This window comes from Molothrus ater, chromosome 12, assembly GCF_012460135.2.
Source record: "Molothrus ater isolate BHLD 08-10-18 breed brown headed cowbird chromosome 12, BPBGC_Mater_1.1, whole genome shotgun sequence".
Classification (NCBI taxonomy): domain Eukaryota; kingdom Metazoa; phylum Chordata; class Aves; order Passeriformes; family Icteridae; genus Molothrus; species Molothrus ater.
In genome coordinates, this window is record NC_050489.2 from 20,689,702 (window position 1) to 20,811,597 (window position 121,896).

General features: G+C 48.8%; 1 long non-coding RNA gene across 1 annotated transcript; it reads left to right on the top strand.

Annotated features, from left to right (window-relative positions):
• The first annotated feature begins 3,077 nt into the window (after positions 1 to 3,077).
• On the top strand, positions 3,078 to 121,520 carry LOC118691463 (uncharacterized). The gene is made up of 3 exons (XR_004981002.1): positions 3,078 to 3,120; positions 68,587 to 68,696; positions 121,164 to 121,520. It is a non-coding gene; the product is annotated as an uncharacterized LOC118691463 (long non-coding RNA).
• The last annotated feature ends 376 nt before the right edge of the window (positions 121,521 to 121,896 follow it).

A 121,896-nucleotide genomic window follows, 5' to 3' on the forward strand; every position in this document is an offset into this window, starting at 1 on the left:
GGCCTGCTCAGGCACAGCCGCCCTCGTTGGACGTGTCACTCGTTAATCACGCGACCCTCCTAGCCTTGGGTAATGACCTTGAAAGAATATATCAGCCCATGATGGCGGGAGTGAGGAATTAAATTGTTTCTCTGAGTGCTTATGGTCATTGCTGACAATTTATATGACACAGCTGCCCTAAGCTGGCCGTGCTGGCCATTGTGCCGCAATCATTTTCCCTCCGGGAAGCGCTGGCTGGGCAGGCCCCGCGCGGCTGCCCCGGCCTGGGGAGCTCCTTTGTGTGAGGAGGAGAAGGGCTCTGCAACCTGGAGCCCTGCCCGAGGGTCTGAGCCCAGAAATCCCGGGCAGCCTTTGCTGCAGCCTCTCTCTGCGGCCGTGTCGGCGTTGCCGTAGCCTTGGGAATGGCGTTAGCGCGCTTGTTCCAACCTGAGGAGGGCTCCAGGATCGAGCTCCCTTCAGCAGGGCGTTCCTAAGGTTTGGAATGGGAGAAATGGGCAGGACACCTTAAATAGGCTTGAGATTTGGTAAGATTTGGGTACAAACACATCACACAATCATGCACGTTTGTGTGCAAAATTAGGCAGACCCTTTAATTACCATAAGGACCCACATAATACTGTGTGCGTGTCCATGGAAATGAAGAAGTAAATGTTAAGATACATTGATGTAAGCGTTTATGGGTTAATATCTGTATTGCTATATTTTTGTCTTTTCCTAAGTGTTAGATGTACTTGGGAAGGTATTTATTATTTGCCGATAATGAGTAAATGGCTTTCTTAGTTGTTATATATTGGTATCTGCTTTTAGACTGATGAAATAATTTGTTACAGTTATTCAATCATATTATTTATAGAAAACATGTAGCTGAGGATCTAAACATCAGATTGTTCTGCTGTTGCCATATGGGCTGCTTTTATCTAAATATAAACAGTTGATAATTATCACTAGAACTATTGGCTAAAATCACAAAATAGACCGAGAACAAATAACAATCTCATTCTTCATTAACATTTTAAAAATGAAATAGATGTCCTTGTTTATGCCTTCAGTAAATTTGGCTCTGCTTTTACGGAACTGTAAATGAACCAGAACATTTGTTTTGTATAATCTATGCAGTGTTTTATATGTATATTTGTATTGGTGAGCTCAGGCTGCTAGATTTTGAGAAGGCTGGTATATATCCAGCCCCACAGAACTGCTATAAAGTACATGTATTAAAGTATTCATAGAATCCCAGAATGGTTTGGGTGGGAAGGGACCTTAAAATTCATCTCATCCCGCCCCCTGCCATGGGCAGGGAGACCTTCCACTGTCCCAGGTTGTTCCAAGCCCCGTTCAACCTGGCCTTGAGCACTGCCAGGGATCCAGGGGCAGCCACAGCTTCCCTTGACAAATATTGTTTGCATCCATCTCAGATTCCTTTAAAATGCTTGGTCTTCTCATAGGGTCTAGTGGCTTATTTTTCCTTTATTTTTCAATTTTTTCCTGTTTCTCATCTCTACCACCTCCATGTGTGGGTAGGACACAACAAAGGATGTGTTGTCACCTCAGTGTTCTGCTGGCTTGAATACCTCAGGGAAAATTACGCAAGTCAGCAGCAGCCGCATGAAACGTTCCTGTAAAGCACAGACAAAAACAAGCAGCAAGGCAAAAATGAAGATGGTGACTGGGAGGAAATACTGTCTTTGTAGGGACATGCTTTTTTAGTGTGTGGTTAGAGCAGAGAATGAGGAGTTTATGTTCCCTTTTTAGTTATGCCAATGATTTACTGTATGAAAAAGGACAGATTATTTTGTCTTGTTGTTCCCGTTTCTGTGTTTAAGATTAGAGTTCAAAAATGGCAGTAGTTCAGTATCAAAATTATTATTCACCTGGGTTTGGTTTGGTTGCATCTTGCCCTTTCCAAAAACCTGAAGAGATTGCTTGCAAAGGGACCTGCTCGGGAGGGCCTTGGCTGCAGGTGCCATGGCACCCTCTGAGAGCTTGGCTGTGCTCTCGGAGCCCGGCCACGTTGGCTGTGTGTCCCTCAGGTGCCTCCATGTCACTGTGCAGGGCTCGTGGCTGTCCCACCTGTGGGAGGGCAGCGACCTGCAGGCCACCTGCTCACAAAGAACCCCTCCCGAGGGCCAATCCCGCTGCAGCAGCAGCTCCTTTGAGCACCGCTGTGGTTTGAAGGTGAACACCAAGTTGGTGGGAATTGCTTTAATTCCCCGTGGGAGATGTGCGGTCTGGACGTGGCTCCAGGGCTCTGCACGGCAAAACTGGCTCGTGGCCGGTCCCCTGTCCCTTTCTTCCCATTGGGAAGAGAGCCCTGAAAGCCTCCTCAGCTCAGGCACCCAGCAAGATGTCGCCATTCCTTATTGAAATTCCCTCTCTAATCGGCTGAAGGGCGAGCGAGCGCTGCAGCCCCATCCTCGCGCTGCGCTCGCCACGCTGACGTCAGCCTTCTTGTGCGGCAAGGATATTTTAAATTTGTTTATCTCTGTGATATCAGGTGGTTTGGTTGCTGGCAGCCCCCATTAGCATGGCAGAGCAGCAAATATGTACATATATATTTATATTTAGCATTTTTTTCTGGTATGTTCAGCTGAAAAGGCTTGGCTTGATTAATATTTTCCGCTGTCCGGTAACCATGGCAATGGGGTCAGCAGATATAATACTTAATTTAATCTTCCAACTGCCTCAGTGTGCATCACCAGTGTCCCGAATAATAGAAAGCCTTTTGCTTCTCTCTCCCTTCCTCCCTCCTTCCCTCCCCTCCCTCCCTCTTTCTCCCTCTCGTTCTCTTGCTTCATATATTATTATCTTCGCCAGTGGCTCCCTCATATGACCCAGAAGGAATAAATGGAGGTTTTGCATTCCATGTATGTAGCTTATAAAATAAAAAAAATAAAATAAAAAATTGGAAGCCCCTCTCCCCAGGCAGGCAGATCCCCCCAGCAGCTCGCAGTGGGTCCCCCCTCCCCGGCAGGCTCGGCAGCCAATCTCCACGGCGTGCCGGGGCCGTGGGCAGACGTGGAGCGCTCGGCGCGGCTCCGGCGCGGCCGCAGACGCTCTCCAGCCACATGCGCCCCAGCGGACCTTCCTCCCGCCACAAAGCCACCCAGCTTTGCTCTCCAGGTGGGTCCAGTCCATTGCTTTGTCTTTGCTCGGCCCAGGTCCCCCTTAGGTATTTCGTTTTGCTCTTTCAGCTTGATTTTTTTAAGTTGTTTTGGTTTGGTTGGTTGGTTGTTTTTAAACCATTGCAGTCTTTTTTCACAGTGCATATTGTCACTTTTGGGTTGGTTTTGCCGAAGGAGATGACCTCCCAGACAGATTTAGTCATGCTATTTAAAAAAAGGGGGGAAAAGAGCATTTTCCTGCTCAAATACTTTGTTGAATTGCCCAGTGACCAGAGGGGAGTGACCTGGTGCAGGTCAGGCTGCTGCTCTACTCTTCCCAGCTGTCCCATGTCACATCTCTGATGAAAAGAGAGGAACGTTGCCAGCTGGGATAGGAGTTGTTATTCCAGAGACGGAAAGGACATGAGGTGGGAGAGACACTTGAAATTTCCATAACCAAAATCCTTTCTCTTATTTTTAAATCAATTTTAACCCATCCTTGAATTTAATCAAAGAGTAGTTATTTTGTTTGTTTGTTTTCTCTTTTCTAATGCGGTATTTGGGAAACAGAGTGACTGTGACCTCTGGGTGAGTGAATGAGGGACATTTTCCTTTCCCACTCAGTGAAAGGAATGAGCTTGTGGGTTTTTTTTGTTGCCTCCAACACCATTTCTATGGGCATAAGGACCGAGCAAGCTTTCCAGGGTCTTGGCAGGGCTCTCCCTCTGTTCTCACTTCACTCTCTGATGATGGTCAAAGCCCATTAGATGTTGTGACTTGGTTCTTGTCAACAACTCCAGGTGTTGCGTGATGGCTGGAAGGGCTAAAATTGGGAAGGAACTGAAGTTCATCCCATCAGCCCCGATCCGAGCCAGTGATTTGCCAAATTCCTTGGTGCCAGACAGAGACTGCTGTGGGACAAACATTCTGGCCTTTTCCCAAAGGGTGTCCATCACTTCCCAGTGAGTGTGGGACCGTGACCAAGCTATGAGCAGGTGGGAACCCAGCAGTGGCAAAACCCAACCATGTCAGTTAGAAACGGCCCAAACTCATTCAGCTGCTTGTAGCTGAGGGTTTGACAGTGAACATGGTGGTCCTGCTGGGTTTGAACTTCATGATCCTAAAGGTCCTTTCCCACCTTAACAATCTGGGATTCTACACATTAAAAAAAAAACCCAAGCAAGCCAAGTGTTGGTCCTCTCTCATATTTCTGAAGTGCTCAACCGTTTTGCTGGGTAGCGTTTCCTTTACCTTTTGTGTGCAGCCTGTTTCATGGTTCTTCTGCAGGACAATTTTGGTCATTTAATCTCCTGGAATAAATCCTGCCCACGTTTTTGAGTAGAGAGGAGGCCTGAATTAGGAAAACTGCTCTGTCCTTCCCAAGGGGGAAAGAGGAGGCAGGACAGTGTGGGCTGTTGGAGTCCAGCATGGGTGAGGACCCCACAGGTTCAAGGCTTCCTAGTGATGGACTCCGGCCTTGACTGAATAAATACTCAGTGACCTTTGTAGTAACTACAGCTCTATTTTCTTTGTTCCAGAATATTCCATATATCCCACTTTTTCTTCTGTCTTTTTCCTTTCTGTGTCATTAGCAGAAGTACTGATGCCTGCACAGGCTTCATGAAGAAAATTACTGAGATGGGCTTTAGATTTGATTTAACCTTATTTTGACTATTATAGTTTAATGATTTTTCTTCTTTTAATATGTATTTAAGCATTTTATAAAGTCCTTTTCTGTCCCATCAATCTACTACATAACCTGCCATAATGCAACCCGGATAAAACAGTTAGAAATTGAAGTTTTTTAGTTTAAAAAGTCTTTAAAACAAATTAATGTTTTTTGATCCTAAAACACCTCAAATCTTAAACTTACTTCTCAGGGAATAAGGACCTTCAAACCTATTTCTCAGGAGCAGAAGAAGATACCAGATATGTTAGAAGTACAGACTTTCTCTCTTTTCTGGTGAAAAATCCAGACTTGGCTATTGCATCTCACTGGGTAGAGCTGGCCCTGAGCCCCAAACAGGCTTATGTTAAGTGCATTTCGCCACATGTCCTTGTATCTAATCATGTGGATATTGTGATCACACACACTCTAAGTGTGTAAATGTAAGAGCTCTCCTTCCCATGCAAATTTATGCCATAGCATTAAAATATTACATGCACTAATCTCTGAAAATGTAGGAGAAAAATGTGGGAAATAAACAAGCATCCTTTCAGATTTACAGGATTCCTGCCAATCATTTTCTGTTTGATCTAGAAAGAAGAACAAAATTGAGTATAAAACTGAAGCGAACCCCAAAAGCAGTAACAAAGCACTGCTGGCTCCAGACCTGCAACAGTCAGATCAGTTTAAAATGTCTCTGCCATAAGCAAATACTGTGAGTACCTGCTCCTGGACAAGCATCTCTGCTTCTCTCCTCTTGCTCTTCTTTGAGCCTTCCGCAGGGACTGGTCCTGCTCGGCCTGACTTGCTCTCCCACTGAGATCGATGGCAACTTCCAAAGAAAGAGGGTCAGTAATTGTTCCTTTCTAAGGAAAATTGTTCGTGTAAATAAACAGTATTTCTAGCCTTCCCTTTCCTCCCAAAATAACTGTCTCCTTGTTAGAAAGAGAAAGTGAAGGTGTAGTTTGCAACCCCCCTGAATGTCACTGCTCAAACCCTCTTTGCCTCTGTGGAAGAACTGAGGGTGCAGAGATTTGGTAGATTGGGTATGCTTTCTTTGCTGTAGTTTGGCAAAGAGGTTGTTTGGGTTTTTTTTTATTTCTGGTGATTTTTTTGTTTGTTGGAAATTAGGTCTTAGATGGTGTGACTGAGGGTCGGAAGTAGTACCTTCCATACCGGGGCAGCTTGGAGCACAGGAGCTTGTTGCATGCTGGTGCAGAGTAGGAATTTGTGTGCTCCAAAGGGGTGGACTGGCAGGGCTGCTCCACAGGGTTTGTGCTCTGCTGTTTTTCTTTGTAAAGTCTTGGGAAACAGGTTGGAAGCAATCTTGGGAGATCATTTATTCTATATTTTTGTTTGAGATGTGATGTATCAGAGCCAGCTCTTGCCATACAGAAAGCACTTTACTGTAATAAATAGCAATGATTTTTGCCAAGTTGAGGTTTGCTGACAGTTCCCAGATTTTACACTTCAGGCAGTGTATTTAAATGACTTACAAGGTGTAAATTGCTGTGTAGCTGCTGTAGCAGTCATGGCCTTTTTACTCCATTCCAAGCAGAAGCAGCAACGTGCAGGAGATGTGGGGTGTGACAGGAGCTGGCTCGTGTTCTCCCCACGTCCGTGGGCATCTCCCAGAGCCATGGCCCTGCAGGGAGGCTCTCCCCAGAGACACCTGTGGCTGTGTGCAGGTCAGTGATGCCCGAGGCCTCGCAGGGTCGCTTCTGTTGCTGTGCATTTCACAAACAAAGATAATCCTTGCTCTGAAGGGTTTGTGTTCTGTTTGCAACCTAAGAGAAAAATACTAAAGAAAAAAACTGTTATTGGAAAAGACTAATCCAATATTGTTTATTGCTCAGAGTTGTTCTCTGTTGTTTGTGGTTTGAACAGTAGCCACCTCCTGCTTTTTCATTAATCATAATTTTCTCATGCTATAACATCTTTTATCCTTCTCTAATTTTCTGTTGCACTTTGCTTTGGTGTGGAGTTGTTGGTTGGTTTGTTTTCTTGACCTTCTGCTGTTTCTAATTTGTGCCCTGTATCCACCCTCTGGAGCCCAGGGGGTAAGGAAATGCAGGAGGGGGGATCAGGACTGGTGCTGGAAAATGGAGAAGGAATATTTGGGATGAAGAGTGGAGCTGGGCCTGGCAGGTGCCAGCCTGAGGGGCCGGTGGGCACAGAGCGAGGCTGCCCAGGCCCTGGGCACAGGGTGGGTGAAGGTGGATGGGCCTTGCAGGGCAGCCCTGGAGCCGCCTCTCAGGCTCCTGCTCTGAGGGGCCGGTGGGCACAGAGCGAGGCTGCCCTGGGCACAGGCACAGGGTGGGTGAAGGTGGATGGCCTTGCAGGGCAGCCCTGGAGCCGCCTCTGAGGCTCCTGCTCTGAGGGCCTGGTGGGCACAGAGCAAGGCTGCCCAGGCCCTGGGCACAGGCACAGGGTGGGTGAAGGTGGATGGGCCTTGCAGGGCAGCCCTGGAGCCGCCTCTCAGGCTCCTGCCCTGAGGGGCCGTGGGCACAGAGCGAGGCTGCCCAGGCCCTGGGCACAGGGTGGGTGAAGGTGGATGGGCCTTGCAGGGCAGCCCCGGAGCCGCCTCTCAGGCTCCTGCTCAGCCGCAGCTCCATTAAGGCGCAGCCCTCGGAGCAGAGCAGCCCCTCCATCCTGCAGACATTTGCTTTACGTAAAGCAGCTTGCAGCTCTGTGAGTATTGATGTAGACATTACCACAAATCGCCACTTAGGGACCGGCAAGAATTGACTAACTGGTTTCAGATCCAATACACATAACCTGATCAGACGCAAACTTTAAGTACACTTGCAGTCGTGCCAACTGCACCAGCGGGGAAGTGACTCTTCTGCCGGCTCTTTAAAGAGGCCCTGAGGGGAAACCATGAAAAAATAAAGATATGGACTTAAGGCTTGTGCTGCAACGGTTGTAAGGTGAAGAGTTAGTCCTGGCATGAAAAATGAAAACACGACTGCTCTTTGTGAGACTTGTTTTGTAAATATTTTTTTTATAAAACTCACCAATTTGGGTTTTACAGTCACCACCGTCAGTGTGGATTCCTGAGATCATTCTGAATCTTCTTGATATTAAAAGGTCTGGATGCTCTCCCATTCCTTGAAAAAGGACTGTTCATGCTGCCAGTTAGGCAAAATATTGACTTAGGGAAGAAATACAAAAGTAAGTGAGACCATTTCCTAATTTTCATTGTAAGTGTGATGTTTTCCAAAGCTCTCGAGATGTGCTGGGCAGAAGAGAGGCTGGAGCGTTAGCTGACCCTGGCCGATGGCACGTGTGGGCTGATCTCGTGGCTGTGCCTCGGTGTGGGGAGTTCAGCAGGACCTCAGGCACGAGGGTCTGGCAACAGTGAGCTCTGCTCTGGCAGTGCTAGAGACAGCAGCATTTCATGGTTTTGGCATTGACTCGTGGTGTCACAGCTGAGAGCTCCACTCAAAAAGTTGGCAGTTGTGAATTTTTTAGTAGATCATAACAATCAAACAGGATTCTGCATGCTGGGATTGAGAACTATGGAATGATCAAAGAAGGCGGGAAGAGTGAAAGACAAATTCAAATAATTAGTGGGAAATGGAGCCTCTTGTGCAGCTAAGTTGGGTGGTTCAGAGAACAAATCTGTGTTTAGCTGCGTTCATCTGAGATGGGGAGGGAGGAGAGGGGCTGGTGCTCCCGGCCTGTGCGGAGGAGAGGCGCAGCTCCAGGGCTTTCATGGCAATGGCTGGCTCTGGGGGCTGCAGCACCAGCATCAGCCTGCTCTGCTGAGCACGGGGCCTCTGCTCGGGCAGCTCTCAGCTGATGCTGCTGTCCCGTGTTTAGAGTTCCCAGAACTCAGAATTGCCGTGGAAAGCCCAGGAGGGTCCAGCAGGGCACTGAGGACTGTTTTCTTATTACTAAACAAGGAGATATTAACAACACAATGTAGGAATAAAAAAAAAAAAAAAAGCAAGCAAGCAAAGCTGGCCGCCTGCTCTTTTCTTCTCAGCATTATTATTTGTGACAAAGCCTTTGGTCCATTTTTCTTCATAATTTGCAGGACTCCTAATGGGAACAGCACCTCCCAATTACCATGGTTGCCAAAGGCTAATTTGGTTACCCTCAGGATCCACAATAGAGAAACTGTGTCGGCCCTTTGTAGATATTTGCATACTATACATACCGGGAATGTAAAACAGCTGCCCGGGCCCTATTCCACTATCATGGCAATTATGGGTCATTAGCTGTTTCTTTTTTCTCCCCTTTCTCCCTCTTCTTTCCTTGTTCTCATCTTCTAAACTCTGCCGGGCAGCAGAAGCAGCTGATGGCTGTGGAGGGAGCCGCAGCCGGGGCCTGTGCCCGGCCCGGGCGGGCTGGTGACAGTCGCCGCTCCCCGCGCGTCCCCGCGCTGTCCCCGCGCGTCCCCGGGGCCGCTGCGCGCCGTGCGCGTGCCCGGCCCGAGCCGTCCCCGCCGCGCGCGCCCTGTCCCCACCCCGCTCCTTGGGGACGCCTCCCCGCAATGCCAAAACTTCCCCGGGCTCCCAGGGGCCCGGAAATTAAGGGAGGGCACAAAAGAGAGCTCCTCTTAATTTGGTTGGGATTCAATTTGTTAATGGCCAGAGCCTTTTAATAGTTTATCTCCCTTTTGTTCTGGGCAACGTTTACAGTCTTGGTGCAGTTTACAAGGAAGTGATGGTTTTGCATATACATTAATTTTTTTATGAACTGCTAATTTTATTGACAATAAGGATAGATTGAAAGACCCAAAGCTTTTGTGTTGTTTTGTTAAAGCAAATAAGTAAAGCACAAATGTAAATTACATCTCCAGGTTCACATTAGAGGTTTGCAAATAATACTGAGCTAATGGTTATTGCTAAGGAAAATAGCACTGGGATCAATATTCTATACAGTAGAACGCAATACCTCTCTCTCTTTTAATCACCTCATTGCAGAAATGGCATTGAAATTTGAAATCTCATTTTCTCCATTTGTACAAATTGAACATAAATCATTGTGAGTGAGGGGAGGTATCGGGCAACTTCACTCTTTGTGGGATTGCATTGCTAATTAGTGCTGGAGGGAAAGGGGGATAGAGCCAGGGCTCCACTGGACTCTGAACTGCCCGTGGATAGGTCTGTAAATAAAAAAATGGAATAAATGGTGGGCTCCATCTTCTCTGCACCGGGGCCTTCAGAGCAAAGGCAGCACTTGTTAGAGTCATTTCTTACCACCATTAAAAATGGGTAAATAATGAAGAACAAAATGCTGACATGGTTTTAGTTGGTGTGGAGTGTACCTGGTGCTGCACAAAGCACAAACTTGGTGTGCAGCTGCTTCCCCAGAGCCTGGGCTGAGTCTGGAGCGCGGTGAGTACCCAGCTGTGCCTGCTGGGGGGGGCCGCCGCTGGTCATGCTGCTGGTCATGCCTGCCACTGGTCACACCGCTGGCCACGCCACTGGTCACGCCTGCCGCTGGCCACGCCGCCACTGGTCACACCGCCACTGGTCACACCGCCGCTGGTCACACCGCCACTGGTCACGCCGCTGGCCATGCTGCTGGTCACACCGCTGGTCACACCGCTGGCCATGCCGCTGGTCACGCCGCCACTGGTCACACCGCCGCTGGTCACACCGCCACTGGTCACGCCTGCTGGCCATGCTGCTGGTCACGCCTGCCGCTGGTCACACCGCCGCTGGTCACGCCGCCGGCAGGGTTCGGGGAGCTCTCAACGTGTCATTCCTGCTGCTCAGGGTCTCTAATTTGCCTTAGTAGTGTTTGTGAGAGGAACGCCCACGGAAGAACCTTTGCTGATAACTTTGAAACCCTTTTCCTGTGGGGTACTTGAGCTGTCCTGAGCATGCTGGCAGCATGTGCTGTGTGTGTGTCCCCCAAACAGCTGATTCAGGCTGATCCAGGACATCACACAAACATTGAGAGAAAGGTGATGACTGTTGGGTAAGAGATTCAGGCCAAGAGATGGGAGAGATTTGGAACAAACAGGGTTTTATTTGTGTGTGTGGTGACAAATCCTATGAGTAGGATACTACTGTGAGTGTTATGGAAGGAGGAGTTGAAGTGACTGGTAAAGGTTCACACAGAGTGGGAGAGTTCCAAGCATCACCCCATGGATAAAGGCTGTTTTAAATTATTCACTATCAGTCCCAGAGATTTATCACTACACCTGTATTTTTCCATCATTTTTGTGCTTTCTAAACCACTACAATAGGAGGTAAATAGGGAACTTTATGGGAGAAACTGTTATTAAGGCTCATTATATAAATTTGTTCTTGCTATCTTCAATAGCTGAAAGTGAAGAAAATAAATAAAATACCCTTGAAAGTGAAGAACAAACACGGAGCTGGCAGAGCTGCTAGAAGAGAAGAAATACCTCAAATAATTTTAGAACATTGGGGGCAGAAAGCTCAGACTCAAACTAAGGGATGATTTGGGTCTAACTATTTAAGAGAATGAAAAAGAGATCAAAATTATTAGAAATGTTGATTTTAAATCAAGATGCTATTTAAAATGCATATTTAGTTTTAAGGAAAGATAAGTATACATGACAGAAGTTGGCTCATCCATGGCTTGGTCTGTGCTGTCAAGTTCCAGCACATTGAGAAAACATAAAAATATATTATGTTTAAACAAAAAATAGTTTTATTTAAACTCTTCTGGATAAGCACTCTAAAGAAATTGGGGGTAAAATACCCTCCTGATAAATGTCTTCCTTCAAAAGTGATGGACTTTGGGTTTAAGCAGCTGTCAATGCTGGAACAATGGGGGAATTAGCTCTTTAACCAGTAAATTATGGACAGACATTTATTTGTTTATTTATTGTGTGATTGACTGAAGGGTTTGCAGTTTTGCACATAGAACAGCTTACTTTGAAAACACAGAAATAATTTGGAAGCTGTGTCATTTGCTAACATGTAGAGAGCCAGAGGGTCTCACAGAGTCCCCAGGGATCAGTAGCAGGCAGAGCACTGGGTAAGCTGAGCTCCAGAGGCTGCCAGAGCTGCTATGCTCAGGACAGGACTGCTGTGGAAAACGTCACATGGAAGAGGTTGCTGAGAACTGCTCTTCCCAAGTGTGAGGCTTTGGGATTGCTGGCAGGAAGGTCCAGGTTGGGGGCACCTGGGCGAGGGACAGAGCTCTGGGCTAAACGAGGCAGGGGGATCGTGCTCTATGAGTCGATATTTTTCTTCTGAATTTATCATCTCGTGCTCTACAATATAAATGTTTATAAATGAAATGCATTCATAACTAAGTGCTGCATAAACAATTGATAAATAACTACAGGCTGCGTGCACGGATCCACTGATGTTTGTGTGCCTGGTCTGGATGAGGCACGAGCAGCTCCTGATGCTGCAGAGTGCTTGGAACAGTGGCTGTGAATTATCTGCTCCTCATATTGATGGGATATTTCTGGAGCATAAAGATAATAATTAAAGTGTCACTTTTTTTTAGTTGCATTCCATATGAAGATCTGCTCAATATTTTATAAGTTGTATTTAGCTTCACTGGTGCCAGTAGAGAGAATTCATTTTGGGAGCAGACTAGATGAGAAAGAAGCTGCTATATTTTTAAAGAAGCTCCCAGTACAGGCAGGCTCCAGCAATCCCAGCTGGCATGTGCCTGGAATGCTGCATGCCTTTGGTGTTGGCAAATGTTACAAAGAGCACAGATTCCACGTAGAATAAAGCTCTGTCCTTCACATGGTCCCAGAGCAGGACCTCACAGCGAGGTGGTTCAGAGCCAGGCATCCTGAGCAAAGGGAATTTCTCCCTGGAGCGGTCAGAGCAAATGATGCTCTGGGTTAACAGAGCAGGTCCTCAGAGTTGGTGCCTCCAGGCCAAAGAAGAGGGCGTGGGCGGAGGATGAACAGGCGGAAGGGAGGCAGAGGCCTTGCCCGAGGGCTGTCTCCTGGGAAAGATGCTCCTCTGCGAGGTTCTGTCTGTAGTGCTGCTGGCACATAAGAGACAAACACGTCCTTAGGCTCCTCCAGCTCCCCGAGCCAGGGCGGAGGGCAGCTGGCAGAAGTGCTGTGGGGGCACAGAAGGGGCCAGGAGTCCCCCGGCAGAGGAGCAGGCGTCAGGATCGTGTGGTCAGCCGTGCTCAGGAGCACCTGGTGTGAGGAATCCACCTACAGAGCCCTGTTTGGCCAGCCCCTGGCCCAGATCACCTCCCCTGCCCCAAAAGAACCTCACGTGTGTGATGGAGGAGGTTTTTACAAACCTACGGAGCCCAGAAGGAGAGAATTATTGTATGAGTAATAATAAGCACTTAAATAGCACTTGACAATTTGATTGATACAAACATTAACAGATTAACTCCTGCAGGACCTGGTGATGGATCTGTGTTTCCCTGTATTGCAGTTGGAGAAACTGAGGTATAGAGGCAGATTAATTTCCTTGCTGACCCACGGTGTGTTGCTGGCAAAGGCAGAATTAGAATTAGAGACTTCTTAATGACCAATTAGCAAAATTATGAAACAAAAGAGCGATAGCTCCAACAGCAACCTCCAGGATCAGCACGAGAGGACCCTGCATAGCCTCAGTATCCTATACCTAAGTAGTAATTTTAGTCAAGAGCTCATAATTGTATCTAGAAATAAGGACTATTTTTATCATGTGTCTTGCCTTGCATTTATCCAGTTCTCTATTTCGCGTCTGCAGATTCTGGCTTTGCAGATATTTATCTATATTTAGATGCATGCAAATACAGCTTTAGCAGTAGAACCATAAAATACAGTCATCCATAAACTAACTGGGATATATGACTCTCCCTACTTATTGGCACTGCACTTTTGGGTATGTACATTAAATATGTGTCTATTTTACTACCTGGAGAACACAAAATGAGTGAAATCCTGCTATTTGCCTATTACTCCTTGACTGAAAAATTGTGTATGTTTATAGTTGAGATAGATACACGGTTCCTGCTGGGCTGTGGTGGAGTCAAGGTGTAATTGATGACTTTGGGATGAGGGCAATGCTCACAAGGAGGGGGCCCTGCGTGACTTACGGGGCTCAGCCCAGACTAATGCCAATAAATCGTTTGTGTCACACCACATCTCGGTGTATTTTGGGTGTGCTGCATATTTTACAGGCAAACTATTTCAGAAAGATGTTAGAGACTTCAATAAATGATATGTACCATTTTTCATAGACTTCTCCATGTGAAGGCAGACTGGCAGTTACCAGTACCAAGTTGTACAAATAAGATTTTAGAAACCTTTACTTATAGAAAGTATGATCTTATATATATAATAATGGGAAGATTTTAAGATCAAACATATCTCCGACTTCCTAGGTGTAAAGTGCTTTCCTCATTTGATAAAATACCAACATCTTTATTCTGTTCTTAGTGAGCCTCAATAGCATTGGTGGCCGATATCTTGTCACCAGTGCCTGGGTGCTGTTCTGTGCCCTACCTCATTGGGCTTTGCAGATGAAATTTCAGCAGAAGTTAGGGATGCTTGAAGGGAAAGGGATGGAGGAGGGTGCAAAGAGTGCTGTGTCCACACACGAGTACCTGCACCCAACCCCTCTGATGGCAGCACAGGGCACTCAGGACTTGATATGGGGCATGGAAAACATCCTGATACATGTCAGCTAGCACAGTTGATGAGAGGAAATCCTACATTTCTGAGGCACTGCCGTTACTTTTTGACTGCTTGTACCCACGCTGGTGGCCTTGTGCTGCGGGTCCTCCTCAGATCCCCACAGAGCCAGCCTGGCGTGGCACGAGGCCGGGAGGTGTTTCCAACATGGGGGCTGATTTAGCTGTAATTTAGAGATGAAGGCATTCTCAACAATCAGGTAGTGCTGTGAGGCAGGAATTCCAGTACAGGCCCAGAAGCCTCATTGCAGTGCTTGGTGAGGGGTTGGAGGAGGCTGAGGCACCAGGGCAGATTGCCGGGAGCCCTCTGCTGCCCCAGCCCGGGTTAATCCCTGCTGGGCTCCCAGCCGGGCCCCCATGGCCATGGAATCAGCTCCAGAGCCTGGAGAGGGACTCTGGCCCCTCGGTGTGCCCGTGTCCAGCCCAGCTGGGACATCAGCAGCCCAGCATTTGCACCATAATAATAATTCTGCAGATCAAAGCAGCTCTTCTTCAGACAATTACAGTAAAATTGAAGCTCTCCTCCAAGAGGAACGTGTGCCCTTGTTGTGGTTTCCCTTTTTTGCCCTCCTTTTTCTTTCTTTCTGTCCCCCCCCCCCTTCCCTTTTTTTTTATCCTTTATGAGCAAATTGCTTTTTCAGGGCTATAGAAAGAACCGATTGGAAGCTGAAATCCTCCCTCTCTGCCCAGGGGTGGGATTCCCAGGGTTAGACATGTAACATCTGAAGGGTGATTTTTTTTAAAATTGATATCCGAGAATAAAAGAGAGAATAGAAGGAGAAGCTGATCAGGAATGAATAAAGTCTCCTTTTAAGCTGAAATAACCTTCCCCCCCCCCAATTTTCCCTCCAGAAAAGCCGGACTGTAATTGCTTGCAATCACTCGGCACAAATTGTCTGTGCGTATTTGCTTTTTAATTTTGTATAATCTGGTCCATTTCGCTCTCTCTGCCTTTGAGCTTAACCTCTCTCTTTCTCTCCCTCCTTTTCTCCTTTGCATGGCTTCCCTTTCTCTCTTGCTTTAATTCTTCGATGCTGCTAAAAAAAAATTATTACTAATTCACAATGATCTTTGATGGCTTTTACTAAGGAAAAGACACTCAGGAAAAAAAAAAGAAACTGAGTGGACATGTGCTGCAACTGGTGAGATTTCCGTGTTATCTTTGAAGTGTTTGTTAATTTGTGTATTTATTTCATTTCTGTTTCCTTAAGACTCAGCAAGCTGGTTTAATCCCTCCGTGGGACGCCGTTCCCGCTCTCCGGGCAGGCTGGGGTGCAGCCCTGCTGTGGCACTGCTGCTCCTCTGTCAGGGAGCCCCAGGCCCTGCCAGGATCAATGTCTGCTGCAGCTCAACCTGGCCCTTCGTAAATAATGCTTGAGACGTAAATTACGACTTCTGAGATGCTTAGAATTGAAGGTTCTCGTTCAGATTTTTGCGCTAAAATCTTCTTCAAGCAGATGCCTGTGAGCTGCTCTCTCAAGGTTTGGCCCAATGTTGGAGTAGAAGCCTAGCTGAAGTTCCAAAATAAATTTTGTGTGCTGGAACACGATACCAGAGGTCCTGGTAATGAGAAAATGTAGAGATACCATCTGTCAGAGTAGCTTCCCATCATTAATGCTTTAAACATTTAAAGATGAGTCTGTATAGCTTGGCAGTCTGTCTGCACCAGGGAGGGGATGGAAAGGCTGAAGACTTTGACCTCGTTGCAGTTTTTTGATTTTATTGTTTAAGCAGCCCCTGGCTTTGGCAGCTCCCTGTCCAGCCCTGGGGCAGCTGGGTTGTCCTGCTCTGCCCTGGGAACCCTCAGCCGTGGGCTCCTCTTCCTCTTCCTCTTCCTCCCCGGCTGTGCATCCTCAGAGCCTGTCCTGGCTCCGTGCTCGTGGTCCTGCTGCCTGGCCGAGCCTGAGAACTCCTGGAGTCTCGCTGAGATTTCTGTGGATGATCTGCTGCAATATCATACTATATCTTTTGGGAAGTGTTGGTTCAGTATTCGGCTGCTGCGTTTTGGGGCTTTTCCCTGCCCTGTTGTTCAGGATTTATTTGGTTTGGGTTTTTTTTTTTTCTCATTCTGACAGTGAAAAATGTTTTAAAAACAAAAGACCAATGAAAATTAATGTAGTAATATGTATTTTCTTGTAACTTGGGATTTTTCCTTGCCGTTTCCAGAAGCAGTGCTTTCACCCTTCTCAGATTCTGCTGGTAGTTTGTTTGCTACAAATGCTCTGAATTGTTTACTTCAAAGGAAGCATTAGGGCTTTATTTTCTTTTTAAAGAACTTCTAATGAGTAGTTCTAATCATGAGCAGAGATATGTGTATGAACAGTCCCCAGATCTCCCAGAACAATTTTGGAAAGAGCCACACATGCTTCCCCCACGTCACAGGAGGGTGGGGGCTCCAGACCTGTCTGAAATCCTGTTGCTGTTCCACTGGGTCCTACTTTCTGCAACTGAGAATTTAACTTCCTATTTGGAGTCATTCTGTGCTGGGATGCTGCTCAGTATCTGGTTTCTCTTGAAATTTCTCCCAGAGGTAATTTTTTTTTTTTTTTTTTAAACTCATAATACCTTGAAAGGGAAAAGAGAGCAAACCCATGGCTGCATAGAGAAAGCTGAAAGGGTCTGGATTCCATTCTTCAAGCTCTGGAGGGATCAAGGGGCTGCCTGGTACTGGCCTTCAATCTAAACAAGAAAAGAAAATTAAAAAGAAAGAAAAATAAGGAAAGGCAGCTTTACCCTTAAAACAAATAGTTGCTAATTCCCAGCAAACAAGCCTGTAGGAAAAACCTGAGCAGTTTCAGAAGGAAAATTCCATGTATATTTCTCTTGATGCGTTTTAGGTTTGTTTGTAACAGATTTATAATCCTGTATTATTCAGCTTTTCATTTGAAATTCCAATGAGCCATTTGAATGGTCTGGTGCAGGCTAGGAAGTAAAGAGCATAAAATAGTCCCATTGACTTATGATTTTCTGCTGACTTTTTCATTGTCATCCCATATCTTCATTCTCTGTCATCAGAGCGTTCCGGGAATGTCCTCTGCTGCCTGTCTGATAGCGCTTTGGAATATAGGAAATGGGATGAATTGCAGATGACTCAATAATTTATTCAGATGTGGTCTGTCATCTCTGGGCAGGCTTCAAGCGCACGTGGAGAGTGGGTGGGAGATTTTATACAAGTTTCCTCCCAACTTCCTTCCCAGACCATTTTTCCTGTGACTCGTGGTGTCTTCCTTAACAGCAGAGCCTTGTCCTGGAGGTTTCAGAAGGGGCTGAAAAGATGGGGATGGCTGATGAAAGCAGCACCTTGTCTGTGTTACATCTCAGCAGTGAATGCCACAGCTCCTGGTGCAGCACAGGAAGCAGTGTCTGTCAGCTGAATTATTCTGCTGGATTGACCTTATGCTTTTAAATAAGATCTTGGTGGGAAGAGCAGGACCTCTGTGCTGGACCACAGGGTTGGAGGGTGGAGAGCCCCCGTTTTGGCCGGTCGAGGGTGAAGGTGGTGTGTTCAGCTGGAGCTGGCTCCCACCCAGCCCCCGTGTGAGATTTCTGATAACTGTGTGTTTGAACCTTTTTGTTCCCCTGAGCTGTCTCTTCACAAAAGATATTTCAGGGTCTTTCAACCAGTTGGGAAAGTTCATTATATTTTTAATACAATGTGGAAAAAAAATTAAAATAATGATTTGATATACAGGCATTGATGAAAGATGTATTTTTAAAGTAGTAAATTAAAATCTCATTAATATTTCAGTGAGAATATTTTGTGCTTATCTGTTTCATCTCTATTTTTGACCTATGGCTTGGAGTTCACAGCATGAAGGAGATGGTGAAATCTGTTCACCATAAAATGTTAATTATAAGTAAATTACAGCACAAACGTTCAATCAGCCACATTAATTCTACATAAAGTGAATTATTGTAGCAGAAAATTTTAAAATGTGACTGAATTTTATAATCTGCATCCTCCATTTTCTACCTTTGCTCTTAGTGCTGTGCTGTTCCTCCCCAGCATGGCTGAACTCTGTGTGCTGATAAGAAGTGCTTTCTCCTTAGCTGATGTTAAAAAATGGAAGAGCACAATTTGATCCAGTTGTTTGCAGCTGCTAAATGCCTCTTAAATACAGTAAATTCTCTTTGCAGTGAGGAAGTGCAATAGCAGCTGCAGGTTGGGAAGGCAGGAGCTGTGGGTGGTGGGGCTGGGGCTGGCAGCCCGAGCACTCTGACCTGAGCTGGGTTTATCTCAGCCCCACGAGTGTTTGCAGGACCCTGCGTTTGGGTTTAATCCTGTATTTGTTTTGACAACCAAAAGGCACGTGAATCCCCATGTAGTTTTGAAAATGTAGCTGGAGGTCTTGCTGGCTTCCTGACCCTGAGGGGAAAGGCTTCCTTTGAATCCCAGGCTGGTCTGTAGCGTCACTGCCTTTGTCAATCCAAATGTTGCTGTGGCATTATGAAAGGATTTCTGCTGAGAATCAGGAACTCCCTTGGAGGGAAGGGAGCAGAAGACATTCCCCATTTGCTCATGGGAGGTGTGTGTGGATGCAGGAGCTGGAGATCCTGCAGCCCAGTGAGGTGAGCCACAGGGAAGGGCTGGAGAGCAGGGGACCGGGGCAGGCTGGATCTCAGAGCCATGGCCAGCTGGGGATCCCAGAGTTTGTACCTCGTGCTTTGATGTGTCCTGTCAGTTCTGAGTTCTTGCAGACGCCATTCGGTGTCCCTGAGCTGTTGGGCCTCTACACCTGAATAATTTCCTGCCAGTGTGAGACGTGGGCTCCAGAAAACGTGTGAGTCACTGAGAGCTGAGCTGAGAAGCGCTGAGAGGTCTTGGAGACAATCTCACCGTTTATTGGGAAGTGGAGGTCTCTTTTGTGGCAAGTGTGACGGGAAAGCAAAATGAAATTCAGACACCTAAACAAAGTAATTTGTGAAAAGATAATTATTATGGGATGGATTATTTGCATGTATGTACAGAATATGTAAAACAGTCGCTGTGGTGCACGCGTGTCAGAGCCATGGGACCGAGAGCTGTGACAGCCAGGGACCAGCCCCTGCCAGGCACAGGCTGTGTCCAGCCAGCTCTGCTGGGACATTCTGCATCTCTGCCTTGAGCTTCCAACATCCTGGGTGCCCTGAGTCACTCCCACACCCATTCCCACAGGCTGCCTGGTCCAGCCTCAGTGTGATCTGATCCCACAGCTCTTTGGGAGAGGTCAGTGTCCCTGTGGGCTCTGCCAGCTTGCTGTGCTGGCTGAGCAGCACCTCAGCACAGCCCTGGTGGTGCACAGGCTCTCCCCAAAGGAGCAGAGTTCCAGCTGGAATGGGTATGTTGAGGGGATGGTGCTCAAGGGACACAAAGTGGAACTATTGGAACAGGTGTGGCTGAAGACAGGGTGGGAAAATACAAATTATCACAGGGCCCTGAGGGGTCACCAGTGCACTGGAACTGGACCAGGCAGATGTTTCTGAAGTACCTGAGATGTTCTCGATGTTCAGGCATTAAGACACACTGTGTTATGAGCAGACCAAGCTCAAATAAAAAGGCTTCTCCTGGCTGCATTCCCCTTTCATGGTTTCTATCAGGCCACCACATAGTGAAATGATTTTCATTTCATTGTTTTCATTTGAAATGAAGGGTTTTGTTAGGTTTCAATCAGCTGCCTTCATCAGCTAATAGTAAACACTTATTTGTCTTGTCTTTTCTACTCTCCCATTCCACACAGTGAGTTGCTGCTGGGGTAAATTGTGCCCCCTGCATAGAGGTGGATCTCAGTACAGCCCAAGGGTCCCTGGGCAAGGTGTGATCTTAAGGCTGGGTTCATCAGGTGTTGAAAGAACGGGCTGTGATGGTTAACGGCCCTCAAAAGGCACAAGCACAGAGGGGAAGTGAGGCAGGCTGGAAGCCCCAAGCCCTTGTTTTCCAGTAAGCAGCGTGATTGGCAGCAGGAATAAACACGAGCGGGAAGCTTGTGTATCAATCTAATTGTATAATTGCGGGTTGCTTTCTGCCTGGTTTGATGTGCAGATTGTAGTAATGTGGAGTGTCTCTTTGGTAATTTGCTATTAAATCCAACACTAGGAAGTAGTTCAGTGGTTTCCTGGATGGATACCTGGTGTTTGTGATCTTTACCTGCTGGAGCAGCACCCGTGCCTGCCTTTTCCTTTTTCTCTTGTTTTTGATTATATAGTGGTCAAAGTTTTTTCAGCAAGTTGCCAAGGTGAGTTAGACATAAAGGTCAAAATGTGATAACTCATTACCCAGTGTTGTAAAAGTCACTGCCAAGAGCTGAGAGCAATGTTTAATTATTCCCTCTGAACTTGTACAAAGTATTATTTTATATATGTTGTAATCAGTACACTGGGAACACTGCCTGCCCAAATCTCGGCACTGGCTCTGCTCAGAGCTCCTAGTCAGTCACTGGGCAGGAGGGGAAGGGTGGTGTTCAGTGAAACCCATGCAGGAAAAAATCCTTAGCAAGGGAAAAATGTCAAACAGTGTCTTCTATGATGGATGTAGAACAAAGCCACAAAGGGAGCAAGCTCCTTCTTACTGGGAGAACAGGAGACGGCTCCAGCCCTGCCTGGTCCCATGTCTATCTGGCCCATTCCCCTTACCTTGATTACAATTAATCAGCTGCTTTTCCAGTGCAAATACCCCTTTCCTCTTCCTCAGAGATGAATTGATTTCTGGCTGACAATGAATTGATTTCTGGCTGATTCCACACCAGAAGTTCATAGCTTTGTCTCAGAGCACTGAGGGCTATTACAGAGTGACAAAGACATACCTGTCTGAATTCTTGAAGGATCTTCCCAACTCTTCTGCTTCTTACCTGCCACTGGGTTTTTGTACGCTGGTGGTTACATCCTTTTCTGGCTTTGTCATGGTTGGAAAACTGCTTAATAATAATAATAGTAATAATAATAATAAGTAGAGCCAAAGCCATTGGGGCTTGCAGAGACATGGTTTTTAATAGATTCTGCTAAAGACATTTTCAGTTGAAAGGTAATTCCAAGTAGATATTGCCAGGCCAGGAGGTTTTCCAGTCAGGTGAGTGTCCCTCTGTGCATTATTTGTGCCCCAGTGTTGATGACAGGATTGTTTTTTGGTATGTTGTGTTGCAGATTCATAGTGGACCAACGGGTAACCAGACTGCTGAGTAAAAATCTACAGTATTTCCCTGAATAAAGAGAGTTGGCTGTCTATTGACCTTTGGCCTTGCTGGAGTTGGCAGAGGCTTTGTGAGGCACTGGTGAGACATCCTGCCCTTGGTGTGACATCTGGGAGCTGGTGGGCAGATAAATAACACACACCTGTAGGAGTCGAGGTTTCTTCTCTCCCAGCAGTGTTTTGCCATGACCTTGGTGCAGCTCCATCCTGCCTGGCTAAGACACTGGTTGCATCCCCAAAAGTTAACCTCTGAACTCCCCGGGGTTATGCTCGAGCCAAAGATCACCGAGCTTTTAGAGATCAAGAGGATGTCAGTGAGGAGGGATGGCGCGATGAGCCTCAGACACTCATTAGTCCTCGCTGAACGCCTGAAAATAACGAATTTCAGCTTAGTCAACAGCAGTGAAAGACACTTATTGTGTTCAGATTGCCTTGGGATGGCTTCTGCTTGTTGGGGCTGGCAAATGGCATTATCCAAAGGGAAAAGCCCTCTGTGTGGTGCTCCCACGAGGGTGGCTGTGTCCTCACTCCTGCAAATACAAAGCTTTCTTGGCAAGCAGGGTTTAATTAAGAGCCTCCCTGAGACCAGCCAGGCCGGGCCTTAGTAGCCGAGAGGGGCCCTGGCACCTGTGTTAGGGAACATGCTGGGAAAAAGGCTGGAGCTCTGGCAAATGTCATCGCTGCTGCCTCACTTTGTGCGTCCTCACGCACGTTTTTAATATGGCTGCGCTTTGTCTACCTGGAATATGCAAATAGTATTCAAATTAGAGCTCAGCTTTGTGGCTGTCAGCACATACCCCCCAGCTTCCCTCTAGCAAGTGACTAATGGGAACATGTGTTCTTTCTATTTTTGTAAAGCAGGGGGAAGGAGGGGAAGGAGGGCCAGAGCTGGCAGGGCTGAGCTGCAGCCTCCTTGTCCCCAGAGGGAGCAGAGGCTGGGGACGGTGGGATGGGGCCTGGGGCTGCTCTGCAGACCCCTGCCCGGGGCAGTGCTGGTGCAGGGCTGTGAGAGGCCCCCAGCCCACTCCCCACACTGCACCTGCCCAGGTCTCTGCAGCTCCCAGCACTCAGATGAGCAGCACAGAGTCCAAACTTTGTCCTTGCATGGGCCATTTTCTTCCTTTACCCCATCCCTTTTATTCACAATTATACCCATCCCTGTATTTGTTAGTGTTCCTATGGCAACAGATCTAACTGCTTGCACAGAATTGTAATGTCAGGAAACTCTTTAATGTTTCTGTGGATGACTTAATATGATTTAGGAGAAATCCACCTCATCCAGTGCTGGGCACTGGCTCTGGGCCCTGGGGGCTTCCCACCACTTAAGGTCTCTGAACCTGCCTCCCGTGTGGAGCAGGACTTTTGCCTTCTATTGATTCTGAAAGTTGGTCAGCAACAAAAACTAAAATACCAGCACACACTCAGCACACATTTGCTGTTCCCAGAGGACTGTAAACCAAAGGCCAAAGGCTCAGATACTGCTGCAGCTCCTGGTGGCTTCAGGCTTTTCCAGTCACATATTACAAGTGCTTGAGGTAGGGACATCTCATGCCTTGCAGCAACTGCGTTTCACTGTGAAGCAGGAGCCATGGTGGGTGTCACAGTCTGCTCTCCAGATCCGCTGGAGCCACGGCCACGCTGCTGCTGGAGTCAGCGTGATGGGACCCCAGCAGGACAGCCCGGGCTGTCTGTGCAGCCAGCAGGTCTAGGGGAGGGTGACTCCAGGAGACAGGAAATATCTGAATGCAGCTGCAATAAGGATCTGATACTGAGAGACTCAGAATTGGTATTTTGCAAATACTGGTGGCTCCATAAAGCTGTCCTCCCAGGCTGCTCAGGATCTGTGTTTTGGTGGAGAGGCATGTTCCCACTCTGCCAACAGAGCTGTGCTGCAAATGTGCTCGTTCTGGCTGTTCTGCTCTCAGGTAGGAGATGTTTCCAAAGCAGGATGCTGTCCCCACCTCTCCCTGAGGGACAGATCCCCGGGTCCCAGGGCATGTGTCATTGCTCTCTCTCTCCTCCTGCCCCATGCAGCCTCACTGTCCCCGCAGAAGGACAGAGCTGCTGGGCCCCATTTGCCAGCTCAAAGTGTGACTGAGGTGTTGCCTTCTGTTTTCAGTAAGACTGTCAGCACTGCTTTCTGCTCTGGATGAGGAGAGGAGGGTGATTTAAGCAGGCAGGATAGGAAAGTCACTCTTCTTAATTAGCACTAATGCAGTGAAGGTTGTTTTCTGGCCCTGGCAGGGGAAATGGTAATTAATATGGCAGGGAGACAGCAGAGAGACAGACGGAGAGTTCAGGGCCGGGGTGTGAGCCTCCGACCCCAGGGCAGTGCTGGCAGAGGCAGCGGGACACGAAGCCTGTCCCTGTGGGATGCATGGAGCACTGGCCATGGCCCTGCACCACCACACATGGGGCTCCTTCACCTGCTGTAGCCTGACCAGCCTTTCCCCCTCACAGTTCAACTGGTTTTGTGTTCCAATGAACAACTTCCTTTGCAGGAAGCGCAGCCTTGGGGTTGACTCTTGCTGCTGTCAGTCTGGGTTATCTGCACCCTTGGGTCACATCAGCAGAGCCAAGACCAGAGGAGAGCAGGGCTCCCATATTCCCACCTGCAAGATCAGTGTCTCTTTGAGTCCCCCTTTGTGCTGCTCCAATGGCCTTGCTTGTCACAGTTCAGGAGTTTGTCTGCTCAGGATTGTGGTGCTGAGCTGGAAGGTGCTGTGCTAATTTCTGTCTCCGTGAGTTAACATGTTTTCTTCAGAATATGTATTTCTCAACAGGTTTTTTTGGCATGTTATGTACCCACAAGCTTCTAGCATGTTTGGCACCTGACATTATGCCCAGGAACAATGGAGCAGGTTTCCTTAATCGGATGTTCCCAGTTTTGTTGGGAAGTAAAATCTGGATACTGCCTGGTGAAAGGTCTGGAGTTAGTCATGCAATTGTAAAGTCATTGAGATTCGTAATTTTAGCTGGGAGAGAAGTCTACCAAACCTCTAATATGAGATTTTCCTGAGTCCCTGGAAGCTTGAAAAACCAGATAAACACATGTGCTTACAGGATGCACCCCTTAAATGTTCTAATAGAGGACTTGACTTCATTAAATGGCCTTGGGATCACTTTTTGAAAAGGCAGGTGATGTTCAAGTAGTGAAGAAAAAGCAGTGAGTGGGGTGGCCAAGGTGTTCATGTCCCTGGAGCTGTGTCCTGTAAAGCAGCTTGGGAAACTCCCGCAGGGCAGCAGGATCTGATCTGTGTCCAATGGCTGCAGGAGACTTTCTAACAACAAAACCAGTGCCCAGGGCTGGAGGGGGCTTTTCCACCTCAGAAGTGTCACCAAGGAGGCCACACTGCTCATGTTCCTCTGCTGAGGCATGGGAGACCTGGGCTCAGAGCTGCTCTCTCTGCTTCTCCTCTTCCTTGTGGGGATAACCCAGACTGAATAAAGCAAATAATTGCACTTTGGATAAGAGAAACCTGTGTGATGTTCCCCATGGCTGGGAGCACTGTTATGTCTGAAGCAAGCAGCAAATGCTTCTTTCCCACAGGAAAACATTAGCTCTTATGTGACCCCTCCTGCTCAGCCATATGGTGGCTGTTTTTGGGGGGAAAATTCAGATTTTCTTCATTGTGGATTTGGGGGCTTCCCCTTCTGTATTCCAGGGGATTTGTTGGTATATTTTGTGTGCCTGTTCTGGGAGCCAAAGTCTTTCTGCCCAGGAAAGAAAATGAAGGCAGGTGTTTCCTATGGGGGGCTGTGGCTGGCAGGAGGCATCTGCCCCCTGCCTGGGCAGCCCCTGCCTGCAGCCCTGCAAGAAAGGCCCTGGTCCTGCGTGCCACGCTCCACCAAGGACTGCGGGGACACCAGGAGACTCGTGTCACCTCCGACTGAAGCTGCAGGGAGGTCAGAAAGGTGAAACGGTGGTATTTTATCCAATAAGAAACCCATGGATTTGGATTTATGCCAGAGCAGCAAGTGCTAAATCATCATATCCCAACCAGGGGATTTATGGCAGAGTTACAAAGATGATAATTTATTTAAGCACTTGTGCTAAGAATTTTTTTTTCCCCTGTTGATTCTTATTAGCATGGAATGTTTTACACTTTTTAAAGGGTATCATAGTGAAAGAGGGAACATTTGCAGGGAAATGTTATCCAGAATACACACATTGTTTAAATGAGCTGCTCTCCAGCTTCCAGACACACAAACGTTTAAAGCGAGAGGCAGCACCTGATGTTTTATTAATCGTACGCACATCTGCAAACTTTCAATATCTCATGTTTGTAAATACAAGTGGCAGTTTAGAATCTCTTTTAAGATAAAGCATAGAAAAATATAGATTTTCTCTACAAAGCTGATTTCAGGAGCAGGTCATGGTGTGCCAGAGGGATGTTTCCCAGTGCCATCCATACTCTGCCCCTGCATGCTGACTGGGGTCTGCTCCATGCCCCATTCCATCTTGCACTGGTACCACAGATACTTTTTTGTATTGAAAAATGTTTTCATTGCTGTTTCTTCAGCTGAGTTAGTGGGGGAAGGCGTGCTGGCTGGCTCTCAAGGCTTTGCTGTGCAGAGTGTGTGTTGGGATGATGCTCACAGGCAGATGGGCAATGAGGAAGGATGGTGGAGCTGCGCAAAAGGCTGCGCTCAGATGAGCAGTCACAGAATCCCAGAGAGGTTTGTGTTGGAAGGCACCTTAAAGCTCACCTAATTCCAACCCTCAGCCATAGGACACCTTGCACCAGACACCTCTGTGAGTTATACTCTGGTCTCGGTCCATTCACAAACAGATGTTGATGTGGAGGTTATGTGCTGACCTGAGACCATGGGTTATGTTTGTGAATGCAGAAGCCAAAACTTAAAATATACAATCCTGGAGTTTAGCAAATTCCTTCAGCTGAGGCAGGCTGCAGTGAGATGCCGACTGCTTCGGGTAGGAGATAGATCCTTGGAGATGGCAGCCAGGGCTGTTATCTATTGAGGATTGCAAGCAGCACTTCCTGGTGCTTCCAAGGAGTGATGATCCAGCACAACAATAATGGCAGTGGAGGAGATTTCCCATTTAGACTGAGTCTACCCAATAGATTGATGTGTTGAATATGAACTCGTACCAGTGAGGCTTCAGGGTTTGTGTACAGATTTAATCCAGTGGCTAAACATTCCTCCTGGCAGCAAACACAACTCATCAGTTGTTACCAAGAGCCAGTGCTGTGGGTTTAGTTGTTTAAGGCTGAATCAGCATGTAGGTAGCACTTCAGTCCTACTGTGCAAGCATCTGATTTTCAGTAAATTATTACAGGTTTAATCTTTATTCAGGTCTTTGTGTCTGAGTCAGTGACATATTAAGATTGAAAGGTGGCAGGAAAATGTTGGTTGATTCCTCATCAGTTTGTATGTCTTTCTCTGCCTATTACAGATTCTTCATTGTCTGCCATCAAAAATCACATGAGTAAGAGCATCAGCAGTCTAAAGTGGGCAGTCCTGAAATCAATCTTAATTTCATTTACAGCAGCTAGATTTTGTTTGATTGTAAAAGAACTTCACCTGAAACTGGTCTGGTGCTTGTCACCCTGCCCTGGGGTCTCTGGCCCCTTCTCTGGGAGTGCCTGTGCTGTCATTGTTGGGACCATGGGTGCTCCCTGGCCTTCAGGGTCCTGCTCTGAACCCTGAGAACCTCAGGTTTCCATGGCTGAAGCCATTGCTTGTTCAGGGTCCTCTCCCTGCGAGATTCTTGCTCAGGATCATTTTCTCTCTGCCTCTGTTTGTGATGGTATCTCCAACAATAGACTCGTGTTCCTCCTCTGCCGGTTCCAGCCTGACACAGTTCAGTGCTGCGGCGCCTACGGGGGCTTGAAAAGAGCAGCTCCCCCCTTTCTCCCCCCTTCTTTTTTTTTTTTTGGTTGAGGCCAAATTCCTTCACCCAGGCAGAAAGATTGGCCACTCTTACTGGCTTTTACTTTTCGAGAGCATTTTCCACCCGGCCGTGGCTTCCCTGCGGAGCGCGGCTCCCGCTCCATTCAGGGGAGAAGGGTGCACTTTGCGCATCTGCCTTTTGTTTGGCCGGAGCCTCTGGGACTTGGAGAAGGGGGAGGAATTGATAAAAGCAAAGCATTTTGCCATAAAAAGAACCGAAGAGGGCAATGGAAGGCCATTTGTGTAATTCCCCAGGCTGTGTCTCTCTGAAAGCGAAGGTCTGGCGCAGTCTGCATAACCCGCTGACTTTGGATCTGCCTTTATCCTTTACCACGTGCAATCCCTTCTTGTACAGGAATTAGAGATTAAAGGCAACTTAACCTGTGCTTTTCTTTTTGTTTTTCTTCAGTTTTCTTTGGCAGTGAAATGGTGGAGCTGCATTTCAGATCAGACAAGGGTGGTGGGTGTGAGCAGGGAAGACCCCCAGCAGTTTCCCACCTGGCAGCCCAGAGCTGCTGTTTCACTGTGTGTCCTGGGGAAAGGCCTTGCAGGGCTAAGGGAATTACTGGGGTGTGCTCAGGGCTCCCTCTCTGATGGCCCTAACACTGGTTGGTGGTGCTCAGGGGTTTGCATGTGGGGCGTGGGTGTCCTGCAGGGCTGGGTAGCTCTGGCTCCATCACAGGACAGCTCAGGGACCCTTTGCACCTGAATACATCAAACTGTCAGGTCTTGCATTAACAAAATCACTGTTTTGGAGGGGCTGCCCATATTCTGCCACTTCCACTGCTGAGAAATGAAAGCAGAGACACCTTCTTGGGGTGTGGTGAGAAATACCTCATTCGTACTGTGGTGACAAAGCAACCAAGTCGGTGTGTTTGGAGAAAATTGCTCCCAGTGCAAGAAGGTGTTCTGGAAGCTTCTCTGCTGGTGGGGGTCCCCGTGCATGGAGAATCTGTTGGGGCACCGAGGCTGAGAGCTATCGGCAAGGCACGAGCAGATTAGAGAAGAGCAACAAAAAGGATTAAGGGGCTGAGGGATTGATCTCCGAGGGAAGATTAAAGGAGCTGACTATGTGTAGCCTGGCAGAGAGAGAAGTACAAGGCAGCTTGATAACAGTGTACAGATGTTTGAAGATCTAAATGTGAAGGGGTTGATCCTGTACACCTCACTTCCATAATGCCCCTGCAAAATCAGTGGGCATTGGGTGTTCCTTTTGCAGGCCTGAACCCCAATACCAAACCAAACTTGGTTATGATAATAAACCTACTTGTGTAGGGATGCTGGCGAAGTAATGTGAATAGCAACAAGAAATTTGCAGCACTGATATGCTGAAATTTTAGATTTCTCCTAAAATGGAAGGTACCAAATCCTTCAGCCTGGACATTTAATCTGCAGAGGTCACTTGGCAGTGAGGGAAGAGTGATCCTGGCAGGGGAGGGTCTGCATGGGCTCCTCCACTGGCTTCTGCTTTCTTTACTGCTCCGAGTCCGCACACCAGCGTTCAGGGTCTGCACGAAGCAGAGCAGAAGTGTGCTGCCAGGCTTCCCCTGAGGGTGTCTGTGGGGAGTGAGGGGTGCAAGGGATGCTTTGGTTTGGGGTTGTTTGTTTTTAATACGTGGCACGAGTGGCTTTACGGTGGTAATAAAACACTGGATGAAAACCCAAGTTTCTGCCAAGGATTATTTGATGTTGATTCTTGGAACTGTGACTTCTGTTTGCAGGTGCAGAAAATGAATGTGACACCTCTCAATCAGGTAGTAAAATGTCATGTTTCTCCTATTCTTTTTTTCCCTCAAGATTGTATTTACCTGGCAAAATTCCCAACCGTCACTCTAAAATTAATATTCCCAACTGGGGAAGCTTCCAAGCTACTGCTCACCCTCCTCTGAGCTGGCAGAAAGAATTACATCCCTTCCATGTGCTCAACAAGTCCAGCTATTTCCCTTCATTTCCAAAAGACTCCAACTAAACATAAATCTGTCTGTAGTCCTGACAGCCCCCAGTCATCTGTTTACCAAAATAAACTTTAAGCATATATTGAAAAATAATTTCTATTGAAATATGCATCCCTATGGCATTCGAGCTCAGTATTTAATGCCTTTTTTATGGTTAATAATGCATCAAAAGCATTTTGAGTCTCAAGCTGTCATTACATCACATACATGATGTGCCGGATGCGTTTAATTGACTAAAAAACTTGGAGTCAGTTTTTATTAAAAAAAATACCAATATATGATTACCAAGTCCTACTTCTCCTGATGTGTGTGTTCCAGTACAGTGTCAGCTGGTGATGGTGCTCACGGAGCTCAGAGAGGGAGGCAGGTCACAGGAACGGGCAAAGCTGTTTGTTCTGAGCCTTTTCCTGCAGCAGAGTTTGCTGGGATTGCATTTCTGCAATGGAAAAGCAAGTTAATGCAGTAAAATAATATTAGACCTGGCAATGCTTTAATTGGAGCACTCTTGTCTGAGAGCAGAGTCGATGGCTCTGCCCATGGGAGTGTTTGGCCCCCAGTCCCCAGGTGTTTGTGGCCAGGCCCGTGGTGTTTGCAGCCACACCTGAGCACTGGGGTCATTGTCACCTGTCCTAGCTCCAGGCTGGGCAGCCTGGGCCTTTCACCTATGGCCTTGTGGACAAATCTAATGCATGGGAAGGTTTTCTTTGTTTTTGGGGGGTTTCCATCGCTCAAAGAACCTAAATACACGTGGAAGACCCTGCTGCAGTCAGAATCCCCCCATATGACTGTGATGTTGTTAGCAAACAGATAAATGCTCTTGGAGAAGGACACATTTCCTTCATGCCGTGTTGGGGCCTTATTTCAGTTCATTTTTTGATGTGGTTGACTCTGTTCTGTGTTGTAACAAGAAAGTCACTGTTTCCCTTCCCTCTTAGGTCAGTTGTTTTGGCTTATTTTTACTTTTTCTTTTAAAGTTTGTGTTAAGCCTTTTAAAATCCTTTTTGATTGATTGGTAGGGCTTAAAATCCTGTGATTGTATTCCAGTGGAGGCACAGGAAGGAGGAGAGAAGACTCATATTTTAGGTCTGAGGTGGCCACATTTGTAAGGGTGGCATGAACATGATTTTGGAGAGGGGACTTGGTCACAAGTGGGAATTATTCTGTTCGTGCAGGTTAAACTGAGTGCTCTGGGGACATCTCTGTCCTCGTCTCGTGTGATGTGACAGGGGTTTGAGGCAGGTCTGTTGGATCCCCTGATGCTCAGCTCCCTCTCTCACTTGTCCCTCTGGCCAGTGCAAGTGCTGATCTCTGCTGCTTGGACCCTCGGTGCAGGCTGGAACAGGTTTCTTTGGGATTGCTCTGTTAGATGGGTGATGTGACACCTTTCAGCTCTATTTCTAAGCTCCATAGTCCATGTTTTTTAAATCCTCAAATTTTAAATGACAAATGGGACAACTCCCTAAGCTTTCTTTTGGTGTTCCTATTCCTCCTCTAGCCGCCCATCTTGGTCCCAGCAGCTGCCTCATTTCCTGGTAGGTATTTGTCATCCCTTAGAGCAGGGGCTGTTCTGTCATCCCTGCTGTGACCCTGCACTCCCTGGCCCCGTGTCCCAGTTCCACAGCCCTCTCTGGCTGCCAGGACAGCTGCAGCTGGAGCAGCAGCAGCAGGGACGGGTTTGCCAGCCCAGGACCCCTGTGCAGTGCAGTGCCCTCCCCTGCCCTGTGCTGTGACTCTGGCCTCATGTTAATGTTTCCAGGTCAGCTCTGGCAGGGCACTGTGAAGGGCCAGTCACTTAATGAACCCCTCAGGGACCTCCCTCAGTTGCTCACGATTTCTCTCCCCCTCGTCAGGCAGGGAAGCACAGCCCATGCTGTTTCACTCCATCACTTTTTTCCGCTGCCTTTTCCGCCTGCTTGCTCCACACAAACAAACCAATTATCAATGAAGACACAAACTGGGGCCTTTTTCCTTGAAAGCTCCTCCAGCTTTGCCCTTACCCACATTTCACAGGTACACATCAACTTGCATTTCTTTCTGCCCCTTCTCCCTCTGTGTCTGCCTTGCAGGTGCTGAATTGCCTGTTCCCAGTTGCCCTCAGATCCTGCTGTTGATCTGTGCAGAGCCAGTCAGTATCCACATGCATGTGCTCGTGTGCATGGGCTCTCACATGAGCCCAGGAAAGGGACCTGGGGTCATTCATTCATTGGAGAATTTCATTGTTTCCTTTGGATGGAAGTGACCTTACCTGCGTGTGTTTCAGACAAAAATACCCCCAAAATCAGCTGTTCATCTCCAGTTTACATCAGTGAGGCTTTCATCTACCATAAAATGGGCATAATACCACTGGACATAGCTGGTTGGTGAGTGCTGCGTGCAGGCAAGTTTATTTTCTGAGGGTGCAGATGTGTCTCTGTCTTCTTGTAACACTAAATATTTCACATGGAGTGTGAGATGACAGCTGGGACCATCTGGAGTCTTTGTCCAGGTCTGGAGCCATGCCCTGGTGTTGGATCTGTACTTTGTGCGTGGAAATACGGCATGATGCATATTTAATATAAGGAAGTAAAATGGATCAAATCTTCCCAAAGTGTAGCTGAGCTTCCCTTTACCTCGCACTGGCCACCTCTGGCATTCCAGCTTCTCTGCACCCCTCAACTGATCAACCCCTGGCACCTTTGTAAGGCTGTGGAACCACCTGGGACAGCTTTAGGTGGCGAAGGTGGGAGGTGACCTGCAGAGAACCAGTGACTTCCTTGGAACAAAAAGCTAAAAGAAAGGGCTCTGAGCTGTGTAGGGTTCTGTCAAGGTATCACATGTTTGAGGAACATGTGCTCCAAGTGCTTCTGTGCCACCAGCATGTCTCATGCCCTCGTGCCCTGTGTGAAATAATTCATTCCTGCACTCAGGCAAACCGTGTTCCCCCAGCCAGTGTCTTTCCTTTGAGGAGGGGCTCTTTGGGCTGCCCTGCTGCTTCATCCCTTGCTCCCACCGCTGACCCTGGGGTGTCTCTGAAAGGGCTTTCCTGGCCCACCCGCAGCTCCCCTGCATGGGGAAGGCTGAGCTGGTGCTGCTGGAGGGGCTCTTGGCAGGGAGTTGGTCCCTGGCTGCAGTGAGCCCGGTCTGTGCCTGCTGCTGGCTCCCTCTCCTCGGTGCAGATGTGGGCACTGTGCAGGGCTGGTGGGTACCAGCCCCATCTCCAGGAGCCACAGGCTCCAGAAACCTCCTTCAGACCGGGCTGCCTAGATAAGAGTCATTCTATCAGTAGTGAAATTCCTATTTTAATGTAATTTTACAGACCCTGATTCACTGTCCCTTAACTGCAGCTTGTTATTTCTGGCATTAGAGGGTAAAAAAAAAATAGCTTCTGGGCATGTGACACTATTCACAGGCCTTTAATGTCAGAAATAATGATCATGTTAAATTGGAGCTCATTACGACGAAATGAGACCTCATTGAGCCCTCTTTTTGGGGGGTTGTTTAATGATTTTCCTTTTTCTCTCCTTTTTTTCCTTCTAAGTAGCCCTGAATTGGTACACTAGGGGAGAAGCTGGGAGGTTTGGTGGTAAATTTAAATCGCAAGAACTGTATACCTTTAAAATCTATTAAAAAAAAAAAAGAATCCTGATTTTTCTACTGTTCTCCCCAAGTACTCTGGTCCTTTGTTACGTTTTTAGTTATAGAAATTTCTCGCACCTCTTAAGGCCACTAATAATGGTGATATCTAAGGCAACTACAAAACATATTTGGGACTTTATTTCAAGCACTACTTTTCTCATAATGAACATGAGGATCCCATTTTCCAGTCCTTTCTCTGATCACATTCAGAGGGCGGAAGCTCCTCCTGTGAGAGCTGCGCTGCAGCAGCTCAGCAGTGTGGATGGAGCTGTGTGAGAGCAGGCAGGTGCCCCCTCCCCACCCTTCCCAGGGGCCCTGCCAGCTCTGGAGCCTTTCTGGACATTGGCACAGCTGTGTGTCCCACCAGCCCTGTGTCCTGCGCGGGGCCTCTCCACCCCTTGTGGATTTGCTGTTTCTCAGCCCAGATGTGCTGTAGGAGAAAGAGGCTGTAGTTCAGAGGGCAAGTAGTTTCAATACATTTGTTGGGATAAAACCAATCTCTGCCTAAGGGGTTTTCTTGTAAACCTAAGGGTTTTTCTTGTCTGACAGGAGTGACAAGTGTTACTGAAATCAAGAGGTGTCACAAAAACTGTGGGGATATGGGGTGGTGTGATCAGCACTGGGCTCCAGACACACTTAACTGCAGCCAACACTGAAAAGGAGAGCTTTAGTAAACAATTCAAAAATAGTGGGTTTGTTTATGGGTCTTAGAGAAGGCCCAGTTAAAAGAGCAGCACAGGAGAGAACATGAATACAGAAAAGAATTGTGATGGAGGCTGATGGGAAGAAAAGTACAAGGATGGAATTAGGTGCTGGATACTGAAGGAGAAGTGGTAAAGAATGGATCATAAGGGACCATAAAGGAGGGAGATAATATACATGCACTAAAAAGGAAGCGCCTGTAGATGGTTGCAGTGCCACCGTGCTAAACTTGGAAGATTTTTTTGCCCTGGCTCATGGAGGAATAAGAAGCCGTAAGAGTGGAGAAAGGATGTTTCCATCCTGTGTGTGACAAGCAATGGGTGTCTAGGAAAGTATTTAAGCAATAAAGATGTTAAGTAAAAGATTTTTAGGGGTGTTAGGGAGAAAGAAAGTCAACAGGAGACAAAAATCTGAGAATGATGGCAGAGGAGAGCTGAAGTGAAAGCTGATGGCTGAGATAGTTCCTTCAGTGTCAAGGTATTTGAGAAAGCTGGGAGTGAAAAAGGCTCTGCAGGGCAGATTAGGACCTCTGCTCCAGCTGAATGGGGTGCCTGATGTGATGGACAAGATTTTGAATTATACCTTCAGATAAAGGGATAGACCTCTGAATCCTCACCGAGAGGCAGCTGCATCTGTATTTGTGCTGAGACCATCCCTCCCCTCCCGTTCCCTAACACATGGAGGTGGGTGTGTATGTACAGCTATATGGGATGTGCTCTGGGTTTTCTTGCAAGGAATTTTAGGTCATGTAGGACAGAAAACCTGACTGCTGTTGATGTTTGGTCACTGGGAGAGGGGTGGAGAAGCTGACCTCCTGCCTGGTGCCAAGGCTTTGGGGAGCCAAGGGGCAGCTCCTTGTGGGGCTTGGGCAGAGTCTCCCCTGTGCTCCGGTGATCCTGCACACTGACAGCCTGAAGCTGCAAGGAACCTTCTGTCTCTCTGCACATGTGCTGAAGTGACCCAGAAACGGGCATGGTCAGGGAAATGACTCCCTGCTCCTGCTCCCCTTTGCCTCGGCATTGCTGGTGACACCGTGACTGTTATTTAGCTCAGAGAAAACAACACTTGAATTGTGTTTAGCATCTTCCCGTGTAAAGAAAAATCCTGAAGATAATTATTTGTATCCAAATTATTTTCCATTCTTTAGCAGATGTTTTCAGACTTCAAATATATTGTTTTCTGCAAGTGCTGCATAATAAATTAATTGTTTAATTAGTAATAGATGTGTCACTCCTGGGAGCAAATCCCTTACTTTGAACAAGTAAACCAGACACCCCTTTCATGTTTAATATGTTGGGTTTAAGACTTTTACCTCTTTTAAAATACATGCACTTCCATAGATCAGATAATACCTTAAACTATTGTCAGTGATTATGTGAGATCTCATAACACAGAATGGAGCAAAGTACAGACATTTCTTCACTTTAATCAGCAATAAAAGCAAGAAGAAATTAGAATTTGCTTCCCATCAGTGAATCTCCTGCACATGTTCCACCTACTCTAAGGGGTCCTCATTACCATAGATGTGAAAATCTCAGCTCTGAAAATCTTTGTAACATAATCCAGCATGAAAACATCATCTTGTTGTGGAAGGAAATTGAGGCACAGAGAGTCTCATAGAACTGGAAAACTTTTGACCCAAGACTGTTCTTCTTACTGGGGAAACACTGACCCAAGATATTGGCTTTCCTGGTAGGAAACTTTCTTCTTGAGCCCAGAAACAGAAGGAGCCATGATCACCACTTCAGCTCCATTGTATAGGAGCTTTTTTATGAGGAAGGTTTTGTTTCAAAACTATTTCTATGTTTATATATTTTGTGATCTAACTCTTTATAACTACAAAATCCTTAGTTTGAGTATCTAGTGATTCTAGAGAACCAGTTCAGACAGTATTGACCTTATTTTGAATGGATGCCTTGCTTCCACCTTGCCACTAGGAATTGCTGCCTTCATCAGAACAGTTTTCCTTATCCATGGGGGATGGTCCTGGAGAGAAGAGGCCGTCAGAAGAGCTAGGTTAGTTTTAGGGGTCGCCTCCTCCTAGACAGGAGGTCCAGCAGGATTGCAGAAAAACCCAAGTGTGCTCTGGTCTGGTGACAGGGTGTGGGTGGGTCACAGGTTGGACTCTGCTCTGGGAGGGCTTTTCCAGCCACAGTGACTCTGGGATCCTGGTTCCTCAGGTGTAGAGGAACACAAGAGACAACCTGGGGCTGCTGTTGGATGTGTCTGCATGTGCTGAGGAGCGTGTGGCTGTGTCCATAGCAGCACTCAAGCATATCTGAGACTTGAAATGTGCTTCAGGTTTGGGGAACACTGGCCTCAAGGGAAGGCTGTGGTGAGAGTGTGCAGGTGGTAACTCACAGCATGAAGCTTCAGCCTGGCAATGTCCTGGTTGAAGGACGGTGTTTGTGACACGGCAAGTTTTCATAGTTAATGTGTTGGTAAAAAGAGGAGGAGAGACAATCAGGAAAATTGTGAAATTTTAAGGAGCAGTTTGGAATGTACTAAGTGTAAAGGAATCCAGAGAATCCTGAGTCCCTCCTGTGCTGTCGGCTTTGCACTGCTGTCCCTAGCTCTCGATGACCCAGCCCAGGACGACCTTGCCTCTTTGCCCAGCTCCACAGGGACACCTGGCTGTGCTGGGTTTGCAGGCTGTGCAGCTACCTTCTGCAAGGAGGTGGGAGATCTAAAAGTTACTGAACCAAAGCTGAGTTCTCATGAAACATCCCCTTGGGTGGTGTTACCCTGGGCTGGGTGTTTGCAGGTGGCCGGGGTGTGGCGGGCCTTTTTGCAGCACTCTCCCCTGGCACACCCCTCTTCCTGAGCTTTGTTATCTATCCAAATTGTTAGCAGGAAAGATAGATGTATGCAAAGCGCTTTCACTGAGTCCAGGCTGGAACAGCTGTCAGAGATGCAATCCCACTTAGTTGGTCTTCATAAAATGCGTGCAGCATTTTTAAGAGTCTGGATAAAGGGTAAAGGCAAACTGCGCCCATTTAGCAGGAGGCAGCATGTGACAGCTGACAAAGTGACAGTGGGCCCCTGAACAGCCCATGTCACTCTTCAGCAGGAGGCCCTGAAATGCCCATTTTAATTTAAATGTTATTTTCAAATAAAATTGCCACTTTGGGATAATTGCTTCGTACTGTGTAACTTTGAGAACACCGTACCGAGCAAAGTGGGTGCAGCTTTCCTTATTGTTGTTCTTATTTGTTATTGTGTGGCACCATATGGGGCTGCAGCCCCGTGCTCTAGGTGGTCCCCAGCTCTGCCTGCTGCACAAATCAGCCTTTTGTTCTGGGAGCCATTGTTTTAAAAAACAGAACAACACACAGCCCCAACCCCCCTCCCCGAGCCCCACGCAAGGTAAGGCCGGGAATTGGGGTGACCTCAGCCACGAGCATTGTTTGGGGGCTGTTGGCGCAGTTTGCTGGTGACCACATCCACATCGACAGGCACGACACAAACGCTTGTTTTCCTTTGTGCAGAGTGACTTGGGAGTCTTTTCATCTGAAAGCTCCACTAACTATTCACTTTCCCTTTTCTTTCTGGCCTCTAGAGCCTCCTGGTACGGCACAAACGAAAAAGCAAAGCGTTCTGCAAATGAAATCAGTGTGTTTACAAATTCTGGTTATTTAAATCTTCCCCTCATTTGGAGAGGAAAGCGTCACCGATGGTTGCAATGGGCATGTAGGGTTCTTTTCCTTGTGTTTTGGTTTTTGATACCCTGAGGCTCGGGATGTCCTGGTAATGGAGTGGAGAGGTCAGGAGAGTGGCGCTGAGAGCCTCCATCTAATTCACACCTTGGCACCAGCACGCTGGGGCTGACACGTCCAATTTGCGGTGGCACTGTGTGACAGGTGTCAGCAGCCGCACAGGAGCGCGCGCGGCTGCGGAGTGGGGAGAGAGGGATGATTGAACATTCTGCAAATGAGACACCCAGGGAAAGAAAAACACCGGCGCACCCGCACACAACAATTCCGCAGGAAATCTGCGCTAATTAACGCCTGCTGTTGCCTGATGCGTGGCACGGCCCCTCAAGGACTCCTTGCCATTCGAGACTTGAAAACTTGTCAGGAGGCTCTTCTTTTCCCTTGCATGAAGAATATGATGACATTTTAGTGCTAAAAAAAGTTATGATAACTTTCTGAGTTTTCAGAGCAACTTGTGAAACTTCTTAAAGTTCAGCATTACCAGCTGCATCCCTTCCCTTCCCATCTTGTGTCTTAATCAGGTCACCTGGCCAGACACACCTCCTGAAATCCAGCCTTCTCCTGGGTACATGGCTGTGTCCTGTCCTTCCCTGTTGGCCTGCAGAACAGGGTCTTTGCCTTCCAATGGCACAAATGATCCTTCCAAATTTGCTATCGGCACCATTGGCTGTGGAAGCATCATTGACTTTTGGGACTGGCTTCCCCAGATGACCAGCAGCCAAATGCCATAGATGTTACCCTCTCCAGCCAGGGAGACAAAGGCTGCAGAAATCTGGGGCACTCTCCGTGCCTGGTGCTGGGTTCAACCCTCATTGGTGCATCTGGGAACGTGTGCTGGGAGCAGCACCATTTGCAGCTGAGAAGAATTTGCTGGAGAAGAGCAGGGGTGTTTCCATGGTTCTCCTAAAATTCTGGTGGTGATGGGGAAGAAGCAATTCCCAGGTACGTTTTGATAGAGCACAACCCTGGCCTGGCTGCCCAGGGCTCTGGAGAGGCTTGGGTTGCATCTGGTGTGTCTGTGGCTGTGAGTGGCACAGCCCGTGCCAGCCACCCCTAATGAACTTTGCATTAGTGTCAGAGAGGAAGATTCCCAGACCTTAAAATTGCCTGCAACGTGAGAAATGCAGCTTGATCCTAACTCTCCATCCTATGACCTTCCCATCTCAGCATCTGTCGTGGTGCAGCTCTGTGGCTTTGTGCTTCCCTGGGACTGAATTCTAGAATGGGTTAGCAGTGGGGGACTGCGATACTTGAAATTTGTCTGAAGTGGGAGGATCCCATCATTTGGGGAAACAGCTCTGTACAATGCTGCAAATCAACAGGACACAGGCTTGTCCTGCTGAGAAAGTCAGTGGAGCCAAAACTGAATTTAAGGGAAGCCTTTATTATTGTTATTATTTTTATTATTATTATTCATGTCAGGGCTCCGTTGGGAAAATCTTTATCTGCATTAAAACGTACATAAGAAGAGGAAAGAAGAAGAGGCCAAGAAGAGGGTGTACTACAAAGCATCCCTTTGAGCTCAGCTCTGCGCCTCTGTAAAGTTCATTGCCAGACTCTTTGCAGGGGGAGATTTTGGGTTCAAGGTTGAGCTGGAGACATTTCCTGGCAGAATGTATATCCCCTGATCACACCTTTAGGAGATTATCCCATCATTAAATATTTGTAGGATAACAGGAGAAGCCTAATTTAGTTTTTGTTTCTTTTTCTCTGTGGTTTAATCACAGATGAAAGAGACTAATAGCACTACAGAGCTTTCTGGTGATCAAAGGCCAATCAATCCTCTTTGTGGAGTAATTAACTATTTGCTAAACTTGCAGAATTGATTTCCATTTAGGGCTAAGAGAGAGGGTTTTAAATGAAGACCGATTTACCAGGCATGAGGAGGGAATCTCAGCACTGATGCCAGGAGATACTCAGAGTGATGAATTGGAGCCTGCTAATTGGAGGATGAAAAATACAGCTGGAATCTGGCCCCGTTTGCTCCTACTTTGGTGGAAGACAGGAAAAGGGAAATCAGGCTGAGAACCTGACAGATGGCTTTGTGCAGCAGCAGCAGGAGCGCAGTGTGCTTGAAGCAGCGTCCCACTGGCTGAGGAAACGTGGATGGAGCCAGCACAGGACTGGGTTGCAGTGAATCCATCATCCAGGTAGATGTTCTGTCAAGGAATGGTTCTGGCTGCTCAGGCACAGCTTTGGCCTGGTTGCAACTGCACTACTTCCCTCAATACAAAATCGGTCAGGCAGCTTTGTATGGCTGCAGGCTTCAGTTTGCCCAGGAATGTTTGGCACCATGGATTAAATCTGGCTTTTTGAAAAGCTGGGGGATAGAACATCCTTTGGCACTCCAGAGTGGAGATATGGGGAGTGCTCTGTGTTCAGAAGTGCTGCAGCCTCAGAAGGATGCTCAGGATGCTGGGCCTTACCTGGGAGTGTCCAGATGGGCAGCTCAGTTATCAGGCAGTCAGACTGTTCATGGATATGAGGCATCTCCTACCAGCAGAGGAACTAAAAAGTTTGGAATTCATAATCCATGATAGTAAATGGGATGAAGAAATGCAGTAGCAGCTTGTAAACTGTGAGTGGCACGGGAAAAATGATTGGGGAACAATTAGAAGAAGCAACTGAGGTATTCACCAAACAGAGAAAGTTAAACCAAAGACAAATTGGTCCCTTTTCTTAGAGCACAGAATTAACTCATGGAATTTATTGCACAGGATATTGTGGAGGACAGAGGAATAAATGAGTTCAAGATAGATGAAATTTGTGTGGAAGAGGTTCATTGGTGGGTACTGAACACAGGAGCTGGATGAAATACCAGCTGGGGAGTCCCTGAGCAACTGCCCATGTGCCCAAGTTCTCTGGCCATGGCTGGAGACAGGACCTGGCTTTCAGCTGGACCCAGCGTGGTGGTTCTCAGTCCCCAGCCTGGGGTGTTTGGAGCCCTGCATTGTCAGGGCATGGGACAGCAGCACTGGGAAGTCCCAGGCAGGTAACTTCTGGGTTTTGGGGCTTTTTATACAGCTCTCAGAACCCCAGACCTTCCAGGGTCACCTCCTGGATCTCAGAGTAAGTCCAAACGTTCCCTGAGAAAAAAACAAATTAGAGGAAATACTGTAAATCTGATCTTGCTCCATCCAGTTGGTGCACAGATCTGATGTTACTGTAGCAAGGAGAAATTTGGCTCTCCTGTGTCAGAAGATCTGTAGGAACCATGTGCAGCAGCAGCTGGGCGGGTGTTGTTGCAGTGCTGGTGTCGAGATGATTGTATTTGCTTGTCATAAATTGAATTCGCCTATTAGAGAGCTAAGACTTGATTTTTTTCATTAACACACAAAGCTGGAAGGGAAAGTTTCTTCTGAGGTCCCTCCAGACCTCTTTAAGCAGGGGTATAATTATTCTCTGTTGAGAAAGAGCAAAAGGAATTCCAGAGCTGTTTAAACAATTAGGAGGGAGCTGTGCCTCGTGGCGCTGCCCCGGCCGGGCGGCCTCGCTGCAGGGTAATTGCGTTAGGGACCCCGCTCTGCCTGCAAATCAATTCTGTTGGGCCGGCAGCGTGTTTGTTGGGAACCCACTCAGGCAATCCAGGAGTCCATTAGGCTGCGGGCCCCGCGCGTGACCTCCCCAGGATTGGGGTTGACACTTGAACGAAGGCATTTGTCCAGTAAAGGACAGTGCTACCAGCAGACTCTTATCTCCCCTAAATTGGATTACTCAGATCTGCTTGTTCTCTTTAAAGATAGCGCTTCAGGTTTTTTACCCCTCTCTTCCTGTCTGTCTGAGACAGTTACCTGTGATTGCTGTTAGCATCCCCTCCTCACTGCTGCCAGGCTGTTACTGTGTGATGGTGCCCTTGGGCTGGCCTGCATCAGGGACTCTGTTCTTCCAGCCCTTCTCCAGCAGCAGCCTCTTCACAGAATCCCAGTCTGCTCTGCCTTTGAAGGGACCTGAAAGCTCTCCCAGACCCACCCCTGCCATGGCAGGGACACCTCACACTGTCCCTGGGTGCCGCAAGGCCTCTCCAGCCTGGCCTTGGGCATTTGCAGGGATCCAGGGGCAGCCACAGCTGCTCTGGGCACCTGTGCCAGGGCCCCAGCACTCTGTGAGTAAAGAAAATAATGGGTGATAACACAAGACTTACCTTGAAGTGCTCAACCCATAATGTATACAGAAAATCCCAGCAATCTTGAACAGTTTTACAGGGGGAAACTTCCACTTTGTGTTTTTAACTCCAGGAACAGCTGTTAGTGGATTCTTACAGTGATGAAACTCAAACATCTTTGTCAGAGCAGTTTATCAATCTTATTCTGTCTTCTAGTGCAGAAGATACTGTATGAGGACATGAAACAGAAATGTTTTCTTGCTTTTCTCCATAAGTATGGAGGGAAAAATGGAAAATAAGGCTGAGGAAGAAATAACTAGTTTGAATGAGAATTTTTTGTGTGCATTTTGTAAGTTATGTTTGAGAAAAGAAGGGAAGGAGGAGAGGGGCAGGAAAGGGGTTGGGGTGAGTGGTGTGTTAGTACATTTTGTCAGCAAGCAAAGATCCTTAACAGTGGTCTTGCAGTGGCCAGGGACCAGTGGGATGGGTGTATGGACACTGCATAACTGGAGAGAACACCATAAACAATGGGAAAACCTGTTTGAGCAAGCATGTGGAGGAGCTGAGACGAAAATGCACTGGACATTGTGATTCAGTTGAATTTTTTTGGTGCTGACAAAGTGCTTCCAAATCAGTTTGATAATATCTCTGTTTGGGAAAGATACACTGAGATAGGAAAAAAAAAATCCAAGTCTTCTCTGTGTATGCAGAATCTCTGTTGCAGCTCCCATGGGAGCCAAAGTTCTTGCTTAGCATACAAAGGCTTAGGAGTTTTATAGTGTTCAGACTCTTAATCTACAGAGCGTAATTTAATCCTCTTTTATCTGGCTGCACCACAAAGCCCCAGTTGTAAATAAATCCTATGGTGATGTGGATGCAGCTGCTGCTTCCTCACCTGCACCCGGTAAATATTTCTGCAAGAGAGCTGAAATTAGGTGGTAAACCTGAAGCACAAAGAGTGAGGTGTGCAGAGGGGAAGGCTGGACGCAGCAGAGCTTAAACACAAGTGATGGCTCTGAGTGGCTGCTCAGCCGCCTGCCGATAGCAATGATTTTCTGTTTTCCTGAGACCTGCTGCTTTGCCCTCCGCTCCTCAGGGCTCTGCAAGACTGGGAAGGCACGGGAGTCCTCCAGACTGGCTTTACAAATGTTACCAGCTGGGAGATGGGGTCAAATGGAAGGTGCATTAATTTTGCTGTGTAAAGCACGGCCCTTGTGTAGCGCCCATCCCACCGTGTCCACGTTGGATGCCGGACACCCCTGTGTTGTCACCTCCAGGTCCCGCAGTGGTGCTGACCTCTGTGGGAAAGGTTTATTTGCATATTAAAATGATCAACGTGCTTGACTAGGGAATACTTTTTTTCATCCTTTTTTTGGCACTATTGTCATGGTAATGGCAGTTTTCCATAGTGCTGAGATACATGCAATTAGGACAACTCCATGGTTCCTAAAATAACTCTTCCCAGCTATAGAGAAGAAACTTTCATTCAACAGGTAGTAAATTGGCTTTCTTGGATGAGGGTCATGGCTGAAGTGGACTGGAAATCAGAGTCCAGACTGGAGCCAGCATTTAGGAGTGAACTGGAGGTGCTGGCCTGGAGAATGTGCAGCTGCATGTGTAAGTGGAAGACTTCATGCCAGGAAACTGCTCCCAGATCTCTGCTACTGTACCTGGGCAGGTTTCTACTGAGCTCAGTAGAGCCCTGGAAACTGCTGAGGTAGCATAAATTGCCTGGTGGGTTGGAGCTGGGCTTTGGGAGAGACTAAGTCTGATTATGTGTGAGATCACACACATCATCTTTGTTCCTTCCAAGTGCAAAGCCAGCTCACGTAACTTCAGATTCACATCTCATCAAAGCTTCAGAAAGCAAATGTTATAGAAAAAATAAGACAGAAAAATGGCATTTTCTGTCAAAAGTGTTCCAAAGAGGTTGTATCCATCACTGGGGAAGAAAGGGAACTTGGGGCAGGGAGAGGGTGATTCAAACAGCAGTGCTGATGCATGAATATTTTGATGAGCACTTGATCTGCAGAAGCTTCTGTTGTGGGTGCATTAGATCATGTCTTTGTCTGCTGTCCTTGGTTTACCTCGGTGTCCTTGCCTGGTTCTCCAGGCGTGGCCCACGGTGACCCTGGTGAGGAGGAGCTGCTCCTCCCCAGACATCGATCCCCTCTGCCCGCGTGCCCTGCGGCCCTTCTAATGACATCCTCAGCACCAGCCAAAGATGAATAATAAAAACTGCTGCCACTGGTCCCACAAGGGCCTTCCGAGGAGGTTTGTTTCAGAATAATGAGTATGGAAATTCTGCATCCATAATGAACTGCAAGCAGTCTTCCAACTCACTCGTGCCGAAAATTCACACTTGCCTTTCCCATAACTTGTCACTTTTCTTTTATTATTATTGTTCAATATGTAAACAAGGCCAAGAAACTCTTTGTTCCTTTGTGCCTCCTTACATTTGTCCATTAATCCCAGTCTCCCTCCCCTCCCCCCAACACAGGCAGGATTACACAAAGCAAAAGTCATTAATTTTTATCTCTGACTATCTGTGGGCTTTTTAATGTGGCCTGGCTTGCTTATGCACCAGCAATTACATGTCATAAGTGCTTGTAGATGCTGAAGCAGTATCGCGGGCTGATGAATCACTGCCTTCCCCTCTGATTAGTATGCGAGGGGCTGTGCTCTTCTTTGAGCAGCTGGCATGCCAATGAGGATCTGGCTCTGCTGGTCAAGGCATCTGGACATGAATTCAATATGGATTGCTTTAATTAAATGGCTAAGCACACAAGGAGCTGAGGAACAACTCCATCATTGAGTGAAACTTGAAAATAAAGTCGACGTGAGAGCGTAGGTAGTAGGGATTGTTTAAACACCTGTTGGCTCTCTGGTGAACCTGTGGGCTCCTGTTTCCTTAATGAAGTTCCTGCAAGTGGCTGAAAATTCTTCCTGATTTGGTCCTCAGATAAATCTCATTTCTAAAATTAGGTTTATCCTCAAAAGTTTAGGAATAGGTGAACTTGGTTCCAGTTCTCTGCTCTTTATAGGAATTGTTATTCTTTTTTAAAAGTAAGATTATTGCAATTTGTAGAAGCAGCTGTTTTAAGGAGGGATTGGGCAGCTGTATGTGGTGCACAGTGGGATGTGGAAAGTAGCAAAACATTTCTGAATATGCCAAGGTGGAGCAGTAAGAGATGAGAGAGAAAAGCACTGCACAAGACTTCCTGTGCCCCCTTGGAAATTCTGAATTAGACCAGTTGAGGGTATATTTCCTCCAGCTCAGTATAAGTCTTTACAAAATGGAAACGTGAAGCCTGTTGGTTGCTTTTAGATTTTTCTGGTCAGTTATAGCCTTGATTTCTGCTCTACAACTTCCTGTACTGGACATTGAAGCATTGCGTCACTCTGAAAGATTCCAAGTTCATTTAAACTGGTGAGTTTATCGACTAAAGTGTTATCAATAAAAATGAGGCCTTTCAATGTATGAAGCTAGATTCCCAGACTGCTTTCAGAGCAGCCCTTACCTCTGTGCTCCTGCCAGCACTGTCATATTGACTCATGCAAAATATGATATTTACCTTAGATCACCAGAATCCCTTTGTTGTTTGAAAAGCTCCTACAAACTGGACGTGGAGCTGTGGCTGTGCAGATGTACAGGTGCACTCCAAAGGCCTTTTGTGCCCACACGTCCTTGCCAGCTGCTGCCATCCTCTCTCCTGCCTGGCTGCCCGTGCATGGGTAGGGAACCTCTGGGTGGGAAGGGTGTAGGGTTCTCTGGGCTTCTCAAGCACAGACAGACTTCACAGACACAGGTGTGTGCAGAGAAAAAGGGAACAGCAAATGGATGGTGAGGGATTGCTCTTTGATGCCTTGTGAGGTTTGGCCCAAGCCCACCTCTGGCATTTTCATCTGCCTAATGATTTCAGGCACTTTGTAGCTGTTTTGGCTCTCAGGAGGGAAGGTGAGTGTGGCTGTTGTGATGGTTTGATGGACACCAGAAGGTTGCTTTTCTTCCCTTCCACATGCAGTTTACCATCCTTAGGAGGTCATTATTGTTCACTGTGTTTTGGGGAGCTGTTGTTTCATCAGTGACAGAGATTAAATGAATCCTCCTCTGCTCCCACATCTGCTAAAATCTGGGGGACTCACATGGGTGACTCCAAAGCCACCTCCTCACCCATGGTGAGCCTTACTGCATCCTCATTCTGCAAATTAAATTAAAACAGAATCTGGATTAAGGGTATTTCCCCCCATGTTTTATATTTTAAGAGACTTTCTCATGTCATGATACACATGCTTCATAAACCAAAGAGATTCATCCTGTCCTTCATCTAAACGAGGGAGAAGTGGATGATGAGCTCCCCAGCGGTATCACAATTTTCTGTGCTATCAGGAAGAGGTGTAAATCTGTTAAAATTAAAAGAAAAGCACACCAATAACATAGCAACAGGGATATCTTCTTGATAATCTTGGGTATTTATTGTGACTAAATAGATGTTGCCTAGTTTCCCACTTGCTAGTTGTTTGGGATTTTAATGTAAATTGCAAACTACTTGATTGCAGTTCACTGCTGCAGCAGCTATTTCCTAAGCTTTATCTTTACCACAATTGGTTTTGTGTTGATGGGGTCTCCAGTGATTCCCTTCCTTTCCCAATTCCTTTTTTTGCCATGGCTTCTTGAGGTCACATCCTAAAGTTCAGTGCCCTCTGGATGATGCCACTCATGTACAGAAAACATCCTTTGCCTTCTATAGGCAGATTTTGTATCCAAGCAAAATTTAGTTTATCATCTCAGTAGCTGTTGCTCATCTCTGATACACACGTAGAACTGAGTTTGTCCCCCCCGTTTTCCCCTGGCCCCAGAAGTGCCCTCTCCCCCTTTGTTCTGGTCCCTGCTCCTGCGCTGGCGCCCGTCGCGGCTCGCCCGAGCGCTGCTCCCGCACACAGGATGCTGTGGGTGCTGCGCCTCGCGCAGCCCGCTCTGCTCTCATCATTTCAATAGTGGACCGAAGGTATGTTGCCATGTGAACAAGTCATCGTGTTGCCATGGCAACGGCTGGATTGCAGCACCGCTCGCAGGACTGGACTTTTTTTTCCCTTTCCCCCCCCCCCCTTTTTTTTTCCTACTCGGTGCTTTTCCTATTGTTAAGTCTGCTGAAGGGCTCACAATGGGAGGATTCAGGCTGCTTTGGGAAGCAGCTTTTCATTTAAACCTGGAAGTTGTTGTATAAACAGCAAGGCCAGCGTGCCACAGGATTCGCTTTCAAGGCAGACTTGAGGAGGGCTTTGAAGCAGGACCCCGGTGTGTTCTGCAGCTTGATCAGGACTGAGACAATTACACGTCTTGGCACCTTTCAGACTCCTCTCCACACTCCCCTCTGCTGCCCGCAGTGGGGTCCCAGACGCTCAGCTGTGGATTGGGTGACCCCCGGACAGCCCTTTGCTGCTGCTGCGAGCCTTTTTTGCTTTTGGAGATAGCAGTAGGCCAAAATTAGATACACTGAGAGGTTTCATTTTATTTAGGGGTTTTTTTTTTCCCACCTTCTCCATCCCACGTCACATAGGCAGCTTCCAACACCAAGCAGTGGGGGCAGAGGAGCAACATGAAAAGATAAATGATTCAGGCACTCAGACATGAGAGCAGCGAGAGCCTGGCGTGTGCATCCCTGTGCGCAGGAGTGCTGACGGAATACAGTGCGGGACGCTGCAGAAGGCTGAGGAAAAAACATGCAAATAAAATACAGCTATTCAGCCTGAACTGTGAAATGTTATTTTATACTTTAAATTCCAGTAATTCAACTTGTTTTTCTCCTCTGGCACTACATGAGAACTTAGAGGCTGGGACGGTAGGGATCATTCCCAGCCCCTTCCCAGGTATGGATTGTTCTATCCACAGTCCTGGTGTGGCATAAAGAGCTCTTAGGAAAAGGGCGTCTCCTGAAGAATTTCCAGAGCTCAAGTAGCAGCATGTGGGATGGCAGCACATTCTGACCCACTGCAAGTACAACTGGGTAACCTCAAGGGACCCCTCAGCCTGCCTGGATCCAGTTCTAGCATGGCCCTCCTGTGTGATTCTCTCCCGTGGCAGCAGGTTAGTAAGATCAGGAATGAAGCAGGAGAAAGAACAACCCTAAATAGGTTGAAGAGTCATTGGGCCAGGAACTGCTGCTGGTGGCTGGTCTTCACCAAATCATAAAGGTTGGAACGGAAAAATATTTTGTTACTGTGCAATCTGTCTTGATGTGCTGATGCAAACTGGAGATCAAATCTGAACTCACAGGGCAGTTTTGCTCTGGGTGAAGAACAGGGAGAGGCAGGTGGAGGTGCTGTTTGGATGGTGCTTGGGATAGTGAACAAATACAGCAATGTGCAGCTTTGGACACAGGACAGGTGTGCTCATCCCCAGTGCTGGCCTGGAGCACATCAGCACCAGCAGCAGGAGGATCATGGTGCCATCCTACTGTGTCTGTGTGTCATCAAATCCCAGAGTGGTGGGCTGGGAAGGAACCTTAAACTTCATCCCATTCCACCCTGTGCCACGGGCAGGGGCACCTTCACAATCCCAGATTGCTCCAAGCCTCGTCCAGCCTGGCCTTGGACACTTCCAGGGATCCAGGGGCAGCCTCTGGGCACCTGTGCCAGGGTCTCACCGTTCTCACAGCAGGAATTCCCTCCTCTTACCCCATGCCTGCCCATGGGGCTCCAGTGTTTGTGTGCTGACAGCCAGGCCAGCTGCTCTGCACACAGAGCCCGCCCCGCTGGCTCTGGCAGCAGCCCCTGCCCTCCGCACTCACACTCGTTTAGGCAGGCAATTGGTGAGGGGAATCGCCCTCCGTAGGCAGCCGGGATCATCTCTTCTTTGTGCATAAAATTACAGCAAACAAGCCTCAAATAACACAGGACACTTTCATAATTGATTTATGCGAGGACTCTGAAAGTTCTATTACCTTTTGTTTAGCTCAGGGGGCCTGACTCTGTGCAATCCATTGCTGAAACTAATTACAAGATATAATTAAACTGTGACACGAAGATATTATACCGTTAGTTTACTAATGACACCGCGAAGCTGTACCACCAGCGCAGGACAGTGATTATGCTTCATTCATTATTTATCCCTTTGCTAAATGAGACGCTGACATTTTCAAAAATTACTTTGAGGTTTCTTAATTGTCAGCAGCAGGATGGACTAGAAGGAGCTCTCCTTCCTCTTAGTTACTTATCTGAACCTCAGATGTATTATTAGCAAAAAAAATAATAAAACAATAGCTCCCCTCCCCCTCTGGGACTCTCTGGGCATTGCTGGGCTGATCTGGGGCCGTGGCTGCTGGCAGGTGATGGACTGAGTCTGCAGGGCAAGGGTCCCCTCTGCGCTTCCTGCCACAGCCTGGCTAACCTGGGCTGCTTTTTAGGGGAATGTTGAGTTTTAAGTGGTTCTGTGCCAGCTGGAGGAGTCTGTCCCACTGCTTCCTCCGAGCACCTTCTTGCATCTTTGTTGCTGTAATAACTTTTTGGACTTTATCGATCAGTAAAGGCATTTTCCATTAGTACTACTAAAATAGAATTATTTACCTTAAAAAACTTGGTTGGAAGTGCTGTAATTGGCATAAAGCGGAACAGTCACTGCCATATTCTCAGAAAAAGAGATGCATTTACTGACGTCCTCATGAGAAGTTCTGGGTTTTTGTCCATAAAGGCTTCTCTCCTTCTCCCTCTGTGCCTCCCCACCCTCTGTATTTCTTGAGTCTGGAGGACCTAAAAGCACATCTGGCACTAACCTCTGGGTCACCTTCCCACCACACAGCCTGTTTTCCTCAGGGCACCACTGGACAGCTTAAGATGGGGTTTAATTTCTTCTGAGTGTAATGGCATCCAGCATCTATAATTACACTGTTTTCTGTGCTGTGCTGATTAAATACGGTTTACCCAGAGAACCAAATGATGAATATTTGAGCAGAGTGTGTAGAACCAATAGCTGGTTAAATAGTCATAATAAATAAATTTGAAAGAGGAGAAGGAAGAGGGGCTCATGAGTTATGGGACAGTAGCCGGTGTGAGAAAAAAGAAAGTGAGATTAACACTAAAGGCAGAAGAGTCTTTCTAGTGCTTCATCTAAAGAGAAGGACAAAAGGCCCAGCTTTAATGGCTGCCAGTGCCAGAGGGCAGGGCTGTATGGGATACTGGGAATAAGGAATTGTTCCCTGGCACGGATGGGCAGGCCCTGGCACAGGTGCCCAGAGCAGCTGGGGCTGCCCCTGGATCCCTGGCAGTGCCCAAGGCCAGGCTGGACCCTGGGGCTGGAGCAGCCTGGGACAGGGGAAGGTGTCCCTGCCTTGGCAGGGGTGGGATGTGGTGAACTTTCAAGGTCCCTTCCAATCCAAACCAGTCTGGGACTCTGTGAAGTCACAGGTTTAGATTTCTTTCACTGTCTTCCAAAGAAGAAGGATTATTTTCCTTCTTTTTGCTCCCTCTGAATTGGATTAGGAGTTGCTCTGATTGGTTCAGGTCTGAGGGTGATTAACTCCCATTTGTTGCACGTTTTAACCTCAGAAAGTGCAACAGGCCACGAAAGGTGAGGGCTGTGTCCTCTCCAGACATCCACCTACGCTGGGTTCCCAGCTCTCCTCAGAACCAGGAGTGGCTGCAGCTCTGCACCCCCTGGCACTGGCCAGGAAGGAAGGAAGAGTGTGCAGTGTCAGCAGCATTCTGGAATATTTGTAGATTCTACACCTGTCCTTGGTCTCTGTTAGTAGAAAGTGTAGGAGTGAGATGCTGGTGGGGTCACGGTTCAGCTCTTGGCTTTTTCCAACCTGGAATCAAGCAGCAACTCAGAAATGGGTGAGTTGGAAGGAAACTGTTTCCTGGAGCCTTATTTACCCAATAAGCACTAAATGTTTAATGACCTCAAAGTGTGCTCCAGAGAAACCAAGTGATTGCATTTGCTTAGACACTGGTAGAAAAGGGATTAAGAAGACATTAGAGAGGTACCTGGTGCTTTGTGAGCTCCAGAAACCCCAGAAGGTGTCAAGCTGATCTTTTCCTAAAGGCATTTCAAGCAGAATGTTTCCATCCTGGGTCCAGGGGAGCAGTAAGTGCCAGCTTGCTCTAGGAACACCCAGACAGAGCTGTAGGAACTGCTGGCAGCCTGATCTTCCTCGTCAGGTGGGATTTAGGCTGTTCTGGTGGGCACAAGGGCTGGGACAGGGACACCAGGACTGCCAGCTGCAGCTGGGGAGTCCTTGGCACCAGCTGGGGTTTGTCTCTCTGCAGAAGTTACTCCCAGGAGTAACCAAGAGGGGCTTGGAGAGTTTGTTTAAATCCAGAGTGTGGAGCCCCTCACAGAGCCAGAACCTTTCCTATGAGGTCATTTCCATTCAGTGCCTCTGAATTTCTCCTGGGTTTTTGTGCCATTGTAGGAATAAGGTGCTTTAGCATTTTTCCTTGCTCTCTCCTCCCTCTCTATCCCCCCAGTGGACTGCAAGGCTCTAAATATAGGTCACCCCAGGCAATTAGGGAAGAGCTGCTGGTTTTGAAAGACTGAACAGGCAGGAAGCCCCGTTTCCAACGAGTTATCAGGTGAGATGGTGTTTGGCCTCAGCCAGAGTGATTGACAGGGGGTCTGCATGTTCACAGATACATTATTTAAACATGGGGAGATATAAGAGATCTTCTGCACTAATTACTTCGAAGGCTGTATTAATCACAAGACACTTTAATACTCAATCAATACTTGCATTTGTCAATGACCTTGTAAATCTCCTCACTTCTCTGCTGTATGGCAAAAGTGTCATTTGACATCTTCAGGGGGCTGGTTTTGTGCAGCCGTAGCTCAGTAAAATATAAGTTTGGAAAGTCTTAGTTCCAGTGCTCAAAGTTCAGTTTCAGAAGTGGAAATAGGAAGAGGATAGATGTCAAAGCAGCTGTGTAGCTGTGTTTCAACCACTGGGCCATCATTTTTGATGTGAACTGGGCTCACACCTGAGGGGGACATTTCATGGGGGGCATCCATGGATTCTAGCTTCACCTGAAGACTGGGCCATGGTGACGTGGTGGCAGAACAATGGGGTCTTTGCCATACTATGTGTTATAACTGGATGTATGTATTAATGGGAGGGTACTGGAGTGCTGACCCTCATATCTTTTAGATGTCAGGGACATGAAATTTGATAATTTCATCAGAGTAAAGGAAGAAAGTAAAATAACGTCTTCAAATTCAGGCAAGATTGCATTGCAGCCCAGATATTCAAAGTGGAAAAGAGCCATGATGTTGGTTTTCTATAAAGCATTGAACTGGAAGAGGGAAACTGAGAGGAAAAAAGCCCTGTGCACTATTAACTCCTGGCTAGTTGGAGCTGTTTACCTTTTCTAGAGTTTTTTCCAGCTGTTATCCTGTTGTTTGAGCAGATATTTCTCATAGTCCCAAGGGAATTGTACAACTAATAATATTCTACCTGCCTGTGTTTGGGATTTTTTTTAAGCGAGTCCTGTGGGTGGTTTGCTCAGCTGCTTAAATGTGGCAGCCGGAAAGCAGAGCCTGGTCCTGGGCTCGCTGAGGCTGGCAGGCACCTCTGGCTGCTGTCCTGTCCAGCCTGAGCGGCCCTGTCTGTCCAGAGCTGGGCCGGTGCTCCAGGCCAGCCTCAGCAGTGCTGGGCAGAGCACACAGGTGGGATCAGCTGCCCTCAGCCACGGGCTGTGTCCCTCAGCACAGCCCAGAGTGCCCTGCGTGTGCTGCTGCCTGCCTCTGCTCCTGGGCTGCCCTGCCCGCTGGCTCTCAGCATCCCAGTGCCCCTGGCCCATTCTCCTGCCCGCTGGCTCTCAGCATCCCAGTGCCCCTGGCCCATTCTCCTGGGCTGGGCTGCCCTGCCCGCTGGCTCTCAGCATCCCAGTGCCCCTGGCCCATTCTCCTGCTCCCTGGCTCTCAGCATCCCAGTGCCCCTGGCCCATTCTCCTGGGCTGCCCTGCCCGCTGGCTCTCAGCATCCCAGTGCCCCTGGCCCATTCTCCTGCCCGCTCCATGCATTTTTTTCCCGGTATTCTTGTTGGTAATTGTTACAGCATTCCTGCTTTGCACTCTGGCCTTGGTATCAGATCTCCAGACAAGGTTTGCAAATATTTAGAGCATTTTGTTAGTCATTGCATGTGACCTTCTCTTTATAATGAAAAAGGTTTTCTCTTTAAAAATCCCTTTATTGGGTCAGTACTTCATTTCCCCATCCCTGGAACGGCAGTTTGGGCTGGCACACAAACCCATTTTCCCGTGTTCTCCACTGTTGCATACATTATATTCTTCAGAGAAATTTCATCTCTGCGCTCCTTTCTGTGGAATCCTCCTGCAGAAATCTCATTGGCAGCATACAAAAATTGCCTTTTCCCATTCCAACTGCCCCTGCCTTAGTCACTGCTGTCAGATCTGAAGCTGCTCAGCTGCCGAGGGAGGGGAGTTTAGTGCTTTCCCTCTGCTCTCAGGCCATTTTTCCTATGCTTCTTTTTTATTCTTTTATTTTATTTGTGGTCCCTGTCATTCTGTCGGGGCAAAGGGGTAAAGAGATTTGACACTAAGTGCGGGGAAATGCTGTATCTGGAATCTATCTTCCAGACGGCAAAAGAATAAAAATTCATGGCAGGACAGCGGCTGCTGCCACGTTCCCTAAGACATATTGCAGGTAGCGTTATTTATTGTGGCACGGAGTTCATGGAAGTGCTACCTCAAAGCACCCGGAGAGATCCTAAAAAGCCCATCTCCCATCAGGTGCAGCAGATTTACGGCGCTGTGCGCGCCGGGGTCAGAGCGCGGCGCGGGAGCCGGGGCCGCTGCGGGCGGGGCCAGCGCTGCCCGAGCCGTGCGGGGACGTTGTGGGGGGACACTGTGGGGGGACATTGTGGGGGGACATTGTGCGGGGACACTGTGGGGGGACACTGCCCGGGGACACTGCGCGGGGACACTGCCCGAACTGTGCGGGGACGTTGTGGGGGGACACTGCCCGAACTGTGCGGGGACACTGCGCGGGGACACCGTGCGGGGACACTGCCCGAACTGTGCGGGGACACTGCCCGAACTGTGCGGGGACACTGCGCGGGGACACTGTGGGGGGACATTGCCCGGGGACACTGCCCGGGGACACTGTGCGGGGACACTGTGCGGGGACACTGCCCGAACTGTGCAGGGACACTGTGCGGGGACGCTGTGCGGGGACACTGTGCGGGGACATTGCCCGGGAGCCGGGGCTGCGGTTTGGCACGGCAGGGCTCGGGGGGCACACAGGGCTCGGGGGGCACACAGGGCTCGGGGGGTACAGCAGGGCTCGGGGGGTACAGCAGGGCTCGGGGGGTACAGCAGGGCTCGGGGGGCACACAGGGCTCAGGGGGCACACAGGGCTCGGGGGGCACACCGGGCTCGGGGGGCACACAGGGCTCGGGGGCACAGCAGGGCTCGGGGGGCACACAGGGCTCGGGGGCACACAGGGCTCGGGGGTACAGCAGGGCTCGGGGGCACACAGGGCTCGGGGGGCACACAGGGCTCGGGGGGCACACCGGGCTCGGGGGGCACACAGGGCTCGGGGGGCACACAGGGCTCGGGGGTACAGCAGGGCTCGGGGGCACACAGGACTCAGGGGGCACACAGGGCTCGGGGGGCACACAGGGCTCGGGGGGTACAGCAGGGCTCGGGGGCACACAGGGCTCGGGGGTACACAGGGCTCGGGGGTACACAGGGCTCGGGGGGCACACAGGGCTCGGGGGGCACACAGGGCTCGGGGGTACACAGGGCTCGGGGGGCACACCGGGCTCGGGGGGTACAGCAGGGCTTGGGGGGCACACAGGGCTCGGGGGTACAGCAGGGCTCGGGGGGCACAGCAGGGCTCGGGGGGCACACCGGGCTCAGGGGCACTGCTGGGCAGCCTCAGAAGGGCCAGGGCTGGCCGACAGCGCAGCTCCCACCACGGATTCTGGGAGAAATGAGAAGGTTCCTGGATTCTGGGGGAAATGAGAAGGTTCCTGGCCATGTAGGCTCCAGGAGGGAGGCCCTGAGCGTTTATTCACTTGGGGTTCTCAGAAACCTGCAGGGTGGTAAACCAGAAATGTTGGAAACCTCAGAGGTCATTAAAGACCTCTCAAACTATACAAATATAGTAGCAAAACCTCATTAATTCTTGCAGGCCTTCTGGACATTGGTTCCCCCTTCCTCTCCTCTGGAGTCCCTGTTTTCTCACAATTTTTGACAGTTAAAGACAAACTTGCATCTTTCAGCTTTCAGAATTCCAACGCAGTGACCACAATAAATGTGAGAGCAGTTGGGAGCAACAAATATTCAGTTCATAAACCCACATAAAATTAGATGATGTTAGCTAAGCTAATAGCAGTTCTGTTCTCTGAGTGGTTGTCCTAACCCTGCCTCTGCTTCTTGCAGAACTCCCAAAGATTCAGATTTCTGAAGACAGAGGAACTTGTTGGCAGTGACATAGGATCCTCTATCTTGTTATTAGAGGTTTGTGGGGCCTCCTTTGGTGATGGTACAAGTCAAGCAGTTTTCCATGTTTTTCTCAGCAGTTTCCCAGGATTCATCTCATTGCCTTCACCAGTGCCACTGCCTTGCCTGCCATTTGCTGCTGTTGTGTTGGAATCATGGACTCATGCAATGGTTTGGGTTGGAAGGGACCTTAAAGCTCATTCCCTGCCCTTCCCCTGTCCCAGGTGGCTCCAGGCCCTGCCCAGCCTGGCCTTGCACCCTTCCAGGAAGGGGGAGGCCACAGCCTTTCTGGGTTGTTCCCTTTCAAGCTCCAGAGCTGAAATTCATCACCCGGCTGCAGTGGAGGTGTGGGAACCCCGATGGCCGTGCTCAGAGTGACCTCTGGGGCCACTGCTGCCCTGCCCGCTGCCAAGGGCAGCTGCTGCTGCTGCTGGAGCAGGGACATTGAGGGTGCTCGTTTCCACAGCTGGCTTTGCTGCTCCTGCTGCTGCTGCTGGAGCAGGGATGTTGAGGTGCTCGTTTCCACAGCTGGCTTTGCTGCTGCTGCTGGAGCAGGGATGTTGAGGTGCTCGTTTCCACAGCTGGCTTTGCTGCTGCTGCAGCAGGGATATTGAGGGTGCTCGTTTCCACAGCTGGCTTTGCTGCTGCAGGAGCAGGGATGTCGATGTTTCCACAGCCAGCTTTTCCTCTGGCCAGCTGGAGGTTATCAGGGCCAGAGCTGCTCCCCAGCCTCATAAACCTCGTGCACTATTCGGAGTCATGACTCTCGCCCTGAGCCGCCAGTGCTGTTCCCTGGGACAGCTAATCCCTCAGCGTGCCTGCTGGAAGCTGCTGTATTGATTTCTGCCTCTCTCTAAACCTCAGTTGTGTTCAGTGCTTGTTAGACATCTGAAGGAATATCCAGTGGGCTCCAGGGGCAGCCAGGGAGTGGGGCACAGGCAGCAGGGCCAGGGATGTTTGCATCAGGCTGGAGATGTGCCAACAGGAAGGTGGCAGTGGGACCCCTGAGCCCCAGTAAAGCTCTGGGACAAGATTTAAACTAGCTCGACACCGCTGGCTCACTCTGTAATCATTGATAAGTAGGTTTTTATGTGTTGGGCTTAGGGGATTTGATGGTGCTCTGAGGCAGGTTTAGGGCAGTGGATGCCCTTTGCAAGCTGTGCCCAGATGCATGTGCAAGGGAGCCACTGCTGGGCACTTTTCTTCATTTTACTCCCTGTAAGTCACAAGAAACCTCTGAATACCAAGCCCCTGTTGGCAGGATGTGCATGGCTCTCTGGAAGCACATTTGGGCTGGATCTGTTGGATTTCCAGTCTTTGGGACCCCTCATGGTGCCCAGTGTCACCCTCTGCCACGTACCCTGTTCCCAGACTGACACGGCTCCAAAGAGCTCCTTTATGTGGAGGGAGCAGTGGGTGATTAGGGAGGCTATGTGGACACTGGAATTGAAGCTTAGAGCCAGGATGAGAGGGCTGAAAGAGGCAAAAAGAAGGATTTAGCATATTTTTAATTAAAATAACAAGCTGGGACCTGTCACTACATAGATTCCTTTGTATCCAGAGTTCCTTTCCCTCTTTTCATCTTTGACTTTTCAGATTAGGCACTCTCAGAGCAGGGATCACACTTTCCTCTGATCTGGAAAATGCCTGGCATGCTTTGAGGGCTGGCATTGTCTATGCAATAATGAAATAACCACAGTTTTGGTCTCATTGCTGTCTAACTCCTATCTGCCATCGTCATGAGATAGGGCTTGCAATAATTGCACCTACACTTACATTATACTTTTGGTTGTTCACAAATTAATTCTCATACCGCTCTGAGATCAGAACTGGTACAGCTGCTCTGGGATTTGGGATGAACACACAGAGATGTAGCTTTTTCTCCCCAAAAGTGGTGGTGCCTGCTGTGTCATGGTGTGCTGCATAAACACAAAATTCATCCCCGTTTGAGCATTTTATAGTTAGTGGGGCATTAGGAAAAGCAGCTGATCTGTCATGTTCTTTATTTATGTTAAATTAAAAATTAGTAGATTAAGCCAGATTTTGCTCTATTAAACACAGATAGGCTGGTTAAAAGCGACCCTATCAATCAAAAAGGTGATTTTATCACATGATTTAAAATTTGTTCCAACAGTGGCACAACCCAGAAAAGATCACAACCCAGATCTAAACAAAGCTTGACCCTCCATCCATGTAATTTAGCATAAAACCCTGAAAAGAAGCAAAGCAAACTGAAGTAATTGCAAAATACAAATTTTAATAGACCTAATCCCCAGGAGGATCTCTGCCAGGGGAGTTGAATTTGGATTTGTTTGTACAGATGAGTCTGAATGGCACTTGAGTGCTGGTTTAGAGCTGCTCCCAGGCCATGCTGGGAGAGGTGCTCCTGGTGCAAACCAGGAGCAGGAGATGTGTGGTGGAGGTTTCCTGAGGAATAACCTTCTGCTCCCTGCTTTCCGCTCTCTCACAGTGCCCCCTCCCACGGTCTGTGTGCCGCTGGTTTGCCCCGTGCTCACTCACTGCTTTGGGCACAGCTGCTGTCCATGGACATCCTTCTGCTCCTGTGGCTTCCAGCCTCAGCAGGCCATGGGAGGGGAGGAAGCAGGAGTCTGTCACTCAGACCTCTGCCATTAATTTCGATTTTCCCCTGTTTGTTCCGTATCTACATGAGGTAAATCCTGACTTGTTCTGGATATTGCATTCTCTGTTGGTGGTGGCACTTTCCTGCCTTCATTCCACCTTCCTGGAGCACCAGCCCGGGGCCTCATCAGGCTTCATCTTCCCTCCTTGTGTTTCAATTTGCCAAATCCAGCCTTGTGTGTTGATGCCACTCCACAAAATACACTGTGTCATTTATAGCCTCATCTTGGCCTTAGGATTTTACCTTTTCACAAATTCACCAAGGTGGGAATCCAAACACCTTCCCTGTCCCTAGCTGGTGGAGGTTCAGCTAAGCAAGATTCAGCAAACATAACTTTGGGTTTCATATCATATTTCTTTCCTTAAACTACTTGCAGCTACTTACAAATTTATTAATCAATTTTCATGTTCCCTGGGCACAATTCACAGGGACTTTGCTGCCCAGCTGTGCACCCTGTATCTGTGTGAGACCACCAATGTTGGATTCTGATCACACCTCTCTTCTGCATCACGTTCCATTGCAGACTACTTGGTCAGACTGTCCTGCCTTTTCTTTTCTGAAGCTTTCAGACATGACTAGTTTTGCCACTTAAGTATTTTCATCCCTCTGATTAGAGGTTTTGTTCTGTTTTAATATTTGTCAAGCACTAATGGTCACTGGGTGTTGCTTTTAATTGCAACATCTGCTCCAGCTGTAGAGGAGTAGAAATAGTCTCAGCCGTGTGCATAGGTCAAAGATTTGGCCACTTTTTCTCTAAACTGAGTCCAGGCAACTTATTTCTCCAAAGCTGCTGGTCTAAGCCAGCACTTTTATTGTGGAGATGAAAGGTGAGTGCCAGGTTGTGGGGCTGCCGAGCCTCTCCATCTCCTTTCCCCATTAGCAACTGGGAGCGGAGCGGGCAGGTGGAGCAGGCTGAGCGTGCCTTTGCAACACCACCTAAAATCACGTTTGATTTGCTCCTTTGATGGCATGTTCACAGTTATCTTGCCACGACTCTGATCTTCTCCAGCTGCATGGCCCTTTAAATCCCCCATTTCAAATAGGAAGGAGAAAGCGATTTGGTGGAGCCCTTCCCATCCTTCGCATCCGCGCTCTTATTAAGGCTCATATCTATTACTTTCTTCCTTTCTGAAGGAGTCAGCTTGATTCAGTACTTTTGGGACTTGGTGACATTAATGTATCTGTTTTATGTAACACGGAGTCATTATTAACAGAATCCTAGATCATAAAAAAAGGGCTAACGAGAGACAAGGAGGGTTTTTCCCCTTGAAGCTCGTAGCAGCGGTGCCGCGGAGAGGCCGGGGTCAGGGAGCTGCCGCCTGATTGGGCGCAGGGCCGCCGCAGTGGCATTTCTGCAGTTTCATCAGAAAGTCTAAATAATCCATGTGAAAGCCCAGGGTTATTTACAGGAGACAGATCCGTGCTGCCAGAGCAGCGAGACACCGGAGCATCGCCTTGGCCCTGGGTGTTGGTGCCGGGACACCGCTGCTGCTGCTGCTGCTGCTGCTGCTGCTGCTGGGCCTCGCTGCTGGGCAGGAGCTGCCGCCACGCACACAGGAGTCAGAGAGTTAAAGAGAGACCAAGAAATGACCCGAGGAGGGGAAAGTGGCAGGGACCCAGGGGCTGCTTAGTGCTGTTCCGGGAAGGAGTAAGGGTGGGAACTTAGCACTGATGTGTGCAGGGCAGGGCAGGGCTGCTGCTCCCCTCTGGCACCCCAAATGCTCTCCCAACATGGAGCCGTTCCCTCTTCATTTTCTGTGTTTGAGCACAGGTTGCCCCTAAGCCAGGAGAAGAAATTGGAGCTGAGCTTGTGGGTCTCAGAGGGCTCTGACCCAGAGAACCTGCAGTGAGAAGGGGCTGAAGTAGCCGTGGAAGCTTTGGTAGTCTCCTCATCCTGGAATCACAGAATCCCAGACTGGTTTGGGTGGGAAGGGCTCATCTTGTTCCACCCCTGCCATGGGCAGGGACACCTTCCATTAGCTCCAAAGCCCATCCAGCCTGGCCTTGGACACTTCTAGGGATGGGGCAGCCACAGCTTCTCTGGGCAAATGTCCTTTGGGATTGCCCAGTACCTCAGAAGGCTGGCAGGAAGCAAGCAAGCTGTGCCAGAGAGATTACCAGCCAATCCATTTGTTCAGGATAAGAATTTAATAATTTTTTCTACCTTCAAGTTTTAAACTTATTAACAGGGAGCTGAATGCCTCCTTTGCTGTTTATATTGCTGTTTTAATATTTTTCCTTTTCTTAGTAAATGGTTTTGTTTTATATAAATTGACACATGAGTATTTGGGGAGGGGGAAGACTATGGATGTTTCCTTTAAGGTTTTATTAAAGAATCACACACTCTTATAAAATGGCATTAAAAAACCAGCAACTACAGCATGCAGAGCACGACCAGCTCCATTCCAGCCATTTCAGGAACGTGTTGGGTGATCCTTGTGACGTGGTTCATGTCTTTGGCACGTGACAGCACAGCCCCAGAGGCACAGCCCTGGCTCCTGAGCCTGCACAGCCACACGCCCGTGGCTCGCTGGGTCACCTCCCTGCCCGGGGATCCAGCAAGGATGTGTGGGGTTTTTCAGAGCATACCGTGACCCAAACCTAGGGGTCAAACTGGTGAAATCTTGAGATACTCCCATCTTGGAAGTCTGCAGACTCTGAGAGCCACTCAGGTGAGGTGCTGAGCTGGTTTCTAGGTTAGGAACTCTAAACTCAGGTCCATCCTGCTCTCTTGATTTAGAATTCATTTTATTATTAATTTTAAATATTAAGTAAAACAAACCTGTCAGATACTTCTTAAGTTACCTGTCAGTTCCACCAAAGGTTTGACAGACAAACTCTTGACTATTGTTCTCTTCTGCACACGTAAGAATTCTCTTTTATATCTGTTTTCTTCATTCTGTTCCTGAAAGGAGAACAGTCATGAGCACGAGCTCCCCCTCATCTGGGGGAACTGGAATCAGGACACATGTTGTCAGGAAACCACCTCTCTTGCTGGTTCATGACATTTTGCATCTGGCTGAGATCTTAGAGCAGTGCCTGGGCTTCCTCTCTTCCCTCTCAGCAGTTCTCCTTGCGAGGGGTGGTGTAAGGAATTAATCTGCTGTAATTCTGCTCTTTGCAGAAACCAGATTTCTGACAAAGGAAGGACAAGCCTGCAGCTGAGCTTGCCATGGGGACCACTCCCAGATGGTGTTTGGGTTTGGAGCTCCGTGGCCAGGCTGGGACGTGAGCCCGGGGCCCCGAGGTGCCACAGAGCTGGGTGTAGGTGCATGCAGGGTTAGAGGGGATGGGAAATAAAACCCCTGTCACGGCTATGAGCTGGGCTCCCTAAAGCGCAGATTTGACACCAATATGTTTAGAGCATTAAAACTTATGTAGTTCCTATTTCCTTGGAATTCTGGTTTCTGAAACTCGGTGCTTTCCACCACAACCACAAACATTGGGAAGGATTTTTAACAGAAGGCTGAGCTGGGTATGGCTGTGAACAGGAACTCCAAGGAAGCCACCAAGTTGGATGAATTAAACCTTCCCAACAAAATCTTGGGTCATCAGCTCTAGGCTTGGGTAAGATGGTGGAAAACCCCTGTCTGAACCCCAATGTGGGCCCCAAACCCAGCTGAGTTTGCAAATGGCTGCATTGGTTCTCTGGGCAAAGCACGTCCAGAGCTGCTGGATGTGTTCAGTGTGAGCCCTTCTTTCAATTTGCTTTGAGATTAGACTTGGCCGCAAGGTCACAGCCTAGGGGGAAAGTTTGGAACAATTTTCAAAGCAGTTAACTTGGACATTTTTCAAGTATTTAAATGCAAATACAAATGAATAAATAATTTATGCTTGCTTTAACTGAAAAATATTTTAGTTTAAGAATACACAAATTGTCCCACGTTTAGTATGGGCTGTCTATGGAGCAGCTGGCAGCTGGGAAAAGCAAGTTCTAAACCTGGGAAAGTGGCCACGCAGTGCTCAGTACCTTCCAGTTGTGTTTACCTTTGTATCTGTTGCTTTGACTGGGCTGTTAGGGAGCGAAGGAAACCGTGGCAGTACAATAATGTGCACTTTAAAAAAAATTATAGAACCTATTACAACATTGTTTAAAAATCATTATTATATTGTAATGGAGTTAAATGCTGTGTTTATGTAAGGCTTTAATTCCTGAGGAATTCCAGACTGTGGGGCCAGGCTAATGTGACAAAATACTGAACTCAGAGACATGTGTGTTCATGGCAAAGGCTCCTGCAGGGACCCAGACAGAGAGGGAAATAATTTATTTTCAGAAAAACAGTTTTTAAAATTTGCAAAGCTATGTTAAATGGAAGAGATTGCATAAAAGTGAAGATGTTTTAGAAAACTTAGAAGAAAATAAAATCACTACATTTTGTTAGCAAGGTTTTCTTTTGAAACAGAACTTTTTTAAAAACCCCACAGTCCAAATGGAAAGTTTTGCTTGTGTCAAACTAAATATTCTTATAAAATTCAAGGACAGGAGTGACGGGACAAGGGAAAATGGCTTCTCACTATCGGAGGGCAGGGATAGATGGGATGTTAAGAAGGAATCCTTCCCTGGGAGGGTGGTGAGGCCCTGGGACAGGGTGCCCAGAGAAGCCCCTGGATCCGTGGAAGCATCCAAGGCCAGGCTGGACAGGGCTTGGAGGGCCCTGGGACAGTGGGAGGTGTCCCTGCCATGACAGGGGGTGGGATGACGTGGGCTTTAAGGTCCCTTCCCACCCAAAAAGTTGTGTGTTTTCATGGTTTGTTGCATACGTCAGGAAACCCCCGTGATTTTGGTGACACGGTGTGAGTTTGGGAGCACATTTGCTTATGCTGGTCCTGAGGAGCCATGCAGAGGGACAGCAGAGCTGCGTGAGGGGACTGGCTCCTCCTGCCACAGGCTTCCCCATAACTGGGGGAGAACCAATCTTCCTCCATGTAAGCCAGTGCGTGTGTGGTGCCTGAGGTGCCATCCCTTGTGTCCTGCGTGTGGGAGGGCCGGGGCTCTCCTGCCCATCAGCTCGAGCTGGAACTCAGCACTGGCTGCTCAGCAGGGTCCTGGGGAACCCAGCGAGGGTCCTGGGGAGCCCAGAGAGTCTCAGCTTGCCATGAAAAACAAAGACTGACTGATTTAAAATAGTGGTGCCAGAATCCTAACAAGATCATTTAACTTTTAAGGGGGGGGTGGGAGAACATTTTTTCATGCATTTTTATTGATTTTCAGTATGGTACAGAACCCAGCCATGTGCAGCAGTAACACAGGCAAAGATACAATCACTGAAAAGCAATTACAGCTCCAGCAGCCAGCTCTGGGCTGTGGCTGCTCACCCAGCCCCTCGCTCCTGCTCAGGCCCCCTCAGGAGCACACTCAGGGTAAAAACAACCAGGATTTCAAATGTACCAATTCCATGTCCTGCTGCAGTGCTCTGCTGGGGATTTCCTCCTGGAGGTACTGGGGATGTCGCTGTCCCCTCCAGCCTCAGTGCCTGTTGGTCCAGCCTCTTCCCAAGCCAGGAGCCCAGGCAGGACCTGACCCAGAGAGGCCCCCAGTCAGCCCCAGCAACCAGAGCAGCGCCTTGTCGTACAATCCCAGAATGGTTTGGGCTGGAAGGGACCTCAGAGCTTATCCTGTCCCACCCCTGCCATGGGCAGGGACCTTCCACTATCCCAGGGTGCTCCAAGTCCTGTCCAGCCTGCCCTTGCACAGTTCCAGGGCTGGGGCAATACCTGGCCACATCCTGATGTGCCTCAGCCTCTCCATGGGGGATCTGTGTCCCTCCCTCACAGAGCAGCCCCAGTGCTCAATAGATGGCTTCATTTGCTGTGTGGAGCAGGGCTGCAATCGATGGTGGGTCTGTGCTGGGGCGACATGGGGACACAGGCCCAGCCACGTGTGTGCCAGCCCTCGTGAGCAATGGAGTGTAAAAACCAAATAACCAAAAACCTCTCTAGCATTGTGAAAGTTTTATGGTCATTTTTCCAATTACATAATAAAGTTCATAATCTGTTATGAATTAGCATAAATCAGAATCAGCCCACAATTAAGAAAATAAGTTAAATTGCATTTTGTGAAGCATTGTTCTGTCTGAACAGTTTGCTCTCATGCTGCTAACCTGACAAATTCGGTAATTCACAGCATCCTCCTTGAAATCAGTTGGAATTACTGAGGTTTTACAACAGCCTGTACGTACAGGTTACAACAGCCTTGGGTGCTGCAGACGGGCTGGTTTCAGGAAAGCAGAGTGTCCTTCAAAAGCCAAACTACTGAGTCTGTGTAAGGTTGGGTATCGGGAGAAATTCCTTCCAGGAAAGGGCTGTCCAGCCCTGGCACAGCTGCCCAGGGCAGCGGTGGAGTTCCCATCCCTGGAGGGATATAAAAACCCTGGGGACATAGGGCAGTGGTGGCCGTGGCACTGCTGGGAAATGGCTGGACTCAATCAGCTATGGGACCTTTTCCAACCCAAAGGATTCTGTGCTTCTTCTGAAGGGAATCACCACCCAGAGATGTCAGGAACATCACCAGCTTAGCAAGCAGAATTTATGGATGTTTTGGTGATCATCATGGTATCGCCAGATGCTGTCAGGAGTGATGTTCAAACGACAACGGGAGACAAGAAGCAGCAAAGAGCATGTTTTCATCACCTGCTCTCCAGGTCTGGCTGTGGCTGCTGGGCAGCAGGGGCTGGCACAGGGCAGCAGGGCTGGCACAGGCATCCCTGCTCTCATCTTGGCCATTCCCAATGTGGTTCCTGTGCCCAGGGAGGGCACAGCTGTGTCCTTGCTGCTGGCTCTGGGCTGTGGCTGGGAGGGAGGGATGTGCTCTGTGCTGCGTTCCATGTGCTGTGCGGGTGTCAGCCCCCGGATCCAGCAGATTTCTGTTAATTTGTGGGTTCCTGTGACGGAGCCGGGAGTGTGGCAGAGCCCCTCGCCCGGCTCGCTCACACACGGCATCCTCAGGGCCAGGCCTGCAGCTCCTGCCTCCTCCACGGGTATTTCTGACAAAGAAAGAGTCTGTGAGCCCTCACTTGTGAAACAAAGGCCTAATGAAAGGGCCGGGCCGCCCCGGCTGGCAGTGGCTGTAATTCTTGGCAGGGTGTGACATGCCCATCCTCTCGAATTAGCGCGGGGCACGAGGAATTTGGCACGGTGCTAATTGCGATCAGAGGGAACAAGTGGCCTCAGTATGTGGGCACGTGGTGGGACAAAGGGACCCCGGCCCGCCAGGGGCAGGTGCTGCTGGCCCTAGGCAGGCCTGGGGACCCCCCTTGTCTCCGTGCTGGCGAGCGGGACTCGGGTTTCATTTAGGGGGGGCTTTGTTTGTCATACAGGGGATGCTCTTCCTTTGCCATACAGGAACTCAGCTGGGGCAGAGTCAAGGCAGCTGCTGCTGGCAAAGCTCCTGCCATGTTGGGGAGGCTCCTGCCATGCTGGCAAAGCTCCTGCCATGCTGGCAAAGCTCCTGCCATGCCGGGGAGGCTCCTGCCATGCCAGGGAGGCTCCTGCCATGCTGGGGAGGCTCCTGCCATGCCGGGGAGGCTCCTGCCATGCTGGGGAAGCTCCTGCCATGCTGGCAAAGCTCCTGCCATGCTGGCAAAGCTCCTGCCGTGCTGGGGAGGCTCCTGCCATGCCAGGGAAGCTCCTGCCATGCTGGGGAGGCTCCTGCCATGCTGGGGAAGCTCCTGCCATGCTGGGGAAGCTCCTGCCATGCCAGGGAAGCTCCTGCCATGCTGGGGAGGCTCCTGCCATGCCAGGGAAGCTCCTGCCATGCTGGCAAAGCTCCTGCCATGCTGGGGAAGCTCCTGCCATGCTGGGGAGGCTCCTGCCATGCCAGGGAGGCTCCTGCCATGCCGGGGAGGCTCCTGCCATCCTGGGGAAGCTCCTGCCATGCTGGCAAAGCTCCTGCCATGCCAGGGAAGCTCCTGCCATGCTGGGGAGGCTCCTGCCATGCCAGGGAGGCTCCTGCCATGCTGGGGAGGCTCCTGCCATGCTGGCAAAGCTCCTGTCATGCTGGGGAGGCTCCTGCCATGCTGGGGAAGCTCCTGCCATGCTGGGGAAGCTCCTGCCATGCTGGCAAAGCTCCTGCCATGCTGGCAAAGCTCCTGCCATGCTGCGGAGGCTCCTGCCATGCTGGGGAAGCTCCTGTCATGCTGGCAAAGCTCCTGCCAGGCTGGGGAGGCTCCTGCCATGCTGGCAAAGCTCCTGCCATGCTGGGGAAGCTCCTGCCATGCCGGGGAGGCTCCTGCCATGCTGGGGAGGCTCCTGCCATGCTGGCAAAGCTCCTGCCATGCTGGCAAAGCTCCTGCCATGCTGGGGAAGCTCCTGCCATGCCGGGGAAGCTCCTGCCATGCTGGCAAAGCTCCTGCCATGCTGGGGAGGCTCCTGCCATGCTGGGGAGGCTCCTGCCATGCTAGCAAATCTCCTGCCATGCCAGGGAGGCTCCTGCCATGCTGGGGAGGCTCCTGCCAGCTTCAGCCAGGCAGGAGGGATTGCCATGTTATTCTGGAGTCCAGGAGAGGAGCTGGCAGGGCCAGGCAGAGGGACAAGCTTCCCTCTAGCAGAGTAGCCTTTCCAGAAAGCAATCCTGTTGTGACAGCTTCAGAGCCATTTCTCTCCATCCGCCCCACCCAGGGAACGTGGCCTGTGCCCCCGAGGTGACACTGGGACTGGCAGTGAGCCATCTGCAGGCACATTCCTGGGCATTCAAGAGCAGCTTCAGGAGCCCCTGCCCACTGCATCCATCCCAGAACAATGAAAGGGATTTCATCCCGTTTGCAGTTGGATTTGGAGGATGATCCTCTGAGGTGGGAGGTGTTTGCAGGGAGATTTCTCACAGCCGTGGCGAAGCTTTCCTTCTCTCATCAGTCACTCAGAGGATGGAGTCAGCTATTCACCAGGAGGCAGCCTGGTAGTAGCCAAAGGATGGTTGTCACATCTCCAGCACCACCTCAGAGATGAGGGAATCCAGGCTCACAACACCCACCAAAGTCCAAGTCGTGGATCCCTTTATGTGGCCCATCTCACAGATGGGCACTGGCACCGTGGCTCCAGTCTGAGCTCTGGGTGTTTTGGCAGGAACTCTTCTCTCTTCAACTTGACTTTCCTGAAAAACTCTGCGTGTTACCCTCATTACCTGCGTGTCACTTTGCTTTCTCCTCTTGTTAGCTGTTAATGACTAAGCTGAAGTAGTGCAGAATTTCTGCTCCATCCCTTGCTAATGTTGTGTTTGTGCCCTTTTTTTCCTGTCTTTTTATCAGGAATTCACAGGAAGATTAATCCCTCTTACTCCATGACAGTTTAGTTTCTTTAAGAACCTTTAGTGAGGGATGTTCTGGAAAAGCTTTTAGAAAATCAGATTCCACTGTATCAGCCCAAATCTCCTGTATTAGCAGGGCTGGTTCCTCATCAGATGACTTGGATCTGTACATATAAACTCTGCTCTTGTCTTCCAGGCTCTGCCCCAGACGTGTTTATTCATTGCTGCTAATTCTGATCTGTCCCACAGTTTTCTACTCTTTTGCCTGTTCTGGAAATCAGACTTTGTGCCCTGTCATTCCCAGGGTCACTCCTAAAGCCTTTTGTAAAAATTTGTCACCTTCCAATCCTCAGATGCAAAGGAAGAAAGTTCAGCAATTTCATATTTGGGCTCCTTGAGGAAGCACTGTCGGCCTCTGGTGATTTGTTGCTCTGGCATATGAACCCTGCTGACCCCTGCATAGTGAACGGCAGTGCAAGGAATTAATTTAATTTTGCTGCTGTGCCCTTATCTTTCTTAATTCCCCCCTTTACTCCTTGCCCATCTATCAGCAGCTCTGGGTGACAGACAGGCTTCCTGCTTTTGTGTTGGAGAAGCTTTTATTAGCTCTATGAACTCTGATGATTGTTCTCCAGACCCTGTTTTGCCTTGGCTTATTGTGGGTTTGCACTTAGTCTGCTGGGTTTATATCCTTTTCTATTTTTATTGTTTGGAAACAACTTCCATTTTCCTGAAAGTACCTTTTTTATTTCAGATAACTTCCTTTTTCCGTTGGTCTAAACCAAGCTTTGAATGTGTGGTGGTTTGGCCTTTCCCCTGCTGTGTCTCACACATGCTTGTGTCCCACGGTGTTCATGGAATCCAGGTGCTTTGGGCTGGAAGGGCCTGAACGTTCACCACATCCCAGCCCTGCCATGCAGGGACACCTCCCACTGTCCAGGTGCTCCAGCCCCAGGGTCCAGCCTGGCCCTGGGCACTGCCAGGGATGCAGGGGCAGAGCACACACAGAGCAGCAACAAACTGGGCAATAGCAAAGAGCATTTCCTGAGACTTCTGTAATTTCTAGTTACAAACTCCTGACAGCCACAGATGTGTGACTGCAGCATGAACCACCACTGGAGTGGGAAAGTTCCTGTCCCAAAAACCCCTGTGGGCAGCTGCCCACCCAGGTGCCAAGCTGTGCCAGACCCAAAAGGAGGCCTTTCCTTGGGCAGCAGAAGACTTCTCACCAGCCAGGCTGTTTCCCTGACTCTTCACTGGTTGTTTTCCCTCTGGTGTCTCTGCTCCCCTGCTGGGTCCGTGAGCAGCCAGACTGGGCTGCTCTGCTTAGAGCAGGAGAGCCCACAGAGCTCCTGGCTTTGCTGATGGCCGAGCCAGAGCCTATGGTACAGTGGCCACGGCGGCTCCTGTGGGCAAAGCCTCCTGCAGGTCGGTGATAAAGGCTTTTCCCTATGGAGCCAGGAGGCTGGGAGGTGCAGCTTTGCAGGAGGAGGCAGAGTACACCTGTCACACAGAGTACACCTGTCACAAAGGTGCTGCAGCTCAGCCCTCAGTGACAGAGGAGATGGAACAGCTGGGAATGTTGGCTGAGTTGGAACCGAACACAAAAAATATCAATGGCTCCATGCTGTACCCAAACTTCTGTTTCTTTTGGTGAATTATTCCAAATCCTTCAAAATATTTTATATTCTTCCCATTCTTTTCTTGGCAGGCTCTGATCTGGAGAGTTTGTACTGACTTTTTCTGGTCTGAATAGGAACCATTCCCCTGCTCCACTCATCAGCACCAGATCCTGCAACATCTCCACATTCCCACAGTGAGGTAGGAAGACCTAATTTTCATAAGCCTTGTAGGAGTGATTTTTGTGTTGGTCGCCCTCCTGGGATGTGTAATGTAAATCACCTGGATTAGGAGAGATGTGATTACATGTAACAGAGCTGTTCTCAGGCAGAGTTGAGGGCTCTTTGTGCTCCCTGAGCTGCAGAGTTTGCTCTCTCCTGCTCCTCATGGTGTTTAAATGCCACCTGCCTGAAGTGTTTCTGAGCACCTCACTCACTGCCCAGTAGTGTTGGCTCCTCTTAGTTTCAATGAAAAGGTTTTATGAACAAGACCATCCATAGATTGTATTTTTCCTACATGTCTACAAAGCCTTGCCAGGCTGCAGCTCTCTCTGGGCTGGTGAAGAACCATCAGGGCTCTGTTATTTAATTATTTATGTTGTCCTTAACTGTTAGTTTCTGTCATTAAAGAACAGGCCAAGTGATTAGGGCCCTTGGCTTAATCTTCTTAGCAGGAAAACTGTCCCTTGAACGTCTGTCCTAATCAAACAGCCATAAGGGAGGATGAGGAAAGGGCGAGACTCCTGATCTGGTTCATTTTCTATGTGAATTGGTGAAAGTAAATCATATTTGGATGATCTGTTACAATTTGTAAACATGAGTTTCCCAAAATGATGGTAAATGTTGTGCTGGCAGAAAACACACCTTCCTGAACATGGGACAGACATCATTTCCTTCCTCCCACTATCCCCACCGCGAGATTGGCCACTGGAAAAATACCTGTGGTCCAAGAGTAGTAATTTCATTATTAAAAATGATTTTGTATGTAAATAGAGTTCAGTGAGTCACTGTGAAGTACCTGCTTTTAATATATTTGTATTTACTTAGTTATTGTAAGATCATTCATAATTTCTGGAATACTTGGTATTACCAAACTAACCTTGTGTGATACTGGTAGCAATGGAAAGATTAATGGCATGTTTCAAAAAATACTCATCAGAGTTCTCTATGGAAAACTGAGAAATGCAAAATTTGGGGTTGGATTTTTTCCATGTATTTAGTTTTTGGAGGGGTTTTATCATTTAAAGAAGGTTTCTTCCCTCTTTTCCTCCCACATTTTTATCTGAAGTATTTTGTTTACAACACCAGTGCACACTTCGAGTTCTTGAGAATCATCAGACTTATAAATGTAATGGAAACCTTGGGAAATCGTGTGATAGGCAAACTCTCATTTGCTTTGTGCTCTCAGCATCTCAGAGGATCCTGTGGAAAGCATCTCCTTTTTCAATTTAGTTAGGAAATGTTCCAGGACTTGGTGTTCTTTGAGAGGATAAACAGTGATGGGTGGTGTTATAAACCGAATCCAGAGATTTTGTGGAGGAATGGCAGTGCTGAAATCCCACCTTCCCTGGGGTCAGTGTTCTTGATTTTGATATGAGAATGAGAGGGGCAGCAACGGATGGAGCACGGAAAGGACAGAAAAGCACTGAGGGAAAAGCACGGTGGGACAGGAGCAAGTGCAAGGGCTTGCATGGGGACAGCTGGAAAGATTTTGGAGAGACAACACTGGTGGCCAGTTGTGACTTTCTCACACTATGATGTCCTCACTGATTTTGTTGTATTGAGATTGCAAGTTTTCTTTAAGAATGTGTAGCACCCTGTAAAAGAACTCCATTTGGGACCAATCTGTGTGCTGTTTCCATTAATGACAGTGGTAGAAAAAGTGGGATTGTGCTGTGGGATTCCAGCCCACCCTCAGAGCTTCATCAGACTGAGTAGGACAATGGGGCTGTGAGGGGACACAAACTCCAAAGAAAACCTGGTACTGGTGTGACAGAGAAGAGATGGGTGGTGAATGCCTCGGGGGGCTCTGGGATGATTGGTTTGAGCATCTTAGTTAATTAAAACTGCAGGATAAATTGTGTTGAAGGGACATGTACAGGTGATGAAAAGCAAGTGTGAGGTGAGTATGGAAGGACATCACACAAGTGGAAAGAAGACAAGGAGAAAGCCTCCAGAGAATTGCTCTTCTAAGGTCCATGGGAAAATTGGCTTTTGTTGAGCAGAATTGTAACTTTTAAATTTGTACAGCTGGTACAAGTAGGTACAATTCTATTTTGCCAAAGGGCAGGATATTGTGAGGCTCATGTGCTTTCAGAAGAGACTCCTGGCCTTAACCAGCTGAGGGAGAAAAATCAGCAATTTTGGTTCTGTGTCAGTAGAACACACTCTGTTCACTTCCCCTGTAAAAAGGAACTTTCTTCTCCATGCATAGTCAGAATGGACTAGAATAGACTTGGTCATTAAACTGAAGGCTTTGATTTCAACCTGGTGAGGAAAAGGCCCTTGCTCATACTCTGTGGTAGTTTCCTAGATGTAATTATGGAGTATTATTTTAATTACCTGTTTAGTGGCTAATTGCTCTTCCCTAAGTGCAGAGGAAGGGGAGAACATGGGACCAAGGCTGCATTTCAGGGTGCAAGAGGATATTTGTTACTGGCTTTTAATGCACCTCTTGATCTTCTGGTTTAAGAATTTGACATGTTTTTAGTAACTTTCCTCTATTTTATTTCAATACCAAGAAAAATGCCTGGGAATGTGTCTGCAGCTCATCACCTGGGTGATATGCTGGCATAGGAGAGACACTTCTCATGTGATTTTCCAAAATACTTTTAACTAGCACAAGGCTCTTTCAGAAGCTGCTGTGAAAATGCGGTTTGATTTCAGTGGCTCCAAAACCCATCAGCAGCACATCAAGAGTCCAGCCATGGTCAGCAGGAACCTGAGCCCACAGCAAACATTTGGCCCTGGCACAGGTGCCCAGAGCAGCTGGGGCTGCCCCTGGATCCCTGGCTGGACACTGGGGCTTGGAGCACCCTGGGACAGGGTGGTGTCCCTGCCCACAGGACATGGGCTGGGACTGGATCAGCTTTGAGGTCCCTTCCAACCCAAACCATTCCATAATTCTGTGATTTCACCATTGTTTGCTGTGTTTACAATTAAAACTTTAATGATAAGGACTGATGGTAGTTTAGGATAAATTTTGAAAGTTCTTAGGGGATTTAGTTTGTGGAGATAGATTAAAGTCCATTAGAGTAAGATTATCCAGCATGTCTTTACCAGGTACAAATTGGAGAGGTATCTTCAGACAAGAGTTTGTTGTTATTGTTTTCCTCACTGGAAAATGTGGATGTGTGGCAGGTGTAGAGAGATTTTCTTCAATTCCTGCAACAGATAAAAGTCTCTGTGTTGTCTGTCTTTGATTCTTAGCTGATGAAATCAGCTGGAATTAGTGGGATACCTCACTGGACACAGCAGAGCCCTGGAGCCTTTGCCCATGGACCCAGCCAGTGTAAGAGCTGGGTACAGACTGACAAAGGGGCTGAAGCCCATTTCCCTTCTCCCTGCTAACATTTTTGCTTCCCAGAGGTACAAGTTACAGACTCTTGGAGCTCAGAGAACTGTGCCAGTGACACATCTTTGGGGATGCCATGTCAGGGGCAGGGAAGGGTGTCCCCAGCTGCACATCTGACCCCACAGAAGGGCACACTCTGCCTGGGCATGGAGCTCTGGGGCAGAGGACATTCAGATTTGCCTAAAAATCCTGTTGACAAATACATAAGTTGTGCCTCTGTGATATTTAAAGCCCCCCCACGCCATTTACAAATAGAAATTATACAACGTAGATTATTTCCATTTGTCTCTTATTTGATCAATTCCGATAGAAAGGCCATGCTTGAATTAAATCTTTTTATTCTCACAACCATGTGACACTTCGGGGAACAGTAACATTTGTGAAATAATCTGTATAAGAAATAATACAGGAGAGGAAGAGAGCTGAAGAGCCTGGTGTCAGGTGCAGCATCCGGGGCCAGGTCTGGGACAGTGGCAGTGCCAGGTCCGTGCGTCCCCTGTGGCCACCACGCCTTCCCGCAGGGCTGCAGGACACTGCTGGGCCACAGCACTGGACCCATCGAGTCATTGTAAAAGCCAAGTGATTTTAAATCTTTACGGGCATTGCAAGCTGTTTCTAATTAAAGCCCATCGAGTACCAGAGGAATTCCGGCATTACCGGCAGCCGGAGCAGGGACAATGAGCGCCGACCTCTCCTTCTGACCAGTCGCTGGGATTTGTTTGAGGCTCTGTAAAGACAATGCTACAACATCTTTACACACACCACCGGCTTTGTAGTAACTGTCTCCTTGGAGCCTTGGCACGGGGAAGGACACGCATGTCCAGGCATTTTCCAGGTGGCAGGATTTCCTTCTCCTTACTCCCGGCGCCACGAACCCCCTCCTTTCAGCCCCAGCACCGTTTAAATAGATCATTTGTTTTCATTATAGGTTTTTGCATCCCCGTCTTTCATTGCTGTTAATGAATTTCTAGGGTCTGATTGGGAAACAAAAGGCAAACAGCAACATAAAAAGGGCTGTGACAAAGGAGCCGGTGGAGCTGTGACAGGCTGTGCCCCGCATGGCCGCGGCTGCGGGGCTGACACCGCCCGGGCAGCGCTGGTTAATATGCTAATCTGCTCCTGGCGCTTAACATTCCGCTCAGGTCTGAGCAGGCTCGGCAGCCGGCGCAGGGAAGGCGAAGGAAGGCGAAGGAAGGGAAGGAAGGAAGGAAGGAAGAGGGACGGGGTGTCTGCCTGGCACACGCCGGCCGCTCCGCGCCCCGGCCCCTCCGCGCCGCGCTGCCCTCCGGGCGCCCCGTCCCGCACCTACCATCCGCAGCGTCCGGAGCGCTCCCGCAACGCTGCCAACCGGGAATGTGCAACAGCCACCTATGATTGGCTCGTTCCTCTGCCTCCGCGTCCCCAAAGATTCCCACTTTAATAGACCATGTGTTTCTGCTGCTGGAGAAGCCCAGAGTGTAACGTGCCAAAATCCAGCAACAATGAAGTCAGACGGAGTTTAGCATCCAAAACAAAGGGACGGCATTTCTGTAGCTCACTGACAACACAGCAGTCACAGGATGGTTTAAATTTCCCTTTATTCTCTCTCCCCACCCAACCTCAGCCCAAGAGAAAGCCAACATTTATTAAAATCCATCCGTTCAGGACAGCAGCTAGATGCCCAGGTTGGAAGGAAAGCTTGCTCCTGGTATTCCCGATGACCGCCACCTTTCCTGTGTGCTTGTGAGCTGCAATCCCCAGCTGGAGCAAGGGGGTTCTGATTTCCAGAATTAAGGAAGGAATCTATTCCAGAGACAGTTTCCATGGTCAGGTCCATCAGGTCCTGCAGCCACAGGAGAACTTAATTCCTCTAGCTCCCTTTCCTTTGTTTTCATAACGTCACAGTAGTTCTGGAGAGGCGTCTGGAGAATCCTCAGCTCCGGCTTCAGCCAGGGGATTTCAGAAGTTGCGTTTTCAGTGCAGGTCAGATGTGGACAAAATCAAGTCTCCACCTGACACATAAGCAGACAAAGCTGTTTACCCTCTGAATTATAGCAGAGCTCCATAGTTCTCTCTTCTGTGGTCTCATGCTCCAAGCAAACTGCTCCTTGCAGTTCTCTCTCCTGGTGCCAAGCACGTATTCCAGCTGCAGCTCGGCAGCGCGGGGAAATTCCTTCCAAGTCCCTGGCAGAACAGTCGGCGCTTTCTCCGGAGCTGCAGGCTTGATTGTCCTTGATTATTTTATTTCTCTGGCTCTGATCCAAGATGTTCCCTGTCATCATTTCAGTGTCTTTTCTCATAATCCCTTTTCTAAACATCATCAACAATTAACTGATTCTCTCATATCTACAAACACATGCACACACACGCAGGCGCGCGCGCACACTCCACCGAGCCTCATCAGGGTCTTTTTTGCCTTTAAGTATAAGAAATTACAGCTTCTCATTAGCTGAAGAGCATGTTTTGAAAGGCTTTGTGTTTACTCACTTTGCAAGTGATGCTGGCGCTTTTAATTATTCTCCTTTTGCATATCATAGGCGAGCAGCGAGCTGCTCCAGCCAGCCCGGGCGACGCGTATTCCCAGGAAGGCAGGAGGAAGGGATCGCGTTTTACCTCACTGCTGCTGCTTTCTTCCCTTTCTGTCAGCCAGCCAAGGAATCCCCCCAAAGCTCTTACGTAGCAGATACCAAAACCGTGAGTCACTTTTCACTCCCGAAGCAATAAGTCCATCGCATCCCTGTGCAGAAGGGCGAGCACAAGGTTGGAATCTCTCCAGGCTGCCGGCGTGCCCCGGCACCAGTTCTCCAGCGGTGACTTTTGTTTTTCCTGCTCTCGCTTTTTCTCCTCGGCTCTCTGTCTCTCCATTCCTTTTCATGCCATTCCCATTTTCTTCCTTCCTTCCTCTCCATCTGTCTCCATTGCTGGCAGCAGCAAACCCAGCCAGATCTGGGTCTCTCTCGCCTTCTGTAGGGCTTTTTTCTCCTTTTTTTCCCCCTCTGTATCTGCTGCAGCCTTTGGCTGCTCACTCTGCCAGGTTGGATCACCAAAGACACACGACTCGCTCACAATGAATAATCAATACAGATATTGATCTGCGGAAAATGTTTGTAAATTCCTGAAAGGGGAATCAGGAACAGCGGGACAGGGAGGCTTGTGGGGGACGACAGGGTGCTCCGGGCTGCAGGCAGCGCCTGGCCAGAGCCCCATCCTGCCGCCTCCGAGGTGACGGGTGCTGGAATGCGCGCGGGCGGCGGCGGGTGTGTGCGGGGGCTTCTGTATTTTCATTTCTCTACAGCTGCTTCCCCCGAAGAATCGGGAGGCGAGCAGCTGAGAGGCCCCGTCGGTGCCATGCCTTGGCTGCGCTCCAGCACTGTTTTGTTTCCATCATCACACGCCACTTTGAAATTTGCATAAATACAAGGGTTATTTTCCCTCGTGCCTCCAAAAAGGTTTAAGAAGGTGGGAAAGTGTTTCCATAAGGAGAGATGTCTGGGTTTAGTCATCATTTTCAGGATTTACTTTCTAATCCATGTGTTTGTAAGAAAAGGAGCCAGAGATGAAAATAAAGGGCAATAAGAAGGACATGGAGAAGACAGAAAAGCTGTTTGAATGTAGAAGAGCCTTGGATTGCAAAAAAAAACCCTGTTGTCCAGTGGGGACCTGCATGTGTTTGGTTTATGTGGGTGGAGAGCCATATCAGACCTCTCCATCCAGGACTCTTCCCATCTCCCTGTGGACAGGTCTGCCCTGGTCAGGAGCTGGAGATGATCATGGTGCTTTAAGAGTCTGTGAAGGCTGGAGTCAGACCGTCTTAAGAGCATCCTGAGCCTGTCCTCAGGAGCCGCCTCCCACCTGCCCACCGTTCATCTGACGGCCTGTGTGGTGTGTGGAGCACATGTGTAGCCAGTGACATTCGCCCAGTTTGCTCTTGGCATGGTCAACCTCACTTGTTGTGGTTGTGGTCCTGTTGTGTCTCTTCCACCTCCTCTCTCTGGTTTTCTGTCTTTCTGGGGAAAGGCACATACTGAAGGTGTCAATAGACACAGTATTGGGATCATTGAGTATTCAGCTCCTTTCTAATGCTTGAGGTCAGCAATGGAGACCCCAAGGACTGCTGAGGGGGGCCATGGGGTGTCTGCAACACCGGCCAGACCAGGCGGCCATGCAATGCCACGGCTGTACCCTGGCCCAGGGCTGCCCGAGGTGCTGCTGGCCAGAGCAGCCAGCGGGGTGTTCTTGGACAGCTCCTGGCCAGGTGCAGCCCCTGTGCCCCTGGCCCCACCCACACAGCCCCGTGGCTGTGCACAGCCCGTGGGTGTGAGCACAGCCCCATGGGTGTGAGCACAGCCCGTGGGTGTGAGCACAGCCCTGTACCCAGCCCCATGGGTGTGAGCACAGCCCGTGGGTGTGAGCACAGCCCTGTACCCAGCCCCATGGGTGTGAGCACAGCCCGTGGGCGTGAGCACAGCCCGTGGGTGTGAGCACAGCCCCGTGTGTGTGAGCACAGCCCGTGGGTGTGAGCACAGCCCTGTACCCAGCCCCATGGGTGTGAGCACAGCCCGTGGGTGTGAGCACAGCCCCGTGTGTGTGAGCACAGCCCCATGGGTGTGAGCACAGCCCGTGGGTGTGAGCACAGCCCCGTGTGTGTGAGCACAGCCCCGTACCCAGCCCCATGGGTGTGAGCACAGCCCCGTGTGTGTGAGCACAGCCCGTGGGCGTGAGCACAGCCCCGTACCCAGCCCCATGGGTGTGAGTACAGCCCCGTGGGTGTGAGCACAGCCCGTGGGTGTGAGCACAGCCCCATGGGTGTGAGCACAGCCCCGTGTGTGTGAGCACAGCCCCGTGTGTGTGAGCACAGCCCTGTACCCAGCCCCATGGGTGTGAGCACAGCCCCATGGGTGTGAGTACAGCCTGTGGGTGTGAGCACAGCCCCATACCCAGCCCCATGGGTGTGCACACCCTCGTACACAGACCCGTGGGTGTGAGCACAGCCCCATACCCAGCCCCATGGGTGTGAGCACAGCCCCATGGGTGTGAGCACAGCCCCATGGGCAGCCACCCTCCCTGCTGTGCTGCACGGCCACCCCACGCCAGTGGCCCTGGGCACCCCGATAGCCATCTCGGGCCAAGATGCAATTCCCGCAGATGCAATTCCCGTGGCTGCCAGCTTTATCAGCCCACACCAGCAGCGAGGAGGCTGAGCGCCTTCATTCTCTCTCCAGCTCCTGATTAGCTCCTGCAATCCAATTAGCAGAGGCATTTATATCACAAGGGGCTGAGGTGCCCCTGCTCATCACGGCAGCTCAGAGCCAGTCATAAATTCTCCCGACACTACATCTTTCCTGTGGCATGGATTAATTACAGCTCTGGGCCTCCAAGAGCAGGTTTGCAAATGAAGGTGCCCATGCAATAAGAGTTAGGGAAGACAAAGCAGGAGTTTCCTGTCTGTGAGAGCCAAGGGGGTGATGCACAGGGTGGCCCAGGGTGGGGGCACCTGTGGGCGAGGGGCTGGGGGCAGGTGGGCTGAGCAGGAGCTTTATTAACTGAGGTTGGCCGGGGGATGTTATGAGTCTGCGCCTGTGGCCATAATGAGAAATTCCTCATAACCTCCCTTTGTATGCTCTGCTGCAGTGCAGATGCTGAGAGTGAAGCTCCAGGAGCCTTAATAAAATTACATTTTCCCACTTGAGATGTTGCAGGCGCTGGCTAGTGGCGCAGCTTGGAGAGGCGAGTGCGGGGCTGGGCCCTTGGGAGGATTTGGCATTGCAGGGATCGGTGCTGCTCTCAGGGGCCATGGCCACCTTCTCTCTCCTCTTCATACAATCCGCTTTCCTCTCATACTTCTGCTCTCGAAATAGCCATTTCCTGGCTCCCCTGTGTCAGCCCTGCTCCCCCCAGGCCCTCTGGCTGTGGTGTCAGCCCCGCAGGTGGGATTTGCTACAGCAGTGGGAGCAGGTTGGAAACAGGTTGTGGGAGAACCCCCAGGAGGGTGGCGGGGCTGGGGACAGTTGTGTCCTCACACCTGTGTGCCAGTACCTGGCTCTGCAGCTCTGTGTTTCTCCTCCACGCTGGTGCCCGTGCAGCAGCCGACCCTGCTGGGTACCCAGTGAGTGCTTACCCCTTGCCTGTGGCTGCTCCTGTGGGTACATGTCTGTCACAGCCTGCTGAGCTGGCCCTGCACGAGCCTTGGATGTGTTTACCCAATCATGTGCCAATTTAACAATTCATCTAAGTTCTCCATCCATCAATCAGGTTTTAATTTATGTAGCAGTCAGTGGTTTTGTTGAGTTTCCAGGCGTTTCTCTCTTGCTTGTTATTGAAATATAATTACTTAAGAAATCCACAAACTTACCTTTGAAATGTGTGGGGAGATGGGAATTTTAAAGACAAGAGGATGCATATTAAATTTAGTAGCATGTCAGCTCCATTTGATCTATTTACTCTAGGCTGCTGACAGATCTTCTGTGTAAGCAAATGTGGTTCCTGCTGATAAAAGGGGTTGGGTTGGGGTTTGTTTGTTTGTTTTTAACAGTGTCCAAAATACAGCCATGACTGTGGAACAGTTATTCTCCCATCGAAGGGAAATATTGGCTGATCTTTCAAAACAAGAAATCTTTTTGCTTTTGTATGATAACAAATCCTGTGTTTCCTGACCAGCACAATCATTGTTTGTGGTCACACAAACGAACTCATTCCCCAGCTGATCTCTGCCACAACCTGCAGCTGGACAGCCCCAGACTTGAGGTGGGTTGACGTGGCAAGAGACAGGTCATGGGCCACTTACCCATCTCACAGATCCCTGCTCAGCTGAGTTTGTACATTAGTATTTATCCTACAACCCCAGAATCGGTTTGGGTTGGAAGGGATCTTAAAAGTTCATCCAGTTCCAACCCCTGCCATGGGCAGGAACACTTTCCATTAGACCAGGTTTCTCATTTATGCTTTTATATATATAAATTTGTATTTTAAAAGCTGTAACAGCAGCTTCATGTCTGAATTTGGGGATGGGATCACCAGGCTGTGAGATCCCAGTGTTCTCTCTGATCAGTCAAGTCAGTGGATCTCCGACAGAGCTGAGGGTTTGATCCTGTCTAAGATTTCCTTTGCTTTGCTCATTTTTGCATCCCACACCTGATGTGTCATTGCTTTGGTGAGACTTGTTGTTGCTACACATTTGTTTTCCTGAGTACAGCCAGGAGTTTTCATTTACTACTCTGTAGTTCGACTTCTACAAAGACTTTCTTCCACATTCTAGTGGGCCATAAAATGCCACTGAAATTATTTATTTTTAACAGAAGTCTGACATGGGCTTCCCTCCTGGTCTGACTGAAATGACAAAACAATCTTCTTGTAACATTGTATTTTTGTAGTTATTTTCTTGATTAAAACTTCTTGAAAATGTTTTGTCAAATTTCCCTTCTGACCCTCACAAAAATGTCATTTAAACAAAACTGATAAAACACCTCCCTACAAACATTCTTGGCATTTTTTCCCAGAGCTACTCAAAGCCAGTCAAGGTGTTTTGTTTCTTTGTCTGGTCTAAGATTTTTGTTTCAAGTTTACTTTTTTTCCCAAGTTTTATACGATTTGTCACATTGCCCTGTGTGTTCCCTGACGGAGCTGTTTAACTTCTGATGATGAGATCAATGAAGCACTTTTTAACAAAAAAGCACTTTGATGCTTTTTTAATGGAAAGAGAATTTTAAAAATGGTATCCAAGTGATGTCAAAGAAGAATTTGTGGAAATTCTGCTTTAAAGAAGTAAATCAAGTTTGGTTTAGCAGGTTTGGGATCAGAGGAAGTCGTAGGGGAGTGTGCAGTCACCTCTGGGATGCTCCAGCGCCTTCACTGGAGTCCCATTTCAGTGCTTCCCTTGGGAGACTTCTTCATCCTCAACCTCAGCAGATGAAACCTGGCTCATTCCTGCCCCCTTCGAGGTCCCTCCTGCCGCAGCTCCCCTGCCTTTCCTGGCTTTCAGTGGAGCTGCCAGCCCTGCCTGTGTGCACTCCACAGGACGTTGTGCTGCACCTGCAGCTCCATTCACCCTCACGTTCTTAGCCAGTACAAGTGTTCTCTTCCTGATGGGTGACTTTATTCTTTAATAAAATTGTCCTGCTCCAATTCTTCCTGAAAAATGCAGTTTAGAGGGAGTGTTGTCAAAAATTCTGTCTCTCTCTCTACTTTATTATCCCCTCATTTTTTTTGTCATTTAACTCCAATTATGGGATGCTAAGTGCTTTTGGAAATTTCATTGTTAATATCTTCTTACAGTGCTATTAACGTAAATCAACGTTAATAGTGTCCCAGCAAGTATAAAAGCAATCAAAAATTCAGTACTCACGAATCATTCTGTAATTTCAGCATAAAATGTTAATAGAAATAAAATCCAATACCATAAAATATCAGCAAATTCAACTTTAAATACATGTGATGAATGACTTTACCATTCTACAGCATCCCGTGGACTTTGCAGGGGAAGCCTCTTCTCAGCAAAGGTCTTGCCCCATCCCTCCCTCCTCCATTGCCTTCCCAGCACAAGGTGTGCCCAGGATTTTACGTTTCCAGAAATTAAAAATCCATCCTCACTTAGGATGTGGCATCTGTATGCAGGTGTTTGGTGGTAATAGGAAGGATTACCTGGAATCTGTTAACTTACTCGAGCTAATAGAAACTCCCTGCTCCTTTATTCCATCAGCCTGGCTCGGAGAGCTCTGGCCGCACTTACCTTTTATTGAGATTGGGATTTTCTTACTGACAAATCTTCTAAATTGGAGTTTAGTTGGTGAAGATCCATCAGTTATTTCAAGGAAACTGCTAGGAGAATGGTATAGATTTCTCAAGAAATATAACTGTTGGCCTAAAAATTCAACTTAAAATTATCATGAAAAGGAAAACTGAATTCCCCAAGCGATACCTGAACAAGTGTTGGGTATTTAACCTCTGATTCCTCACCCTGCCAGGCTAGAATCTTTTGATGTTATTTTTTTTTAATTCTCTTGTTTTAATGGACTTGGGCTATTTGTGCTGGAGCCTTTAAAAGCAGGTTGGAGACCCTTTTGCTGGCAAAGGTGGGTACAACACCTGCAGGCAGTGCAGGGGTGGGTCTCGTTTCTCTCCCTCACCAGACAAGAAGCACCAAACAAGCCTGGGATTTCTGTGATCACAGAAGATGAAAGTGACAGTGTGATGCCTATAAAGAGAGTTTATTTGAGCAAGGATCATCTGGTCATTACATGGATTCCTTTTCAGTTCTTATTCCCTTTTCCCCCATTATCTAGGTGTAATGTCTGTGGTTCTACCCTCTGGATTGGGCCTTTTCTACTCTCTTGGTGCTCTTTCTCCTTTCTCCCTCAATTCACGTAGAATTCCTCACCTGCAGATCTCTGTAGAGTTTTACAGACCCTTTGAAGACAGAGGGGAATTTTTGTGACATTTAGAAAATATTTACAAGATGTTAGGAGACTTTCTAGAATCTCTCAGTATCTCATAAAGGGTATCAGCAGCTAAACTGTTCTATCATCACTGCCTTTGTGTTTGTCCCAAGAAGCAGACAAACCAGAGACACTGTCAGCTTTTGGTTATTCCATTTTGGGTACGTGTTGCCCTGGAAAGTTAATGTAAATGATTAAGAACTCATTTGGATCCTTATATGTTACTATTTCTTTCATCTAGAACTTCTAAAAGAAATTTACATTATAATAAAGCAAACCTACCGATTTTTGTAAGATTAGTTCTGGTGACACACAGAATTACCAAAGTCCTTCTTTAGATGGAGTTGTAGGGTCACTGTAAACAAGTGGCCAGTGGCAGCCAGCTCAGGACCCTGACAAGCCTGCCAGGCCGTGCAGCTGGACCCGGGGCAGTCACTCACCTCACCTCAGGAGAGCTACTTCAGCACCAGAGCTAATGTGTCATCTGAACATTACTGTTATTTATTGCTGGTTTCATATGGAATATTTTTCTTTTCTAAATCAATCTGAAATCAAAGGCTTTACCCTCTGGCAGCACCATTTCTCTTGAATTCAACCAAAGTTGAATCAGCCCTAAAGCAGGGACACTTGAAACCTGCAGCAGCACTTTTGTTAGGGTTTCAGCTGAAAATCTTCCTGATTGAGGTCTTTAAGGACTGTTAAAAGTCTTACAACATTTCCTTTAATTCCTCTTCCCCTATTTCCTGTCTTCTGCTGAAATGGGAACTTTGCAGGTTCTGGTCTCCAGCTCACCTGTTGAAGATCATGATATCATATGGATAGTAAGGGAAAAACTACATTTTTGAACTACTTTTTTCAGAATTAGTGTGACTTCAGCAAGGATCCAGTGGGGAGGGATCAATGACTCTTTGCCATTAAGTCACAGGAGCTTCACTCCAGAGCAGAGGGAGCTGAGGGACTGCAGGGCCCTGCTGGCATCCAGGATGCTAAATCCTGCTCTCTCCTACTCAGGAATCTCAAGTGCTGCCTTTCTCTTGAGTATAACTGAGAGCAGAGTCTTGCCAACATTGCACATTTGGCTTCATAAAAGGAGTGTTCGAGGGAATCCTGCCATAATCATATCTACAAGGTTGGTGGGAAGAAAAATTCCCCATATTCAATGAAGTAATGTTAATTAAACATCAGGACAAGAAAATACACATGTGAAAAGATAAAGACTATGGGTTTGATGGTATTCCAGCCATAAGGTGCTCTGTCTGAGACCCCTCAAATCACAGTTTGCATGGGCCTTTTGCAGATGGTGCTTCAGAAGCCCCAGACTCAATGAGGGGACCTGCATCAGGAGTCGTTGCTTTGGGGCCTCATCCTCCTCTGCCAGAGCTGCCGTGACGGCTCTGAGGAGCCCTGGGAGCTTCAAATCAGTGCTAATTGTTCAGATTTCTTGTACTTAATGGGTGTTTGTGAGGAACTGAGTTCTAGCAGTCAAAACACAGATTTGTGAACGTTTTTGAGTAGGATGTAGGGGAAAATGGTATTTTTCCAGATGTTTCAATCCTTTCAAGTCCGCCCTCTGGCCCTGTTGGTAACTGAAGACTTTCAGTGTTTAACTTTTACTTTAAAAGTCTGTTGACTCCTCTTCCACGTGGGAGAGCGACGAGGTGCCCGTGGCAGGAATTGGAGTGGGTGAATGGATCCGTGGGTGCTGAGGTGCCAGGACGGGCAGGGGAGCGGCGCTGGAGCCTCCCAGGGCTGCAGCCTCCTCCCTGCGGGACAGGGCGCGCTCGGAGCTCCAAGTGCAATAGATCTCCATATTAGAAGGAAGCAAAAGAAACAATCTTTAATCCTTTCAAAGCCCAATAATATTATGTATATTGACTGAAGCCCTATGGAGTGGGCCTGGCAGGGTTTTTCATTACTGCGCACGCTGTAGCCTAGCTACCTTTGAAAAGTAACCAATATCGAGAGCCACTTGACATTTGCAAAGGATTATGGGTGTCCTCTCCATCTCTTCTCAAGTTCCCAAATTTACAATGGTCTTAATTTAAAAGTTAAGCCGGGGGATCAGTTGCTTAGTCTGCTGCTGGGCTGCCCTTTAAGAAAGGAGAAGAGAAAGGAGAGTGTCTGTGCGTGCCTGCACAGAGGGAGAGCAGGAGCGGCCCTGGCGCGTCACCTGCCCTCAGCGGTGGGCCCGGTCCGCACGCCCTGCGGTGGGAGAGGCCCTGCAGCAGGACGGGGCTGGGAGAGCGGGGTTCATTCCTGCAGGTGCTGCTGAAGTGCAGGGAGCAGCAGCAGCTGGTAATGAGTCGGTGAAAATGAAAAAGGGACATAAGTAGCTTCTTTAGCAAATCCCCTGGAAATGACATGGAGCCTCTGGGATCGATCGGATCGATCCCTCCAAAGGCTGCAGGCTCCTCTCATCCGACTGCCAGCGCAGGGAAAACCGTAATGTTATTATCAGCAAAACTCAGGGAAAAGCTGCTGGGAAAGCAGTGCTCTGGGTGCTCGGCTCCCATCGTCACGGGGAAGGAGCCGGGAGCATCCCCGGCCCTCGGCCCTGCCCTTCCCTGGCCCAGGGCTGGGCTGTGCTGCAGCTCAGGTGGGAGCAGGATCCTGTCCTGCAGAGCCAGCACAGGGAGCGGGGCTGAGCGGAGACGGGGCTGTTCTGACAGAGGTTCTGACAGCCTTCATCTTCCTCCATCACCTTCGTGCTGTCTTCAGCCCGTGTTGCTGATTTGCTCTCTAGCACTTTCTGAGGTTCCTGTCCATAATTTTGTATCCGTCTGCAGCATGGTCTGAGCTTTCCGAGCCCGTGCTCCTGGGCAGCCCCCAAGCTTCCTACTGGTGTGGGGGATGCTGGCAGGGGACCCCAGTCCTGCAGCTGCAACTTTGGTGTCTCAAAGGGAAACAGTCCTCAAACCCAAACTGCTGTACTTCCTCCAGAACTCTGCAGAAATAGGATGAGGAAAGTTGTACTCTGAGCCTTTCTTTGAGAAGAGTGGTCTTAAATCTCCCAGTCACATCCGTGAGTTCAAGGAGCCTTTCCTTGAAGAACTCAACATTTCTTTGTTTATGTTTCTATAATCCTGTTGGGGGAAAGGAGCAATAAATTAGTTTTATTACATCTGTGCTGAGAAGTGTACAGGCCAAGCTCAGAAATCCCATAGCAGGTGTGTCCAGTGCTCTGTGGGATCATGTAAGGGCAGGCCTGGGATGGGGGAGGCTAGGGGCACTCCAGGGACCCTGCACTGGCAGGTGGGCTTGGTTGGGTGCTTGTAGGTGCAGCAGGGGTCACCCCAGCTCCTTTAACCCTCCTGCTGGAATCTTCAGACTTTGGTGCAGCTGCACCCAAGAAAGGGAACGGCTGGGACGTGTTACTGGCGTTTGTTTGGGCTTGTGCTCCACAAACTGTGATCCTTTGGCTCTTTTGGACACACTATTTAAAGTGCATCATTAGAGAGGTGTGTTGATATAGCTGCGTGCTGTGCATATACCCTCTATCACATGGATATGAGGATATTTATTTTACCCACTGAAAGTTTGCCAGTTTGTGGAAAGCCCTAATTCTCAGGAGTTACAGGCATCGCTGCTTCCACAGAATCAATTAAACCAACATCAGCTTAGCGTTTCGGAATCACAGATCTTAGAGGACTTAGACGTGGCCATATGTGACCTTTGGTGCAAGACTGTAAATTTTGAAATATGATCGTTCAGGAATATGAAATAAAACTGTGAAATGAGCTGAAGTTAGAACAGCATTTAGGAAATATGTGGAACAGTTGCTGTCTGAAACGTTTATGATAGTAAAAATAGGGAGAGATCAGCCACTTCAAATTCATAAACTATTAAAATAAACACACAGTACTTTTAAAAATTTTATTGTCTGGAATATTTCATCAGTTTTGGATGCATTTTTCTTTCCCTTCATAATGAACTAAATGGATGGACTCTCTCAATATCAGTACCTGAGATGTGGGTTGTCCATACAGGGTGTAGGACACTGCTGTGGGCTGGGAACTGCTGAGACACTGCAGGAACGTGCAAGGGTGCAGAGGTGTCTGTCAAAAACTACTGGGGCTCCTCACAAGATGGGCTTAAACCAACACATTGCCACGAAGCATCTCATGGCTGACAGATCTCATGAGAAAATGCACTGCTGGAAGATCTCTGGGGGACTGCAGAGCTGTGCTCAGCCCAGCTTGGGCCCGTGCACATCGCGCTGCTGAGAGGGAAAGGCAAGGGAAGGCCATGATTGCTTCATGGCAATAAAAGTGAGGACAGCACATGAACATTATAAACTTTCTGAATGCATGAAAATTCCGTTTTGTACTTTCTAAACCACTTGATTTCAGCTGTGCTCCGACTGCTGCCCTTGTTGAGTAGCCCAATTAATCCAGATCTGCAGTGGGAAATAAGATGGAATATCTATGGAAGAGCTAACAGAGCTTCACTGATAATTCATTCCTTTAATTTTACTGGCCATCTTGTTTCTGGTTGTCCTGTGATCAGTCACTGGCCACAAAAACTCAGCCTTGTGGGGGCACCTGCCTTTTGTCTTACTTTTGGAAGAAAAGACCCTCTCAAGATAATTTCTTGATTTGGAAAACAGGGACAGCAGAAATATTTTCTTTTAAATCTGAACACATGCTTAGGATACAGCCTGAAAGTCTGTGTTGTTTCAGTCTCTGCTCAGGTTTGCCTGTTTGGGGCTGGTCTCCCACCAGTCTGCTGCTGGCTGTCCCCAGGGAAGCTCGAGTGAGAAGGTGCCCCTTTACTGAGGGGTAAAGGGGTTTCACCACACAAGTACAGGTGTAGCAGAAATCTGTAACCATAGGATAGCCAGGTTCTCATGGCAAGTGACCTAAATTTGTATTTTGACTCTGTGAACAGTATTGTGAGAAAGTCAAAGCAGGATTAGAGCTCGTTTCACTGAGCACTGACCCTTTTCCTGCAGAAGCATCTCCGTGTGGGAGCTCGAGGAGCTGGACAAACCTTAGGATGTGACATCGTGTTGGGGACGTCAGGCTGCTCTGGTCAGGGTGAACACAGAGCTGCCACCTGCGACTGCTCTGAGCTGCCTGGGATGGCAGAGCTGTGGGGGAGGCCTTGAGGAAGCAGCATTTACCCACCTCAGTGTAAGAGGAGCTCTTTGTAGTTCCCTGTCCTTGCTCACCACGAGGCTGCCTTCTCTTACCACCTGCCAGCCTGCAGACCAGTGGTTATCTCCAGTTACAACCAAAATAGCATTAGTTCAGCTGCCCTTTGTGGGACATGCATTTTTAATTTCTTGGGGTTTAGCCATACACTTCACAGTCCCTTATTATCTGTACGTGAGACTAATTTTGGGGGTACAAATTTGCTCTAATTCAATTTGGCTAAGAAAAACATCTTGATATGGTACGCCTGCAGCTGCTCAAATTTCCTCCTTGACTATCAAGTTTGTCAATTTGTCATCTTTTCTGCCGAACTTGTTGCCTACCTTTGGTATCTCAAGTGAGCTCCATGATCTCACCCTGAGGTGTTAGGAATCGCTGAGGGCTATCAGAACTTGTGTAAATTACAGCGATGCAGACAGCACGTTGAAAAATCAATAAGTAATGAAATAGTACTGCAGTGAAGTAGCCAAGAGAGCAGTGGGTGAAAAAATCCCAAGGACTCAGTTTCATTTTGTCAAAGTATAAAAGATAATGTTCTGCTGTGATGCTATAAAATCATCCCCACTGGCCAGAGAAAATTGAAATACAAAGAGCAGTGCGGAGGTGCGGGTGCTTCCTCCTGGATCCCGCGTCCCCCTCCCCGTGCTGCAGGGATCTGGGCAGGCACTCGCTCCTCCAGGGAAGCTGCACATGGCTCCTCTGCCTCCGTGGCCTGTGCGCTGATGTCAGCTCGTGCCAAGTGTTCTTTAAGCCTCTTTCTAATTCCCTGTAATCCTCACATCTACCCATCCAGTTATCTTGTATGGGCAAGCCGGGAAACACCAGCAGAACACTTTCCCTGGAAAACCAGCACTCCATGGTGCCTTCCCAGGGTGCTCAAGGGACTGAGCATGGGTTTATGTCAGCCTTGAATTTTATCTAGGGAGGTCCTTCTTAGCTGGAGATGGCACATTTCTGACATACCATTTTCTACAGTAATATGAATTGCTCTGTAGGCAAGTGAATCCACAAGGCTTGTTTTCCCCGAGGGCCATGCCCTCGACTCGCTCTGTCCCTTCCATGGCAATATCCCCCAGCTCCTTCCATCTCTCTGGAATGTTGGGACCCTGTGCTGGGGCTGGTGCAGCCAAGAGCTGTGCTGGGCACATGGGCTGTGGCACGGCTGGGCTCCTCTCCCTGCTGCTCCCCCCAAGCAGCCGGCATTCCTCAGCGGGGTCACGGTGCCCACACTGCTTCCTCCAAGCAACAACACCCACAGCCACACAGAATGTCTCTAAGGCTTTTCCTCTTCTTTCATTTTGGCTGGAATTAGCCAATTCCAGTGGGCATGAGGTGGGAATGGCCAGGCAGGAAATCTTGCTTCCTGGCTAAGTCCTTAGAAAATCAGGTTCAAAAAGAGTAGTTGGCTCCAAAAGAAGAAGAAAAATATTGAACTGAAATAAAATTTCCCAAGCTGGGTGTTGCCATGAAAGTCTTTTGCTTGAATCCATAAACTATGAACTTTTCTCAAATGAATTCTTAAAGTTGATGAGTTTTTTCCCACTTGGATATGTAAGGTAGTTAAAATGTATTTAAACAAAATGAATGACTGAAATACCACTAAATTAAATATATCTTCTAAAAGATAAACCAGCATTTTGTGTGAAGGGAAAGTCCCCCCCACTTCAGCCTTTCTGGCTAATCTGCCTGTTATCCTCTCTGTAGATCTGTGAAAGGAATCAGGTTTAAGAGACACCGAACTGCTCTTTGATCCCAGGGGACCAAAAGCCAGGTTGGATAATGGTCCTGCACAGATTTGCTCTGGATTTTTTTTTTGCCTATGTTTTCTGCCTGCTGCCTGGAAAAGTGGGTTCTGGAGGAGCCTCTGCCAGAGGCAGCCAGAGAAATAGAGTCCTTGGGAAAGGAGGAGAGAAAATGGTTCCCTTAATGTGCACAAATGATCTCCCTGATAAGGATTAATGCGTGCTGGGTAAGCAGGCACAGGGTTGAAAAATCCTGCAGGGAGTCCGGGCGTGCTGCCGGCTGCGCTGGGCAGCGCCGATGGCTGCGAGGGTGCTGGTTCCAAGTCATTGGTTCCAATCACCTCCACACACCATCTGTGCCTTTCTTTAACCTTCCATGATTCTGTTTCATTAGGGGTAACGGGAAATGAACAGTGGCTCTCGCTGCAGCCAGAGCTGTCTGAGTGAGATGGCAGCAGCTCCCGGTTCAGATATTCGGCAGGCCCAGGTTGGGTTTGAGTGAAAAGAGCCCATTAACTCCAGTGACTTTGGAGAGGGCCCTTTGTTCTTTTCAAAGTTGTTATGGGTTACAGAACTCAAAAGCCTCTTTTCTTGTCCATTATTAACACAGTGCAATGAATCACTGTGTTTAGCATGGACACTTGGGAGCATTCCAGATACTGCAGCACTGTTTGCAAGGAGGGAGCATGTAAATACGAAGGAGATCTCAAGGAATTTAATAGAGCAGAATAGGTAGACCTTGGAAGCAGAAGCATTTCTTTACACATGAGCATCCTACTGGTGTAAATCTAGAATGTTGCACAGTGCATTCCATACAAAACCTCGGAGGAAAGGTTTATATGGCAGGGAGGGGTGCAGCTCTTCAGCCTTCCCATGCTGTCGGACACATCCCCATGTTTCCAGGACACTCCCTGAGGAGCCCTTCCTGCCCTGGGGCTGGGGGCTCCAGTTGGGATGCAGAGCTTACCTGCCTTTCCCCATCACCCTGACAAGCCATCTGCTGCCACTGTGAGCTCCAGTGAAGTCTGACCAGTGTTCCTGTCCTGGCAACAGAACCTGAGACCTTCAGTGCTGGGGTTCCACAGCACCAACACCTGGCAATCACAGTTCCCATTCTGAAATGCTGCTTTTACCTTTGTCTGGCATAAACCACTTCAACTGGAAATTCTCCATGTCTGCTTTAAGGGCCATAATGATGGTCTGTGTCTTTTTTTTTTTTTCCCACCAATCAAACTGCTGATTCCTTTAAAGAAAAAAAAAAAAAAGAGAAAGAAAAAGAGTTAGAGATACAATAGTCTGTTTCTATTAAGGAATTCTACCAAATTTTTTCCCAGAAATCTCCAGATTTCAAATGTGACATTTGGCAGAGGATGGATTTTGCATTAGGGATTAATCTTTGGTTTACCCACACTGTAACCTTTAAAGAATGATCCAAATCCTGCATTTCTCAGGTGTGCAGGAGGGTGGGATTAGATCAAACAGCTGTCCAGGAGACTCCATTGGTGGTGGGCACACTCAAGCCAGATGTTGAGGCTGTCCCTGGGTTTCAGGTCAGAGCTGGTGCCTGCTGTACCTCGCTGAGGTGCTTGTGGAAGGGTGTGCAGTGCTCCTGAGCATTTTTGTGGGTTTGGTGCTTCCTGTTTGGCATCTTTGCTCCACGATGGAAGCTACAGAGCAGCACTGGGTTTGGCACTTCCCTGTGGGAAGGAAGAGCCTCCCGTGTCCATAGAACCTGGGCCCCATGGCAGCCCGTGGGGTGTGTTCTGGTCTGGCACTTTGCTGGGGAGAGAGGCTCGTCCCCAGCAGAGGGGAGGGGACGAGCTGAGATCATCCGTGTCCGGCTGTGCATGAAAAGAGCTGGACCATGTGGTAGCAGCGCCTGTCCCAGGCTCAGGGCTGAGGGAGCAGGAGGAGCCTCCTCGCACCATCTGCCTCCAGGGCAGCAGCAGCAGAGGAGGAGGAGGAGGAGGAGGAGGAGGAGGAGGAGGAGGAGGAGGCTGGTGCTGCCCTTGCCTGGCCAGGCACGTGCTGGGCGCCACGGCACCTGCAGGGACAGCCAGAACAGCCCGGCCTGGTGGCACTGCTGGTGGCACTCCATGCTGCTGCCACCCAAGCCACGGTGGTGCTGGGCAGCCCCTGGTTCCTGGGCTCTGAGTGACCCCTGCTGGGGCCAGCACGAGGGAGGAGGAGGAGGAGGAGGGACCAGGGGCGGAGGTGCAGGACGGTGCTGGCCGCAGGACCCTTCTTTTGTCCGCTTCACAATTTGGAAGTAGCAAATCAGCCTAAGAAAAGGAGAAGAAAGGATTACTTAATGGTTAAGATGATTGAATGCTGCCTTGGAAAACTGATTGTTTTCCCTTCCTTTGCACCTTTTCTCCTTTGTGACGCTGGTTAATTCACTTCAACCTAACTTTTCACAGACTGTTACTAATTGGGTATTCTTCAGTTTCTTCATGGTTCATTTGAGATGCAGGGCTCTGAATTTGTACTCAACTGCCGCTGAAGACCATTTTGGACACATAAGGAGTGATCTGAGAAAACAGTTTGTAGACCCCTCTTAATTAGACATCCACAGTTAGAAGATGCATTTCCTTTAATCACTATAGATCTCAGCTCCGCAGTCAGTGCAATAGAGGTAATAATAGCACCTTGCATCACAAGGGATTTGAGGAAAAGCTTACAAGGAATTTAATAACTTGGACATCAGAGCAGCATTTGAATTGTATAAAGTAAATAAAGGGAGCCGTGCATTGAGCAATGGGGGGAAAATATGTGTGTCTGCTTTATATAATGCAACTGTGGAAATGTGGGGGGAAAAATAATGTAGCCCCCAATTTATAACCTGTATCATGAGGAAGGGGGTGTTTGCATTTCTAATCCAGTTCTTTTTGTGTGTTTTTCTCTGATCTGGCATTGCCAGCCCATTTGAAGTGTCTCTGTCTCCTCACACATCTCCAGCTAGAGTCCTTTTCCCAAGAAACTCTTAAAACTTAATTCTTCATGCACATTTTAAAAGGAATAAACCAAAAGGATAAACAACATTCTTTGCTAAGGTGATTCACAAGGAAATATTCACCACCTATTTGCATTACAGTGTAATTGCTCATGTCTTCCTGAGCTTCCCTTTCCATGAGCACCTCTGTTCTATTTATACACATCTACCATTACTAATATTCTTACCCACACACAAATATAAAATTCAGACTGGGAGGTCTTCTATAACAATTTAGAGACTTGTTTTCTGTGAGTGTTTCTTCTAGTAAAATCTAGTAATAATAATAAAACTTGGTGGAAAGTTAAATGCGGAGAATCGTACCTTGCAAAGCACTTTTACTGCTCAATTTGAGAGCATCCCCAAAATTTCATATTCACGAGGCTGTTAGAGCAATAGATCAGCTAGACAAAAATAGAGGGAGCATTTCTATTTTCAAACCAAATGATATGACAAAATTAGCAGCTTAGGGAGCATGCTGCTCCTCCTGCTCCAGGCAGATGGTTCGTGGGTGCTGAAGCCAACGGCGGCTCCAGAGGTGCTGCTTCCAGTGCTGAGTGTCCAGTGGTGCTGGCCGGGCAGTTGAGCTGTTCCCACGTTGGCAGAGAGGCTGTCTGGGGAGGCTGCGGGTTGCAGGAGCAGCTCTGGGCACGGGGAGAGCCATTCCCCTGGAGATGGCGGCGGGTCCCCGAGCCCTGCCACCCACCTCTCGGCTGAGCTGGAGGGGCCTGCTGGGACATGAGAACTACATTTTCATCAGAAACAGGCTCTTTATGGTTTTGAGGACAGAAAATAAAGAAACCAAAGGAAAATGGCATTTAAAAGCTTTCTATAGTGCTTTCTGCTTGAAGCCCTAAAATTGTGACGTGATGCCGTCAGAGCTCCTCTGAATGACTTGATGAAGGTTTTTTTTGTTTTGGTTGCTGCACTCTTGGGACTCATTGGAGTGGCAGGATTAAAATTAATTAGAGGCTGTTTGGAGGGGGCTTTGGAAGATGGCCTGGGGCTACACTTCAGTCTGGTTGTTAGAAGCAATATCATCACCGCCTCCTCTTCCAGTGAACAGACCTGCGCTGGGGCGGCTGCGGGGAGCCACAGAACATCCAACGCAGACATCAGAGCAAAGACTTCCTCCCAAAGAGATTACTTACCACAAAACCAGTGGATCTACCTGCTGACAACCCTAGAAATATGTCTTGTTTCATTTTATGGTTCCTTAAAGAGGCTGCTTTATGAAGCTCTCCAGAATCTTGATGAAATATCCATGCGAGGATGCTCATTTTCCTTCCTTCTTACCATGAATTATGTTGATTAGTGTGGCTGGGAAGAGATGAGAGGGAAAGCTCTGTTCCAGCAGCTGGAGTTTGGTTTCATTTGCTCTGTTTTGCAAACCCACCAGTGACAAAAGTGGACAAATAATCATTTCAAACCACTTGCGAGCCTTACTTTGAGTTTTCCTCATTGTGGAGGGTCAGTTGCAGAACAGATAAAATGCTGCATCTCAAAATTTGTGTCAAGTTTTTCAGACGGTTTGTGCATTTGTAGACTCATAGATAATTACAGTCAATCCCTGTGTACAGGAAGTTGATGCTTACCTGATCTGGATTCCTACACAGGCACAGTTAGTAGAAGCAAGAATTTAAACTTTTATGGTTAATTTTAACTTGTAGTCAAGTCCTGTTGACTTTGTAAGAGCTGCCATGTCATACCCAGTTGCAGACTCTGTATGAACATGGCTCAGAGTAAGGTGAGATGATGCCTGGCTTCCTGCAGTACAAATTAGTAGAAGTAGCTAAAAATTGTCACTATTGAAACTTAATAGTGGTCATAATTTTTAAAAACCAGTGAAGTAATCCTTCTAGAGGTACAGCCAAAAGTAATTTGGTTTCTCCAACTCTCTCTTTTATTTTTTATTTCCTTTTCCATCCCAGTAATACCTACTCATCAAAAGGGCTTAAATATGCAGGAAGAGCTAGGGCCTTTAGTGTGAGTTTTTCCTACTCAGTAGCCTGTGTGCTTTGGAAGAAAGTAGACAAATTCACTCGAGATGACAACATTTGGTGCCACTGTTGGCTCTTCTTAATGAGTCATTCCACAACAGGTATTATTTTTCTCAGAAGAGCTGTATCTTCACAGCATTCTCAGAATTCAAGCACTGATTTAGAAATTTTTTTTTTTTATATATTTCAGGATCAGTAATTGTGTTGTTTTCTCTCAGCATCTTAGGATAACTACCGTACAGGTGAATAGTTAGTGCTAAAAATACAAAGCAACAAACCAGATAAGCTTCCAGAAGGCAGAGTCATTATCCTCAGGTTGTGATTAATGAGTCCTTAATCGAAAACTTAGTAAAAATATCAAAATACAGTATAAGGACAAGAAGTAAATGCTATTTAAAAATTACAAGCCTCTTGACTTCCATTAGGATTTACAGGTTTTCTGACTCAACCTGCTAAAGCTGTGGATGGCAGTGTTCAAAGTCGAGTGTTCCTGAGATCACAATGGCAAAATTTAATCAATTCCCACTTTAGACTCTAACAGAGTTTGGTGTGAGTGATACTGGGGCAGCAGCATCTGTGGAGATGAGCCACTCTTGGAATTATAAGCACAATAAGTATTGTCTCCTGAAATTTCCCAAACCAACAAGTAATTGTTTAAAAGTGTAAACCACATCATCCTGAGCTGCAGCACCTTAGAGTTGATCCTAGAAACAGAGAAGACTTTGGAGTCTTGGTTGATGAGTAATTCCCATCTTCCCTGGATGTGCCCGTGAGCATGAAAGTGCACACAAATAACCAGTGGTTATTTGTGTGGTTATGTTCCTTGCCCAGGTTTCAGGCACGAGGAGATTTGAGCTGGACTGGAGCCCCAGCAGAGCCCTTACAGCCAGAGCCCTTCCTCCTCCCTATCTCCCCTGTTCCTCTTGCACACCCCGAGCAAACAGAATTCATTATCTCATCTCAGCATTGCAGCTTTCTAAGTTCAATGTCAATAGTGAGTTAGGAAAGGGCAGGCAGGTCAGGGATTAGGACTCCGAACTGTCCTTGACGTTTCTCTGTAGGATGATCTGCTGTTTGCATCAGCCAACTGAAAAAAAATGCTGTCTCCTCTATCCTGGGAATGATCAGGATGGGAAAATGTCAGTTTAGGGGCTGACAGAGCTCTGATAAGAATGAGATAGAAATGCAGGGAGTGAAGAAACAGAGAGGGGCAGAGGTACAAATGCTGTCATTCTAAGTTTAAAATCGCATTTTTAAGTATATTTGAGAGTACACATTCTGTTTTCTTCCAGCATTTCAGCCCATGGGCTTCTTTTTTGAGCAGTTTCATTTTAAGGAAGTCTGAATCTATTTTTATTTGATTGGATTTTACAAGTTCTGGAAAGGTCATCCTGCCTGGCCTGGAAGCTGCAAATACATTCACTCCCACAGAATTACTTATACGCACGAAAATAGTTTCCACTTTCAAAAGTATCCATACGTTCTTGGAGTTACCAGCTTGGTCCCAATTCTCAGGCTCAGAACAGGGGGGAACAAAGCATTTAGATGACAATACTTTTGAAGTGTGACGACCTCTGAACAGAAATAAAAAAAATCACTGTGCTGGGAATGATTTGGGTTTATTCACATTTCCATGCCCTTGTTATAAACTTGATAAATTAGGAGAAAAAACCTTCTCATATGATGCACGGTGGGTTCAGTGTGTGGTCCAACAAACACCGTCCAAGAGGGCAGTGAGTCTGTGCAGCCCCAGCTCTGCAGGGACTCACATCCCCTGAGCACGAGCCATTCCAGATCGGTCTGGGCTGCTGAGGGAGCATGTGCTGTACAGGCAGAAAATAAACCCAGGGAATCATAGAATAATTTAGGCTGGAAGAGCCCTCCGGGGATCATCTGGGCCAGGCCCCTGCTCAAGGCAATTACAAATAGATCGAGTTGCTCAAGGACTTGTCCAGTTGAGTTTCTGCTCGGTGCAAACAGATTGAACACAAACCCCCTCCTGTCTTTATCTGCTTCTGTGCTGTCTGAGATGGACAATAGTAAGAAACTTTTTCTGCTGATGGCAAGCACCAAGTAAAACATCTTTACTGTCACCTCAAGTCTGCCTGGGGGAAGCTAATTAAACAGATAAAAATACTCATAAGATACATTAAATATTACCACCACCACCCCCCATTAATTACAGAAAAAACTGCATGTGACTGTAAAATGAACCTAAAAAATGCAAGTGAAAAGAAATTATCTTTTTTGGATGGTTTCAGCTCTGTGGAAAAGTCCAAAGAAACATGGAAGTCCTTGTGCATCCATCTACATTTCCTGAGGCTGCTGGAATTCTGTGTAACCATTTCTCAAAGCAGAGTAAAACCAGAAATTAACTGTAATTAATGCCACACACTTTCTCTTGGTCTCCTTAGTCCACATTCCTGGTTATGCTCAGATGTGTTCTACCTGGAGTCTATAATTTTAATCAAGCTGTATTTTTTGGGGGGTGTTGTCTTGCACTGGCATCGTGGTAATTCAGGCACTTGAAGGCAGACAGGAGTTCTCTGGTTTGTGCCAGTAGCCAACAGCCCACGAACACCTGGATCTCTGAGGAAGCTTTTCCAGAACACAGGGGCCATCAAGTCATGTCTGGATGCCCACAGTTGTCTGAGGACACATCTTCCCAATAATCTTGGGTATCACAGTTGTGGTTGTATTGCCTTTAGGCCCCTAGAACATTGCATGTAATTATAAATGAGTGATTTCTTCTGGGCCATGATGACTGGGAGTGACCAGGGTCTGTGCTGGTGAAGGTGGTCGGGCACTCTGAGCTGAACCACCTTGGGTCATCAATTTTGGTTTAAACCTTGCATTTCATCCTGGATCATTTTGTATTACAAGTCAAGACCATGTAAAAAGCAGGTGTTTGAAAGGTGACAGCCAGCATGGCTTCTTCTCTTTTGTTCTAAAAAAAAAAAAAATAAATTTACCAGCAGATCTTTTTAATGGCGTATTAAAAAATAAAGATATCAAAAGTACAGAGTATGTTAATATGGCAAATTCTTCAGCATTCTGCTGCAGGTGTGTTTCAGAGCAGAGATGGGCAGGAAGGACTCTGTAAGGATTGTTGCTGCTGTTGCTGCTCCAGAAACAGGCAGGGAGGAATATTATTTCCAAGAATTTTAACTTACTGCCTGAGAGAAAACAGGTGTCAGTGACTGTGTGCTGTGGCAGCCCTTCCTCAAAGCTGGGGAGATAAAGGGCTTGGAAATGACAGGTCTGTCAGAGCCCAGCCTGGAGCAGGAGTTAGTGCCATCCCCAGCCTGGGCCTGTCCTCAGCACTGCTCACCCACCTCGGCCCCTGCCTGCCCCATTCCCTGCACAGCCTTTGCTTCATCTCCCTTTTCCTTTCACACCTCACCTTGGACCTCACCTGCTTCCCTCGGTGACTTTGCCAGGACTGCCTGGCTCCCAGAGCAGGCTTTAGTGTATGAAAAGCAATTAAAGACACTAGAATTAAATTATTTCTTGCAAACTTTTAGGCATAAAAGATGCCCTTGTGCAGTGGGGACCCAACCCCATCGTGTCCACCTGTGATCCTGCATCTCCCATCAGGGCAAGGGTCATCCATGAGGAATGGCATTTGGCTTTTGGTGGATGAATTTTCCTTGCATCCTTGCCTTTCCCCTCTGTACACAGTTCCAAGCCCCAAAGCAAATGAACCTCCTGTACATTTCCATCCCAAGGCCCCCTGAGGTTTTACAAGGTGCTCAGCCCAGCATGGTGCTGGTAGAGCAGAGGGGCCCATCGGGGCCAGTCTGCTGGAACAGGAGTCAAACAGAAGTCTCTTGGGATGGTCTCTAGGATTCCTATTCGGATCTTCTCTATCTGGGAATATTTCAGTCTAGAGAGGGAAGCAGCGATGCTCTTTGAGACACTCTCTAGTGTAGGCTCTGTCAAAGGGAAAACAGACATAATGATGCTGGGACAGGAACAGGAACTTCAAACTCTTCCTTAAATGTCAGTGAGGAACATATCATCTGGGCGTAGCCTGTGTGGAAAAATGAAATAATCTGCAAACAGCCCGGATAAAGGGTAAAAAAGTTAAAAATACACTTAAAATAAAATAAAATAAGAGTGGGTGCTGCAAGCCGTGGCATGCTTTGGCTTTCAGGAAGCACAGCCCTGAAGAAGTACAAAAGGCCTTTAGTTTGAGGTAATGAGGTGCATCTAATTATATTTAAGAAAGAACATCAAGAACTGCTTAAGAATACACTACCCACCCTTTTCTTTTCACCAAGGCTAGGCAGAATCCCAATCCTAAGACACCATTATTTTATAGAGGTGAGGATTTCAGAGAACATCACAGAAAACAAGGTTATTTTCCCATAACTGTGGGAAAAAAATGGCAAAATATTTCTTGTCTGTTCTCTTCTTCCTCTCAATAACTCCCATTAGGGGAGGGAAAGAAAAAAACACAACAAAAAACAAGCAGGCCAAAATAAGCCTGGCCGTCATGAGAAATGAAGGCTGTCAGAGTGACATCTGACACCAGCGGGCCACAGCTGAAGAACAAGGGAAAAGTTTTCGGACGACTGTCACTGACCCATAGTCCCTCGCTCCTAACCTTGCTCTCCAACATATGTTTCTCATTTCCTTGCTTATAGCTGGCCCAAGCTAATGATATGTGTTTTGGCAGTCCTCCCGTGCTTGGCATAGTGCCTGCCTTGTTCTCATTGTCTCCGCTACTTACAGAAACCCCTTTCTCTGTCTTTCTCTCTCTCTCAGAAAATCAGCTTTGTACAACTCCAAGTATGCAAAGCAGTTCTTGCTGCCCGAGCTACCATCTCCCACTCCTCCTGGCCCTGCACCACTGGCCAGACACGCCGGTAGAAACACAGGGAGACTGCCACAGACAGGACTGGAGCTGGGTGGAAACAGTGGAAAATCAAACATATTGGCCCATTTGAGCCTTGCTAAAAATACAGGGAGCAGAGCTATTCTGAGGGACGATGGCATGGGAAAGCTCTGCCTGGAATCCTGGGTCCCTGCGAGCAGACGGGGCTGTCAAGCAGACGTGGGAAGGGGAGCTGAGTGCAGCCCCGGGGCAGAGGGCACCGCGCTTGGCAGCGCCGGGCCGGCACTGAGCGGGCTGGGTGCTCTCTGCAGTCACTAACGGAGCAGGATACGGACAGAACACACCTTCTGCAGGGCCCGGGGCAGCCACTGGCTTCTGTGGGATGGGGAGCTGGGGTCCCGTGCCTCAGAGCACAGCCGGTCTGGCAGCGTGGCACGGCGCTGGGGGTCAGGGCTGCCCTCGCTTCAGAGGGCTCAGGCTCTGCTGGATCCCAGCTCATGGAGATGTGATTGGTGTTGGCATGAGGGACTCTGTCCTCTGGATCCAAACAAAAGTCCACTACTTCTTCATGAGGAGCAAACCACCGAGAATGCCACGGCAAACAGAACAAGTGGCAGCAGTGAGCAGCAGCTCCAGGCTACAGAGCGGCTCTGCCCCAAAGGTGTTTGATGAATTTCCCTAATTTCTTCTCATAACCTTCCCCATATCAGAAAATACAATTTATATATTAGTCGGGGCAGTATTTTGGCCACCCTGACTAAAAGCACAGGTTTTTAGAAACTGCAGTTTCTTCAACATGTGCTTTTTTCTAGACATAGGAATATATGGCTGTATTATAGACATATACTTATCAAAGGCTCCATCACCTGTTTGTCCTCTGTATATGTATCTTCTACATGTAAATATTCTCAGTCAGTGTGCAAACTAACTTTATTTTGTGCTAGCAGAGGCAGGGTAGTGGTGGTGATGTAAAAGCTAGTGTGTCACGCTCAGTTACATCAGTGTACAGCAGGCATTCTGTAGGATTTTGCACGCAATGTGATGATTTTTGGGCTATTACAACTGTTTTTATATCCAGGGCAGGGTGAAGGACCCACACTGATAAATCATCAAGAATTAATCTCTGGCAAGAAGAAGGCCATACCATCATTTTAAAGACACCGAGTCAGTTCATTTCAGCCACTCCTCTGAGTTTGGTGCAAAATATTTATGTTCATTTTTGAAAGAGGGAACAGCAGAATTTCAGCAGTGAACTCATCCTCAGCATGATGAAAGTGAAACTTAAATTTTCCTTCTTTCCTCCTCTCTTTTCTGACACTGTCATCCACTTTAGTGCCTGCTCTTTTAGAGCCTGGTGCTGTGTCACCGAAGTTAATGGGAGATTTTCCATGCGCATTGTCTGGGAGCAGGAGCAGGCCATTACCAGGGCTCGTCACCCCCGCACCACATTCAGCTGTTTCCTCTTTGTTCCTGCTCCTTGTAGCAAGGTCACTGCTGAACACTTTTCATTCTTCCCCTGCTCTCTCCACAGACACCGCTTCTCACACGGGAACTTTACTCGCGCTCTGTGATCTCGGGCACTGACTGCAGTGACCCCCTCTTTCTGTCCTTCCTGGTTATTGGGGTGTAATTTGAGTGAGAAGGGACCTTTGGAGGTCACCTTGTCCAAACCCCACTGAAAGCAAGGCCAGCAGAAATCAAGCTGCTGAGGACCCTCTCCAGCTGGGCATTAAAACCTCAGCAGCCTCTCTGGGCCCCTGTAGCACTTTTTGACTGATTTCATTGAAGATTTGTTTGTGTGTCACCCCTGAGTGCACAGCCCAGCAGGACCTGCCTCCATCCCCTTACGCCGCTGCTGCCCAGCCTGTTTCCAGGCAGCCTCTGATCCCCTGTGCTCCTGAAGTGTGCTCTGGGTCTCCATGGCTCCATCTCCCAGCATGCTGGGCCATGGAGTCAGCTGGAGCCAGCAGACACCTTGTCCTGTGCTGCACGGGTCCCCATGAGCAGCATTCCAGAGGCTGAGAGTGTCACACAGCCCAAGGGCCAGCAGTTCTCTGGCTCTGTCTTGGAGTGCTCCCACGGCCAGCTTTCCCCTGTGGGACCTGCAGCACCTCTGCATTCTGTCCTTTCTATTCTGTCCTTATCTCGCCAGTAAATCCAGAACCACTAGCCAGGTTTTAGGGCTGCTTCCTTAGAGGTCCTGGAGGATACAGAGAGAGAAAATTTGCATATTGGAGACCTGTGAGTTCTACAAACTGGCATGAAAATAAGAAAGAGGCACCCAGAACTTTTTAATGCACATAATGAGAGAAAAGGGCAGGAAGATGGGCAGGAAAATTGTCTGTCAGAGCAACACATGGGTCGTTAGGGGCTGGTGAGTTTGCTGGGCAAGGCTTGGCCAGGTGTGTGTGCAGGGCACTTCTGCTGTGGGGCAGCTGGGCAGGTGCCACACGGGCACCAGGGGCTCCAGGGCAGGGCGGGAGGGCTGGTGTTTAAATGGTTAAACTATCACCACATTTGGCTGTCTTGGGTTTCTCATAAACATTCAGCAAAGCACTTTCATTCAATCACACATATTAACTACTTAAGTTCCCCTCTCCAAGGATGTGGATTGTTATTTTATGCCAAATGTGCTGTAATTAAGTTTGACATAAGCACATGGATTAAATATGTGGTTTGGTGGGCAAATGGGAGATGGCTTTTCCTTCTGGCCATATGGAGGATGCAGCCACATGATGTGAGGCAGAGGGAAAGGATTCTTTACTCTTTATTTTATTTGGTGGTGTTTCTTTTATTAAAATTGCTCCGATTAATCAGCCAGTACCAAGAACATCCGCGTTGGTTTAACCACCTTGGAAGAAGGGAACACCAAGCGTTGCCTGGCTTTCTCCATGCACTCCCTATGAAATGCAAGGATATGTACATGTCTGCATACAGAGATGTGTTAGGGATATATTGGATAATAATAGATTGCTTGTGATTGTCAGTGATGTTTTTCCTGGGTCTGACCACACGATTGGTTTTAATTGTCCAGCCTCAGGAGGAACACTGTGCTTTGCAGTGGTGTAACATTGGTGTGCACTTGTAAGTTATGGTTTGCAATGACAGAGACCTCACTTCAGGGCCTCGACATCATCATCATCATTATTATTATGATTACTACTACTACATCCTACTTTAATGTCAATAGCATCTACACCAGCACATGGTTGTCATGGTGCTTGCCACTAGGCTCATGAGAAAATTTGACATTTATTCCATAAATAAAACTGTCTAGTTTAAGGCCAAATAAAACTGATGATAGAAAAACACAGAGGTAAGGAGATGAGGAAGAGGAAGATCACATCCTCATGGTCAGTGTGCACAGGAAAAGATCATTTCAAATAATACTGCATTGCAAATGCCATAGGAAAGCAAACTTCCCATGTTCCTTTACATGTCCCTCCTCTCCTATGAAAGGTGGCTGTAGAGTCAGTTGTTATTTGCATATGAATTTATTGAATACTTTTTTCTTTTCCCAATTCTCTGTATGTCAGCAGCTTTGCTGTCATTTCAGTTCCTGAATTCTGCCATCTGATATAACATCTTGTACTTCTTTGTTTAGAAACTGACCTTTTGGTCAGCAGACCAAAGCTATTCACAATTTTGTGTGTCCAGCATTAAATGCTGCAAAGGGACCTGATTTTCAGGCAGTCGGCATTACCTGGTGGCTGAAACTGCTGTGCCTCAGACCCAGGTGGACACTGGGCAGCTGCAGGGGAGCTCTGCAGTCCTTCCCTTGTGAGAGATAAGGAGGTTCTTGGCCGTGCACCAAAGGGGCGTCCCCGAGTGGGCGAGCCCCTTACGAGGCTCCTGGCAGGGCTGCAGCTCTCAGTGGTGGGCAGATCCAAGTGAGTCACTCTGCTCTGCCTGGCCCTCCTGGACGTTTTCTGTCAGACCTCCACTTGCTTCACCTATCGTAGGCAAAGACCATCCCATCAAGTGTTTGGTTTTCCAGTTCTGAATGGAGGGCTAGAAGCTTTTCTCATAGCTTTCCTTCGGGAAATTGGGGCTTGTCACACGTTTACAACATTGCCACAAGTGAGATTTGGTGATCTGAGAGCCCACAATGAAAGCTGCTGAGAAAATGACAGCCAGCAGTTACTTCAGTGCAGTACCATCCCCATGAAGTGTGTCTCCATCCTTCATCTCTTTGCTGGCACATGGTCACTGTTACCTTCCACTGCACACTCAGGTTTGTCCTGAGTACTAAAAGACTTCTAAAAGACCTGCAACCAAAGTTCCTCCCAAGCTTTGCAGAGACTTTCCCATTTCTCAAAGACATATTAAGGATTAGCCAGAAGCTTTTGAAGGGTTTCCAAACTATTCTTTTAAAATTATTAGATACAAGTGTTCAGAGTTGGTGATTTAAAAATCTTTATATTTAACAGATGCTACTTAACCTACACCTTTACTGTTACATGACCTTAATTATATATTTACATCAACCACTTTGATTACAAATGTGCACCAGGAATGTTTTACTCCACAGTTATTGACATTTTTCCCTTCTCTGTTTAGTAACGGTTAATTATTGCACACAATAATCAATTATTTGAATTTATCGTATCAAAGGTGAACTTCAGAACTCTCAGGTTTATTGTTTGTGAGGGTTCTGTGGGTAGTGCTTGACACAGCTGGCTCTTCTCATAAGTTGTTCATACCCATCAGCTTTGGCTCATACTGATCGTCACAGATGTTTCCTTGTTTAATTTGTTGTACTTTGATTCCTGTTTTTTATAGCTGCTTTCATATCCTCTTTTAGAAGAGATGTATAAACTTCCTTGTGAAGAGAAATTTGCGGCTTTTGGGGCGCCAAATGAATCGTCCTTAGATCTTGGCTGGTTTTCACAGGGAGTTTTCAGGTTATTTGTTCTGTTCCACACAAGTGTCTTTAGGGTTGGGAGATTTACTCCTTTCAAGCACACGGGAATAGCACTATGTGGGTTTTTTAAGGAATATAACCAGTCTTGTCTCTTTGTGCATTTAATCCACTCAGGGTTTGCTCAGTAGGATGAGGGGCCAATGGTGCATGGCCCCATTATGGCAGTGGACACAGCACAAGTCACATCCATTCCTCGGTGACCTTCCACCCTGTCCCTTTGGGACTATTTTTTCCTTTTTCTTCTACTGGAAATGGCTGAAAGCAAACCCCAAACATTTAAACATGACAGTATAAAACCAGCTGCTGTGCTCTATGAATACCCAGTGGTTTCTGGACATCTACATTGAGAATCCTGGAGGTCAAACCTCCAGAAACACTTCCCTGCAGCTGGCAGAGGCAGGCTCAGTTCCTGAGCCTCTGGGGAGGATTTGCTGGTGGCAGCTGAGCCCGAGGCTGGTGGCCAGGCTGGACAGGGCAGCTCCGAGGGCACAGGGCAGGGGGTGGATGGGGCCCACGTGCCTGGCTCAGAGGCAGCAGGGCCAGGGCCCTGCCCCAGGTCCCCCTGCTCTGACAGGTCTTTTGTTGGAACTGGGCAAGGAGGGAGTTGGTTTGTCGCTCCAGCACAGCCCTGTGCCTGTGCCTGTTGGCTGAAGCGTCCATGCCAGCCCAAAGAAGGGATTTTGGCTGCACAGATGGGTGGGCGCAGTGTGGAGCTGGAGGTCTCAGCTTTACACACCTGGTACCACGTGCCCCCACTGATGAGCAGCCTGAGCCCTGTGAGCCCAGCCCAGGGCTTGTCCTGCCGTGGGGCCATGGTGCTGCAGCTGCTGGACAGCATCCTTTGGGTTTGGTCCACCTGAACCGACCTGAAGGTCCCCTGGAGCTTGTGGGTGGCTCGTGGCTGTTCCTGGGAGAGCAGAACCCATGGGTGGCACCATGCTCTGATTTCCTGTGTGATGTCAGTGTCATCTCTGTGGGAGCTGGAGCAATCTGAGGTATCTCAGGACTTCTTACACTTGTGCATCTCATCTTTATCTCCTCAGACCTGTGCTGAAATTCCCTTAATGAAAAGGCAGATTTGGGGTTTATTTTCTATTTTTGAAGTTTCCAATGGCACTGAGGAGAATGTTCTGACTCCTGCAGGGGACCTGCCAGGGGTGTCACCAGGATCATTTCAGGTCTCTCACAGGACACAGCCCTACAGGGCTGTTCTTGTAGAGACCAGAGACACAGACTCACTCTCACAGGGGGTGTTGTTTCAGAACCCCAACCACTAACATCAGCTCCAGCACTACTGACTGCTGACACTTTGCTTTGTGTGATGTAAAACAGGGCCATTTCCAGCTCTTAAATATTGAAAAATTATTGAAAACCTCCTCTGTTTGCTTAGTGGTCAATGTTTAATCATGGGTAAATATTCCACATAAAAACAACAGGTTATCATTAAAGTCTAGCAAACTGGCTGCTTTGGGCAAAGAGCTGGGATTGTGTTCAGGTGTGTGACACACACATACGGGCCAAGGGACCCGAGATGGCAGAAGTGGCACGTGTGCTGTGGGACTGCAGTTGTGTTGGATTTATTGCCGTTGGCACAGGTGCTGGTGATGAGCTGTGGCACAGGGCGGGTGAGAACCTGGCCCTCAGCTCGTCTGAGCCCCAGAGCTGCTGGGAGCCCTGGGGAAGTGCTGAAAGAGGAACAGGAAACAGATGGGAGATGAGATTTCTTAGAATGCTGCAAATTTCTGAGAGTTTCCAGCCCAGTCCCACACCTGGGAGAGGCAGGGCAGCCCCGAGCTGCTGTCCTTACACGGGGGTGCAAGGACAGAACCTGAACAGAGACAGTAAATTCCCGGTACCAAAGTGAACACAAGAAGCATTTTTCCACTCCTCTGAGGTTTTGAAAACAAATGTAAATATTTTAATCCTCTTCTTTTGTACCAGAGAGCTAGGGGTTCATCAGCCGTGCGGCGCGGGGAGAAGGAGAGGATGGGACGAGATGGTCTGAGCTGGCAGGGCAAGCCCTGGGACATGGCTGGAACACGGCTGGGACATGGCTGGGACACGGCTGGGACATGGCTGGGACATGGCTGGGACATGGCTGGGACACGGCTGGGACATGCCTGGAACACGGCTGGGACATGGCTGGGACACGGCCGGGACATGCCTGGAACACGGCTGGGGCATGGCTGGGACATGGCTGGGACATGGCTGGGACATGCCTGGAACACGGCTGGGACATGGCTGGGACACTGCTGGGGACACCGTGGCCTCGGGGAAGCTGCTCCCCAGCCCCGACGCGTTGCCACACGTTTCTCTCGGGCGATTGTGTTGGCAGTTTTATTTATATTTTCCTTCAGAGTGGAGCTGAGCTCTTTAACCACGAAGGGAAATTTAATCTTTTTGCTGATAAGACGCTAAAATACTGCAATCCAGCTGACCTCCTGAAACCAGATCCAAAGAGCCGGGCTGTCCAAAAATCCGAGACACCCCTCCCCCTGGTGTCCCGCGTGTCTTTCTTTCTTTCTTTCTTGCCCGGTGACCCCGGCAGGCCCCTCTGAGCCCCCCGGTCAGAGCCGCTCTGATTGCCCGGCTCGGGCCGGGGCTGCCGCTCCTGCGGGCTCCGCCAGCTCCGAGGCAAAGCTCCTTCCTCCCCCGCCGGCCCCCTTTCATTTTCCTACAGCGTATTAAACCTCAAGACGTAGTTAACACTAATCCTGATTTATTTAGGATTTATCTGCATTATTAATTCCAGTCATGTTGTGAAAAAGTACCGAGGGTTCCAGTTTGTATGTAAACTTGTGCCGTTTTGCAGAGAGATTTATTTCAATCTTCTTCTGGAAGTGATATTTTAGCCGAAATTTCAGACTTTCCCCTTTTTAAAACACTTCAGATGGAAGCTAGCCATAATAATTTGGTTTATTGTTATTTTTTTTTCCCCCAGTAAATACCCTCTCGGACTATTTTATGCATTAATCTGGATTTGATGTGGATTTAAACATTTACAATGCAAAATAATTTGGGTTAAAAATAATCCCCCTTGATAAAGCTAAAAACCCCCCCAACTGTCACCATCTCTGACAGCCAGACATGGGCGATCTTTGAATATGCAAATGGAGCTGAGGAGAAGCCCGAGAGCCGGAGCGGCCGCGGCTGCTTTGAAGGTCCGGTCAGTCAAACATCCCGGCCCAGGAGGGTTCTGGAAGGTTCTGGAGCTGCCGCGGCTCAGTCCCCGGCTCAGTCTCTGCTGCAGATCTCCCTGCTCGGGCTGTGTCTGCCCTGCCCCAGGCTGGGACTCTGCAAGAGGAGAATTCTCCCGTGGGATGTGTGCTGGGCAGCAGCCACCCTGAATCTCTAATTCAGGCCTTTCGTTGGGAGCAATGCCAGAATTCATTTTGCCCGTTCTCCTCTCTGAGGCCGTGCTGCTGCTGCTCCTCACCTGCCTCTTCAGATATTCCCAACCAGACTGCCAGACCTAGAGGGAACAATATTCCAGGGCATTTATTTGTTTCCTGAGCAGACACTTGGGACACTGGCATCTCTCGGTGGTCTGGGTGTGCAGGAACAACTGAACAGCTTTCTGGGAGAAAAATCCACTGAGGACTGCTGAAAAGTGGGACATCCTTGTAGTTCAGAGAGTCCTTTAATCTGAAGTTGTTGGTGATAGCAGCGCCGTGTCCTCACTAATTCCGTACTCCTGCCTGCAGGACTGTTGCCGGTCCCTGTTGGTGAGAGGACATTGGCTAGATGGACCTTTAATTTAGTTTATCTTCTTATAATCTCTTAACTAATGCGGGAATGGGATGTATATGGTTTGGTTACAATCTTTCTCCAATTCAACAGAAACCCATGAGGAATATCCTCTCATTACACCCTTGTAGTCACCACCGCGGTAGCTGGTGGGGGGCACTGCCCCGATGGCCAGCACTGGATGCTCCTGTGGAAGCAAGCAGGCAGCTGCAGGGCGGGAAGGAAGGGGAGGCACTGAGCAGGGCCTCAGCAGGGAGTTGTGCCACATTTTGGAATGTCCCAGTGAAATCAGGAGGGTCCGTCTGGGAGCCGGGTGCAGGATTTTGGGGGAGGATCTCGGCGCACTCCAGGCCCAGGCCCAAACACGCCGGAGGGACGCTGGCCTGTCACTCTGCTCTGGGACAAGGCGCCCGTGTTGTGGACACTCCCTGCTGTGGGAACTGTTCCACAGTGAGCCTCACTCCCGGCAGGAGCAGAGCCCCAGGACACCCCAGGGATGACCCCCCAGGAGCTGCAAAGCCAATCAGCTGCAAAGGGTAACCCTGTTGCACCCGAGTTCCACCCAAACCGGGTTGTCTGACTCGAACTTCCAGTCACTTATCGGAGCTTTTCCCTGTTGAAGACTTAAAGGCCTCCCAGTCAATAAACACATTAGCTCACTAAACATGCGGATGCCTTTTCTTCTCTGGATTAACCCTTTGGGAGCTGGGGCTTCCATTGGATTTGTTAGGATATTGATCACAGATCATGTTTGCCTTTCAAACTCTGTTTCTGCTTTGGACTTGACAGATAGTTCCAGGGCTGAAGCCAAGCAGCAAATTCAGTGCGGCCACACAGAGAAGGAGCTCTGGGAACCACCCACGTAGGGCAGAGACCCCTTCTGAAGCCCCCAGGGAACCGTTCACCTCACCAAGAGTGACTTGTTCTCATAGGGAACCGCTAATTAAGCAAATACTCAAATGTTAAACAATGTCAAATATATGTCTATTTTCAGTATTAGCTAAAATTGTATTAAATTAAAATACACGTTAGCCTAATTTAGCTCTTCTTCCCCGACTGAACATCACAGGCCCTTGCAATAAATGTCTGTAACTGTGCATGGAATGGAAAAGGAGCCCAGCTGAGCCTGCCCCACTGCTCTGGGTAAGAACACATTAAAGGAGCTCTTAGAGAATGATTTAGAAGAAACTTTGCAAAATGGAAAGGTCATATTTTATGACCCTGCTGACCCAAATGGATGCAAAAATATCAGAATTAGTGACCTAGAAGAAACCAGATCTGGCTTTACAACACGTGTGGTAACCTTATCCTCTCATTCCCAGTTGCCTAGAATCTGTTGTAAAATGTGGCTGATTTTGGTTAAGGCTCTTCCCTATCGCACCTCTCGTGTGTGTCAGAGTCCTCTTTAACACCCTCCCTTAAAAATGCAGCTGCACCTGCCTGGCTCAGAACTGGGCAGAGCAGATGTCGAGTTCTCTTTAACCTGGACTATATTCTCAGGTTTTTGAGCTCCTAGTAAATCCTCCTCTTGTGTAACTTTGCTGTTCCTGTGCAGATACTGCCTTCTCCTGCCACTCTAATAAGTTATATCAAGTCTACATGCTTTGGTTTTAGGGCTGTCTGTTAGACTTGCTAAGATCTTCTCTTTTTTCCATCTAGTTGAGGATTTCATCATTTTTCCTCTTTTTATAGTTTTTTTTGAAGAGGGATTTTTCAAAATTCTGCTGTGGAACTGCATGTGAGCCATGCCTTTCCCAGTCTGCCATACAAAGATAATCCTCTCACTGTACAACATCTAACTTCATCCTCTTTCTAGGCATTAAATTTAATAACAAAACCCAAAGAAGGTGGTATAAAAACTCATCCAAACCTTGCCTCCAGGCTTGGTTGGAAGATGGTTCCTTTAGCCCCCGTTTCCTCACACAGTCACTCCCTTTCCATCCATGGGCTGCTGGCTTTAGCAGCACCTCCCTGCACATCAGCTTGACTTATCCTGAGGAGGAACATCATCGTCTGATAAGGTGGAATTTTGCAGTCAAGGAATGCTGAAATACTATAAATGCTTCTAGAAAAATCATGAGCTGTCACCCTGTAGTGCACAACTTGGAGCTCATGTGGCCCAAAAGGCAATTGTTACAAAACTCTCATTTAAGTGAAATATCTGTATTTTGTGAGCTTAACATACTGCCTCCTCTGTCCTGCCATGTTGTACAGGGATTTGTCCTGGATGGGATTTGGTTCTCAAGGTTATTCCTATGGTTCTTGTTAACCTCTGTGTTTACTTTTTGATTTATTCTCATTTAGGCAGCTGAGATTTCCTCTTTGTCTTCAGAATTCATGTAATGGGTTTGCGTCATTTTCTGCATTGTGCACTGGGGAAATTATCAATTCGGCACACAGCCACGCTGAAAGGGCCACGCTGAAACTTTCTTTTAAAAGCTCAGTTCCCATGTGGAGCACGACGTTATTTACCACCCAACCCACCTGACAGCATCCTCTGGAAATCCCTCAGTGCACTGTCATGGCTGTGACTGAAAACTGTGGTGTAATCCGAGGGAAAGGGTCACTCTGTTTTAATGCTCATGTCAGAGAAGAAGCTGATAAGAGTTACAATTTAAAGAAGTTTTTCTAAGGCTGTGAATAATTAACCTCCAGTGCTGCGCGGTCTGCGGTGTCACACGCGGGAAGCGGCGGCACTTGCCCGCTGTGGCAGCGGTGCCAGCTCCCGGCCGGTTTGGGGCACAGGGAGAGGATCAGCTCAGCTTCTGCATCAGCCCTGGCTGCTCTGCTCTGCTCTGCTCCGCTCTGCTCGGCTGCCCTGGAGAGCCAGGCAGCACCCAGGGCTTGCTCACCTGGCTGCTCCAGGCCAGGCTGCATGGCCACCTGCCCTGCCCTGCCCTGTCCTGTCCTGCCCTGTCCTGCCCTGCCCTGCCCTGCCTGTGCCCACCTGCCCTGCCCTGTCCTGTCCTGTCCTGTCCTGCCCTGTCCTGCCCTGTCCTGTCGTGTCCTGCCCTGCCCTGTCCTGTCCTGCCCTGTCCTGCCCTGCCTGTGCCCACCTGTCCTGCCCTGTCCTGCCCTGCCCTGCCCTGTCCTGTCCTGTCCTGCCCTGCCTGTGCCCACCTGTCCTGCCCTGCCCTGTCCTGCCCTGCCCTGCCCTGTCCTGTCCTGTCCTGCCCTGTCCTGCCCTGCCCTGCCCTGTCCTGCCCTGCCCTGCCCTCCCTGTGCCCCCCTGCCCTGCCCTGCCCTCCCTGTGCCCACGGCCTGTGCCCCTTCATCGGGAAGCAGAGTCTTACTCCTGCAGGGAGTATTTGTTTAAGAGGATTTCCTTTCTCATGCAGGGCCTGCAGTAGCCATGCCAATAAGGGTGGGGGCGATTATGAGAGATTGACTGCTGGAATATAATCCCTGTGTGCTGCTGGTTTGATCTGGGGAAGGTTGTGTTTCAAAGGTAGCGGCTCATCCCGCGCCAGCAGCGGCGCTCCGCCCGTAAATAGGGCTCTAATGAGATCCGACAGCCCTGATTTCTCTGGTGATACAGTAAAACAACACGACCCGTGCTGATGGTTTGGGGTCCTGACCTCTAACAAGGACTCACGACACAGGGCAAACTGCCCAAGAGAGATGGAGGGGCAGGAGGCCAGGGGACAAGGTCGGTACATAATGAAGTGGTCAGCATTGGATTTCTGTCACTCACGGTGGTTAAGTACAACAGTGAGGGACTTCAGCAAGAGAAACTGTGAAAGAGCACAGGCAGGAGTCACGGAGAGCGGGGGGTCTGGGGAGGGTCAGTTACCTTCTGCTGTGAGCTCCAGCAGTCCCAGTGACTTTGGTAATGAAGAGGGTGAGGGCAGGAATCATGCAAAGACAGCAAGAGAGCCGGGAGGGAGCACAAAAGACTAAAGCAGACAGAGAAGGAAATCCAAGGGGACTGGCAGTGAGTGCCCAGGGCTGTGGTGCCGAGACCCAGAGAGAGGAACAAAGCCCCTGCAGCAGCAGCAGCACGGTCCAGACCAGAGGGGGCTGATGATGGGGCCCCTGGTCTGTCCAGGCAGATTCCAGCATCCCTGTGGTGGCAGCATGGGCACTCCTGAGCACAGCCCTGGCCCAGGACCTGCTGACACCACAGCCCTGGGCACCACAGCCGTGGGCACCACAGCCCTGGGCACCACAGCCATGGACACCACAGCCATGGGTACCACAGCCATGGACACCACAGCCCTGGCACCACAGCCATGGGCACCACAGCCCTGGGCACCACAGCTATGGACACCACAGCCCTGGGCACCACAGCCATGGACACCACAGCCATGGGCACCACAGCCCTGGGCACCACAGCCATGGGTACCACAGCCATGGGCACCACAGCCATGGGCACCACAGCCATGGGTACCACAGCCATGGGTACCACAGCCATGGGCACCACAGCCATGGGTACCACAGCCATGGGCACCACAGCCATGGGTACCACAGCTATGGACACCACAGCCGCGGGCACCACAGCCATGGGCACCACAGCCCTGGGTACCACAGCCCTGGGCACCACAGCCCTGGGAACCACAGCCATGGGTACCACAGCCATGGGCACCACAGCCATGGGCACCACAGCCCTGGGTACCACAGCCCTGGGCACCACAGCCATGGGCACCACAGCCATGGGCACCACAGCCATGGACACCACAGCCATGGGTACCACAGCCCTGGGTACCACAGCAATGGACACCACAGCCATGGGCACCACAGCCCTGGGCACCACAGCCATGGGTACCACAGCCATGGGTACCACAGCCATGGGTACCACAGCCCTGGGCACCACAGCCCTGGACACCACAGCCATGGGCACCACAGCCATGGACACCACAGCCATGGACACCACAGCCATGGACACCACAGCCATGGGCACCACAGCCATGGACACCACAGCCATGGACACCACAGCCCTGGGAACCACAGCCATGGGTACCACAGCCATGGGCACCACAGCCATGGGCACCACAGCCCTGGGCACCACAGCCATGGGCACCACAGCCATGGCACCACAGCCCTGGGCACCACAGCCCTGGCACCACAGCCATGGGCACCACAGCTATGGACACCACAGCCCTGGGCACCACAGCCCTGGACACCACAGCCATGGACACCACAGCCATGGACACCACAGCCCTGGGCACCACAGCCATGGACACCACAGCCATGGGTACCACAGCCATGGGCACCACAGCCATGGGTACCACAGCCATGGGCACCACAGCCATGGGCACCACAGCCATGGGTATCACAGCCATGGGTACCACAGCCATGGGCACCATAGCTATGGGTACCACAGCCATGGACACCACAGCCATGGACACCACAGCCCTGGCACCATAGCTATGGGTATCACAGCCATGGACACCACAGCCCTGGAGGAGCAGTGCCCAACACATGTCCCCCATCCCAGGTGCTTCTAGCCTCAGCCTGTTCTGGCTCTGGGAACTTCTCTCGGGCCCCAGGGGTGGTTCATCTCCTTTTAGTTCCTTTCTGCTGCTAGATCTAAATTTAGTGGGACTCTTAGCTAAGAAAACTAAAATACCAAAACCATTTGGTATCAGACTGCCTGGGGTGAAGAGCAAAGAGCAAAATACAGAGGCAGCTAAGACCTCTTATGAAGGAGGCACTGGCAGCTGATGGGGTCTGAATTTAACATCTGGTTCCTTTTCAAGTGTTCTCCTTCAGACCTGAGTTTAATAGAAACGTTGCATTGCAATTTTGCTAATATGTCCATTGAGGCTTCAAGTGACAGAAATTAAATGCATTCAACCCAAATACAGAAGAATTCTGTTACTAAGCAGTAACCTCAAAATTCAGGTGACCAGAAACCAAAGTGAGAATGGAAAATCTGAACATGTTATTCATGTCCAGCATGGATGGGATGCTGTGTAGGATGTTAAAAGCAACTCAAACAGTACGTGATGGGTAAGAAAATAACATTTTAAAGCCACTTCAGACACAGTAGCCCGAGCTAGGTGTATTTGCATGAAGGAAAGCATAATATATTGTTTAACAGTGCTGATCCCATTGGAGGTATTTGGTCTTCAGGGCCCACAAACTACAGAACCAGTAAATCTAATGTGTACAGGAGCCTCTTATACAAAGGAAAATAACCTTTAGCCTCAGCTGTAGGACTGTGAGAACGATTGCAGAGAGTGACCTGTGCTTGCATTGGCTATGGTCAGTGCCAGGTTTGTTCTTTTGCCAGTTTTTCTTTATTTGGGTGTTTTATTGTTGTTTTTTTCTATTGTAAATGCAACCACTGAAGCCAGGCAGCCTGTGAGAGAGGTGAATTGCTTGATTCCACAGCATTGTTTTAATTTGTCTTTGGATGAATTCTCATATGCTTTCATGAGAAAATTGCCCATTAGAAGCATTCATTTAATTTAAGAACAGTTGGGAGAGGAAGGGTTGGGATGACAGATGGAGACTGTGGGTGTCTTATAAGAGAGCAGAGCTTTTTGTGTTTATCTTTTTGTGGCACATAGTTGTTGTTCTCTGCTGCTTCAATTTTTTAATCTGCCCTTTTTTTGTGCAGTATTTCTTCGAAATCTCTTCTCTTTCGTACTGGAAGTCTAATAGATTTCATTAGTTTTTCCTGTGCCATGTCAGCTTTAAAACATTCCAGTATAACAGAATGCAGGGAGGTAGCCTGGTAGGAAAGCAGAGCGAAACAGGCTGGATTTCAGTCTAGTTTGGAATTGCACAGAATTTAGCAGAAAAGATACTGGAATATTGAACTGATTTCTTCCCTTAACCCACGGACTGTCCAGCAATGGTACACATGGGCTGAAGGAGATTCTAGCTGTGCCGATGCCTTCGCTGTGTGGTTGAAGGTTCACTGTCAGAAAGTGGCTTCAATCTCACAGTTAACCTTTATTTAAATTCGTCTAGAAGCAGATACACGGTTTCAAAGCATTCTCTTTAAAAGCCGTAGATAACAGCTGTGGGATTTGTGGATGTCAGTGTGTCTGTCCGTGTCGATGCCCTGGGTGGTCCAGCCTGCAGACACCTACCTGACAACAAACCTGGGTGTCAGTGTCAGGCACCCTGAGGACCTTGTTCTATAAACACCTGAACATCAGCCCATGCAAATCCCAGTAACTGAGTGCTGGGTCCAGCTGCTGACAATATTTCAGTCATGCACTCCTGGGTTGTACCTTGTACCTCTTTGCACAGTCCCGAAGTTGTGATGACAAAAAACCTGTAACTTGTGGTGCCTCTGCCTTGGGACTGCCAGGCCCCTGCATGAAACTCATTAAAATTTAAAAATAAAATTAACTCCTGTTAAAGGAAGATGGAAAACAGTGCAACGTTCGTTCAATATACAGCTTGCTTTGCTCTGCAATATAAGCAGCAGCCTATAAATACAGGGCAGAAATTTCAAGCATTAGTCTCACTTGTTCTCGCCACGTTACACATGAATTTATTTGCATCTCTATGTGCTGTCCTGAGGTTTGCATTGAACAAAACAAACAAGGTGATATGAGAAGCAAAGTACATTTATTAGATTTCTGTTACTTTTCCACAAAGTTTTTCTTACTGTGACCCAGTTTTTCCCTTACCCTTCACAATTTCTGAATGATTGGATCATTCTCCACTCTCCATTCTAATGACAAAACCTCTTTTACAAGGCTCTGTCATTGCTTCCTTTGATTGCCACAGCTGCTTCTTTTTGCTGCTACACACATATTTCAGTCCATAAAAAGTACACCTTAGGAGTTTTCTTAGTATTTGATTTGTCTTTTTTATCCCTTCAGATCCCTTGTTCTTCCTCCATCCCTCCTTCCTAACAAGTCAAGTTTGCTCACCGCCTCCGGCCCTTCCTCGGTGGGTTTTAGGTTCATGTTCCCACAGTCTCTCCATCAGCTCCATCAGAGATGAACCTCTCCATGTACTTCTCTTATTCTTTTGGTCTCATAAAAACACCTCCCTTCTTTCTTTCACCTCTATCATCTGTATTGTTGTCCACCAACTGAGCTGCAAAGCTTCTGCTTTCTCCTCTCTGCAGCCTGCACTGGCCCTCCATGGCTCAGCTTTCCTTTGCCTCAGCTGCAGCCTCCCGTGGCAGTCCTCGAGCTGTGTCCATCCCTGCACCAGCGAGCCCAGTAAGGACCAGTGTGGTGAGCTCGATTTGGCCACCGCTGGTTCTGCAAGGGCAGGAAGGGGCTCGTTTGCTCTGTGAGAAAGGGCTGCAGGGCTGCATCCCACTGCGCCCAGGGACAGTGGCACAGCTGCCTTTCCTCTGGCAGTCAGCAAGGGCACATCTCATCCCAGTGAGCCCCCTGGGAGCCCCTGGGAGCTCCCTCCTTGGTCAGGACATGCTGACTGGCTTCCAGCTGCCTCTTCCTTCCTCAGAGCACTGCTGGCTGTGTTACAGCTCCTCTCTAGGAGATTTTCTATCAGCTGCCTCAGCCCTGCAAGCCGTTATCCCGTGACCCATTGTCTGCACGAGCAGACGGGAGACAGGGACATTCCTGCATCTGTCTTTTCCTGCTGCCCTGATTTATTACGCTGTAAAATAATAAAACGTTAAAAAGGTTGAACCTGAACTGAAGCTATGACTATGACACTATTAATCAAACTGCTGGAGAATTACTTTATATTCGGTGCCTTAAGCACTGATCCAGTCCACTATAAGTTGGCCTGAAACATTGTCCACAATGTCAGTATTGGGCCTGGGAAAAGCAGTTCTGGATGCCTCTGTCCTCCGCCGGTGTGTGGCTGTGCAGGGCAGGCAGGGCTGGCTCCTCAGGTTCTCCTGCTCGCCGGCCGTCACAGCGTCTCTTATCTCAGCCGTCGATGCCACGCTCACTTGATGTCTCAGTTCTGGAGCAGAGACATTCCAGCTGCTATCTGGGAAGGCTCTGGCCCCAAAAATATTTAGTTAGCAGCCATTCAGTTAAGTGGAATTGACTTTTTATCGGCTTTCTTGTGTGCGTCTGCCACCAGCGAAGGCTGTTTCCTCCTTGCCTCTCCTCGGCCTGTCAGCCGCTCGGCGTTGCTATCGGCACGTTAGCTCTGATCAATAGAGCCACTGTGGAGCAGCTCATGCATGGCTGCCTGGGCCCCATCGATCCACCCTTCCAACAGGTACTGCCCGTCTGAGGAGCAACTGCAGCTGAGCACCTGCTGCTACTGCAGGCTCATTCTGGGGGGAGTCAGGGAGACCCATTGCCCTTCTCCGGAGACTCGCCAAGAGCACACGTGCAGCACCTTCCCTCCTGCCTGGGGCAATCCATGACCACACTGTGCTCCCATCCCATCCCAGTCCACCCCATCCCATTCCACCCATCCTGTCCATCCCACCCATCCCATCCCTTTGGACATCCAGCCTGTAAAAATGATGCCATACAAGTACTTCCAAAGCACCTAGTCTGGGAATGACACCTTGGACTGCTCAAGTTAGGAGAACTCAAAGGTTTTGCAATTAGGAACATGTGCATTGATGAGACACAGAGCATCTGCACCTGTCCCACCACTGCTCCTCACGGGGGGACCCCCTTCTGTCCCCAGCTGGGATCTGGGGGCTGTGTCCCCATGTGCCCCGTGTGCTCCAGCAGGATGCAGCACCCTGGCCTGGGCTGGCACTAGGCATCAGCCCAGGGATTCCCTGGGGCTGCTCTGGCCAGGGAGGTTTATTGTGCCAGCTCATGCAGCAAACGTGTCCTCCAGCAGCACCCTCACACAGCAGAGGCTTTTGCTGAAGCATAGAACTCCTGGGTGTCAGGATGGCACTTTGAGGATATCTGTTCTGGTCAGATGCCATAACAGAGCAGGACATAATGGACTATGAACACTGACTGGCCACCAGCAGTGTGCTGGCAGTCCTACTTCTCTTTACGTGCTGCTGTCCCCAAATCTACCAGCATTTAGGGAACTAGCCACTGTTTAGAAGGAGCTGTCCCTGCACAGATGTGCTCCCCACCAGGCTCCTGCCAGACACTGCTCACAGCGCTGCTCTGAGGGCTGGGAGAGGGCGCAGGGGCCCATGCAGCCCCAGCTCCAGTCTGGCAGGTAAATGCCCATGGCTCAGACCTGTCCAGCCTGGAAAGCCTCTGAAGAAGTTGGAGAGGCCTTTCCTGGTGGTTTGTACGTGTGCCATTACAGAAGGGCTGCAGGGCTGCCACGGCAGCTACAAACTTCCAGTGAAATGAGTGTTTATTATTATAGGTTTGATGCAGTTCCCAAAAGACCCTAATCAACAAGTAATAAGGCCTCGAGAGAGCAATTAGAAATCTGAACTTTAACTCTCTTATAACCACAGAGTAGGAAGTGACTTCTGCTCCAGTTCGGGGTTTGCCACCTGGCATGTGAACGAAGGGGAAATACCAAAAACCTGAAATGCCAAGAACCTGAAATACAGAATAACTGCAGACAGGTATTTGAACAATGAGGTACAAGGTCTATTTCCACAGAAAGTAAATGTGTGTGTGGCAAAAAGCATAATGGTTTAGGGGGATTCATGCTCAAATTTGCAGCCTCTCTATCACATTTAGGTGTTTTCAATGCTTCTTCTCAGCTTTAGACAAGCACCAAGGGTGTTCAGTGCCTGTACATGTGCAGCATCTGCCCCCTTTAAAGAAAAAAATTACCTCAGTTTTCCCACTTGTGAAACAACAACAAATCTGCCTAAAGGCAGCACCAACCCTCGAGATGCGGGTTTGCTCAGAACTTGTTTTGAATACTTTGGATAGGCCACTTCAGACAGGAACTGCACATTGAGTAATTCTTGCCATAGAAAATCACGTGTCTACTGGAAAGCAGAGAATTGCACAAGAGCCCATCTGCGTAGCACGGCCCAGGCGGGGAGCTTGGCCAGGAGAGCCTGTGCACCACCAGGGCTGGGGGCCCTTGGCTTCCCAAGGGGCTGTGCCAGCAGCAGCACACTCCCACAGCTGGGATACCCCTGCTCCTTCAGCCTTGCAGGGTGTTCCTCAAAAGTGTTACTCTTGATTTTTCTTGCTGAGCTGCCAGATGTTGGAAGGCCAGGCTCTGGTTCCCTGAGTTCCCTCGGCTCAGCAGGCACAGGGCAGGGACTGCAGGCACCTGCAAACACCCACGGGGCAGGCACTGCAGTCTCCTGCAGCCACACAGGGCTCTTGCACCCAGCAGGTACAGCCCGGTGAGCTGAGGCCCTGCCCTCTGTCAGGAGCATGCAGTGTGGAATGGACACACACTCCCCACCCAGACTGACCACGGGGACTGCTGGCGGTGCTGGTCCTGTCCCAAGCCCAGGATGCTCTGCCTGGGAGGAGGAAGGGCTGCATCCCTGCCAGCTGCCTGTAAGGACAACAGAGCCTGAAGATGCAGGTGAATTTTAGATGTCCCAGCCATAAAGAAATTTCAGGTCACAAAACCTTAGTTTGATGTATAACTGGAGCCAGCAGAGGGAGTGAAATGCAGGGACACTGTAGTGTCCATGGAAAAAGGAGCTGCCAGGCTTTGATCCGGGTGCATCTGGTTCCATGACACATCTCAGAACCCAAAGGGAGGGTGTACAGCTCGGCCCTGGCCACAGGTGGCACAGATACGGGTTAAGAGAGGCAGGTGATCACTTGTAGGAGTGAGGGGTTGTCTCCTGCATCGTTATCAATAGGAAAAATAGATGTTCTTGGGTCTAACATTGTATGTTTCCAGTATGAGAAGGTACCCGGAGGAACCTCAACCTCTCAAATAATTCCTGTTCCAAGGGGGTCTGAGTGTTGTCCCCATGAACAGGTTCAAATGCTTTATCTTCTGCCGGTGTTCATATAGCCCTGAGAGTGACCATATGAAGTCCTGAGGAGAAGCCCAAAATCAGCGATGCTGATATTGCTCCTCATTCTCTTATGCCTCCAAAATGTCCTGCTCTTGGCATTATCCTGGCATTATATGACAGACATTCACAAACAACTTCTTGGTGATTCCTTAGTTAACTTCTTTCTTCAAAAATAGCAATTTTGCAAATGGATTAGTTCTTCAGCATCCACTTAGGATTTTTTTAGACTCATCTTTAATGTGCCTTCAAAGACAGAGATAGTTTGCCCTTTTGACTGAGCATTGGCCATTTTCGTTCACCATTTGATTGGAAGAGATAGGACATGATCTTTACTAAACTCTTTAGTAACGTGTGAGCTTCCTCCCAGCTGCCTCTTAAGGAGAATTTTGAAAAGTTTTTAATCTGTGTGTTTATGCACCAGTTTCCAAAGAAACACTTCTTTTAGCAAAGTGCTAAATTGTAACAAGTTGGTAGCTTTAATAATTGCATTGAATACTGGGGAATTAGCTTAAAATAAGTTTTTCCTCCTTGAAATGAGATTATGTTTGTGCCTGGATCAAGCAACTCTGCACCAGTCTTGAACTTGTTAAAAGATGGAAATCGGAATAACCACTGCAATATTGAAATGGTAAAACGAGAATGGCAATTGGCCAGTGTTTATGAATCAGAGAATATGATCATGAAATCATAAGAATAACCACCAAAAGGTAAATAAATTACCCAGCCTACTACTTATTTTCATGTGCAGCTTGACACAAAAGCTGAAGCCATGAATGATTTATACCTGTTTTAACAATAATACTCATTTTCCTGAAAGATGGTCAGCACTCAGGCTGCTGTGGGCACTGTGCCAGTCATTGAAAGGTTAATGTCTCAGCAGCAATACATTAAATTATGAATTATACCAGTCCCAAAATGGAAGGTTATTAGCTCGGTATGTTTAATTAGCCCGGCTCGAACTTTGCCATCTGCCAGCAGTGCCCATCACTAATGCACGGCCACGTGGGATAGGAGGGGTGGGAATCAGATGCCAGAAGGAGCAAACATTGCCCTGGGCCAGCCCGGCTCACCTGGAGCTCCGCCGGGCCGGGCCGGGCCGGGCCGGGCTCCCCCAGCACCCCCTGGTGCCCCAGCGCCCCCGGCACCGGCGCCTGCCGGCGGTCCCGGTGCTGCCGTGCCCCGGGAGCGGGGACCCGCTCGGCCCCGCACCTCCCGTAGGGGGAGAGGGCAGGCGGGGTGGGCCCGACCCGGCCGGAGCCGCAGATGGGCCAGAACAGAACCGCGGCGCTTTCCCGGGGAGCGTGCGGAGCGCGGTGCGGGCGTGCGGGGCGTGCGGAGCGCGGTGCGGGGTGTGCGGAGCGTGCGGGGTGTGAGGGGTGTGCAGGGTGTGCGGGGCGTGCGGGGTGTGCGGAGCGCGGTGCGGGATGTGCGGGGCGTGCGGGGCGTGCGGGGTGTGCGGGGCGTGCGGAGCGCGGTGCGGGATGTGCGGGATGTGCGGGGTGTGCGGGGCGTGCGGGGTGTGCGGGGTGTGCGGAGCCCGGTGTGAGGGGTATGAGGGGCGTGCGGGGTGTGCGGGGCGTGCGGGGTGTGAGGGGTGTGAGGGGTGTGCAGGGTGTGCGGGGTGTGCAGGGTGTGCGGGGTGTGCGGGGTGTGCGGGGTGTGCGCGGTGTGAGGGGTATGAGGGGCGTGCGGGGTGTGCGGGGTGTGCGGGGCGTGCGGGGTGTGAGGGGTGTGCGGGGTGTGCGCGGTGTGCGGGGTGTGCGGGATGTGCGGGGTGTGAGGGGTGTGCGGGGTGTGCGGGGCCGCGGTGTGAGGGGTATGAGGGGCGTGCGGGGCGTGCGGGGTGTGCAGGGTGTATGGGGTATGAGGGGCGTGCGGGGTGTGTGCGGAGCGCGGTGTGCGCGGTGTGCGGGGCGTGCGGAGCGCGGTGCGGGATGTGCGGGGTGTGCGGAGCGCGGTGCGGGATGTGCGGGGTGTGCGGGGTGTGCGGGGTGTGCGGAGCCCGGTGTGAGGGGTATGAGGGGCGAGCGGGGTGTGCGGGGCGAGCGGGGCCGCGGTGCGGGATGTGCGGGGTGTGCGCGGTGTGAGGGGTGTGCGGGGCGAGCGGGGCGTGCGGGCCCCGGGCCAGCGCCCAGGGATGTGGGAGGCAGCAGCCTGCCGGGGCTCTGTTTGCACAGCATCTCCTGCCAATAACTGCTCAAGGCTACAATATTTAGCTTTCCAATAAATATTTAAATTTTGCTTCTTTGCTTATTTATTTTTTTTAAGAACAAACAGTAAATTCTGTTGGGTTTTTTATTAGTTAAGATTATGTGATGCTTTGGAAACATAATGCACTTAGTATTGCAATAACTTGATGACTTCCCGTGACTTTGTGGGTGCTCTTGGGGAGCCTGTCTGCTAAAACTTGGGTTGGAACTGTGTCCTGGAAAATGTGGGGCAGGATCTGAACTTGTAAGAAGCCAAACAAAACCTTAATTTTAATTCTTATTTTTGTAGGTAGGATAACCTTGCCAAAGAGGAAAGGAATTTGGACAGACTTAACATCCAGCCTGTGCAGCTTCCATGAGCTGGACGCTAAAATGAAGAGAGAGTTTATTCATTCCCATCTCAGCACAGCCCACCAGAATTAAAGGACATTTTAACCTACAAGGGAGATTGGGTCAAAGACTTCCCCACCTGCCTACATAGAGAAGGCTGTTCAATTCCTGTGGCTACCAAGTCTCCACAGTTCTGTGTTGGATGTGAAGAGTAAAGGGAGTCTGGCAGGAATCAGGAGGCATCCAAGTCAGCGTAAGAGACAGCACCAGGTAGAGGCTTGATTCCTTTTTCCTAATATTCTTGCAGTATAGACATTCTTTCTTCTCCTCCCCTTGAACGTTTGTTGATTTCCTCTTCTCCACATCCGTGGAGCCTCTGCAGTTGTACTTGTGGAGCAGGTGGCATGGTTGGAATATCGGAGCAGCATGTATTAAAGTGAAACCTACAGACAGAAATAGAAAGTAAATGGAAGATGAATTGATCAGAGGAAAGGCAGAGGATGGAGGGGATAAAGTAAAGGCAAGGAGAGAGACAAGTAATACCTTGCCTGTGTGCTATGGTAATTTATTATTTTTATATGGTGCCCGGGGTGTGCAGTATCTGTTTTACTGAACAAATAGAAGAGTTCTCAGCCCCAAAGAGCCAACATATTAATTTATTGTGTGACAGCCTGACAAAATGAGCAGCCAGG